The 118,291-nt window shown below is 41.6% G+C and overlaps 12 protein-coding genes, 1 non-coding gene and 2 pseudogenes across 14 annotated transcripts; 6 read left to right on the top strand and 9 right to left on the bottom strand.

The window, feature by feature from the left end:
• Positions 1-2,110: 2,110 nt before the first annotated feature.
• On the bottom strand, positions 2,111-3,036 carry LOC102722188 (protein TAPETUM DETERMINANT 1-like). Its single transcript, XM_006648604.3, has 2 exons — positions 2,902-3,036; positions 2,111-2,807 (listed from the first exon to the last, which is right to left on the bottom strand). The coding sequence occupies exons 1-2, from the start codon at positions 2,993-2,995 to the stop codon at positions 2,482-2,484; spliced, it is 420 nt and encodes a 139-aa protein (XP_006648667.3). The 5' UTR covers positions 2,996-3,036; the 3' UTR covers positions 2,111-2,481.
• Positions 3,037-7,486: 4,450 nt separating this feature from the next.
• Positions 7,487-14,190, bottom strand: LOC102721902 (11-beta-hydroxysteroid dehydrogenase 1A-like). The gene is made up of 6 exons (XM_006648603.3): positions 13,939-14,190; positions 9,294-9,486; positions 9,080-9,165; positions 8,769-8,900; positions 8,502-8,666; positions 7,487-8,007 (listed from the first exon to the last, which is right to left on the bottom strand). The coding sequence occupies exons 1-6, from the start codon at positions 14,122-14,124 to the stop codon at positions 7,639-7,641; spliced, it is 1,131 nt and encodes a 376-aa protein (XP_006648666.1). The 5' UTR covers positions 14,125-14,190; the 3' UTR covers positions 7,487-7,638.
• Positions 14,191-19,224: 5,034 nt separating this feature from the next.
• On the bottom strand, positions 19,225-22,680 carry LOC107303528 (transcription factor DIVARICATA-like). Its single transcript, XM_015833122.2, has 2 exons — positions 22,579-22,680; positions 19,225-19,735 (listed from the first exon to the last, which is right to left on the bottom strand). The coding sequence occupies exons 1-2, from the start codon at positions 22,671-22,673 to the stop codon at positions 19,462-19,464; spliced, it is 369 nt and encodes a 122-aa protein (XP_015688608.2). The 5' UTR covers positions 22,674-22,680; the 3' UTR covers positions 19,225-19,461.
• A 1,466-nt stretch (positions 22,681-24,146) lies between these two features.
• Positions 24,147-30,567, bottom strand: LOC102721619 (annotated as a pseudogene).
• Positions 25,129-25,267, top strand: LOC121053707. The gene has a single exon (XR_005811251.1). It is a non-coding gene; the product is annotated as a small nucleolar RNA Z247 (small nucleolar RNA).
• An 18,004-nt stretch (positions 30,568-48,571) lies between the features above and the next one.
• Positions 48,572-51,010, bottom strand: LOC102709431 (heavy metal-associated isoprenylated plant protein 7-like). The gene is made up of 4 exons (XM_006647207.3): positions 50,944-51,010; positions 49,783-49,994; positions 49,535-49,622; positions 48,572-49,044 (listed from the first exon to the last, which is right to left on the bottom strand). Exons 1-4 carry the CDS (start codon positions 51,008-51,010, stop codon positions 48,572-48,574), a joined length of 840 nt encoding a protein of 279 aa, XP_006647270.3.
• Positions 51,011-57,685: 6,675 nt separating this feature from the next.
• On the top strand, positions 57,686-60,068 carry LOC102721339 (protein SICKLE). Its single transcript, XM_040520934.1, has 2 exons — positions 57,686-58,066; positions 59,241-60,068. The coding sequence occupies exons 1-2, from the start codon at positions 57,757-57,759 to the stop codon at positions 59,888-59,890; spliced, it is 960 nt and encodes a 319-aa protein (XP_040376868.1). The 5' UTR covers positions 57,686-57,756; the 3' UTR covers positions 59,891-60,068.
• A 1,294-nt stretch (positions 60,069-61,362) lies between these two features.
• LOC102721053 (acetolactate synthase 1, chloroplastic) lies at positions 61,363-63,626 on the bottom strand. Its single transcript, XM_006648601.2, has one exon. It carries the CDS (start codon positions 63,595-63,597, stop codon positions 61,645-61,647), a length of 1,953 nt encoding a protein of 650 aa, XP_006648664.2. The 5' UTR covers positions 63,598-63,626; the 3' UTR covers positions 61,363-61,644.
• Positions 63,627-63,945: 319 nt separating this feature from the next.
• Positions 63,946-69,056, top strand: LOC102709709 (U6 snRNA-associated Sm-like protein LSm6). The gene is made up of 3 exons (XM_006647208.2): positions 63,946-64,125; positions 68,414-68,527; positions 68,618-69,056. Exons 1-3 carry the CDS (start codon positions 63,993-63,995, stop codon positions 68,662-68,664), a joined length of 294 nt encoding a protein of 97 aa, XP_006647271.1. The 5' UTR covers positions 63,946-63,992; the 3' UTR covers positions 68,665-69,056.
• A 958-nt stretch (positions 69,057-70,014) lies between these two features.
• Positions 70,015-73,749, bottom strand: LOC102709990. Of its 2 annotated transcripts, none has more exons than XM_006647209.3 (2): positions 73,505-73,749; positions 70,015-72,897 (listed from the first exon to the last, which is right to left on the bottom strand). In XM_006647209.3, exon 2 carries the CDS (start codon positions 72,755-72,757, stop codon positions 70,565-70,567), a length of 2,193 nt encoding a protein of 730 aa, XP_006647272.1. In that variant the 5' UTR covers positions 72,758-72,897; positions 73,505-73,749; the 3' UTR covers positions 70,015-70,564. The 2 variants fall into 2 exon arrangements, with proteins under 2 accessions (XP_006647272.1, XP_006647273.1); XM_006647210.3 differs by lacking the exon at positions 73,505-73,749 and adding an exon at positions 73,124-73,471.
• Positions 73,750-76,748: 2,999 nt separating this feature from the next.
• Positions 76,749-78,741, top strand: LOC102710467 (mediator of RNA polymerase II transcription subunit 30-like). Its single transcript, XM_040520309.1, has 3 exons — positions 76,749-77,142; positions 78,175-78,252; positions 78,317-78,741. Exons 1-3 carry the CDS (start codon positions 76,828-76,830, stop codon positions 78,410-78,412), a joined length of 489 nt encoding a protein of 162 aa, XP_040376243.1. The 5' UTR covers positions 76,749-76,827; the 3' UTR covers positions 78,413-78,741.
• On the bottom strand, positions 78,738-81,007 carry LOC102720771. The gene is made up of 2 exons (XM_006648600.3): positions 80,406-81,007; positions 78,738-79,610 (listed from the first exon to the last, which is right to left on the bottom strand). The coding sequence occupies exons 1-2, from the start codon at positions 80,601-80,603 to the stop codon at positions 79,221-79,223; spliced, it is 588 nt and encodes a 195-aa protein (XP_006648663.2). The 5' UTR covers positions 80,604-81,007; the 3' UTR covers positions 78,738-79,220.
• A 16,592-nt stretch (positions 81,008-97,599) lies between these two features.
• LOC102710661 (gamma carbonic anhydrase-like 1, mitochondrial) lies at positions 97,600-101,820 on the top strand. Its single transcript, XM_006647211.3, has 2 exons — positions 97,600-98,056; positions 101,205-101,820. The coding sequence occupies exons 1-2, from the start codon at positions 97,651-97,653 to the stop codon at positions 101,579-101,581; spliced, it is 783 nt and encodes a 260-aa protein (XP_006647274.2). The 5' UTR covers positions 97,600-97,650; the 3' UTR covers positions 101,582-101,820.
• A 1,243-nt stretch (positions 101,821-103,063) lies between these two features.
• On the top strand, positions 103,064-103,729 carry LOC102720493 (NDR1/HIN1-like protein 6). The gene has a single exon (XM_006648599.2). It carries the CDS (start codon positions 103,064-103,066, stop codon positions 103,727-103,729), a length of 666 nt encoding a protein of 221 aa, XP_006648662.2.
• A 2,197-nt stretch (positions 103,730-105,926) lies between these two features.
• Positions 105,927-108,569, bottom strand: LOC102720211 (annotated as a pseudogene).
• Positions 108,570-118,291: the final 9,722 nt, after the last annotated feature.

Here is a 118,291-nt window from a genome sequence, read left to right as displayed (position 1 = left end):
CAAATAATTCACGATAATAACCCGCAAAAAAAGAGTTCAGCTGAAGCTGTGGGGGGGTTTGTTGATTTGGCCATTTTATTGTCATTTCGTTTGCCGTTCCCAGATTTACGTAAATTTGCCTACTCATACTAAATGTTTCGTATCTGTACTTGTTACGTCGATTTTGAACATGCCCATGTTCATGTCAAAAACTCGTTTTTAAACTTTTCAAAATTCAATTTTGCATCCCAAACACTTGCGGCATGAAAGTTTGGCAGAGTGAGCACAAAAAAAAAGGGCTTAATTTGCTTCTAGCATCTCACCATATGAAAACAACCCTTTGGCAGTGTAGCAGAAGGTGGTAAACCGGTGATAGTAGCAAGCAATTCGTGTTGGTAAATGGTCATATAAGTCTGTTATATTTTTCGGGTACACAGTAATAGACTTTGTGCATTTTAACGGGTCTACATCATTGGGTTGTGTCATTGTGTGCATACTATGGAAGAAGGGACGAGAGAAGGACAATTGTGTTTTTAAGTAGTTATAAATACTTTTAGTCCGTCTGTCCTAGAGTAAATTATTCCTAGAAACACAAGGCAAAATTAGTACTAAGATGAAAAGGCAAAAACACCCTAAAGTATAGACATTCATTTCATATTCCAAAAAAATAAGAGCGAGATGGGTGGATGGATTCACTATATCGACACCACCTCCATGTGAGCCAAATCTATCCTCATACAAGCCACACCGGCTGCATAGCCTCTAACGCCGCTACCGCATGAGAGCCGAATACATCCGATATCGACTATAGCTACCCTATGTGCTTTCCAACATGATGACAACGCCTTGCACAATGCGGCATTTATAGGCCTCCACCGTCAATGGCATTGCCACATCTAAGTTGTTTCTATCGTCACCTTCGCCGCCTCTTGCAACAAAACCTTAGATTAGCCATCCTCTCAACCGCCACATCCATCAGAGCCACCACCTAAACCAAATATTCATGTTGAAACCTTTCACTGCTACCACATTTGAGCTGTCGTGTTGAGTGGATGCGGGAGATTGCGAGGAAGAGCAGGAGGGAGAGAAAGAGAGGTGGAGCTGCGAGGAGGCGCAGGAGGGAAAAAGAGGTGGAGTGGCGAGGGAGATATATGCTAGTTGCTAGGATGACCAAGAGCTAGTGTGGGGTCAGAGTGGAGGTGGAGGTGCAATGATTGATCACCATGCTTCGATGAAAGAGGTGAGTGGATGAACAAGAGAGACACAAGACAGGTGAGAGGTGATAAAAGTTTTGAACAATATGAGAGGACCCACACAACAAGTCATAGAAGTTCCTTGTTGTTGCTCTTTTTTTTTGGAGCAGTGATAGTTTTTTTCATGTGAAAAACCCCTACATCCATAAATCGGGTTATTGTGGAACCAAGGGAGTAGAAGCCATCGGCCGTGTTCGCAAGAGCCAAGTACGGCTAATCTCTCTCTTTTATGTGCATGCTTCCTGAACTGTTAAATGATTTGTTTTTTATTAAAAAAAGTTTATATGAAAGTTGTTTAAAAAAGAGATTAATACACTTTTCAAGTTTGCAATAGCTAATACTTAATTAATCATATGTTAATAATATTTCTCGTTCTGCGTGCGCTATTAAGTCAATCTCTTATAACTACATGCGAAGGCGCCCAACATATGCAAACCTTTTAGGGCTATGGTTCTTTCAAGGATAGCTAAGTTCCAATGGCAACAACTTTCTTGCTTTTAGAGACAAGAGGGGGCAAGGAGGTTGACCTTTTCTTTTTACAATGTGAGTTTTTGGACGAAACTTTTGAGATTTGTTAAGTTATCTAAAATGTTAATAGATTGGTGGCAATAGTATATATTCCTGTAAACTTTTAATACACCCCCTTATTATTTCTTAAGGACCTCATGCCCTTTGTAATTATTGCTTGTTCTTCCTAATATAGTGTCAACAGCGCTGGCTCGGTTTAAAGAAAGATCCTAAGATACAATGATTGTAACCAAATTGTTACAGAAACGAACAAGCATAATAGCGAGATTATAGTAGCATGAAGTTCTCGTCGATTCACTTCCATCTCAAAAGGAGAGAGAAAAACAATATGTGCTAGCTAGAAAAGTATATAACTGACGATCTTAAATTCTTGATTTTAGCTTACAACCATAGACAGCCGTAAGGGTGCCCAGCTTTTCCAGACCCCCAAAATAATGACAACAAACACAGTGTGGGTTTTTACCCACACGAGCACGCCTGTATGTACCTAAATAATATGGCTTAGTCCCGTCTTATAAAAAACGATGTGACACATCTTAATATTATAAATTTAAATATATTTCTACCTAAATTTATTGTATTACGATATGTCACATTCACTAAGGTTTGTTTGTTTTTTTGGACGTAGGAATGGCTGCAGCTGCCAGCCGTTTTGGGGACGAAACTAGCTTTAGCTACCGTGCGTTGCTAATCGGTCGATACTGGTAGCGCTAGCTAGACGCTAGCAGTGGACCTGCGAGCTGACGAGGGGGAAGTCGAAGGGCGTCATCCAGGCGTAGGTGAAGCGCACGGGCGGCGCGCCGCGGCGGATGGGGCGGCCGCCGCGGAGCACGCAGCGGTCGTCGTCGACGGGGCGGATGGCGCGCGGGTCCACCGACTCCACGCTGCTGAGGCCGTAGCAGCGCAGCAGCACCCTCGACTGCGCGCACCGGCACCGGTTCGCCACCTCCACCGCGTACTCCGGCTTCCCCTCCACCACCCGCCCCGTCGCCCTCTGCCTCACCACCAGGTCCGTCGCCCTGCACGCCGCCGCCACTTCCCCTGCACCTGCACGCACTCGCGTTATATAACTAGTCCTCTCTCACCACCGCTGCTGCTAACGATGACACAAACTATATAGCATCTGGCAGTGCGAAATCACCTTGGGCAGTGGCGTTGCAGACCGAGGCCAGGAGGAGGGAGAAGACGAAGGCCGCTCTCGCCATGGCAGTGAGACTATGAGAGTGAGATGGCATGGTTTCCCTGTCTCGAGAGAGAGAGAGGAAACTTATTTGTATCCCGGATGCACGCCATGGATGGACGGATGGATCGATCGCGCCTGTTGGATAAGGGCGCGCCAGGACAGCGAGGGGACGAGTGGGTTGTCGTGCGTCACGCGTGCATGTCATGTGGCAGAGGCAGACGACGACGGGCGCCGGTCAGATGTCCAGCTAGCTAGCGATCACGCATGTGACCGACTGCTGCTGTGTGAGCTAGCGATAGCATATGGAGTAAACCTGCAAACGGCTCACTCGTATACGTGTACAAGGTTACTCAAGTAGCACATGCGCCATAGTAACAAATTCATCTATTCCATATTATAATATGTTTTTATCATACTTATATTTATTTATAAATCAATAAATATACATATATATATATAGATTTATTATTATTTATATGAATTTAGATAGAACCAGAATATATTATAATATGAAGTGAGGATAATAGCCAACTAGGAGTGCTTGTACTTCATTATATAATGAATTGGTATGCACGATGTGAAGTTTACTGTTAAACATGTTGCATAAGAGTGGATATAAATAGTACACTATAACTTAATTATAAGTATAGGTGGAGGAGAAAGGTAACAAAGAAAACGAGGATTCCGTATTACGTAAAAAATAGCTCTACACATAATCCAAGATATATTAATTAATACTACGTAAGAGAAAGAGATTAAAGAAAAATAGAAGGGACGTCCTTATAGCTAAATACAGTACATGTTAACTCTGAAATAAGCTTATAGCTATAGTTAATTTTACTATTAAATTTGCTCTAATGTCCGGCATGTGCAAACTCTGCTATGCTAGCTTGAGACGATGCACATAAACCAAATCAGCCACGATTAAGTATCGTATGAAAACAATGGTGTACGACTGGCTTGATCGGCAATGCAGGGATGCAGAGTCACGATGGTTTTGTCCAGCTTCTTTTTTCTCTCGTTGTTTTTTTTTTAAATTTTTTTGAGGTGGAGTGTCCTGTATGCGTCATGATCACTGTCGGAATGGTCGGCGCCAGGTGATAGATTTGCTCCCGGGGCTAAACTTTCCTGAACCATGTCACATTGGATGTTTGGACACTAATTTAAAGTATTAAATATAGACTATTAATAAAACTCATCCATAATCTTGGACTAATTCGCGAGACGATCTAAAATTAATCCATAATTAGCCTATGTGATGCTAAACATTTGCTAATTATGAATTAATTAGACTTAAAAAATTTGTCTTGCAGATTAACTCTCATATATGAAATTAGTTTTTTATTAGCTTATGTTTAATACTTTAAATTAGAATCCAAACATCCAATATGACTATAGACCAAAATAAGTTCATGAAAATAAACTGCCTACTACTGGTACTGGACTGCGGCGAGTTCACGCGGCATGTGGGAACCAGGATGCATGTGCCGCTTTTTTCTCGTGTACTACTACATGCCTGTGGTTTTTCTGAGACTTTTTTTCGCCATCATCATGCCCGTTTTTCTTGTCATTGTGTCCCCTCCTTTTGTTCTGGAAGCAACGGATACAGTTTGTGTGCGCAGGTGTTCATTTACATCTCGCTGCATGGATGAATGGGTTGCCAGTCGGTAAATATCCAGATCTGTTACATTGTTTTCCCAACAACGGTGCCACATTTGTACCGTACAGGAAGTCAAAAAAATAAAGGAGAGGCAAATAGACTCAGTCAGAGGTGATTCCTCGCTGCAAAAAGAAAAATTACCTAACAAATTATTATAGCCCAGTAACACACTAGAGAGCGCAGACGCTAAACCAGCACATATAACATGTCTATGGCTTTCGATCCGCTCGCATGCGGCAGACCCTCCTATTACAAAAATACAAAAACAAACGGTTGGTAAAAAGGATGTTTTTCCTTTTGATTTATATTAAGCATAAGCAAAACGGCTTATTGATGACTAAATAATAATTTATGGTTAAAACTTATGTGTATATATATATATATATTCATGTGTATATATCTTATTAGATATTTAAAACCAAAGATTTTTTAATAAATTATGATGAAAAAACTCAACATCAACTCCAAAATTTAAGTTTTAAAAAATAAATTTTGATTTATAAGCACAAGTATAAACGGAAACATGGGGTTGTTTAAGATACTTCCACAATCAACTATTCCAAATGACAAGATGGATGGTCAAAAATAAACATAAAAGTTAACGGCGTCATATAAAAAATATGGAGTGAGTAGTATAAACAACAAAAATGAAAATATACTCTATAAATATGAGATAATAAACTTTTGTGCATAAACTTTTTTTAAAAAATAAAACATGCATGCTAAAGCAAAGGAATAATCTGACAAAAAGAACGGAATGTGCTACTATACTAGGATCCCAATAGTAGTGAGTGGGAAAAAATAATGATAACTAACTAAATACTAGTGCGTCGCAACAAGTTTTTTTAAAAAATAAAATTAAGTCTCGCTGAATTTTATCGGTTAGTTTAAACAAGATAGCATATGTTTGTAATGTACTTAAGAAAGTACACAAAAAAATCTTTCATCTAAAAATATAGAAAGAAGAATACTATGCTTAGAAAGTTAAGAAGTTGTAGGGCTACTAAGTACAAAGAGTAAATGTAGCATTTACATATATTATGTTCGATGGCGGATCTAGTCGGCGGGATATGAACAAGTTAGATAGAGCTTTAGCCCTTCTTTCTAGCATGGACCAAAAGATATTTACATAGAAAGAATTGACGAATTTGGTCGAGTGCTAAGTACTTACCGCGCTATCCTAATTGTCCTTACCCGTGAATCTCCCATGCATATAAATTATGAAACTTATTGCACTGATCTGTAATTATTAACAGCTATGGTTTAGGCAATGCCGAATTGCTGATTACTTTTGTTGCACACATCCCGCTTGATTTATTGATTTTTAGATTGCATTTTCTAGTCAGCAGGATATTCTTGTTCATTTTTTGTCTTTATTTGAGCTTTGGAAGAACAAATGCGACATACTTTGTTCACTCGTATATTTTTCCTTAGATGACACCAAAGGAGGCATTTCGAAATCTTCCAAATAAATTTCATGGCAAGGCACCAGGTAAAATGAAGCAGAAAAGGCGCCAAAAAGAAGTAAGCGGGAACCAAGGTCACTGTGAAGGTGGAGGTTTTCAGCAAACAATTGGAGGTTCTGGGAGTCAAGATAAATGAATTCTCGGATGATGATTTTATTTTAGTTTCACACAACAGTTTGCATGTAAAAAACAGAAGTTCAATATTTCTATTAAAAATATGTGTTATTATACAATAAAACATGCTTTTATCATATCATATAATAATCCGTAAGCTAGCAATTTCCCTAGAATTAGTGAAAAATGTGAGATATTGAGCTTTAGATGAAGGGCATGAGAGTTGAGAGATGCCAGCGGAAGGTGGTGGTGGGGAAGGAGAGACCACTGTTTGATCATATGCTTTTTAATTTTTTTTCGAATCTTTTATAACCGTTTGTGCGACATGTAAAAACGAGAAAACATTTCCTTAATGGATTTAACTTCCATTCCCCTGATGTTATCTAGTACCACCATTTTCTTAGACACTTTCATTTCAACGTACTTCGTTTGTCACATCTTTTTAAAGATTCCTACTCCCTTTGTCTCAATATATTCATGGATTTTGATCGTTCGTCTTATTAAAAAAAAGGTGAATAGCTAAATTGATCATTCAAATTTCACCTAAGGTTCATTTTGGTCCTTGACATTTCAAATCTATCCATTTTACTCCTTTAAGTTTTAATTTTAGTTTAAGTTTGTCCTTGGACCCACTTAGAAATCATATGGTTAAACATTATCAACATCTTTCATGAAAAATGACTCTTATACCCCTCATTCACATATGTAAGAACAAGGAAAAAATATGCCACGCTATTTATGCAGTAAAACTATATCTTTAGAATATTCGATATACCCATCTTTCCCTATACATACATCTAATAATTATATGATGCTATTTCTCTAAGATTTATGTTTGATGAATTTTTTACAGGTGGGTAATGCACAATAATTTATGTAAAAGATAATTATTTACTTCTAAGATATGCAATAAGCTAAACCCTCATGTGCTTGCTAAAATAGTGGAGACTACATACACAATGTTATTTATTTATTTTTTCTAGTGTCTGTAATTTTAAGATAAGGACAAAAGAGACATTTTCTAATACAAATAGAGTGCGATTTAGCCATATGGCACATCATGTGGGTCCAAGGACAATGTTAAGCCAAAACAAATACGTAGAGGAGATATATGGACAAAATAAAAGCTCAAGTACCGAACTGAGCCTTTGATAAAACCTAAGGGACTAGATTGAGTATCCACCCTTTAAAAATTTATAAAAACATTAAAAACAAATAGTCACACGTAAAGTAATATTCATGTTTTATCATCTACTAACAATAAAAGTACTAGTCATAAAACTTTTTAAAATAAGATGGACGATCAAATGTTAATATAAACGGTAAAAAATACACTATTCATGGGACGCAGGTAGTACCGTTGAGGAGTCCAAGGTTCAAATACAATTTGGCAGTATTAGTACATAATTGCATCCGAAAGATTGAAAGGAACAAGATACAATTGGCACGTACGGCTCACGAACCCTTCCTGCAATGCAGCACGTTCACCGTGGTTACATCTCTAGCGCCGCTGTCGTCGTACTCCTCCTCCTCCTCCTCCTCGTCAGTCTTGATGGCCGGGCTGCGCCGGAGAGCCTCCGGGAAGAGCCGCTTGGCGCCGGTGGCCTCCATGATCCTCTTGCCGAGCGGCTGGCCCCCCTTCCCCCCCGTGCTGTACAGCAGGCGGCACGCTCGGTGCAGGACCTCGGGGGCGAGGCAGGCTATCAGCTGCAGCGGCCGGAACAGCGACGGCCACGTGATGTACCAGTCGCCGGCGCGGATGCCGTCCATGGCCACCTCGCCCAGCTCCTCCACCCGCCCCACGGGGAACACGCCGATCTGCGCCTGCATGCAAAACTCCCCAACAGAGTGAATTAGTTTGGACATATGCTGGCTAAATCTGTCAAAGTGAACCTGGAATCTTCCGATGCTAAGGAGGTGGAAAAAAAAGACCAAACACTATATTTGTAAAAAAACAATTTTTAATAAAAGTGTTATATACATATTCTTAGCGATTAAAAAGCAAATGTTGGAAAAAAAAGAAGATGAAAAAAATCCTAATCAATATGAAAAATTTAAATTTTGTCTTACAAATATAAACATAAACGAAAAAATAATGGTGCAATAGTGTATTTGGGGTAGGGCTTATAGCCAAAGCCACTCACTATTTTTCCGTTAGCATACTTTTAAAAGGCTAAATGATGCATTTCTTTAAAGATTCTATATAAGCAGTTTTTTTTAGAAAAGAACAAACAAACTACCGACGGTACCCAAGTCGTGAACTATCACCGCTAAAAAACTCAGATATCTTGTGTGTTTTCGTTTAGTCGGCATCTTACATCTCTGGCCTCCTCGTTGACGGCGAGCTCGCCGCCGCTTTGGATGGCCTTGCCCTTGGTCATCTCGGATTCGACGTAGCCAGGGGTGAGAATGGTGACACTGACCTCCGAGCCGAGCTCGGTTCGCAGCGTCTCGTAGAACCTCAACTGCGCCGCTTTGCTCGCCTGACGCACACGCACACACGAGCACAACAAGGTCTCAGAGAAAAAAAAGGGTAAAAATGACGAGATTTTACTGATTCGTTTGTGGGGGGTTTTGTTGCTCACGTTGTAGAAGCTCATTCTTGACGTGGCGACGGTTCCTGCAGCGGAGGAGGACACGACGAGTTTCCCTCTGCTGGCCTTGAGGTGTGGCAGGGCGTAGTAGGTCGGGTAAACGGATCCCCAAAAGTTCACGTCCTGTGTAAAATGTTGCAATCGATCAAGGGGATTGACCACATCACATGGCTAGGGCCGGGGTTTAAATATACTGGTACTATACGTGTTTTCCAGGGACAATGCGATATAGTCAGAGCAAAATTTATTTCATTTAGACACACATTCACACATTGTATTGATTTTTGTCTTTTTTTTCTTACCATCATCTTGGTGAAAGCGGTTATGTTGGTGACTTCGTCGAAGGAGCAAGAGGACCAAACCCCGGCATTGGCAACCAGATGGTTCACTGCATGCAGCATCACACGTACAAAGCATGTATTACCATTACGTATGATCATCAAGAGAGAGAGAGAGGTCAACACTCTTTAATACTACTGGATACTGTAATAAGTCTTTTTAGTTGCGGTACTGTACATTTGCCGAAGTGCGCGACCGTCTCCTCGACGGCGCGTCTCGACTGGTCGGCGTCGGAGACGTCGGCCGGGAGGACGAGGACGTCCGGCGAGCCGCGCCCCCGGGCGGCGGCGGCGACGCCGTCGAGAGCCTTCTTCCTCCGGGCTACCAGCGCGAGGCACGCCCCTTGCGCTGCGTACTGGTAGGCCAGTTCCTGCACCAAAAGACCGTTAATTACGTGGCCAAGTTAGTTAGCACCAGGTGCCCTGTGTCAGTCGTGATAGCGTCCAAAGGAGGAGGAGCACGGACAATTACTATCCGTCCCCAAATAGGATCATTCTGTTTGTTCTAAAATAAAATCGGTGTTACTGTCGGACTGGATAAAGTAGCAACAGTTGTATTGAAATTTAATAAAATAAATGATATTCTAATATTTTTCTTTTATATTTGTACGTGGAGCTTTGCTCCGGTCATTCCTTTTGTACTGTGAGATACCGGTACCGTGAGGTACTAAAATCCTCACTCGTGCTACCCACTTCACGATTAAGCTGGTACTATAATCCTAACTATTGGTGATGATAGATCGAACGGTCACGATTCCATGGTACCTCGAGATACAGCTTGATCGTGTGGTGAATAGCATGAGTGAGGATATTAGTACCTCACGGTACTTAGAACCTTACGATATAGAAAGAAGAACGGGAGCAGAGCTCTTGTACGTGCGGAAAAAATAAAATTTAAGTTATTTTAGAAGTGACGGAGTTCCATGCTTCTGAGTCAAGCGTGAAGGGGTCATTGTGTTGGGTATCGAAAGTTAAAAAGGAGTGGATTAATATATGCTCAACCTTTTACCGTTTAGCTTATTACTGAAAGAAAAAAATAAATCTTAAAATCTAATTTTAAGTTAATTTTGAGGGTTTTTATATTTTTAAATTGTTTCTAAGCCATTATGACATATAATAAACATAAGCAAAATAATGAGGTTATATTTGTGACTAAATTTAATTTTTAATTAATATTTCCTAGGTACTTTAATACATGACACCGTTAATTTTTTGACATACATTTAACCATTTATTTTATTTAAAAAAGTGTGCAAATATATGAAAACATAAGTTATAATTAAAATAAATTTAGTGATAAATTTAATAAAAAATGATAATTGAGTAAGTTCATTTCAATAAGATGAAGGAGCTTGTATTAAAATACGGAGAGGAGAGAGTGTAATGTGGAGTTTTGGGGTTGTAAACTATTATCTACGTTGACATTTGTACTATGCATTTAAGTTTGAAATATTTTCACAATAATTAATTTTGACAAAAAATATTGAAAATTTCAGGCCCCAGAAATCGGGACACTCCCATCTCATAAATTATATTTCAATAGAATATATGCAACATCGTTTTAGTGTTTTCAAGCATTTTATCAATATTTGCTATGCACTGCATGTACTCATGATTTAAAGATTTTAATTGGCAATATTTACAATGCATTGAATGTACTCAGAATTTGACTAATCTCTGGTCAAAATCTATAAGTTTGAATCTTTTGGAGCTATATAAGATACGTGTCACGAAAATCTGTCTGAGGGAGTAGACAAATCAGATATGTTTTTCCTTCGTTCAGATGCTTCGTAAGACTTTTTTTTCTCCTTCCAATGATTTAGGATGAAAAGGAATCACGATGTTCATTATTCTACGATATAGTTGCTATAACGCTGTTTAAAAAATTCATATAAATCGTAAAAGTGTAAGTCATGCTTAAAACATATTAGCAATAAATCCAGGGTGATCGTTTGATTTTTCTAGGGAAAGAAAACAACATATTCGTAAATGAAAAATAATTAAATTACGCTGAAAAACTCTAAATTTAAGATTAAAAATTTAAATTTAGCTTATAAGTATAATGCTCTTTACTTTTTTAAATTCCAATGCATTTTGTTACCTAACTTAGCAAACTTCAATACAAATAATTGCTTAAAAAATTCCTATAAATTAATATATACGTCAGTTCATATCCCTTCACTTTTCATATTATAAAATTCCTTACAGCCAAACGAGCCAAAAAAAAAGGTGCAGCTTAAAGGATAACAGCTGTTACAGTAGCCCTTTATCGTAGCTCACCATGGGTATGGCCGTGTGGCAGAGAATATTGTAATTGTAATGTATTCAAATGCAGTAGATCCATATGTCGAAGATGTCCATATAATCCGTACTTCTCCATAGATATGGTTCTATGTATGCTATATCCGTCTTACAAAGATTTTACTTCTAACTTCTCTAACATAAAATTGATATGTTTTTTTACAACTTATAGAAAAAATAGTTTGTTTTTTCTATATTTTGTTGTTACAAAATAAACGACACTTGTAGAAATGAATTCTTAGGAATTTAGATGTTTTATTTTCTCTCCAACTGAGCGGACCCTTATAAATCAATAGCCGAGAATATAATCGACGGTACAATACGTTTGAGGCGGTAAAGATTCTGCTGCACGGTGAGAAGGTGATGGTCCTGGTCCTATATAGGAGTACGACGCTACCGTACCCTGACACTATTTACTGAGCATTGCAGAGGACGGACATTAGATCCAGATCAGATCGATTTGCTGCACTTATACCCATTTCTACCTTCTCCTTAATGACCTGAACTTACCGCCTTTCGATACAGCCACGTCATTTTCTTTTGCAAGTGAAATGGCAAAGCCAGGCGCAGCAGCACAGCTTAATTGCCATTGTCATGTGTTCATACACACAGGAGTCAAAAATAAAACCACTGGACAATTCTGAAGGGGAACCTTGATCAAGACTTCTAGCTACGCCGATTCATTTTAGACTACTCTCTTTTTCTTAAGGACAACTTGACAAGTAATGACAACTTTACGCGCTAGAATTTTATGCTAAAAGTTTAAGACTGTAAATATTTTTTTCTTAATCAATGAAAAAGTTGATGCATTCCTGTTTAGGAGATACTATCTAATCTCCATTTACCATTCACCGTATTCAAAATTTATGTGTAAATATACAAGATTGTAGGCCCTTCTTAAAGTTCATTTAATAATAAAATAAATCACAACAAAATAATTAATAACTATAACTTTCTAATAAATTAAATGGTTAAATATAGACTTAAAAATCAAAGTCGTTAAATAAAAAAATCGATAGATTTCACTAAGGCAAAGACAAAATGCGACGCTGCGCTCATGCCGCGTGGGAATATGGAGCCGAACGAAAATGACGGCTAAATACGTGTATAAGGCTCTGTTTAGTTACTAAAAATTTTTCTCAAAAACATCAAATTAAATCTTTGGAAACCAAAAATAGAGTATTAAACATAGATAAAACAAAAAACTAATTACATAATTATGTGAGAAAATCACAAGACTAATCTTTTAAGTATAATTAGTCTATAATTAGCTATAAGTACTACAGTAAACCATATATGATAATGACGAATTAATTAGGCTCAAAAGATTCGTCTCGCGATTTAAAAGGCGAGGCGTGAAATTTGTTTTTTTCATTTGTGTCAAAAACTTCTTCCAATATCCAGTCAAATGTTTGATGTGACACCCAAAATTTTACGCCCCGTAGGTATTGCTGACTACGAGTAACAAAGTGGTATAGCTCACGACTGAATGATCACGTTTGACAAAAATCCAGATGTTTCCCGTCACATCCGGATGCATCATCGCTCAAGCTAAGATGGTGTTTAGTTGCCAAAATTTTTTTAAAAATATCACATCGAACGTTTAACCGGATGTCGAAAGGGGTTTTTGGACACGAATAAAAAAGAATTTCACGGCTAGCCTAGAAACCACGAGACGAATCTTTTGAGCTTAATTAATCCGTCATTAGCACATGTTGGTACTGTAGCACTTATGGCTAATCATGGACTAATTAGGCTTAAAAGATTCATCTCAAGATTTCTTCTATAACTGTACAATTAGTTTTTGGTTCATCTATGTTTAATGCTTTATTTAGATGTCCAAAAATGTGATGTGATGTTTTTAGAAAAAAAATTTTGGAACTAAACAAGGCCTAAGGCCCCGTAAGTTTGAAAAATTATTTTATAAAAACATCACATCACATATATATACGGACATACATTTTAAGTATTAAATATAGATTAATTATAAAATAAATTACAGATTCCGTCAAGAAACCGCGAGACAAATCTTTCGAGTCTAACTAATCTGTCATTAGCACATGTTGATTACTGTAGCACTTATGGCTAATCACGTATTAATCAGGCTCAAAAGATTCGTCTCATGATTTTCCCCATAACTATATAATTAGTTTTAATGTTCATGTATATTTAATGCTCGTACCAGAAATTAATATGATCTAAAAAACTTTTTGGTAACTAAACATGGGCTAGCCACCAAACAACACAACGCCTGCACGCTTCTCGATCAACTTGATGATGTCTCGATCAAAAGATGACGAACACAATAATTGGGGTACGTTCTCTATACTTTCTCTATTTTATAATATAAACATATTTTATTTTATAAAATAAGAATTTAATCAAATGTTACGTATTATTATATCACTTAGGATTTTTTGGTTTTTTACTGCTACTACTACTGAGCTTCAGAGATTGGTGCCGATCAATCAGTGGCGGCGGAGAGCTACGATATGCAGAGCAAACGTTACGTGCGTGCGTACCTCGCCGATGCCGGAGGAGGCGCCGGTGATGAGGACGACCTTCCCTCGCAGGTCCTCTCTCCTCAGCGGCTTCACGAGCGCCCACACGAGCAGCTTCACGGCCGCCGACAGCGGGATGTACACCAGCACCACCAGCGCCGCGCCGACGTGCATCACCGCGCTGTGGAACATCAGGTACACATCCATCTATCTCTTTCCTTTTTGATTCTAGCGCGCGAGATTAATTGTGACCGAGCGAGATGTGGTGGTGTTCTTGCTGGGCTTCTTCTTCTTGTTCTTCCTCTTCCAGGAAGTATGGTGGTGTGGTTATATACTAGTAGTATACGTGAGCACAGGAGCTGCAGGGTGTGGACTCAGAAGCAATGAGCGAGTGAGATGCAGCAGTGTGTGCTGATGTGTCTCCTCTCCTCTCTGCCTAATTGTTGGAGAAAGAATATTGCTGTTTTAGTCGGTACCAAAAAAAGGCGAGTAATTAAGCAGCACGAGCCATTTCGAGCTAAAAAATGATAATCTTAAGCCAAAAATGATAGTAATATCAAGCCGGCGATGGGGACACATGGCGGCTGTAGCAAGATGGCAATCAAGTTGCCCATGCATTCGCATTACTTTTGGGGTCAAATACCTATGTGTTTTCCATGTGTTCGCAGTACTTTATACTGATCCGATATAGACCATATATGTTATGCATACTTTCGTATCGGCTAGGGGTGATAATGCACCTGAACATTTTACGTATAAAATTTAAGGGTCAGATCTAAAACGGATTAAAAATAAAATTATTTAAAGTTTTAAGCTAAGATTTTTTAAAAATTAAATAGAATTATAAAATAACCCACGGGCCTTGGCCTATAATTACGACCCTTAACCACAGCAGTAGAATATAAATTAACGGTTGGAATTATTGTATCAATAACAATACTAATAGCATGTGGCCACGAGTAGAGCCCCGTATGCTGCCGATATCCTTGGGGCTCGAGCCTGCATCACGTCCACGGATAATTTAGCCTTCGGCGATCGGCTGTGGACGATGTGACTCACTAATAGTATTTTTATTTTTTTAATTTTTCATAATCATTTAGATGACACGGACCAAAACGAGGGACGTCACCGTAAGGATTTAAAAGAGTTTCCATATCTTCATTCAAAGAAATTTGAAAGGCCATATTAGAATTATGCAATGTGCAATCTTGGAGAAGATGAGACTCTCCAGCGCATATTCTTTCACGTCCATTTGCAAAGATTTGTTGGGATTTCCTCTGCTAAAAAAGGACTCCGAATGTTTCAGCTTAAGAACCTATAGACATGAAAGTTAAGATGTTCCTTTTTACATGAAAAGGAGATGGCGATATCGGATTTTCTAATGCAAAATTCGCCTACCAATAGATATTAGAAGTTATTGATATTAGAAGGTAGCAAATTTTGCACTATAACTTTTTAATACCTCAAAAATTTCTCATCCACTGTTACCCTCTCTTTAATTAGTTTAAGTAGTACTGATGTAAAACACATGCATATACACTCAACTAGAAAGATCAGGGAAAATATAAAGTATACCCCATGATTTCCTTCTTATATCTAGTTCATCCTCCTGTCTATAACAAAAATACCCCATGAAAGAAAAATTCTCTGCATCAGTTGTAGTCAAGCTAGGTTATAGCCTGATACCTCCTCTGGAACGCAAGATCAACATCCCCCGTTCCGAAATTTACAACTGAAATTTTCACACATCCACATGTGCACGTGCAGAGATCAAATGAGTGTTAGAACCAGCCAAGATAAGAGAAACAAACACACACACACGAACAAGAGAGCAAATAGCAGAGCTTGAATGCTTGACAATGGCGAACGAGCGTCCTGGCAACGAATGCCGGATTCGTGTATTTCCCTCAGGTTAAATGCAGCAGGACGAGCAGGTGGTTTCCTAGGCCCAGCAAGCCTGCGACGAGCCTCCTGTTGGCGGTCACCGGATCGAACACCTGAGTGGCGAACCGTAGCAAAACCGACACAACCGGAAACAGAGCAAGAACAGAGTATACTTAAGCCCAGAACTAAATTCGGCCTGCTTAATTCCTATCGAAATAGGTGGGCCAGCCTTCTTAATTTCCACCAACGCATTCGGCCCATTTATGAATTTGGCCCATTTTATTCCCGTCAACGACTTCGGCCCACCTATGAATTTGGCCTTTTAATTCCCCTTCAAAGAATTCGGCCCACTCATGAATATGGCACATTTATTTCCCACCGACGAATATGGCCCACCTATGAATTTGGCCCATTTAATTCTCGTCAACGATTTCGGCCCACTAATGAATATGGTCCATTTAATTCCAGCCAACGATTTTGGCCCACCTATGAATTTGGCCCATTTAATTACCGTCTACGAATTCGAATTTGGCCCATTTAATTCCCGTCAATGATTTCGGCCCACTCATAAATATGGCCCATTTAATTCCAGCCAATAATTTCGGTCCACCTATGAATTTCGCCCATTTAATTCCCGCCAACGAAAGACCAGTGAAAATATAAAGTATACCTCATGATTTCCTTCTTATATCCACTTCATTGTCCTGTCTATAACAAAAATACCTCATGAAAGAAAAAAAAAACTCTGCATCAGTTGTACTCAAGCTAGGTTATAGCCTGATACCTCCTCTGGAACGCAAGATCAACATTCCCCGTTCCGAAATTTACAACTGAAATTTTCACACATCCACATGTGTACGTGCAGAGATCAAATTAGTGTTAGAACCAGCCAAGATAAGAGAGACAAACACACACGAACAAGAGAGCAATAGCAGAGCTTGAATGCTTGACAATGGCGAACGAACGTCCTGGCAACGAATGACAGATTTATGTATATCCCTCAGGCAATCAGGTTTATGGGGCCTGAAGAATTTTTGGGGCAATTTTCTGGGTTTTTCTATTCATCAAAAGAACTAAAACACACACTTACAGGGAATAGCTACTAGACTATGTATAAGCTGTTGTTGATACGAAAAATCTTGGATTAACTCAAAACCTAACCTACTTGATCCGGAGCATTACGCCGGCACTACTACCACGCACACAAGTTTCTGAAATCTTGGATTTTCATGTTTATTTCCTAACAATTCGCCCACATTTCCGGACTAGACAAATTTAGCCCATAAGTGAAATTGGTACACTTAATTCCTCCAACAAATTAAGCCCAGAACTAAATTCGGCCTGCTTAATTCCTATCAAAATAGGTGGGCCGGCCTTCTTAATTTCTACCAACGCATTCGGCCCACTTATGAATATGACCCACTTTACTCCCGTCAACGATTTCGGCCCACCTATGAATTTGGCCCTTTTAATTCCCGTCAACGAATTCGGCCCACCTATAAATTTGGCCCATTTAATTGTCATCAATGAATTCGGCCTACGTATCAATTGGGCCCACGATTTGTTCCTTGCGAATAATTTCTGTATTATCCTTTTGATTTGGGGATTACTAGAAAAGGGAAAAAATCAGTGTATTTTCGGAAAGCTGCTTCTCTCTCTGTCTCCTCCGCCCATCGCCATTGCCCTCCTCCCCTTCCTTCACGCCGTCTCTCATCTCGCTTCTCCTCGAGGACCGAGGGGTCGTCGCGCGGCGAGGGAGTGGGGGAGGGCTGGCGGGGGACGGAGCGGCATGGGCGCCATGTCGGCCGCGGGAGGGAGCTGGGCGGCCGAGGACGACGTCCCGCTGAAGAACGCCGTCGAGGTAAAGCCCCACCCCCTCCCTCATTCCGACCTATTTGTTCATCATCATCTGCTCCGATCGACTCGAAGCTCATCCCCGCGGGTTCGCAGTTCGGTATCCTGTCCACCAGTGCCCGCAATTGTGGCGCGTGTTGCCGCGGCGTCTCGGGCGGAGAATCGGTGGGAGGATGTTGTGGGCGGGTGGTTTGTTCTGTCGTAGTGGGAATTTTCGAATGTTTGGGTGCGCTAGTCGATGTAGTTTCGCAAGTTCAGGTTTGATCAGCGTCACTTCTCCACTGAAATGGGGCAGAGATTGGGGTGTTTGCAGGTTTCAAGGACTTCATAATTTGTAAAGTTTCTGAACTGATCTAATTTAAGATTTTTTTGTTTTTTTACTGCTACTACTAGTATAAGATACGTGTCACGAAAATCTATCGGGAGTAGACAAATCAGATATGTTTTCCTTCTTTCACATGCCTCGACCCTTTTTTCTCCTCCCAATAATTTAGGATGAAAATGAATCACGATGTTCATTATTCTACAATATAGTTGCTATAACACTGTTGACTTTTCTTATTTGATATTCGTTTTATTTAAAAATTTCATATAAAACATAAAAGTGTAAGTTAGGCTTAAAACACATTAGTAATAAAATAATTATTAATAAAACATTCATGTACATGTTTTTACTGTTTTAAAAATCAAGACCAAAAACTAAATTACGCTGAAAAACTCTAAAATCAACTCCATGTTAAGATTGAAAAGTTAAATTTTGGTTTATAAGTATAAGTATAAGCAAAAAGATAAAGATGCCAATAACAACAAAATAAGTGATATTTATGTAAGTTTTTTTTTGCGTATTAAAAAAAATCAACGTGTCGTACATAGTAAATTACGGAGATACGTATAGCTGGCGTAAGAAAACAAGATATATGTAGCTGTCACCCATGACCTGTTGGTTTAAATAAAGCACGACTGTCCAAATAATAAAGCAAACTCTTTAAACCACCAAAGAGTTTTTAGAATGATCTCGTACACTAAATATATGTTTTTAACCTACCTAGTACAAGTCAATTTTCAAAACCATAAAGTCAACTAGAAAGATCAGTGAAAATATAAAGTATACCTCATGATTTCCTTCTTATATCCGGTTCATTCTCCTGTCTATAACAAAAATACCTCATGAAAGAAAAATTCTGTGCTAATTTATAGCCTGATACCTCCTCTGGAACGCAAGATCATTCCCCGTTCCGAAATTTACAACTGAAATTTTCACACATCCACATGTGTACGTGCAGAGATCAAATTAGTGTTAGAACCAGCCAAGATCAGAGAGACAAACACACACGAACAAGACAGCAAATAGCAGAGCTTGAATGCTTGACAATGGCGAACGAGCGTCCTGGCAACAAATGCCGGATTCGTGTATTCCCCTCAGGTTAAATGCAGCAGGACGAGCAGGTTCTTTCCTAGGCCCAGCTAGCCTGCCGCTAAACTCGAACGAACCTCAGTCACACCCGAGTGGTGAACTGTAGCAAAACCGACACAACCGAGAGCAGAGCAAGAACAGAGTATGGGGCTTGAAGAATTTTTGGGGCAATTTTCTGGGTTTTTCTATTCATCAAAAGAACTAGAACACACACTTACAGGGAATAGCTACTAGACTATTTATAAGCTGTTGTTGATAAGAAAAATCTTGGATTAACTCAAAAACCTAACCTACTTGATCCGGAGCATTACGCCGGCACTACTACCACGCACACAAGTTTCTGAAATCTTGGATTGACCGGAATGCGCACGGTCAGGTTTGTTTCCTAACAATTAGCACACAAACTTGTGATCAGGGAGTGCAGCAGGTGCACTCGGACCGGCGGCGGTGGCAGCTGCAGGCGTGGTCTCCGGCGCCGGCGTCGTCGGCTCGGTGATGTCGTGGATGCTGGTTCGCTTGCACTGGTTGAGCCTCCTGCTCTCTTCCCTGATGCAGAACTTCTGGTAGTGGCTCGCAATCTGGATGGGGCTCTTCGTCTTCACGAACTCCCGTGCCATTGTCTTCCACTTCCCCTTCCCGCACTTTTCAAGACCACGCAAGAATTGACTATATATGCGTGCAATGCAATTGGTTAGTAAGCAGGTGATTGTTGAGTTTTTTTATGGAAAAAGCCAAACGACAAATAATTTATAAATAAAACCTTTTGTATTCTTCGTTATCTAAAACCAAGGATAGAAAATAAACTTCGGTAAAAAACCCTAAAATCAACTCTAAATTAAAGGTTAAAAATTCAAAAGTTGATTTACAAGCATAAGCATAAGGAGAACATTTGCAAAATTTAACTTAGAAAAGAATGATAAAGTATTTTCATCACTTAGTTGATTATCCACTTATTCATTGGATGTCATCTACATGGTTATTAACCTTTTGTTTTAAAATAAGATAGATTAATATGAGATATAACACTCCATAAATATCCAAGTTAAAATTCAACATTTACAAGTTATAATAAAAATAACAAATTTAACTGTGAATATAAGCTATTTTAGTTTACTTTTTTTTTATAGATTATATAAGTTAGATTTGAACGTAAATGTTCGTGGAGTGACCTATCTCATATTAATCTATCTTATCATTTTTAAAATTTTTTATGACTATTTAAGTAAGATATAAAAAAATTGGATATACAGCCAAGAGCTGAAAATTCATCTGTACAATTCCTAATACTCCTATATGCCAGCTGGTTGTCATCTGATAAATTCGCGAACTAATAAATTTACTTTTAGACGATCAACTTGGTAAATGTATCTCCACAAGTAAAAATATATGATATAACGCACCATCATCAATACATGGATGACACCATCATTAATGCTATGAATATCTTTTTCTAAAAAAAAGACTGCAAACCAAACATTCACCGGGAGGTTGTCATATGACATATATACAAACGAAAAAATAATTTATAAATCAAACTTATATATTCTTATTAATGTAAAAACTAAAACTGAAAAATAAAGTCATGTGAAAAACTCTAAATTAACTTTAAATTCAACGTTGATAGAATACCATAAACGAATCATGGAGTGCCAGTTTCTCTCCTCTTCCTAGTAAGTACTCTCTCCATATTTTTTTATATGACGCCATTTTAGATCCATGTTTGATCATTCGTTTTATTCAAAAAAATTATATAATTATTAATTATTTTGTTATAATATATGATTTATTATTATAGGAACTTTAAGTATGCATTATAATTTTGCATATTTGGATATAAATTTTAAATAAGACGAAGGATTAAACGTAATCCTAAAAGTCGACGGTGTCATACATAAAAAATATGGAGGGAATATGGAGGAAGTATCGTATAAGAGAGGAGTGAGCAAGAAGGGGTATTAAAGAGGCTAACAAGTAAACCCATCAATTAGTCTCAAGGACGTGCCCCCATCGTGTATATGCTAGTATACCATGTCAGATGTTAGACCGCTAGTGTATATTTGGTAAGTTTAGGAGTTAAAAAGAACAATTAGGAATGCCCTAAAACTACTACAACACTTATAGACCATAACCCTCAATCTTCTCTCTAATTTTCATCTTGCCGCGGCCACCGCTAGTCCTTGCCCACATGATCAGCCAACGACGTTCCACTACCCATTGCCTCATCAGTGTGCCTTAAATCTCCCCTCCCCCATCACTTCTATCTTTTTACCTTCTAAACTTCAATAAGATTTTTGGTCCACTTATCCTTGTCATCTATATTTTTTAGGGCCAAGGCTTTGGTGCATATTATTTTTTACCATCTTATATCGTGGGATTTAGTTATGGTTCACCTAGCCTCCCAGCCACTTTGATAAGCCTCTCCATCACCCATATATGCCGCTTAATTATCATACTCTGCTCTCGTGGTCGAGATGTGGCATGCACCATTGTGGTTTCAACGGGCTCTGTCTGAAGCTGCCCTCGTAACCAACCCAACCCCACGCACCGGGTCCCAGCACCGTAATCTAATTTGGCATACTTACTGAGGGCCACATTGTCACATCACCACTTCATAGTTCATACGATACGATGCCATCTTTTCCTCTGGTTGTCGCCTATATTCTTCCCCTGGTTGTTGGATCTCAATCCAATGGCAAAGCAAGTGATTTAGAAAAATCATTGTTACCTGATGAATAGTAAAGCTGGTCTACAGGTATATTTTTTGAGCATTCAGATGATAATGATACCTATATATATTATATTTGTTTTAAATTATAAGATAGTTTAGCTTTGTCTAAATTTATATAGATTGTATATACACACATATATGTAACATATATATTGGTTTCTAGATGAATTTAAGGAAAATCCAGACATCTTGTAATCTAAAATAGAGGGAGTACAAGTTTAGTTAAGTTTACTAGTGTATTTTGCTCGTTAATAAATGACCAATTTATAAATACAAAAAAAAACATGTAGATGAATCGCGTATATTTAGATGTGCATCCAACTCTTTCCCTTTTCTTTTCTTAGCCAGGATTGCAAACAATATTTTCAAGCATGAGAGTTTTCTACAAGACTAATGTTTAGTACTAGCCAGTAAACTAAATATACAACTCAACGTTCTCCAGGAAAAAAAAACTATAACATATAGATAATAAGAATAAATTTATTATAAATAAAATATTGAAGATCCTTTTTGGGGAAACAAATACTACTCCCTCAATTCAATATTATAAGATATTTTAGCATTGCCTATATTTATTCAAAAATTAGTAAATATGTTTTCTCTATACTTTCAAATTTGAACATACGTATGAATCTAAGAAATATAAGAAGATCCTGAACATCTTTAAACAAAGATAATAATATATTTTAACAGGAAGGCGAGAAATCTACGCTAACTCTACTTGACTTAATGAAGTAAGATATTCCCAAATAATGACGAATTAATGAAGCAATGAAAATACCTATGCTCATGTGCACTCCACATCTCCGCCTTCTTCCTGGGAGCGCCGCCGCTCATCCTCCTGCTGCGCGGTTTCCTAGGTTTCGATCTCACCATGCCACTGGTCAGAGCCGGAGCGGCAGCCCGCCGAGCAGCTTCAATCTGCGCCGCCGCCTGTCCGCCGCCCGCTGGTGCCATCGCAGCGGCTTGCTGCAGGTCCAGCCCGGGCGGCGCCGTCTGCGTCATCTCCACCACCACCGCCGGCGCCTCGCGGCGCGTTGGTGCCGACGACACAGCAGCTACCTGGAGCTCCCACTCGGGCGGCGTCTCCACCGCCGGCGCCGGCGCCGTCGCAGCGGCTTGCTGCAGGTCGTCCGACCCGGGCGGCGCCGTCTGCGTCACCTCCACCACCGCCAGCGCCACGCCGCACGTAATGCACGTTAATGGTGCCGACGACACAGCGGATTCCAGCTGGAGCTCCCACTCGGCCGGCGTCTCCACCGCCGGCGCCGGCGCCCCCAAGACGAGCCTCAGCTCGTCGGCCAGGCGCACGTACCGGCGGAGCGCCTGTTCGGGCGTCTTGTCGCCGAGCTGCGCGGCGACACGCGCCCACGGCGGGTCCGGCTTCGAGCGCCAGACCAGCATCTCCAGCAGCTTGTCATCGCGCCGACTCCACATGGACAACGGCGCCGGCTGCTGCTCGGCCGGTGCCGTCGGAGCAGCGCCGCCTGCCGCCGACGCGACGACGTCGGCATGCTGCATGGGCTCTTACGTAAGTATGGCGTTGATCGAAACTATTAGTTACTCCTCCGCCATTGCTAAGGCGATCGACCCAACTAAACGGCAAGTGGTTACGTGCAGATTAAAGATTTCATGAAGTTAATCGGTTCTGACAGAGTTTGTGCCGGGGAAGACTGCATGTAGGAATACGTACGTCGTTGAATTGATTAACTACAGAGAGTCCCCGCTAATTAACGATGGATGAAGCTCCCGGTGTGCCTACGCGTCCGGGTTCTTCGGAAAGACGTTGATGAGAAGATGGGTGATTAAAGTCCAAAAACTAAAAGAAAAATAATTAATGAATAAAATTTTTATATATGTATATTTAGCAAGCCAATGCTGAAAAATAAACTTCGGTTAAATTTTTTTAAAATTAATTTTAAATTTAAATTTAAAAATTTAAATTTTAATATATAAATATAAGTACAAGCGAAAGATGGGATGAACATACACGTACGATGGGATGGATCGACTCAATTAAGGGATTGTTTTGTTTCCACGGGCCTAAATCCTGGCTCACCAGATGCGATTTAGTGGGCTCTGATTTAGGCCCATCCAAACGAGTCCTCAAAGAGCAAGTTGGCGTATAAATAGGCGTCAGATTCCATCATGACATCCAAAGTTGTTCGGATATACGATGCTCACTGCTTTCAATTATGGATTTATTTATTATCGTGTTATCAGCGGTTGCATATCAGCACCTATATGGACCCGTATATGACGATACTGCACTCAAGAATTGTGACGAGATGGCAAGTGATCGATTCCATGTATGCACACCTACTAACTAGTTTCATATACACTTGGCATTTAATTCGGTGCAGAGGCGCCTTCGCCGCCGTCGTCGCGTTCCTCGTCGGTCTTGATGACGACGGGGTCTCGCCGGAGCGCCTCCGGGAAGAACCTCTTCGCGCCGGTGGTGTCGAGGATCCTCTTGCTGAGCGGCGGCGCCTGCAGGTGGCCTCCGCCGGCTGCCGCCTTGGCCTTGGTGTTGTACATCGTGTGGGACAGCCAGCTCACGAGCTCCGGCGCGAGGCACGCGATCAGCTGTGTTAGATAATATTGGTTGAGATGGATATGTGTATGTGTCTGTTAGGTTGTTAAGCCTAGATAGATAGATTATGCTCTCAACTAATCATGTACTTATCTCTGTAAACAGCCAGGCTAATCTGCCGGTCTCTGGATATGTAATCGCCACGCCGTGGGGCTGTTCCCGGCTATATATAACACGCAGGCGTCCACGAGGCAAAGTGAGACGTTTCTCCACATGGTATCAGAGCCGAAAAACCTCCACCCAGATCCATCAATGGCATCCTCTTCCTCTCTCTCCTCTCCTAGCCTCAACAATCAGTCCGTCTCTGAGAAGCTGACCAAAGCTAACCATGTCCTTTGGAAAGCACAGGTGTTAGCAGCTCTTCGTGGAGCGCAGATGGCCGGGTTCCTGGATGGGACTGCTGCTGCGCCAAGCTCCACGATCGTTGTCACCAAAGATGACGGCAAGACGACGGAGAAGATCCCCAACCCGGCGTTGCCGCAATGGAAGGCACAAGAACAACAGGTGCTGAGTTACCTGTTGTCTTCTCTGTCACGTGAAGTTCTCACTCAAGTTGCGACGCTCACGTCAGCAACAGAAGTGTGGACTGCTATTCAAGAACTGTTTGCTGGCCAATCTCGAGCTCGCGTCATCAACACTCGGATGGCCTTGTCGTCTACCGTGAAGGGAAACCAGACGGTGGCGCAATACTTTGGTAAGATGAAATCATTAGCTGATGAGATGGCATCTGCAGGAAAGCCTCTGGACGACGAAGATCTCGTGTCATATGTGCTGGCAGGACTGGATTTTGACTACAATCCGGTCGTGTCATCTGTGGCTGGGCGATCAGAACCCATTACACCAAGTGAGCTTTATGCTCTTCTGGTAGGGTTCGAAAATCGGCTCGAGCTGCTCCAGAATACGTCCCAATCTTCTGCCAATTCGGTGTCACGTGGTGGAGGGCGTGGCGGAACTGGCGGAGGCCGTGATGGACGCGGCCGCGGCCGCGGTAATGGTGGTCGCGGCGGGCATGGCAACCCTGGTGGTCGCAATGACGGCAAACCAAGACCCACCTGCCAACTGTGTGGGAAGATTGGCCATGTTGTGGCCAAGTGCTGGAAGAGGTTTGATACCTCTTTCACTGGTGACGAGAAGATCGTCAACACAGCAACCAACTCCTATGGAGTTGACGCAAATTGGTACGTCGACACTGGAGCGACGGATCACATCACTGGGGAGCTGGAAAAGCTGACGATCAAGGACAAGTACAACGGCAACGAACAAGTTCACACCGCTAGCGGTGCAGGTATGGACATTAATTATGTTGGTCATACTACAATTCGTACCCCAAACCGTTCTCTTCTATTGAAAAATATTCTTCATGTTCCCCAAGCACAAAAGAGTCTTGTTTCTGTTCATCGCTTTAATAGAGATAATAATACCTTTATGGAACTTCATCCCTGGTTCTTTTTGGTCAAGGATCAGGTCACGAAGACACCTCTGCTGCGCGGCAGGTGTAAGAATGGACTCTATGCTCTCCCAACCAGTGATTTCCCTTCTTCACACAAGCAGGCTTATGGTGTTGTCAAGCCGTCATTAGCTCGATGGCATAGTCGTTTAGGTCATCCGTCGTTTTCTATCGTAGATCGTGTTATTAGTCACAATAAATTGCCTGTAACTAAAGATTCGAGTCATGAATCTGTTTGCGATGCATGTCAGAAGGGAAAGAGCCATCAGTTGCCCTATCCTAAATCTATTAGTATGTCTACTGCTCCTCTTGAGTTAATCTTTTCTGATGTATGGGGAGCTGCCCCTACTTCAGTTGGCAATAAATCCTATTATGTTAGCTTTATTGACGATTACAGCAAGTATGTCTGGGTGTATCTACTCAAACACAAGTCTGAAGTTTTTGAGAAATTTCGTGATTTCCAAAACCTTGCTGAACGTCTGCTAAATTGTAAAATCAAGGCTGTACAAACCGATTGGGGGGGGGGAGAGTATCAACGGCTCAACACCTTTTTTCAACGTATTGGCATTGAACACCATGTAGCTTGCCCCTACACCCATCAACAGAATGGCTCGGCTGAGCGCAAGCATCGCCATATCGTTGAAGTTGGCCTGTCTTTGCTTGCTCATGCCTCCATGCCACTTAAATTCTGGGATGAGGCCTTCACCACTGCTGCTTTCCTTATCAACAGAACTCCCAGCCGTGTTATCTCTTTTGAGACACCTCTCCAACGTCTCTATAATCTTCCCCCCGATTACTCTCGTCTTCGCACTTTTGGGTGTGCCTGCTGGCCCAATCTACGCCCCTATAACACACGCAAACTTGCTTTCCGATCCAAACAGTGTGTGTTTTTGGGCTATAGTGCTCTCCACAAAGGGTTCAAGTGTTTAGATATCTCTGCCGGTCGTGTCTACATCTCTCGCGACGTCATCTTCGATGAGTCCGTCTTCCCGTTTGCTGCCCTTCACGCCAATGCTGGCGCCCGGCTGCGATCGGAGATTAATCTGCTTCCATCCCATTTACTTCCATCATCGTTTGACTCAGGGGATGAATTAGTAGGTGATCAACCGCTGATTAATGATCCTAACACCGCATCTGAGCATGCAAATATTACAGGCGAACATGCAGACTCAGATGCAGAAAGCACTGGTGATGCAGAAAGCACTGGTGAAATCCCCGAAAATTTTGATGCTGAACAAGTATGTCGTCATCAATTTATGCAGGGAAGGCATGCTTTCGAGGAAGAACAGCATGGGCGTGCGGCCAATCCCGAGACAGATCGGTCGCTGTCGTGCAGTTCTCCATGCATGCACAGAACTACGTCGCCCGCCATGCAAGACCAATCGCCATCAGCCTCCGCTGGACGCATGCATGCAGATTCCCAGGACTCCGGTGCAAGCACGCATGCAGACTCTCTAGCTAACGCATGGACGGAATCGGCAGGATCGTCTACATCAACATCCCCTGAATCCCCGGTGCACTCTGATGATACAGCGCCTGGACCAGTGACCCGTTCGAAGCGTGGTATTCATCAACCAAAGAAATACACAGACGGTACAGTGAGGTATGCATGTCTCACACAATCTGGTGAACCAAACAATCTGAATGAAGCCCTCACAAATTCAGATTGGAAGAATGCTATGAACAAAGAATTTGATGCTTTAATTGCAAATAAGACTTGGCACTTGGTCCCACCGGAGAAAGGAAAAAATGTTATTGACTGTAAATGGGTATACAAAATTAAAAAGAAAGCTGATGGGACTATTGATAGATACAAGGCTAGATTAGTTGCTAAAGGTTTTAAGCAACGATATGGTATTGATTATGAAGATACCTTCAGTCTAGTAGTTAAAGCAGCTACTATTAGACTTGTTCTCGCTTTAGCTGTCTCGCAGGGATGGAGCTTAAGACAACTTGATGTCCAGAATGCATTCTTGCATGGATACCTAGAAGAAGATGTGTACATGAAACAACCTCCGGGGTATGAGATCAAGGGTAAGATAGATTATCTGTGCAAGCTAGACAAGGCCCTGTATGGTTTAAAGCAGGCGCCTAGAGCCTGGTATTCCAAACTCAGCAAAAAGCTAATGGAGCTTGGGTTTGTACCCTCAAAAGCAGATACATCACTGTTTATGTTTCATCAGAAAAACATAGTTATGTTTGTATTAGTCTATGTTGATGATATTATTGTAGCTAGCTCATCGCCTGCGGCGGTTACAATCTTATTGAAAGATTTGGAAAGAGAGTTTGCCCTTAAAGATCTTGGAGATCTGCATTACTTTCTCGGTATAGAAGTAAAGAAGGCAGAAAATGGCTTGCTGTTGACGCAAGAAAGGTATGCAAGTGAATTACTAAAGAAAGTAGGAATGAGTATGTGCAAGGCAGTCAGCACGCCACTTTCTGTAACTGAAAAATTATCAATAGATGAAGGAGAACCCCTTGGACCTAATGACTCAACCCAATATAGAAGCATAGTAGGTGCATTGCAATATTTAACACTTACTCGTCCTGATATATCCTTTTCTATTAACAAAGTTTGTCAATATCTACATACACCTACTACATTGCATTGGGCAGCGGTCAAACGTATACTACGGTATATCAAAGGCACTCTTGGTCTGGGTCTCAAGATCAGTAAATCATCTTCTAGTACTGTTAGTGTCTTTTCAGATGCAGATTGGGCAGGATGTTCAGATGATCGCAGATCTACAGGGGGTTTTGCTGTATTTTTTGGATCAAATCTCATATCCTGGAACGCAAGAAAACAAGCTACGGTATCTAGATCAAGTACAGAAGCTGAGTATAAGTCTCTAGCAAATACGACTGCTGAAGTTATGTGGGTCAGAAAATTGCTAGAAGAACTACGGATACCGCATCCTCAATCATCAATATTGTGGTGTGATAATATTGGTGCTACTTACCTATCAGTTAACCCTGTATTTCATGCTAGAACTAAGCATATTGAGGTAGACTACCATTTTGTTCGAGAACAAGTGGCAGCCAAACAATTGGAAATTCGATTTGTGTCTTCTCAAGATCAAGTTGCTGATGGATTCACAAAATCTCTGCCAGTACAAAAGTTAATCTTGTTTCGTCACAATCTCAAGCTTGAAGACTTGAGATCGAGGGGGAGTGTTAGATAATATTGGTTGAGATGGATATGTGTATGCGTCTGTTAGGTTGTTAAGCCTAGATAGATAGATTATGCTCTCAACTAATCATGTACTTATCTCTGTAAACAGCCAGGCTAATCTGCCGGTCTCTGGATATGTAATCGCCACGCCGTGGGGCTGTTCCCGGCTATATATAACACGCAGGCGTCCACGAGGCTGCAGCGGCCGGTACATCGACGGCCACGTCACGTACCTGTCGCCGCTCCGGATGCCGTCCATGGCGACCCTGCACATCCCCTCCACGCTGCCCACCGGGAACACGCCGATCTGCGCCTGCAAATTTCATTGCAACAATCTTAATTACTACGCTACAACGTACACCGTCGTGAGTCGTTTTAACTTTGGTCAAAATTAAATTTTTTAAGTTTGACTAAATCTATAGACAAATATAATAACATATACAACACCAAATTAGTTTTATTAAATCTATAATAAAATATTTTTTTATAATACGTGCGTTTTGGATTGGAAATTTTACTTTTTTTATAAGCTTAGTCTAACTTGGAGTAATTTAACTTTGACCAAAATCAAAACAACTTATAACCTGAAACGGAGACAAATTTTTTAGCTACGAATATAGATATAGGCTGGTTAATTGGATTGCGTTGTTTGTTGGCGCAGCTTACGTCTCTGGCCTCCTGGTCGACGACGAGCAAGCCGTGTTTCTGGACAGCCTTGCCCATGGTAATCTCGGACTCGACGTAGCCGTGGGTGAGAATGGTGACGCCGACCTCCGAGCCGAGCTCCGCTCTCAGTGTCTCGTAGAACCTCAGCACGGCCGCTTTGGACGCCTGGCAGGTTTGTGTATGTTGTTGTTAATTAGAGCTTTTTTTTTTAACATCCATATAGGTACAATGTAAAAACTTGATGACACCTCTCTAGATCGATGTTTTCTCAATAATGATCGTAGAATTTCTCTTAATTAGGCTGGTCGATCACTTACGTTGTAGAAGCTCATTCTTGAGGTGGCCACTGTTCCTGCGGCGGAGGAGCAGACGACGAGCTTTCGCCGGCCGGCCTTGAGGTGTGGCAGCGCGTAGTAGGTCGGGTACACCGCGCCCCAGAAATTCACATCCTGAAAAAGTGTCGAAAGCTTCGGTTACTCCTACACGATACATGTTTTCTTGCTTGCTGTGAACTTTGCTTTAATTACCATGATCGTGGTAAAAAGCGGTTATGTCGGTGATTTCATCGAAACGGCAGATGGAGCAGATTTGCTACACTGGAGAGAAGGAGGATTGAGAAAGAGTGAGCGACGAAATGAGCTAGTTAAATGCCAACCTTAGGTTTGACGACAAGTCGACGCATTGCGTACGTTTCCTCTACTATTCCACCAACTAGCAGGTGGCATCCTTGTGCAAGAGCCCGTCCTCCAGAACCGTGCAACACAGCCTAACCGATGGATGGGCCCCACTTATAACATACCAAACCATTTACACTTTCGTTATTGCTTCGTGTAAAAGGATTAACCCAGAAGTGATATGGTTGGATAGATGATGTCTTATAAGTTGGTTCCATCCTTGCTAAACTAGCAAGATGGGACTAAACATGCGCACACAGCTCGCATGAGCCTCACATGCCATATTGGGTCAGGATGTCACATCATATCACACCATGAGTTCAATGATAACAACAATTGCTATTGTGCATATATTATTTTATATGTTTTGTCGATATTCTTAATCTACAGACTGATTATGTAGATGTTTTGATCAATGGATGTTGAGTTGATTGTGCTTTGTGGTTGTCTTGATCTGATATGCTAAGCTATAGATGTTGTTGGATACATGTACGATTTTTCTAGAATATACTTTAACAACTGTTGATTAAATCATAAATACAAATATAGATGAAAAAAATGGCATGGAGAAGTTCACTAGCAAATAGCAATAGATTGGAGCAAAGGAGAGTGGATACCTTCTTGAGTTTGCATCTATACACATTTGGAAGCGAAGCCACGGTGTCCAATAGTGTCTTCACCTCATTTGCCTCATGTGATTGTTTCCTCTTTGTTTTCACTCCTGAGCTAGGCAACAGATGAGGGCGTTACAACATGAGATCAAAGATTCACACGACAATAATCCTCACCTACATTGCCTCCCTTTTGAGTTTTCTCTTTGCATCCTTTAACTGGCAATAGATTGGAGCAAAGGAGAGCTTCAAGCCATGATGAATATGCCACAACCACTTTAGGCTTAATGTAGACGAGGAGAAAGTATCAAAGACAAAGCACTTGTGTTTAGAGAGAGATGCCACATGTTAGAAGATGTGTTCGTTGATACGTTAACGGAATTTTTAAGGTACTTCTTGATTGGGCCATAGTGCCATACATTAGGCATTGATCCAATATTCCAATGGTTGCCATTTGTCTTACCTTATTAGAGGTAGGACCTCATAATTAGAAACATTAATAATGATTTTGCACCTACTATTAAAAGACATCAATGTTTATATGGAAACGAGAAACACGATACTGCACACGATATGTTCTATAATTATTTGAACTATGAATTGCAAAAATCATAATGAAGTTTTCTTTGCCATTTTTCTAATATTACTTAAAAACTAAGATAAAACATCCTAGAGTAAAAATTCAAATTTGATATCAAAATACATATTTCAAAGTGCTATAAAAATATTTTTCTAATTTAAATATAAATTCAAAATGTTGAAGAATCCAAATATTTGAATTATATTTATTTGAGTATCACGTATTGTAAATTTGAGAATTTCAATCGACATCAAAAGTCATTCATCTTCGTGAAAAGAATGTGCATACATGTAAGCATCTATGTTGCGCCTTATCAGATAAAAGCACGATCCAAACCACTTAAAGAGGAAAAATGTGTGTTTTTTGAATAGCTGAGTAAGATGTTATACCTTATTTTCCGGTTGAGAGAGCAAAACTAAACTCGGGTGACAGTTGAGGAGCTAGTATAGACTTTTATTCCTACGTCACAAGCAAAGCCTAGAGGTTTGCAACCCCTCTACATGACTACATCTGTCCCGGTTAGCCCGTGGATTCTTCCAACCTTTTTGCAAGCCTTATACACAGTACTATAGAGTTAGTTGTATGGTTTTACACTTTACTGCTTGCTTAAATGCCATTGTCTTTAAACAAATGAAGAATATTTTAGTTTTCTTTTTTACTTTTCGTGTTGGTACATGTGGACGAGTTAGAAATTATTTAGTAACAAAGAGTAGATGATGAATGCACCTAGGGGTGGAACTGTCCAAGGGCAGGATGAGGCGACAGACCTAGCTACAACCCACGTCGTCCCACCCCACAACCCCTTGCAGCCCAGCCCAAGAAGGCGGCCAACGGTCCATGACACCGGTCGAGCGAGAAAGGAGGGATCAAAGCGGCACCGTCGGCCTACACGGCGCAGCCTAGCAAAATAAAACAAGCAATCATTTCGACGCCCTAACTTCAATTCGCCCTAACTTCTCTTTCTCAGGTCAGGCGGCATCACCCATCCCATCGTCCATCGACCAATCACGTCGCCGGCTAGCCCCAGTTGCAACCGCGCGGCACCTTGAAACGAGCACGTGGCCATGCGGCCCACCGCCTCACCGTATCGCCGCCCGCCGCGATGCAGTACTGCAATGCAAAGTAGCAGAATGCAGTGTAGAGGTGAGGCGCTACCGTGCTGCTGGTCTGCGCTCCTCCTCAGAGCTTCCTAGTGCTTGCTGCTACTGCTAACAGCTCTTGCTGCTCATTCACGGTACGGTATAGTGCAAGGCCATGGCAGGCACACTAGGGATATATTAGCAGCATGTTCTCTTATATATTAACCAATTTTTAAGCACAATAATTACTGAACCCTCAATTCGGCTTTATTTTTTAAATTAATATGTCTTATGTTATCTTTTGACCTAGGGTGAATTATATATTTATATATGACTTCATTATAAAATGAAATGTGCCATCCATGCTCTTTACACCTTATTTTTTTTGTTAATTATATTATTATGATATAACTTGTGTTCATTTGTTCCTATCCGTTTCATGTATATTTTATTTCTGGTTCACATTAACCTTAAGTAGATGATGAATGCACTAACTGCTAAGTACTTTACGTGACGTGCTTGCAACTGTACGTTATTATATATAGTAGTTTTCAAAGCCGCAACCATCATTACTAGCTGGTAACTAAAAGGAGTACGGCCAACTGATGGCTGGCTTTGTTTGGACCACGAACAAGGACACGCCCTCCTTTAAGTCCTTTCGACTTTTGCTAAAAAAAAAAAATCCTTTCGACCAGTGGCGAGGTAGAGAATAATATTACTGAGGGCCCTCTTCAAATATCACGGTGTCAAATCATGTTTATTAAAGCAAAATTTCAATCTTAAAATAGAATTAACAATAAGTTATTGGGGTCATATGACCCCAGTGATTACGTGGTAGCTCCGCCCCTACTTTCGAATGACATACGATGAATTAGTTTTTCTTTTTCAAAAGATGATCACCGTCATCTTTTCGCTCATGCTTATATTTATAAGCTAAAATTTAAATTTTAACCTTAAATTTTATATTTTATTATGTTTTTTACGGAAGTTATTTTGAGTATTGACTTTTAGATCATTAAGAATATATATATATACAAATTTTATTTATAAAATATTTTTTGTTTGAAAATATCAAACAATCAATGAGCCCATATTTTCTTAAAAACAAAATATATATTTACAAGCCAAAAATAATTTATAAATAAAATTATTTATAAACAAAAAATATATTTTCGTTTGAAAATATATATTTATCAATGAGCCCATACAGACTACAGCGCAACAACCGGAAGAAAAAGGGAAGAATGAAGAAACCAAGCAATCAACGGTCTTCAATAAGTTTATAAATCAGGTCAGTGAATAAAATCAATTCTGCGTTAAACAGAGATGATCATGTTAGGCTAAATGGCTAATATATAATTGCTCAAAGTAAATTACAGTCCAACACATAGTACAAATCTCACGTAGGAGTAGGCTACTTTCTTTTTGGCAAGATTATTGCTCATATTTCATGGGCATAAATTCTAAGCTGCTAAGCAGTATATTTTTTTTAAAAAATCAACGTGCCATCTCTATATAGAGTGGCTTTTTATAAATTTATAGTAGATAATATTATCATTTATACTATTAAATAATTATAAAAAATCTAATAATCTTTCGTCAAACAAAACAACACATCCTATTCGTACGTACTGGGATCGAAGCCCATTGTCTATTTATCTTTGGATTGTAATGTGGTAATTCATCTTAAGGCCCCTTTAGTTCGTGAAAAAAAATTTAGGTATCATATTGGATGTTTGATCAGATATTAGAATAGATTTTTGGACACGAATTAAAAAACAAATTTCGTAGCTCGCCTAGAAATCGCGAGACGAATCTTTTGAGCCTAATTAATTTATCATTCGCACATGTGAGTTACTTATGGCTAATCATGCACTTATTAGGCTCAAAAATTTCGTCTCACTATTTTCCTCCCTAACTGTGCAGTTAGTTTTTTCATCTATGTTTAATGCTACATTTTGATGTCTAAAAATTCGATGCGATATTTTTTGAATTTTTTTAAGAACTAAACAGGGCCTTACATTCCCGTACTTTTGTAGGCTCACCGACAGGCAAGAGTTACATGCTATATAGTACTACTATCTCTGTTCCGAAATAAAATCATTTTTTAGTTTTTTATACAATGTTTTGACTCTTCGTCTTATTTGAAATTTTTTATTAATATTTTTATTCTTCCTAGATAATAAAATATGAATAGTACTTTATGCGTGATTAATTTTTTAAAGTTTTTTAATAAATTATTTAAATAAAATAAATGATCAAACGTTGGACACGGAAAAATAAAAAATAAAAATATTATGCTAGGGATGTAGCATCATGTACTCCTGGTACACTACATGCTACAGATACAGCATATAGTAGTACATACTCCGCTCATATATGCATCCATGTGCGTACGAATTGCATGTTCAGGACCATCTACCTATAGCTAGCCTGCCACGGAATGGCGCAGGCGAATTTCGTCCGTGCGCAGTACGCATGCGCACAGAATCAAAAAATCACCCGCGGTGCCTACAGTAATTTCGTCGATGGATGGCGCCCGTCCATCCAACAATGACCGTTGGTTATAGGCAGCAACGAGATTAGTACAAGTACTGCTAGTACAGGAGTAAATGAAATAATGGTATATATAGATTTATATGTCTACTAAAATAGATTGAAAGGTAAAATTTTAAAAGGTATATGTGGGATAATTTGATAAATTAGCGTTTTTATTTTACTGGCAGCATGAACAGGAGGGACGTCGAGATGCTGCCCATAATATGGTGCTTTCATCTCTTCGCTCTGCGCTGATGAGCCCAAACAACTACCCCTACCCCTGCTAAGAGTCTTGTTACGGTGCTTTTTACTGGTAGTAGTAAAAATAAATCTGAACCATTGATATATTTTTATCAAGCGATTTACATATATTTCTACTACTATCTCACTTAACAATAGTAGAAACACAGAGAGACATAATTGTCCAAAAATATGGGCTTACATGAGTAAAATCATACATTTGGATGCGTGTGAAAATATATACCATCGAGTACATGCTAGGTATCAATACGATATGATATGGATAAAACCTCTTACAAACAATTGATAAAATCATAAATACCAATATTACCCATAATCACTGAGTTGGTTAAGTACTAAAATACTAATATAAACGAAGAGTCCAGATCGATTATACTGATGAATAATACTAACAGTAGATAGTACATAGTACAGCAATATGGGTGGGTATTAAGCCTCTATAGTTTACTTATAAATTGTGCAAGTAATCACTATGGAAGTCCTTTAGATGAGTTAACTATATGTATACATATAAAGAACCCCCCTCGGCAGGAATAATGGATGATTGTTTGGTTTTTTTTATGAAAAAAGTTAAACAACATATTATAAACTAAAAATAATTTATAACACCACATATGCCGACATCTGTCGCCATTATTTAAAATTAATTTCAAACTAAATAACTGTATTACTAAACTACCCTTTTAATACCATAACAAATTTCAAACATATCATTGTGTATACTAGCAGTATATGCTGCTCTACCGTACAAGTTCTTGAGCAAAATTCACCGGAGCTTGAAGAGACCTTCACACGTCCGGTGTGTTTCCGCTGGCAATACGTACTAGCTACTACGCCAAAGAACGCGCGGCGCGCGTTTGCCGGTTCGATTCGATCTGCCTCTCCGGGCTGGCCTCCGGCTTCCGCCCACCGGCCACCGGGCAGGCACCGGTACATGTGCAGGTGCTGGGGAAACGCCGGTACATGTGATGCGTCTTTGGTTTCGCGTCGGCCAATTAAAACTCCGGCTCCGACCCATCATCAATCCGGTCGGGCCGGGGTTTGGCTCGCCCTGCCACTCTGCCAGACGGGGAGGCTTTGGTTCGACCGAAATGAAATGACTCGGGTTCACGAGACTGACGAGCTCCTCTTGTTCCGACGACGGCGATGTGCGCGTGCGTGCGCGGCCGGCAGGTGAATCTTGGGCGATCCGGCCTCACCTCGCGGCGCCGCGCGCTGCTGCAGGCTGCGGACCGCGCGCGTACGTACGTAGTACGAGTGACGTACGCGCGCAGGACGGCTGGGCCAACTGGGACGCTCTCACCGGTACGTACAGGCCAGGCCGCCCTGTCGCTGACTCGATGTCGTAGCAGCTGTGTGCTGTGAGGTCCACTGGGGTTGCGGGTAGCTGGCTAGCAGGAAATTCACTATGTAAGCCATTTTCCTAGAAAAAAAAGGGAGATACCAACACGTGGGATGAGGCTACTACATACTTTATAGTACAGGGTGTCTAGGTGGACCAAGCAGAAATAAATTTCTTCTCTAGCTTCTCCTCTCTCCCCCTTTCCCCTCTCCCGAGTCCCGAGCTCTCTCATCTCTCTCGGCGGTGGTCTGGCCGGTGTGGCGGGTCTAGGAGGCGGCGCATCGGGGACAGCGGCGCGTCGGAGCTCGTTGGGGGCTCGTCGCGGTGGCGCGTCGAAGCTCGGTGACGGGTCGTGGACGGATCTGGTGGCTGGCCTTGGCGGCGATGGTTCGAGGGCGGCGATGACAGTGGCGGCATCAGGGGCGGCGATGCCGACATCAGCAGCGCTCGTGTTCATGGGCGGGGGCTCTCAGATCTGTGCTCTCTGTCCTACTCTCCTGAATTCTCTCTCCCCTCTCTCACTTTCTGTCGGAAGACACCGTATCTTGCAGAAGATACGTGCACTCTTATAGTGGCACGGACTATACTAAGATGATGAGCTTGCTCCGACGTGGCGGGCTTAAGCTACTCGCCAAGTCGAAGCATAGTGCATGTGCTAGTAGTTCTACATGGCAGTTTTGATCGGTAGGAGGACAGTGTTTATTTCCCCCCTTTTTTTTGTCGTGGGACATGCACATGACCCCAACACATTTTGGTGCAAGCCCGCGCCCGGCTGGACCGCTGCCTGGGTTAGCTTGTTTTTTTTTTGGCTATTTTTTAACTGATGCCACCATTAATTGACCGCTGATCAGAGAAGAGAAATTATGAGCTATATGTCTAGAGATCATCCATAAAGGAAAACAAATCATATGAGCTTTTTGAGTCAAAAGTTGCATCCGAAAAATTTCATGAGCATGCCATGAACGAAACAGACACAGGCGACATGATTCAATATATATCCATGATATGGTGTTTGACTGTTTTCACCTCTCACCGTGGGTTGATGAGCCCAGGCAAGTATTAATGGCATCAACAAAAAAATATGGTGGAAGTTAGGCCCCTAAAGTTTACTTAGGGTGATCGTTTGGTGTACTTTGACAAAAAAAAAAATCAAACCATATGCTCCCTCATGCCGTTGACTTTTTATTTACGTTTGATCCTTCGGTTTATTCAAAAATTTTATCCAAATATACAAAATTATAAATTATACTTAAAATTACTTAAGTAATAAATTAAATCATAACAAAATAATCAATAATTATATAAATTTTTTGAATAAGACGAAGAGTCAAACGTAGATAAAAAAGTCAATGGCGTCAAACAAAAAAAATCGAAGGAGTATTACAAATGAGAAATAATTTATAAATAAAACTTCTATACATATGTTCTTAGCGATCTAAAAGCTTAAGACAGAAAATAAACTACGGTGAAAAAAAATAATCCCAAAATCCACATGTACTCCCGTTGTTATATATAAGACATTTTGGTTTTGTTTGCATTCCGCCATTGATCAATATATATGTTTTATATATATGTTTAGATTTACTAGTATCCATATAAATCTTAGAAATAGTAGAAAGTCTTTAGATCATGGAATGGATGGAGTAAGACAAATTGGGTGTAACATTGGTCCCTGTTACATAAAGAAGGATGATGGCATCAAGTTAATGAAGTGTTACGAGACTTTGGAGATCAGATTCTTCGAGTTTTTTTTCTTTGTATGCATGGAACTTTCCAAAGAAATTAGAAAATTATTTAGTCTATTCTCTCTTTGTGTTGGTTAGTCTACCGTTTCCTTATTTTGTGTTATCTCTTGTAAGTTGTAAGTTTGTGAGACTAAGGCCCTGTTTGGTTTAGATGACTAATCCATTAGTCCCTTCATTTTAGTCTCCTTTAGTCCCTAAAAACTCAAACAGGAGGGAATAAAAGGGACTAAAATTGTATTAGTCTATTAGTACCTTCCATAGATACTTATTGGGACTAAAACTTCCTTTTACACACGTCTCCTAACAAAAATTTCTATATATGATACACCTTTAGTCTCTTTTAGTCCCTCTAACCAAACAGTACGAACTAAAAATTTTAGTCTAGAGATTAATTTTTAGTCCTAGGACTAAAGAACCAAACACCACCTAAGTATTAACCCGAGATGTCACATATTCAAAGACTTTGCAAGCACAACTGAGGAATTTTCCTTGGGAAATTAAAGTGGATGTTTCTTGAGATTTCCTTGGAATTTACCGTTAAAGAAGTGGCTAATTTTACAGCCTCATTGCTTGGCTTTTTTTTTTCTCGAAGAAAGTCAGACTGTATTTCCAAACGAAAAATAATTTGTGCAACAAATATATATATATATATATATATATATATATATATATATATATATATATATATATATATATATTTGTTCTTAATGATCTAAAAATAAAGATTGAAAACTAAACTATGATGAAAACATTCAAAATCAACTCTATATTTAACCATTAAATATTTAAATTTTAGTTTATAAGTATAAGTAGACGTGAAAATATGAGGCTCTTAAAATTTTAAAGGATACGATAGTTCATATTTTCTGCTCATGTCTTGTATTATTGTTTCACCAAGGGTCATCCAAACAATTCCTTGGAGTTTTTAATTATTTGGACATAAAACCTTTGTTCGAATACTAGCCTTTCAATGTAGTGCATATCAACTTTCCAGACTAGCCCTGCAGGTTCTTAGATAAGATTTGGATGGACCTTCAATCAAGTTGTGTTACTTGTTTGACACATACAGTTACACCCAGTATCATTGGCGGTATTTGACCCTTTTCTCACTCTATTTAATTAAGCTCCAAACAAAGCCTGAACTTACGATCATCGTTGATACAAGCTTTTCAGCCAAACTCCTGCTTTCAAACATGAGATGTTTTTAGATACTCTGGTCGTTGCATCAAAGACGCAGGCCACGTTCGGCCCCCATCTAAGTTAACTTTTCCCTTTCGTTTTCTGCATCCACGCTTTCCGAACTGCTAAACGGTGTATTTTTTTGCAAATTTTTTTATAGAAAAGTTTTTTTTAAAAAATATCATATTAATCTTAATAATTATTTAATCATATACTAATCTATTACTATGTTTTTTGTGCCAAAGTAAGTTAACTTACCAACCCTCAAACGAATGCGGCTGCACTGAGCCCTTTGAATTTTTTTGAGAATTAATATTATTTTAATAGAAAATCGCAAAATTAGAGGGCATCCGTGAAAAATCACAAATTTAGGGTCCTGTCGAACTGCCGTAGTTCGATAGGACCACTATCGAACAGCCAGCAGTCAACTGGGGAGGAGATCGGACTAATCGAAAGCGTTGCAGTTGGACATGGCTTGTCAAACTGTCCCTGTTCAATAGGGGGCCTGTCTAACTTCCAAAGTTAGAAAGGGCCCCATGTCTAACTTTGGAAGTCCCCTGTCTAACTTTGGAAGTTAGACAGTCCCCCCTGTCGAACTGCCAAAGTTAGACAGGCCCCTATCGAACTGCGGCAGTTCGACAGGTCCAGCTAGCTCAGCAGCCGAACGGGTGGTGGGCCCTGTCGAACTCTCTCCGTTCAATAGGTGTCATGCCCTGAGTTTACTCAAGCCTAAAATTAATTAAATAATGTATTAAAAATAATTTGTCTAACTAAAGTTCAGGAGAAAACAGTGTAACTTAATTCAATCAATTAGAAGCTCTTTAGAATATTCCAAAATATTCCGAAAGCATTTTAAATCATTAACATGATTTATATTTGAATTTGCAATCGATAAAATTTGCTCAAATAAACTTAAAAAAAATCGGTAAAATTGGAGGCAATTCCTTTTTTCCCTCCTCCCTTTTTCTTTTCTTTTTCCATCCTTTCTTTCTCCTTTTTTCCCTTTTTCTTTTTCTCTTTTCCTTTTTCCTCCCTAGACGAACTCCTCCTCCTCCTCCCTGGTCGCACCTCCTGCTCCCTCCCACCTGGTGCGATCTCCTCTCCCTCCTCCCCCAAGCCGTGAGCCCCCACCTCTCTCTCACGGTAAAACAAATCTCTAATCCACTAGGACTCCAAATCTTATCCCTTTAAAATTCTATCTATTTCCTTTTTAATAGGAGATGGATAACTAGATTTATCTCAAGCTCCCCCTATAAATACCCCTTTAGAGCCTCACCTCTTTTCCCCGTCTCCCTCTCCCGTGCACCTCGAGCCACCGCCTGCCGCCTCCTGTCCATCAGCTGCGCAGCAAGCCGCTAGCAGCCCTGCTGCATCCCTGTTTGTAGCAGTGCAGCCGTCTGCCGGTTTCTTTCCACCAAATCTCAGGTTCACATATATTTTATCCTTGCAAATCAATCTAAATTCATTTACCGTTAAATTGTTTAGGTTTCCTATCCGAGCAGCGAGGAACAGCAGCAATCCGTCGCTAATCTGTTCACCAAATATCAGGTTCGCATATATTTTACTCATGCGAATCAGTCTATTATTGATCTACCTTGTAATTGCTTATGTTTTCTAATCTATTAGCTAACGTGAGATTGATCTACAGTGCAGACTTTAATTTCGTACGTAGATTGGTTTTACGTTAAAGTCCTTTAGTTTCCGGTTTAGCGAGTCCTTAAATCTCGATTTAACGAGTCGTTAACTCCTGTCGTTATTCCGCTAACTGTTCACGGTTTCGCGTATCGGATCTGATTCGTCGTACAAATCTCCGATTCGTGCACGATTTGGTTCTGTCGTGCGAATGTGTATACTGTCTGCAATTCCGCGAGCCGTGGCCCAACCCGCGCTCGAAGTCCCCTTTGCCTCCCTTTTCCCTCTCATCCGGCCCAGCCCTCCTCTTCCTCCCTCCTAGCCGACAAGGCCGTCGGCCTGCCAGCCCAACTCCCTTTGGCCTACTCCCCTCTCCCGCGTGGGCCGACCCAGCTCTCCCCTCTAGCCCACCGTAGCCCAGCTCGCCCCGCTCTCCTCCTCCTCTCTCCTTTTCCCGCCAGGGCCGGCCCATCAGCCGTGGGCCGCTCTGCTCGCCTCCACCTCTCTCCCTTCGGCCTCCTCTCCTTCCCGCGACCCAGCAAGCCGGCCCAACTCTCCCCGTCGCCCTGTCTCTCGCGCGCAAGCACCGGCCTAGACCGCAGCCCGCTCGTCGCGCCGATAGGTAGGGCCCATCGCTCAGCCTCTCCTCTCTCTCGGCCGCCGACAGGTGGGGCCCGCCTGTCGGGGTCATCCCCAACCTCCAGCCGGTGCCCGCGCGTTGCCGCGTGCCCGTGTTCGCGCTCGTCGTGCCTCGCCCTCGTGCCGCGGTCACCTCAGCTATCCTCCACGCGCACGTCGCCCGCGCCTGCCCTCGCGCCGCGCATTCCTCGCCACACCGCCGTACTCGCGCCCGCGCCGCGACGTCACTGGCCGCGACTTGCCACCACTGCACCCTCGCCGGCGCCGTGGCCGTGGTCGTTGCCATCGCGTCGCACGCCGCTAGCCGTAACGCGCCCTCGCACCCGCGCTTCACCGTCGCACGCGCACCTCGCTCGCGCCCGTGCGTCACTGCCGCACCACCTCCTCCCGTGTGCAAACGCCGCTCCCTTTCCCCGGTCTCGCCGTCGCCTGCAACGGTCGCCACCGATCCCGCCGCACGCCGCCGCTCCGAGCCGCGCAACCCGACGCCACCTCCGCCTCCTCCACGCCGATCCCGCCGCCGCCGCGCCCAAGTTCTGCCGCCACCGATCAATCTCGCGTGCCGCCGCCGCTCTCGCTCACCGCCGGCCGTCATCGCGTGCGCCACCGCCTCGCCGACGCGACCCCCCCATCGCCAGGGTGCGCCCGCAGTCGCCGCGTCGTTGCCGTCTCTGCCCCCCGCCTCTGGCCGATGTCCTCCCCTCCGCGCCGCCCGTCGGTCGCCGCCCTCCGTGTGCCGCCGCCCGCTGGTTGCGTAGCCGCGCCCGTGCGCCTCCACGGCCGCTCGCCATCGTCGCCGTGCGCACGCCGTCCCCGCACTGCCTGGAGCCGTTGCTCGTCGACCCCCTGCCGGCCGTCACCGCCATCCACCACCCTCCGCCGTCACCGTCGCTCTCGCGACGCCGAAGCCGGCTGCCGCCCACCACCGCCGGCCGGCATCCGCTGCTAGCCACTCGCTGCCGCTCGACCGAGCCATCTCCTCCGCCCCTCCTCTGTTCTCTCTCCCTGCCTCGCCGGGCCCACCCGTCAGCCGAACCCCCTCTCTCTCCCCGTGGGCCCCCTTTGTCATTCTCCTTGCCCCGCTACCAAGTGGGTCCCCTCTGTCAGCGTGTGTCTCTCTCCGCTGACGTCAGCACCTCCAATTAATTGGGCAATAAATCAATTAAGGTTTTCTGTTTAGTTTAAAAACACAGTTAATCTTCTAAAATTCATACCTAATTCATCTAGTCTTCGTTTAGGTCCATTCAAGTTTCATTAAATCCAGAAAAATGCAAAGAATCCATTAAAAATAGTTTCTTTCTCTGTTTTAGTATTTTTATAGTCTGTTTTTGCTTGTTTTGCCTTGTTTGTCGTAGGTTTTGACCCCGTCGCAGCGCTGTTCGTTCCCGAAGTCGTCGCCGAAGTTTCTCGTGGGTCTAAGCAAGGCAAGTGGCACCCTTATTTGATCATATTGAACCTATGATTATAAAATCCCCCGCTTTTGCATTCAAACATGCATTGTATTCAAATGTATTTACTTTATTTATCTATTGGGCAATTAACAATATACCCGTTGATTCCCATTTATTATTATTGACATCCCAGGGTTAATTTGACTAGAAATAGGCTTAGGAAATGCTTATTCATGCTTAGTTCAACTAGCTCACCAATTCTTATTTAAATATCTGTTAGACTTTGATAGACCTTTAATGGTTGTGATCATTATTAATTTCCTGATGTGGATTAATACAACTAAAATATTGTTTATGGTGGGTTGTGCGTGCATGGTTTTGAGAGTCGCACCCATGGCAGTTAAGGACCGGTTCTCAAAAAACCCTAGAAGTCTTATACATACTAACCACAAGCCAGAATGGGCAACGGTGAGACTTGTAGTCTAGCTTGTCCCTATTCGACGTACCCAGGCAAGGGTGGGTGTGATGGAGTATGGATGGGAATCGTGGTGTAACGATGGTCTTATGCTGCTTCCAGATTCACCAAGGCACAAGAGGGGGCTGCCCGACTTGGTGTAAAGGTGGGGGCGAAACCTGAAGTGTGGTGCGATTGTCTACGAAGGGTTAGGTGTAAGGTCTTATCATGGTTTTCATACTGAGGTATCGTGGTGATACATTGGGGCATGGTAACATGCTTGGGAGCCATGTCTTGTGGGTAAAGTTGTACACCTCTATATAGTAAAACTATTCGAATAGCCGTGCCCGCGGTTATTGGGCGAACTGACAGATTCGCTAGGATTAGTTGAACCATTAATAACTTGATTAATCTTGAAACTGGTTTGACCCTGCGCAACGTGGTGTAACGTTGGCAGTGGTTTGGATCTGTCGCAATGTGGTTTAATGTTGGACAGAGGGTTTACCCTCTTGCAGTGTGGTGTAACACTGGACAATGGTTTGGGCCTGTTGCAACGTGGTGTAAAGTTTAACAATGGACGATTATTTTAAATGTTACTTTACTTTTATTTTAGTCTATTTTGTTTACTGTTTTGCTAAATTACTGTAGCTTTTGTGCAATTTAACCTTAGTCTATCCTTGATACCCTATTGCATTCATTATTCTCCCCTCTTGGGTGTTACTTATTGAGTACGGTGGTTTGTACTCAGCCTTGTTTAATTTTTTCCCCACCAGAGCAAGTGCCAAAGCCTGAGTCAGAAGTCAGAAGAAGGTTGTTCCAAAGGTTGAAGTGAGGTTCAGTCCGCCGTCGAGAATGCCTGTGTGTGGAGCCGTCATCGCCAGCTGAAGCTGAAAATTAGATGGTTTAGTTTGTTTTCCTTTTCCACTGTATTTCGATAGATAATTGTTTTTATTTGTTTCTAAGTCGTGGAACTGTGTATTAATTTGTCATAGTGTGTACTCGGGCTGATTCCTGAACCGAGATTTAATACATGCTATTGTTCAGAAATTTGGTATAAATTTCTGGGCGTGACAATAGACTCCATTCGAATGCTCACCGTTCGATAGACCCCTAAATTTGCGATTTTCCCCGGATAGCCTCTACTTTTTGATTTTTCATTAAAATAATATTAATTTAAAAAAATCGATCCCTTTGGTATGACAAAAGAAGTCAACTCTCGGCAAAGATGAAGTGAGCTCTGTTGCTACTTGGCAATATTATTTGGTTATTCGCCATGGCTCGGGGCACCAAGTGTTAATGGGCCAAGATCTTTTCTTTTACGACCATATTTAATTTTTAAAATTTTTTAGCTTAAAACTCTATGTTATTTTATTTTTAACTCGTTATAAACCTGATCCTTAAATTTTGTAAGTAAAATGGTTGGACCCATTACCATCCCTACAACAGGCAACAGCCAAGCACAGTACATGCTCTCTCAGCTCACCATCAGCGGCAGAGAGGGCCACACAACACGAGTGTTTGTGCATCGTGCATTCGCTCATATGCATAGTTGCATACACACTTGTTGCAAGTAGAGTCCTGCGTTGCTTACGTACTCCGTTCTCAACATCATGCATGGGATCCATTTGGGCCGTGGCGTATACATGGATGGTCCATCCTCTCTACACTCGATTACTATTATATTGTCTCCTCCATCATATCCTCCTCCCATCCGCTGCATGGCATCTCATTCTCATATCTCCCTGTACTGTTGCTTGATCGATCGCTTGGATTTACCAGCTGCAACTGCGGTGGGTGACAGGGGGCGGACAGACCGGCATGCGGCGCTTCACACCTTCGCAGCGTAAAGAGTACGAGAACGACGCATCAGATGGTATCAAGTTTTTACAAAGAGTCCTTTTTCGTTAGGTCCAAATATACGAACATTGAGGTATCAAGTTTTTACAAAGAGTTCTTTTTCGGTGTTTGCATTCCAAAAAGAATAAAAATCCAATGCTCTGCGAAAAAAAGGTACATAAGTATTAGTAGTAATCCTTAGGCCGTGTTCAGTTGTAGAGGTTAACTATCCAAATTCTGTCATTTTACGCGCGCACGCTTCCCAAATTGTTAAACGGCGTGTTTTTTGCGAAACTTTTTTTTATAGAAAAGTTGTTTTAAAATATCATATTAATCTATTTTTGATTTTATAATTAAGTAATAATGTATTAATATATTACTATGTTTTTCACGTCGGATAACTTACCCCCAACACCACCCAAGCCAAACGTGGCCTTAGTAAGGATAATTTTACAAAAGGACAAAGAAAATTAAAATTTGAAAATCGTACCGCATTGGATCTGTTTAAGTGAAATAAAAGATACCGACATGATTTGCGTCATTGCGTGGTAGCAACTTGATTTTCGCTAGTTTATGTTTTCTCTCCAAGTAGGACATTATTTGTGTGTTCTCTTTTTTTTTTGGCAAATTTGCACGGTGATGCGAAGAAATAGTTTTGGTGCAAGTTGGTTATAGTGTCTGAAATCATGTAAAGAAATAGTTTGGGCACAGTTAATGCTATAGTATCCAAAATTTAATTAATTTATTATTCTTTGGTTTTTGATTAACCATAAAAAAGAAGATTTGCATATAAAGAAAAAACCACGACCGTCCATGCCCGTGGGAATGGGCCAAGGCCGGTGGGTTCTTTCACGACCATATTTAATTCTTAAAAAAATTAGCTCAAAACTTTATACAATTTTATTTTCAATCTGTTTTAAATTTGATTTTTAAATTTTATAGGTAAAATGGTTGGCCCGTGCCTATCGATCTTCCTTGGTTTCACCTCGGCTTAGAAGCTCTAAAAATGGGTGATTTGAGTAGGAAGAACAAACCACTATCGCCACTGCCTCCTACGGTCCTACCGACCGAACAACTGAGAAACCCTAAAGATGGATGATTTACCTAGGACGAACAAACCACAATCGCTTTTGCCTCCTACCAAGAGAATGCACGACACTTCTTTTGAGATTGATAATTTTAACAGCAAAGGTTTTAAGACTAAGCACAATTGTCCCTAAATTATTTATATAATTACACCACTATCAATGATTACAATATTTTTATCCATACATTATCCCTCTGTAGATTAATTGTCAAAGTTACGTCATCTCTCCATATACCTGTCACTATGAAATATCTTAAATATAAAATATATTACCTATAAATTTTTATACTAGAAAAAATATGATACCAAGAGGTACCATATCAAAAATGGTAAGAAACCTGAAAAAGAACTTTTAATTCAAAAGGAAAATATTAAATCCAAATGAAAATTTTGTCCGATAAACACCGATGGCCATCTTTGGGCTTTGGCGAGGTCCCGGTGCCGTACGTACAAAGGTTCTCGATTAATTGAAACCGTGTTCAGCAAAGACCACATTCAGTGTGGTTGCTCGGAGCAAATGGGGATCACGAGAGTTGTATGGTTTTGGCACGGCGGCGACGACCAGTACGGCTGCATGCAGCAGGGTCAAGTCGTCAGTGCATTCCATCATGCCCCCGCCGTGTGTTTCACTTTGCACGCGGGCACGCACGGTCATCACCAGAGATACACAGAGCTCCGCGCCTCTATTCTCTCCGGTCACGGCAGCAGCGCGCATCTGCGGCAACTCCGACCGTCCTAAGGCAATTTACAGTGTACCCTCGTATGAGTGGCCTCAACCTGCCACGTTGGATTGGGGTGTAGCGAACAAAAACTAATGTATCCAGGTTTTCCAGATCAGCTCTTGGTATTTTTCAGTTTAGTCATAGTATTTTTCATGAGTTATATATATCTACTATCTAGGGGTGTGGGTGTTCGGTTAATTTGGATTGGTTGTTCAGTTTTTAAGAAAATTTGGTTATCTAAAACTGAAAATTGAATTTTTGAAAAACTCAAAACCGAGCCATTTAGTTTGGGTTAGTTTGGTTCGGTCTTTGGTCTTGACCGAAATATGTGACAGTTAGATACGAAAGTCAAACAAATTACCATCAAATTTTGGTAATATTTCCCCTCTTTTGTGACATGTTTGTAAATTAAATAGCATGTAATACCAAACAGTATATAGTATAATAACCAGATATCCTTCCCTCGTGCAGATCTGGAGTTAAGAAGCCCGGTCGACAGAAGCACGAAAGAACCCAACATTGCAAGTACTTCCCGGTCCAACATCAGCTCCTATAGTACCGAGATGAGGACGGTTTATGCCGATGACGAAAATCACGTCGAGCAAAATACCTGCTACCACTACGGGAGAGACCGGCGGTATCAACGACTTTTAAATTGTTTAATTTAATTTAAAGGCAACAAGACTACGTGTTGATGAGTCTTAATAAGTCTTTAATAAAAACAAAGATTTGACTACTTTATACGTTATACCAAAAGGCATAGTTAAATATTGGTTTCGCACTACGTGGTTCCAAACCATGTGAACCCTGCAATATATATAATACAACCTGTACAAAAAATAAGTCAACAGAGAAAATATAAAGCAAAATCCTACATTTATCTTACATAATATAATGTCCATGAAGGCCGAAAATAGAGACGAGGCCTGCAGTTCACTTTTTAATTACATGACAAAAGTTAGAAACCAAAAAAAGGCTTGCTTCGATCCATCTTGGAGCACAGCTGATTTCACCCTCCTGATCGAAGGGGCTTATCCTTGCAACACTCCTGCAAACTTATGGGATGCATACATAGTTTCACTCTTATTTCCCCCCAATTTGCATGCACCTCATGGTTCTCACCTTCTCACATCACAGAGCAAGCATTTGGATTCTCATCGCTGAAGAGCTGCGGCGCATATGGGTATGCGTATCCAGGAGCACCATATCCACCAGGGTGGCTGCTGAATCTTGGGTAATGCATGTACAGATTTGCAGCAGCCATGGCTGTGGGATCTTTCTCCTTGTCCTTCTCCTCAGCGTCGGCAGCATTGCTGTCGTCCTTCTCTTTCTCCTTTTCTTTCTCGTCACCACCAGTGTCATCGCCATCATTCTTTTCCTCTTTGCTCTCTCCCTTCTCCTCGCTGCCTTCGGCTGCCTTCTTGTCATCCTTCGCATCGGTGTCGCCGCCGTTCTCAGGGGGAGCCACTGGCTCAGCTTTGACAATGGCAGCATTCCTACCGGTGCGTTTACGCACGTAATCAGCGAGCTTTGCCTCCTCAAACACGCCCTTCACTGTCACTTGTGATGCCTTTAGGTCTGGCTCTGCTGATTGCACTCCTACAGAAAAAAAAAAAAGAAAATGTTGGGTGGTCCTGAAGTACTAAATGACAAGGAGTCATTCCATAAGTTACCAAACAAAATTGTAAATTGTTTTATTCAGGAAAAGATGTTTTTTATTTGTGAAAAAGCATGTGCTGATCTTTTAAATTTGAATTCTCAAACTAAATTATGTCAATTAAAGTAGCAGGTCTCTTTGTAACAATTTATAATGTATATAATTATCTTTCTCATCTTTGCTGTCAAGCAAAGACACCCAACCCAGGAAAAATGGAAATGTCATCAGGCAAAAATTGCAACTTTTGTGAATTAGATCATTTCCAAGATATAGCTGTTCTCTTTGATCAAAGCAACCTGCAAATATGTATTCACCATGCAGAAAAACGAAATGCATGTGCACCACGTCCATAGAAACAAATATGTAGTGAATCAATAGAAAATATGTATTTGTTATAAAAACAAAAGGGAGTTATAGCAACAAATCATGTACCTTTCATCTTGAGGATTTTCTTCCTGATAACTTGTGCACAGGCCTCACAATGCATATGGACCTTCAGGACCACGGCTATCACTGTGGGCTAATGAACGAAACAAAACATCAATATCTCAGTGTCAAATCGCACAAATAACAACATTGTACCCAATACAAGCGAAATGATGGAAGCTAGTACAAGTAGGTGAAATGTTAATGTCCGTATGGATCAATGACTAGATGACATTTCTGGGAGAATAATTCACCTCCTTCTCTTCAGGTTTTGGTGGCTCTGGCTCTTCCTTTTTCTCCTCTTCCTTCTTCTCCTCCACCGGAGGAGGCATCGGCGACAGAAGCTCAACCTTGCGTCCGGTCTTCTTCTGCACACGCTGTACCACCTTCATTGGGTCAGCAGCAGCCTTCTTTCCTTTCACAATCACCTTGTGCGCTTTTGAGTCTGTGACAATATCTTCCACTCCTGCATACCATCATAACACTTTTCAGTCTTCATTGGTTCATTGGCTAATTACAACATTTTGAATCAAAATACCCAAAAAGAAAAAAACTGGGACAATTCCCATAAGAAACTATGCAAAATATGCCTTGTTTGTTGATACATCATAATCTTTTTATATCTGAGTCTCTGGGTGAGAGTACAGAAAGGAATTTTTAAATGTGTTAAGTAGCTCTGAACATCCAATATTCAAAAACAATCTAAACCTTGTTTTAAATAGCATATACATATAGATATGGCACTTGCGATTCTTCATGGCATGGCACCTGTGCCAAAATTATCCTATTCTGGGTTGTAATTATCTGCATCTGGAGTTGTTTTCCTCATCATTAAGAGAAAAAATGCACGTGTGCGTCTTGAAAGAAAGGTTTAGTTAAGTGAACTGAATAATATAAAACCTCTTCAAATGATGCCAAATGTTGCAATAATAGTTATTAAAAACCCTTCCAAGAAAAATGGGCACAACTCAAAAGCAAACTTCTCAATTCAAACTCAAAAAGGTTTCTGAAGGAGGCACCTGGCATACACTAGGAAGAATAAGCTAAAACGCACTAAAAAAATACTTACTCTAATACTTCAAATAACTAAATCATCTGCTGTTTGCCATTCCAAGAAATGCCATGAGACAACACTCGAAAGTACTATATAACGCAGTAAAAGAACATGCCAGGATACAACCAATGAAGAACTTTCCCTCCATAAAACAGAAGCCAAAAAAAAAAAAAAACTGGGAATAAAAAACTAGCACCAACTGATAAACAAGACCACAGTTCACAAGGAAATATAACTCCAGAAAAAAAACCTCTATTATAGCTGATAAACAAGTTTAAGTGCAACTATGTAACACAAGAAATATAGAAAACAAGAAGCCAGAGATAAATAAGTTAAGAAAAATCAGACTTTATTCATTTACCATCAAATCCCTTGAGGATCCTCTTGACCTTGCGAGCGCACCCTTCGCAGTGCATGAAGACCCGCATCACCACCTCCTCCGGCGGCGGCGGCGCGTCCTCCTTCTTCTCCTCGCCCTTCTCCTCCCCTCCCCCCGCTCCCTCCTCCTCCTCCGCCGCCTCCTTGGCGCCCTTCTCTACCACCACCGCCTCCTCCTTCGCCTTCTCCTCCTGCACACGCACGCACGGCACGCACGCGCGGAAGAAACATCAAGGCGCCGCCTTTCTTGTCCAGGGAGCCGCACATTTCCAAGAACGGGAATAGATAAGGCAGGCAGGCAGCCGCCGCTAGTTACCTCGCCCATGGCTGGCTGGCTGGCTCCCTCCCTCCCTGCTCGCTGCGCCTCTTCCCCTGCTTCCCTCGCGCTCTGCTTCTGAACTCTGCTCTACCGGAGCGTGGAACTGGAAGTGTGGACTGCTCCAACTCCCTCGCTCGCTCGCTAGCCGACTCACTCACGCCTCTAGTGGCTCTCAGTCTCAGCCTCTCGATGTCGATGGATCTGGGATCTGGCTCACTTTGAAGTTGCTGGAGGTAAAATCTCCGTACGGGGTTGAAGCTGCGGGGGTTTTTTTTTGAGGCGGCGTCTGCCGCACAGAAAATGCCTTCTCTTTCTTTTTATTTTTTCTGAACTTCTGAAGACCACAGAAAATGCCTAGGAAGTTGGAACAAATCGCCCTTCTCTTCCCGATAATTAACTTTGTTAACATATTTGTCGCTAAATCTATAATATATTATAACACATAAGGCCCACGTTCCATCATCTCCTCTATAATGGTTGCGTTCGGTAGCTCCATTAGTTATCTTATCTCTCGTTTAAACTGCTAAACGATGTATTTTTTGCAAAAAATTTCTATAGGAAAATTGTTTTAAAAAATCATATTAATCTATTTTATATTGTTTTAATAATTAATTAATCATGTACTAATCTATTAGTACGTTTTTCGTGTCGAGAATAACTTATCTTATCCTCCAATACCAAACGCGGCCTATATTTCTTTTTCTTTTCTCAGTTATTTCACGCTCTGGCGGGTAAAATTTGTGGGGAAGGACGTGGCAGGAAAACACATCTTTTTCTTTAGCAAACGTCCTTTTTTACATAATATAAATATACTTACGGCTCAATAATGTCTACTTCACATATTTTAAATATAAGCATGTTTATTTTGTATCGAAATATAAGTATTTACGTCTTGATTTTTGTTATTGTCCTAATTCTTAATTCTTGTATAACCAATCGGATTCTTAAAAGAAAATTTGACCACATTAGTGACTAAAGAGAATCACCATTAAACTTCAATATTTGCTAAATAAGTTATAAATGCTTGTATTTTAGCATCCCAATTTTTTCGCTTGTGTATGTGCCTATAAGTTAAATTTGTGTTTTAAAACTTAAATTTAAATTTAAGTTAATTTTTAGGTTTTGTACATTGTGGTTTATTTTTCTAGCATTTGTTTATATATCTCTACGAATATATATATATATATTTTATGTGTAAATTATTTTTTAATCGTTAATAAGTTATTTCGCTTATACTTAAAATAAGCCAAAAGATGATATCGTGGAACAAAGATACTATGCTGGTTAAGATTGAAGGTAGCTTTTAAAACTCTGACTAAATAAATTTTACATATTTGTTTTAAAGTATTAAGGATATATGTATATATTTAACTAAAAGGAACTACAATACATACGTGTATTTATTGATATATTGTATAATTTTATTTTGAAATATATGTGTATTTTGATACGCTAAGGCAAAGATCTAATAAAAATTACTTTATTAATATATTGTTTATATGATACAGAACTATAATCGTAAACAATGTTTTCGAATAGAATATAGTGCTATTATGTTTATGTCTTAAATATTATATTATAACAAATTAATCTTTGTCAAACATTTGTTGTAACGAAAAAATATGTCCTATGCTTTGAAATGGAAGGGTAATAAAGTACTGCATCTATCATAAAAGTTCATCTTCACCATTTCTCAAATAATTAATACTCAACACAAATGTAAATAAAAAAACTAAAAATATCGTTACTTTTTAAACTTCAATACACATGTTCCTTTCTTTTCAAATTCTATTACAGTGATTACTCTACTATGGGACAAATAAATTTGAATTTATTTGGGATGTTCGAGTACTGCTCAAATTATTTTTTGGAGACCGTGTTTTTCTGAAACTATAAATATTTTTAAACGGGAAGGAGCGAAGTGCTTAAAAATATTGATATTTTTCCTCTAAATTTTCGCCTTTAACGTATTCGATTATATTAGTTGCTCATCTAGAGAATTCTGGGGATAATAGTTATTCGACTCTAGCACTACAATAGAAAGCGCGAGGTACTGTTGTGGATAAAGATCTACGAGAAGAAAGCCAAGAAAGGTCAGGGAAAAACTGTGAAAAGGGGCAAAAGCAAAGAACAGATTGACCACTCCTACTCGCTGTTTGAGTGAGGAAACAGTTAATGTGTGGCGGCAAGGTCGGCGGAGCCTCACCAAAGACGACACCGTTGCGTTCTTCGAGGAGTTAATTTTTGATTACTTTCTCTTCGAAAATCTAACGAAAAACAAAATATCACCGTTCAAACGAATTTATCTAAGAATCATCGTCGTTAGGGTTTCGTCAATTTTTTTAAGTGTTATATTATAAACCGTGTATTTAACGATAAAAAATAAATGGAAACCTAACAGAATGACATTTGTCAGATAAATTTACTTGTACGATGATATATTTAGAACTTGTATTCGTCAAAGAGATTTCTTAAACTTAGACTTAGAGGATTGTTAATAATATTTTTTAGACTTTCTTGTTTTCTTTTGTTACGGTTTCGATTATTTTCGTCCGTTCCTGCTATGATTAGTATAAAGGCCACCGTCCACTCTTTCTGTTCTTGGGATGCCGTTCTGTTTTTGTGTTGCGAGGAGCAACGCTGTCTTTGCAATGCTCCCGACTATATTAGTCGGAGAAAGAATATAGATAAAAAAATTAAATATAGAGTTGTTTGGATGAATTGAAATGATGAGGTACCTGAAAAATAATTTTACTGTAGAATAAAAGATGAGCGAAGAAATAACGTTGTTTAAAAATTGAAATGGGAGGGAGTAGATTGTTCTTTTACTCCTTAAGGTACAGTAGCAGCTATAAACCGGATATAAATATATTTTAATAGGATAAGAGAGAATAGAGAAAAGCAGTGAGCTATAGATCTATAGCTAGCTGCCATACGGACTTTAAGACGTGACGGTGTATAACAGCTGGGACATTATATTATATGTTTTATAGGTAACTATTGTATGAATTAATTATTAAATTGACTATATATGATTTAGAGTTAATAGTTAGCTATACCGTCGAACTTGTTCTTAGCATTACGCCATTACGATACTCTTCACAACCTCGAATGGTTCGTGATGAAGTTGGCCTTACAAATACATGCAGCAAGATAATAGATAATGCGTGCTTGTATATACTTGTCTTTTTTGGGTTAGCATTTTTAAAATTTCTGTCAGCATTTTTTATAAGCTCATATAGTTTGATATAATAGGATTTATATTTTTATATTCACCATGATAGATACGTTTATAATGTTGTTAAACTACACTCATTTTTTTTAAAAAAATAATGATAAAGGTAGATATATTTGACTTAATCAAACCTAGAGCAAAGTAATTTAAAACAGACAAAGTATAATACATAATCTTCCGGCTTCCGTTGTCTTAAAAAAAATACAATGATCTTAATGTTGCTAGTTATCTGTACATTGGTACTGGTACAAAAAAGTGTGTTGCGGGGACACATTACTGTTTCAGTGGAACAGACAATAGCAATGTGATAAGGTAGGGTCGGGGGTATACATAACATGCTAATTAAGTAGTACAATGCTTATAGTGGGGTTGTGCTTAGAACAAAAGGAACTCATGGATGTAATAATTCGGCCATCTTGACGATTTCATCTTCAGCTGAAACAAAATGAAGGTAATGTTTTTCCTACATGCTTGGAAAGTACTTCTATTTGTTAAAATTGAGCTAGCGTTACGTGCTACTCCTGCTGTGAAATAACCTGATTTGTAGTTTTTAGAAACAATGTTTGATCTTCGTATTATTTAATTTTTTACGATTATTTTTTATTTTATTAGATAATAAAACATGAATAATATTTTACGTGTGTCAATTTTTTAATTTTTAATATTTTTTTAAATAAGATGGTGGTCAGACACGTAAAAAAATTATGTCTTTTTGAACGACGTTGATATTCTATACGACATGATTCAATGTATCTGTCGTAGCCACTCAAAACGTTACCACCTCAGTTAAAAAAAAAATGGTTTATACTGTATGCTTTATTTTTTGAACAGCTAATGTAAGTATTGAAGTTTGAGAATGTGAGAGATATTTTTTGTTGAAGTTCGAGAAATTAGGGAATAAATACGAGTTTGAGAAAATAAAGTGTATTTTCGTTTTTTTTTGGATTTTAGTTAGTAGGTACGTATGACATTTGTAAAAATATAGTAGTGTTTGGGACAGAGGCAGTAGCATTAACAGACAAATTTGAGATTGTAACGGCACATTCACTCAAGTTCTAGGCTAGTAGTAGGATCTAAGATCCAAATCAAATTGTGTGCAACATTTCGAGGCTATTAGCTTCTGACACGGAGGATGTTGGGATTTGATTAGTTTAATCGCTACCGAGACTACCACTTACCAGCCCCATGCACGATCACAAAAAAGCATTAGGGCAAATAATCGGCAGGCATGTACTGAGGTACAGTAAAGTAACGTGAGCCTGCGCATGAACAGAGGATGTTGTTCAACCATTACAGCAAATTCATTAGTATAGTCAATTTAATAGCCAATACATACAATAGTTATTTACAAAATATCAATACATAGTCCCATATGTCATACACATATTTTGTCTTGGAACTCGTATACAGCTGGCTACAGATTAGTAGCTCATCTCTTTTCTCTCTTCCTTCTTATCTCTTTAAAATATACTTATAGTTGATTTATAGCCTGCTATTGTACTTGCACGAGATTTTGGAGTCTGTATGTTTTGTGCGTTTAAAATGTTGAAGTATCGAAGGGAATCTTTAATAGCAAGTTAAATAGAAGAGCTAACTGCTGCTCTAAAATCTTTTTATATTATTAAGAGCTAAAATAGATTGACTTATACAATAGTTACGTATAAATATATACTACATTATTAATATATGATCTAACTGTTATACAAACTTAGTGTCTTACGACATACGCTACAACTAGTTGTAAATCAGTAGTGTTTTCTTTTCCCTTCTCTCCTCTCTACTCCACGCAAATATAAATATGACATGATAATGTTTACACCCTGTTTACATCACTTGTTGTACTCGCTCAAACACCCTATCTTCTCGCTACCCTAAATTAGTTACAAGAAAATAACTTAAATGTCCCTAGTTAAATAAGGAGATTGTATGAAGAGAGATGTAAATGTAAGTAAAATTGATAGAGAATTAAATATGATGTGATTGATAGAACAACTATTATTTCACAAAGAAAATTGCTATATGTGTACGATCAAATTATACGGTTTGTGTATGATTAAAAACATATGGTTGTATATTTTTAGTAATACAACTTGATTATAAGTATAACGGTCCTCATTCGCAAATACACTCTGTGTGTTATAAATATGATTTTTGGAAATGCATTTATTAAGAGAGAGAGTAATATACTAACATTAAAAGTAACTAATTGCCTACTTGAGAAAAGGAGATAGGATAGAACGACAGGGAGAATACTCCTGTGCTTAAATATAAGAGGCACACCAATCACATATGGAAAAATTACTGAAATCAAGTAACAGACCTGGCACCACATTTTAGGAAGAACTGTCCCTTACAAATAACGATAAGTACCTACTCTGTCCATTATAAAACATAGTTATTTTTCACCCACATCTCTACCTCGATCAATCATAACTATTTTCCATTTAATTTCTTTGAATATATTTTTTGACTAATCATAATGTTTCTCTAATTACTATTAAAAAAACAATGTTTCTCTAATTATTTCTACCTATATTTTCTTAATACATGTATCTAACTCTAAAAATAGTTATATTTTAAGACGGGGAGAAAACGTAAGCAAGGTCGTTGGTTTAATTTTGAAACTCTATACATATATTAACTTGGCAAGATAGGTCTATAACAGTTTGAGGCTATAGCTCTAGTTCAAATCACCAATGCCATTGAACTTGTAAAAATTAGGAGTTAAAAGAGATGAGCACCGTGAGTCTCGTTTTCTCTTTTCTGTCATTATTCGCTCCTTAAATTTTCACTTGATCATTATCTCGTAGAGAATTCTACCTCAGTTTCATATTTCTTCTGTGCATCTTTTAAGTAAAACCACTTATATATTTTTTTGTGGGGAAAACCATTTTGAATTTTGATCAATTTTAAAAATATATAGTTACATCTACAACAGCAGATTAGTTTTATTAAATCCAAAATCAAATGTATTTTTATAAAATGCTTTGACATATAATAATATAAAATAAATTGTTACACTATAAAATGGAAGGAGCATGTAACTTGTGAAAAGGCAGGTTAGCTCAGGCTTCCATCATGTTTCGGACGACGTGGATTTACTGGGCCCACCAACCCAAGCCCATTTACGGCCTATTTCTGGTCAAGTCGCGGGGGGGTTTCCGCCGTCGGGCCGACGAGCAACGTGTTCGCCGTCAGACTCGGAAAAGGGCGGCGGCGCCGGCGAGCAGTAGCGGGCGCAGATGGAGGGCGGCGAGCAGGAGGAGGAGACGTCAGCGAAGCGCCGGGAGCGCCTCCTCGCGCTCCGCTCCTCCGCCGCCACCGCTACCGCCGCGGCAGCCGGCTCCTCGCCGTCCGCCGCGCCGCCACCGGCGGGGGCGGCCGCGTGGGATCTCCCGGTGCCCGACCTGGTGAACGACCCCGCCGCCGCCGCCTCGCTCCCGCCTCCGCGGTTTGACTACTACACCAACCCCGCCGCCGCCTTCGCCTCCTCGTCCGCCGCCTCCCATAAGCGGAAGGTCCCCGACTTCCGGGCTCCGGCCCCGCCCTACGGTTGGTTCCATAACCCGTGTACACACTACTCTTCTTCTGCTCTTAGGCAGCCCAGGGTGATTACATGACGTGATTTGCTTCTTAGGGTTTTCACCTTCATCAGGGATAGCGTTGTAGTCTACGATTTTAGTTCGATTAGGCAGTCCATGGGTTAGGTTCCCTTACGCGAAACACAACTACTCAATTTCAGCATGCCAAGGATACATTATTGTGGATGGAAAATTACCACCAGCGATGGTTGCATAGGTTGTTTTGTTACGTACGATGTATACACTCAGATGTTCCATATTGTTGTGTTGTGACTTGTGTGTGTGTGCTTCGTCTACATGCTCATACACGATTTTACTTGACTTTGCCTCATGATAAACAGAGCAACATCTCTCCAAGTTTGAATCAAATAAACCTATTATCGTTGAGATATTAATTTGCTGCATCGATGTAATTTGATCTACATTATCTGTAGATATTTAACTTGGTATGTATGCTTTCAAATTTCTGTGTTTGGATGTGTGTTTTTTTTAACACTGTCATTTTAGTTTCTTATGATTTTGTCTAAGAACTTTATTTTGCTGGAATTCAGTTAACCGGGCACATGTGGGTGATTCTAAAGAGTCAAATTCTAATGTGCAAAATGGTTGTTTAGTGCAATAACTTTGAGGCTGCCTTCTAACTGGATATTGATTTGTGAATATCGATTGATTGATAAATAAAGTAGTTTTATCCTCTATACGATCAAATCAACGACCATGGCAGACTGACAGTGAAGAATGTATGTTGAGATTAAGAGTCCAATTCTGTGCATAGTTATTATACTTATTTTCTTACAAACAGGCTTCTACAATTTCTCAGCTGCACTGTGCATACATATTACTATACTGCACTGCAGTAAAACCATATACTGTTTTGAACTTCTGGTATCATGTTGGAATTACCATCAGTTATTGGTAATCGTCTTCAAGCAGAACATAATTATTATTCTTCGTGTACTGTATGTGTTGATGTTGGTTAAATTGCTTTAAGGAGAGCTGGAGTGCCAGGATAGTGAGTAAAAAAAATAGGATGCTAGATGAAGCCCCTCTGCTTGATAGTTGCAATTTGAGATGATGTCTTAATTATACAATGTAGACTCTTGTCCTTATCAATGTTTAATTTCCTAACTTTGCTCATTTATCAGGATCAGGGAATTACGGAAGTGGTTATTACCCTCCACACCAGCACCATATGGCCCCATCGCCAACTCACTCTCCATCCCCGATGGCCTATGATTCACTGGTGGGCAATCACTGTCGTACAACGCAGTTCCGGACTCCAATGTCAGGACTCCGAGGACCTCCTCTTGGTGCTCCTCCACCCTTCGCCTTCGGCCCATATTCTGCTCCTCCATCTCAAGGTCCTTATCCACATTCACCAAGCTTTGCACACAGAAACTCTAATCCTGGCCAAGATAGTGGTGGCCGAATGAACTATGGACCCAGAGGTGGTCCATACTCACATCATGGAAGAGGGAGGGGCCAGAACTACCATGGCAGCCCAGGATCAACGGGAAGAGGACAAAGGGGTGGCTCAGGCTTACAAAACTTTTCTGCATCGCGAGGTCAAAGAAGCTATTACAACAAAAGCATGATTGATGATCCATGGCGGGATTTGCAACCAGTTGTTGGCAACATACTGATACCTAGGGATGGATCCAAGTCATGGCTTCCAAACTCGTTGCGTGCGAAGAAGGATACATCTGATCGAGGCCAAATTAAGTCGACACCATCAGGATTGAGCTTGGCAGAGTACCTTGACTTGTCCTTCAACGAGGCTTCTAATGATACGTAGGCCTTTGTATTGTTAAAGATGCTGTTGTTCTCGGTAGCGTTTGGCGCTATCGGTGTTTCACTTCGAATATGTTTGTCTTACATTTTCAATGCTTTCATTGGCCTAGGGTACAGACCTGCAAGAGGGTTACGGATGTCCTGGTGTGTATTTGCTAGTACCGTTTATGAAATTCTTGTCGTCATATTGTAACTTTTAGGGCGAATTGAGGCACTAACATGGAAGAAAAATGATAAAAGGGGTGACTAAGCCTTGAGGTTTAGATACATGTCATTGTCCAGGCATGTTTAAGGGGGACACAGATACTCTGGCTTAACTGCAGTTAACAACAGGTGCAGTTGAGTCATTCGATGAGCAGGGGCAGAAACGAAAATTTACTAAATCTAGGGTTCAAAAATAAAATATAAATTTTTAATTAAATTTTAACTAAAAATAATAATTTTTCAATAAAATTTTTAATCAGGCGTGGGGCTCTAGCCCAAACTGCTCCACGCCTGATATCGCCCCTGTCGAGGATGACTTCGATTAGAGGCTCTACTCTATGGACCAGTGTCCCGCCAGTGAATGTTCATTGTAGTTCATAACGTCTGGCATTGTTTTTTTTTTTGGACTTTTGGGGTGATTCTTTAGAAAAAAAAAGCTAAATGACATATTTGCAAACGAAATATAATTTATAAACAGAATTTTTATATATGTATTTTTTAGCGATACAAAAGCCAAAAAAAATAAACTTCGTTTAACAAATCTCAAAATCAACCCCCTTTTCCCGTACTGCGCCAAATTGCCAAATTTTGAAAAATAAAAAACTGGACCCCCGTAGAAGCACCTCCGGTATAGCGTCGCGTCGGTCACAATCGTAGGATAGGATCCCGAATCCACCCAATGGGCTTTTCCCGCTAGCATCAGAAAGAGTGGTCCACATTTAAGATTGAAAATACAAATTCTGTTTGGGCTTAGTTATAGGCTTGCCATCAGTGCCATCAAACATGGAGATTAATACGGAGATGATGGTTGTATATGAGACCAGAATTCCAACTGTAAAAGATACACGATGTTAAAAAATGTGGCTTACTATTTCTTAGCCACATTCTATGGCATGCTTCTAACTTCAGCTGTAAAATGTATGGCAACTTGAAGCAATCGCCCATAATCTTTAGCAGTTTGGAATAGCTTGATTTTGATGCTAATGTACACGGCATGACTAAATATATCGATAAATACTTCACCCTGTAGCTCCTATAGTTGTCAAACAAATAAGAATAATTCCTAATAGGTCCCAATAGGATCGACCAAAGAGCGGGAGAGCAGGAGATTCAAAGTTTATCTTTTCTGTAACTGCAAAGTCTACAAGGAAAAAGGTACTACTTCAATTTTTTTTACCAGCAAATGACTGATCATACAAGGAGAGTACTTTGGTAGATGAACTCTGAGCAAACATAAGTTTAGCAATCGTTAAAACAGTTAAAACTCATAGCTATTGCATAGAAATACTTTATTCTCTTATTGATATGTAGGACAAGAAACATACATGATATCGTGCGATGCATATGCCTACATAAATCAACACACTAGAAACCTAGTAGGCGGGAAGCTAATTAGGATTACCATGCCAAGCACATCAAACAGGTAAAATAAAAAACCATATGGTTCATAGTTGACACCCTAGTAACTGATAGAGCACATACAAACATCATAGGCATATCACTCTTTATGGGTCATTCAGGTCAAACATAGGCGGGACCTTGCCAATATATAGATTAATACACAGTCCTGCCATCACCATCCAGGATCATGTCCTTGAATGCGCCACCACTTGGGATCATAGGCAGCACATGCTCCTGGTGTGGGACGATGACATCCAACAAGTACGGCCCTGGGGTCTCAAGCATCTTCTTGATGGCATCACAGACTTCACTCTTCTTTGTCACACGGACAGCGGGAATATTGAACCCTTTAGCAATAGTCACAAAATCTGGATATATCTCACTTTCACATTCTGGGTTGCCCAAGTATGTATGTGCCCTATTTGCCTTGTAAAACCTGTCCTCCCATTGCACCACCATACCCAAATGTTGGTTGTTCAACACCATCACCTTCACAGGGAGGTTCTCAATGCGGATCAAAGCCAACTCCTGAATGTTCATGAGGAAGCTACCGTCTCCATCAATGTCAACAACTGTGACACCTGGGTTAGCCACAGCAGCGCCAGCTGCAGCAGGCAGCCCAAATCCCATTGCACCCAGACCAGCTGAAGACAGCCACTGCCGTGGCCGCTTGTAGGTGTAATATTGTGCTGCCCACATCTGGTGTTGCCCAACACCAGTAGCGATGATTGCCTCTCCTTTTGTCAACTCATCCAGCACCTGGATAGCATATTGTGGTGGGATCTCCTCACCAAAAGTTTTGTATCCCAGAGGAAACTCCCTCTTCTGTTGGTCCAACTCAATGTGCCATGCACTAAAATCAGAGGTTTTCTTTATTGTGGTCTCTTCCAGCAGAGCATTCAAGCCCTGTAAAGCAAGCTTGACATCTGCACAAATTGACACATGTGGTTGCTTGTTCTTGCCAATCTCTGCTGGATCAATATCAATGTGCACAATCTTCGCCCTACTTGCAAAAGCCTCGATTTTCCCAGTCACACGGTCATCAAACCGCACACCAAATGCAAGCAACAGGTCAGCCTTATCGACTGCATAATTTGCATACACTGTGCCATGCATCCCAAGCATGCGCAGGGACAATGGATCATCACTGGGGAAATTGCCAAGGCCCATCAGAGTAGTTGTAACTGGGATACCAGTCAGCTCAACAAAGCGATGCAATTCATCACCAGATGCAGAGCAGCCACCACCAACATAGAGAATCGGGCGCCGTGACTCGCCAACCAGACGCAGGACCTGCTCAAGCAATTCGGTCGCGGGTGGCTTCGGCAGGCGTGCAATGTACCCCGGTAGATTCATCAATGAGTCCCAAACCGGCACAGCCATTTGCTGCTGGATGTCCTTGGGGATGTCCACCAGTACCGGGCCAGGACGGCCTGAAGACGCGAGGAAGAAGGCTTCCTGTATAACGCGGGGGATGTCATCCACATCAAGGACCAGGTAGTTGTGCTTGGTGATGGAGCGGGTGACCTCCACTATGGGCGTCTCCTGGAAGGCGTCCGTGCCGATCATGCGGCGGGGGACCTGCCCAGTGATGGCGACCATCGGGACGGAATCGAGCAGCGCGTCGGCGAGCGCGGACACGAGGTTGGTGGCCCCGGGGCCGGATGTGGCGACGCAGACCCCGACGCGGCCGGACGCCCGCGCGTACCCCGACGCCGCGAACGCCTCGCCCTGCTCGTGGCGGAAGAGGTGGTTGGTGATGACGGGCGAGCGCGTCAGCGCCTGGTGGATCTCCATGGACGCGCCGCCGGGGTAGGCGAACACGTCGATGACGCCGCACCGCTCGAGCGCCTCCACGAGGATGTCCGCCCCCTTGCGGGGCTCGGAGGGGCCCCACGGCCGGAGCGGGGTGGCGGGCGGCGCCGGGGCCGGGGACGGTGGCGTGGCGGGGGACACCGCGGAGCACCTGATTGACGCCGCCGCCGCCACCGCGCGCCGCGCGGGGGTGAGGTGGTGCCGCTGGCGCCGGAGTGGGTTGCGGCCCGTCCTGGCCGTCGCGGCGGTGGCGGAGAGGGTGGCGGCCGCGGCGGCTGCGGTGGTTGCCATGGTGGCGGCGGCGGCGAGGAGGGAGAGGGTTTGGGCGAGCGAGAGAGAAGAGGGGTTGGGAGTGTGTGGGGGTGTGGGTGTTTTGTCCGCGCGCGCTGACGCGGCGTGAGACGAGACGTGTGGCTCGGATGGGATGCGACGCCGACCTCGTGCGCTAGCCACTGACTGTGTGGGCCATGCCAAGATGGGTCCCACCTGTCGGGATAAGGATAGCATTGCCACTACGGCCGATCCGGGTCCACGTGTCATTGTCTGAGGATGACATGTGGGTCCATATCCTTTTAACGGGTCGAGGGAGGGGATAGGATCCGACAAGAGGAGAGGTTGATCTGAAATCGGGTTCGGAGGCGAAGGCGTGACCTAGCACTAGCACTAGCACTAGCACATACAGCAAGATGAGCAGCGGCGGCGGCGAGAAGTCGGGCTCCGTTGGCGGCGGCGGGGCGGTGAAGACGCCCTCCGACTTCCTCAAGTCCATCAGGGGACGCCCCGTCGTCGTCAAGCTCAACTCCGGCGTCGACTACCGTGGTAACCCCACTCCCCCCTGCTCAACTTCTTCCCCATTCTCATTTTTTTCGCCTCAACCCTAGAGAGACCCGTGTACGGAGGCGAATGCCACGCTTGTTGCACCCGTATCTCTTTTTACCTTCGTGAAAACTCTGCGTTTACTTTGGTTAATCAGAGGGAAGGAGAGGTGTGCTGTGCGCTTTGCAGGATTTGGCAGTCGGTATGATGGCCACGGGAGATTTTTGTCCACTGTTTCTTAAAATCCTGCAAATATACTTCTTGAAAAATCATATGACCGCTTTTTTTGTGAGGGATCTTGTTTATCTGGAGTTATTTTGGTACTTCTAATAGCTACCTTATGGTTAAACCCTAGATGAACCTCTGTTAATTTTAGCTTTGTAAGAGGTCGGATGGAGTATTTGTATGAACAGAATTTACTACTCTGTTAATCATGCTACTGAGTACTGACTCTGTCTTGTGTAGTGCTACTAGGTCGGAGGGGCTTTTATGTTTACTGGTTGAAGTTCCCCATTTCGCTGTGAACTACTAAACATAAAATTTCCTATTCAACATAAGGTAATTTAAGGTACTGCATGCTGTGTGGTCATTTGCTGAGCGTTATGATTAAAAATTGTTTGGATTCAACAGCTGAACTAGTTAATAGTTAAGAGAGGGAATAGATCTGTGCTGAAGGTTGCATTGTGATACCTAGTAGATTATACTAAATGAAGGTAACTGTGCATTATTGAGATAGAGAGACATTTCCCTTCTTTGGGTTTGGCAATAAGGGGTCGCCATCACATGAGCATGAGCATATTGCATTTATGTTGTGGTTAGGAGTGTGTAGTTCTCAACTTCACATTGCGGTGCACACATGATTGAAATTGTTACCTAGAACCTAAATATCCTAATATGATCATAACTATTCCATTCATTGGGAGGTGTACCAGTGTCTGCAACTATATGTATAAGGTTTACTTGCCAGTAGTTCTTTCGTCTCCTCGTCCCTTAGACATCTGAATGGAACAATTTTATCAGAAATGCACCACATTCTCCCTTTTGCTGAAGCATAAGTGTTGAATCAGTAGCTATCATGTATAGCTTGTATAATAAACTTATTATATACTATGGCCAATTGCATGGTATCTTACTTAATGGAAATTCGGATTAAATCTATTTTGTCCTCTGAGTTACTGTTTTGATCTGAAATCAGCTCCAAATGTGAGACAGGAAGATGAGGATCATGATGATTGCCCTTCTCATTTACTCATTTGCTGACAGCTTGCAATGCCAACTATAAACCTTATCTGATGACTAGTTGTCACATCTACGTGAACTAGGGAGAAAGGGGGAGGGGGATTGAGGAGTTGATGGTTGTCCGCTATGCAGTTTGTCGTTTAGATTTAGACTAATTCAGTGGCTTATCTTAATGCGGCCATTTAGTATGTGATTAGTCTTAGCTGTGGGTTCACCTGACCCCACAACTTTTTTACAAACACCCTTACAGGTCCCCCTTTTACATTAAATCCATTGAAACTTGTAAAAATGACCCCACTAAAATATGAAAGAATGGCAATCGACCCCCCAGTGTAAAATTCCTAGCTCCACCACTGAGTCATACAATTCTGTGCCACTGTTACATTTGTTCTTTTTTCTTTTCAAATTGTTAGCATTTAGCCCACTAGCAAAATGCATGTCTGTTGTTACATAATTAAAAATCACATCTCAGCACATTGCAAAGAGGGAGTCTATTTTGAATTTTTAGGATTAATTAGAGGTCTTTGTTTGCCAAGTTTTCACTCTCATATGAAAAGGTTACATTTATTATTAGCTTGTAAGGATGATTATGGTTGAGAGCTCTAGGGCCTATCCATGACTTAAAATATTCTACCATACGGTTGGTTTGGAGAGGGGATGGACAGTGGTTTCACATGTCAGAATTTTGGGGAGTTAGTGGCAGATTCACCACTCACCATTTACTCCCTTTTAAAGGAGTATACATATTTTAGTGGAAATTCATTTGCAGAATGCAAAGATGCACTTGGAAGTTTGGAACCATGTCCTCCTAGAAATGAAACAATAAGATCCCTAATTTGAAAATTGGTACCAGTGCTTAGTGAAACAAGGGTAACTGAGTTCTATGTGTGATGTGTTTTTTTACTTCTTTTTCTGTGTTTGAGCCAATGTGTTAGGGTTAGGTTTGTAGACTAATTCCATGTATGTGGAATTCACCTTAGTGTGATTCAGGTTAGTGTAATGGTTGTTCTGTCATACTACTATACAGCATCTTTAAGCTAAATATTAGAACAAGTAAGGCAGAATTCTTGATTAGTTTATGATGTGGAACAAGTAAGGGAAATAATGAAAAATATATTGTAGGTCAGAAACTGAAGTCTAAATCAATGTGCACCCTAAGGCCCTTTTCTTTCACAGTTCTAGCACCAGCTTCTCATAACACAAAACACCCCACACTAGGAAATACATATGCACATCTAGTCTATTTGATTGGAAACAATGAGTTTGGGGAGATACATCATATCATGTGCTCATGTGGACAGCTTGGTAAAGAACCAGCAAGTTGAAACTGTGAACACATATTGCAAGGTGATAACATGCCCCTGAGAGCATGTAGGAAGCATCAATGCTGATATTATCGGTGATTTCATAAATTCCTACTTCACCAGGTCATAGGAATTATTGACTGCAGAACTGCACATATACTCTTGACATCAAGGTTGCAGGATCCTGAATTGCAACACTAATTTAAACTATCTGCCCTAAGTTCCAGCTTCCACTGTTGAAGTGCACATGTGCATTTGGATTTTCCTTTGTAGAGTGGTTTGTGTAAGATTTTAGTATTATATATCCAACCATATTGGGCTCATTTCCAATCCAAGCATTTTTTTTGTTGACTACTTGACCAACAATTTTTAGTTGTGTGTTCTTGAATAACTCTCTTCGTTTGTTCTTGAATGACAAATTTTGCTGAGAGTTGGCACAAATATGACCCTCATGTTCAGATGAAAATTTGACTTTGTAGGAGAACTGCTGCCGAAGCTAGAGCAGGACTTGAACCTATTCATTAGATGCTTCCGAGTTTTGAAGCGTTGAATAGTAAATCTCTTAAAAAGGTGCCGTTCTCTCTGGATTTGAACATTCATAACATGCTTCAGAGTTGAAGGCCTTGTTTGGGATCCAATCCTACCAGGATCCAATCAGGAATTAGGCTCACATACAAGGATCTCTATGGATTTGCTTAAGTCATTGTTGTAGTGGTCACTGGAATGTCAGATAAATAGGAAGATATGAAGTTAGATTTCAGAAGTCAATGTAGAAGCAAGTTTCTGGTTTGATGCTATATTTTCGCGATTAAGCCCCACAAAACTAGCAACAATATAAGTAAAGAACATGTCTGAAGTTGCACATTCACTTCTTTTGTAATGGGTGAACATAGGGTTGGCAATGGGGCGGGTCAGGGCCAGGTTGGGGAAGAACGGCCCTGACCTTGAAGTTCATCCCTGCCCCCGGCCTCGAAAACGAAAACGGGGTGAAACCGTCCCTGGCCCCGACCCCGACAGATCCTTGAACCGGGTCAGGGCCTTGCCTCCCCCGAGAAAATGTGCACAGAGAAAGGGAGGGATTGAGGGACTCGCCGGAGAAGGAAGCAAAGATGCCGGGGCCACCCCCCCCCCCCCCCCTGCCGCAGCAGCCTCGCCCACCCTCGTCGATGTGCCGCCGCATAGCCTCGTGCCCCCGCTGGCAAGGTGAGAGAGAGTTAGGGAGAGACGAGAGAAGGAGCGCAGGCTCTGAGGCACACATCATCTAGGGTTTGTGTTCTTACTGGGCTTTTACACCTGGGCCTAGTATGTACTGTATTTTAAAGTTTAAATCACCTCCTTGGTGTAAAACCGTCCCCCCCCCCCCCCCCCCCCCCCCCCCCACCCTGAATCCCCGTGGGGAAAAAATAGCCACCGCACCCGCAAGGAGAATTGCCATCCCTAGGTGAACACTACATTGAAAGCCTGCCTAAATGCTATTTTGCTCGCTGGGACAATGTGACCTACTTGCACCTTAGACCTTGTGAAGCATACAGTATTTGAGAAGAAAATATGTTCTGTTTTTGCCTATAAAGTTATAATATTTTAAGCTTTCACCAGTTAGGTTTTATCGTTATTTTTAGTGTGCATGGGCTGTGAATGTTCCTTTATTTTTCCTTATTTATGATCCAAATGATTAACTGAACAAAATCCAGCGAATTTGATTATTCCATTATGCTTATATATAAAAGGTTTATTTTGGTATGAACCAGGTATTTTGGCGTGTCTTGATGGTTACATGAACATTGCAATGGAGCAAACGGAAGAATATGTAAATGGCCAGCTGAAGAACAAGTACGGCGATGCTTTCATACGAGGAAACAACGGTACGCATACTATGCAAAAACCCTACACAACAAATACAAATATTCATCTGACACTCGGTGCACTTCCTTATACATGTCTTGTGCATACAGTTCTATACATCAGCACAACAAAGCGTACCCTCACAGATGGTGCATGAGAAGGTGCGACAGCATGCAGTTCAATGGGCCTGCCACTATCGCAACTTGATTTCTTCTGTGGTCAAATCTCTAGAGAATGTCTCCTGTCAATCTCGTGGTTGCTACATGGCGAGAGATGCTGTCAGGAATAGAAGACTAATCACCAGATATTTGTACCCAAAAAATACGCTATGTTCGATTTTTGCAGATTCTACAGATTGTGGTCTGCTGCGCTCTTGATGTCTGTGGTGATTAGTGGATCTTCAGTGTTCAGTGATATGGATAAGATTTGTATCTTGGGCTTGGTGCCTGCTGTCTTTGTACGGATGGGTCACTGTACCGGCATATCCTCACGATTTTAATCGTCTCATTGCATGATCCTCGGATGGCCATTATACATCCGTAGTAATAACATGCGCGCGGCCATTATACACCAGTAATAAATAAAATTAAAAATCCAAAAATTTCTAATAACATGCGGGCTAGGCTTTGCTCATCATTAGAAATCAGATAATTCAGACTCGTGTTTGTCTGAATCCATCTTACTAGTCTGATCATCTTACATCTCGCAAATGAATACTTGATGCCATGGTACAACCGAGTACAAAATTATGAGGATACTTCGGAATCTGGTTGTTTTGTTTGAATTAAGCATAAGTGAAATGATTTATTAATAATTAAAAAAGATTTTGTGGGTAAATTTTTTACGTTTCTTATATCATCTAAAATCAAAATCAAAGGATGAAAAATAATCTACGATAAAAAATATCCTCAAAATCAACTCTAAATTTAAATTTAGAATTTAAGAGTGGAGGGAGGCTAATTGTAGGATAAAATAGAGAACATTATACATCCCATTGACAAATTCATCCTACGTATTCCCAATTCACAGGCTAGCCTCCGAGGTTCAAACCAAATATTCCATTGCGTGTAACAACCAGAGTTTCTGTAAAGATTACGAGTAAATACAAACATTTAAGGAACCTTGATTTTTTTTTTTGCCAAATGAAATGGGAAGAAAAGAAAGCAATGCTTATGTATAAGAATGTAACCTTGTTTCTGCAGCATCAGCAGTTCTGAGTTCTGATAGCAGTACATATCTACGAGCAAAAACTATTTTATGAATAAAACTTTTATATACATGTTTAACGATCTAAAGCCAATGCCAATGGTAAAATTAAAAACGATGAAAAACTCTACAATTTATTTCAATTTAAGATTGAAAATTTAAATTTTGGCTTACAAACATGAACAAACGAGGCTGTAAAACAGTACAAATTTACAGATCATCCTTATTTTGATGTAACAGAACCCTTTAAGTTCACAATCGACAGCATCTGCACAACAATGTTAAGACAGAGAGCAAATAATTAGGGCACCACAGAACTAGACATGGAATTAACATTTTGAGTCACTTCCCAGTGTTCAATAGTCACTGAATCTGACAAAGTATAGCTAACAATACTATGGATTAAGGAAATACAACATATTAAGTAAATGAGTACAGGGTACAGACTGGATACAGTGAGAAGCCCAGCAGCAGTCTAGTAAGCTCGTATGCAGAACTACCGTACCTTACAGAGTAAGGAAGAGTGACACCTCTTAGCAAGCAGTGAGGATTGCCATGCCTTTGGCAACTGGCCTCATCATCATAAGTGGCACCCTGGTTATCTTTTCCTCTATGCGATACCGTATTAAAATAAAATTAAACATAGAAAAGCCTTAAAAAATTAATGGTCAGGAGTTTTCAACATCAGCTGTTTGCCCTGGCAACATAGTCCAAGTCATCAGCCAGAAGTTAGATCGCATGATAAGAGCTAAGAGCCAAATAACGCTGATCATCACTCTCAGCTCAGTGCATCTTGACATGGAATTTTTAGGCATTGCTTCCTTGACCTCTGTAACTCCACTTGAGGAGTACTATTCAGAAATTTCTGTCACGGCAGCTTCCTTTACCTCTGTAATAACCTTCAGAAGGTCAACTGGAGTTGCAGCAGGGTCTAATTCATGGCAGCCTTTCGGAGCGTTGTTGCCTTCTTCCCCAGTGAGCAGGCGAGAAGGAACCCTGTGTGAAAAGCGGAAAAGCTCTTCTTTTGGTATCCTTCTAACCACATCAGAGTCTGTGCGCCTGTGGAAGACCGCTTTGAAACCAGCAACTTTCAGCAAGGGGATGACAGACACACCTTGCTCATCAGTGAAATCGTCAATCACTTCTACTATCTCATACTTGTATATCACATCATCAGGAGTAAGCTCGTTCCAATCAGAAGACCAGTTTCGGTACAAAGCCCAAGTATCACCTTTCTTGGGAACAATCTTGATAATTCCTCGAGGGCCTTTGCTCCAGCTAACTCTGTGGGAGAATATGTTAACTGTTTCAGTAATCTGATATCTTCCAACCCTGAAATCACCACACGTCTTGGAGAAACCCGAGGCAACCCAGCTAATAGGTGACAGTTCAGTATTGGACTTGGAATTAAGAAAACTCATCCGGATTCTGAAAGGCTTCCTTGAAATAACTTTCTGCACCATTGCATATAGACGAGGCATGCCATCTTCGCTGTCATATGTAGCCCACACCTGATCATTGTCGAAAGTTCTTTCTGTGCGATCTTTATCAAAATCATAGAAGTCCGGGTCTGGGACATCAATCGACACGGGCACACGCTTCTGTTCCAGATTATTCTCGTCAGTTGCAGGATTATCAACGTCAGCACCTTTTGAGTTGCATATCTTGAATTTATTGCTTGGATTATGCGGGAGGGTGCCATTCCCCTTAACATCGGTGTCCACGTGATTTTTTCTTTCTGCTTTCCCTTTGGCTGCAATATGTCTTGTTGCTGAAATGTTCAGATCTTGTAACTTGTCATGGATTGCCGCCTTGGCTTTCCCAATAAGAAGACTTCGTGTGTCAAGTTGAAAGATCTCCCTCATGACATTAGCTCTTCGTCCACTTACTGCTGATCTAAATTTCTCCACTGAAGTACCATTAACCCTCCCAACATCAGGAAGCACAGTTGTTCCTGCAGTTGCAGCCACAGTTTCCTTGTTATCTCCATTACAATCAACAGAAACATATCCATTATTAATATTCTGCCTCCTTTTTGAAAACCGTCCACGTCCTGATGTAGTTCTCTCCTGCCCAAACTCATTGCCACTTGAAGAATAGTTGTATATATAGCTCTCCTCATGCTTTCTTTTTGATTTCTCTGAGGAAGTACCAGTGTAAACATTTGCACCAGCAGAACTATTTGTCTTGGAGTACTGATTCCATTGGAAACTTTGGCTGTTATAGGACTCATAAGAGTTCTCTTGTTGGTATATGCCATGTCCTGTTCCTTGAACACCAGAGGTTCTGCTTGCTGAGCTATATGAGTGCTTGTGGTTCTGCTGCTGCTGCTTGGTTGACCAGGAGAACGAGGAGCTGGTTCCATTGCAAGGATATCCAGTCTCCACAGCCATAAATGCATGGTGACAGTTTGGGCACAGAAGGTTGTGATTCAGATAAATTCTCAAGTACTCATACTGCATCCGACAGCGATTGCATGATGTCCAAAATGTGTCAAGTCCCACAGGACGGGTAGTAGCCTCAGCTGCAGCAGCTGCTGCAGCTGCAGAAGCCGTAGCATTCTTTCTAGCCCGCTTGTGAGCTTTCTTATCATAAGTATACAAACCATTGGCTCCATTAGTGGCAGGATGATCCTTCCTCTTCTGATCATAAATCATCTTCCTGCTCTTATCAGACAACACGCCCCACGCCTCCGAGATAAGCTTAAAGGCCCCCTCAGCACCAACTGACTTGTTTTTGTCAGGGTGCAGCTGGAGAGCTAGCTTTCTGTATTGTTTCTTTACCTCCTCTTCATCAGCAGAGGCACTGAGGGACAAGATCCGGTACCAATCGTTCTCTCCATCGATCTTCGATTCAGAAGCAAGCAGAACTTCAAGCGTAGAGACCATCTGAGATATGCCGTCAAGCGACGGGCATAGGTTCTGCGCCTTGATTGCAGACCTCCGTGCACCCTTGACGTCGCGTGCATGGAACTTCCTCTCCGCAGCATCCCTTGCTTTGAGAGCTTCATCCATCAGTGCGCGAGAATTCAGCTCCGCGTCCATCTTCACCTCCGAAATTGATCAGCAATCAGTTGGTCTTGAGCAGGAGCAAAGGAGCCCAAGACCAACCACTATTCAAAGGCTTAATATACTCCTCGCATCATCCTGAATCCACTATCCATGATATTTTCAATGCCACAAATCTGCATGGAACAGAATGGTGTGAGGAATTTTGTACCAAACAGACAGAATCGGGGTTCAGCTGAACCCCAAAATTTTTTTAGACTACTCATTATCAGCACCCCACGGCCACGGCTCCACCACGCTGCGATTGTAGTAGGAGACTACGAAGAACAAAATAAAATTAAAAAAAAAAGACAAGAACAAAGCTCCCAAATCGATCCAAGCAAGCTAGAGCTCATCACCTACCAACGAAATCAAGTTGGGAAGCATCTCCACAGCTCCTGCGGCGCAGCACCTTCGAACCAAGGCGGCGTTCCGGTGGGGGGAAGCGCCCGCGCTTGGGCAGAGATGGGACCGAAGCGAGAAATGGGGAAGGAATCCAGAACGAGGCACACCCACGAATCCAGCTCAACCCAAACCAACGAATCCCAACTGATCCGCGCGATTCGCGACCCCCGCGCAGCAATCAACGCGCAATTCCGACCTCGAAAGGCCAAGAACACTGGAGGGTCCCCAAGAACAGGCCCCAAACCCTAGGCGCCCAGATCTGCCGCCAGCCACCACGGCCGGCGGCGAACCGCAGCTCGATCGGAAGCTAACAAGGCGAACAATCGATCTAGCAAGTACCTGTGCCGACCAGCTCGACGACGCGCGCGAATTCGGGAGGATTCGGAGCCACGGGCGCCGAAAATGTTTGTATTTTTTCCCCAAATTTTATTTGAGGGCTTAAAAAAAAAGACCCTTTTTTTCTCTCAAACTTTTAGTCAAACTCACAAAAAATTCTGATACCTGAGGGCTACTACTACTAGTAGTAGTAGGAAAAAAAAGTAGGCCATGCGTAAAAAAAAAAATTCCAACCTGTTTCGATGCCCTAAAAGTTTTGAACATTGCCCTCATTTGATGCCAAAAATTAATTTTCATGCCTGCCCAAACTTAACCATGGTTACGGCAAACACAGGGACTTTTCCGTCATTTTTAATGGTCCTAATAAAGAGCACCATTACTTGGCCAAATTAAATACTATTGTGTGGTACCCTAATTAAACTCAACCTAGTATTCAGGATTTCTCATGTCCTAATCATGGCTGGAATTTTGATGTCAACATAGGGCACCTAAAAATGTCATAAATGCCCCTTGTGGGTCCCACACGAAAGCACACAGCGTATACATGTATAAATAAATACGTTTATACGTATATGGCACTTTATTTGGGAGGGTATTTCGGTAACCTCATGTGGGTGGGTAACCCACTGTTGGGGTTTGGGTTAGCCTAAACACACAGGGGCAAATTAGGGTTTTCACCCAGCGTAGTCCAAAGGGTTAAAATCACACGCACCAAACAGGAAAAGTCTCTCTTAACCCTAATTAATTCCTTTTGATTTATTCTATTTTATTCTTTTTTTTTTGTTGCTGTTGTTGGATGCCCTTGTGGCCGTGTACGTGTATGCGTGTGAGAAGCTTTTTTGCACACGTGGGACCCACCCTTCATGTCTCACCTCTTTTAAGTACACCCCCCCTCCACCTCTACATCATCATTGACACATCACCTTTTAGCGTTTCCTTGTACTGTGCCAGCTGAAGAAATATACAGCGGCACTGACACATGTTGCTAGTACTGCTACTCTAGTTGCTATTGAAGTGGTGGTTAACAAGGTCATTATTGTTTTGTTCATATCACAACAAAACCAACCACTGTCATATCACAGGAAAGCACTGTCATCTTAAGGTGGAAAAGTAAGTTGCATGTCTAATTACTTACCTGTGTTCAGAAACATGCAGATAGGATAATTAGGTGGAGCATTTTGAGCTGAGCCATGGTAAGCTGCAATGGTCAGTGACCTGGAAGGCTGGAACTGAATGAGCACTCAGCTGCAAAAGTGTGGAGTTCCATTCTGGAGTTGATCTTGGCGTTTGGCTCTTTTTTGTGTTGATCAGCTGAATGTTCTTCAGATAGACCCATCGATCTGAAGATCAGCTGCAACTACAAGTGGGTGTTCCCTGCCTTTCTGCTACTGCTTAAGGTCAGAGTGGATTGGAAGGCAGTGTGGCAGTTCCAGATATGCAGAGTGCAATGTGAGTTGAGGATGGCAGCATGTTGAGAACTTCTTTCTCAGCATCTGAACAAGTGAAACGATTTCTGCCTTGGATGACATGAAGTGAGTCTGGTTTATCAATTGGCTCGATGCAGCAGATAGCAGGGAATCGTGTGCATGGATTGCATGTTCGGTTCAAGATTCTACTATTAGTACTTCCATCTAGAGAAACATGCCAACATCAAAACTAGCTGTCTTTTAAAGAACTGAACAGTGAGCACATGCATGCAAACAAGGGAAGAAAAGCATCCTGCTGTGGGGTGCTTAGCGCAAAGACGGAGGTTGCTTATGATTATATGTCAAATTTTAAACTTTTAACCTTAAATTTAGATTTTCTTTTTTTTTTCTCATCGTGATTTATGTTTATGTATTTGTTTTTATCATTAAGAACATGTATATAAAAGTTTTATTCAGAAATTATTTTCTATTTATAAATATATCATTTTGCTTTTTCTTTAAAAAGCCCGACGATAACCCTGGGACATTTTGACACTGTTGTTCGCCATTAATTTCGTCTTGAAATTTAGTGATCTTGACAAGAGCACCAGCATTTCAAGCAGAGTGGAATATGATGTGCTGGGGGGCCTTCAAGTTTACTTGAGAAGACAGCTGAGCTGAGCAGGGGAGAAACCAAAAAAAAATTTAAGCCTAGGGCTATGCTACCGTATGCTTAATTATTTTTTAGAATTTATAAGATAGATTCATCTAATTTAAGTAAGTATTTAAACCTAGGTATGGGGCTTAGGCCGTATCTACCCTAGTCCTGGTTCCGCCATTGGAGATTTGGAGCTGAGTCCTTTCACTTCTGTTTTAGATTGGAGTTTGTTTAGCATGAAATCATCACACATTTGATTTGAAGATACTAAAGTTTTTCCCATATTATAATATATTCTGATTCTTGCTGGATTCATATGTATTTTAATGATTTTGATAGATATATAAAACATATTTATTGATCTATATATTAATCTAGATAAATCAAAATATCTTAAGAGTATTCGCTTACGGGCTGAATTGGGAGACCGAGTTACACAAAGTCGTTCATTGAAATGGGTACTTGAAAACATTCACAACTGCAACCGCAGATTGTAATAAAACAGTCCGAAAGAGATTTGGTGTAAGCGTGCCCCTGATCCTAATGAGAATACATGTCACAGTGAATCGTATGAAGCATACCACGCTAGGATCATCAGTTATGAAAGGAATGCAGTGACTGGTTCCGCTGTTGTTACATCAGAAGTCAAATTCAGATAATCTGAAACACCACACCACTAAATCAGGCGTGGTTATATTCAAAACCGCAGTAGATTCTTGTATTTTTTTTTTAAAAAAACATAATATAAACGCAAGCGCTCATATACACGCCTACGCACTCATCTATGTAATCTATGAATGCGCACACACCTTACCGTTTGAAATCGATAAATGATGTCTCGATATTGATAGATGTGATAATTAGGCATAAATATGAGCATCGAGGTGAATAGGTTCCACCATAGTTATAGTTTGAGCTACTGTACGTCTTGATAGATGGTGCTCCCAGTCTATCAACCTTGTGACCTTGTGGTGTTTTTCTTAGGGAATATTTTACCTTAAGTTTTAAGAACATGGATCTATGTAAGAATAAATAATATTTGCTCTTTTCGGACACAGGATTTCACAAGAATAAGGGCCTATTCATTTCGACGAATTTTGTGAGAATTTTTGTAAAAATTAAACTATTTTATGTGAAAATGAATTCAGAACAACCCTAACAGTTCCAAGGTGGTCTTAATTGGGCTGTATTTTGCCTGTTGTCAGATCTGACAGGCGAGTAGTACAGGGTTTAACGCTCGCTCTCCACCTCCGGCGGCCCACATGGCTGCGGCGAGGCGGCGCCAGGAGCTGGCCGGCGAGGGGCAGCGTCACCTGGAGGAGGCCATCGCGGCGGCCTTCCAGATCCTCACCTCCATCGACCACGAGCTCTCCGACCCCGCGCTCTGGTCCTCCTCTCAGCACCAGCAACAGCAGCAGGACCCGCCTGCAGCTGCTGGCTCCGACGCCGCCCCTGGCGGCGGGCGCGGAGCGAGCCCTAGCCATGGCGGGTCGCTGGACGAGGCGAGGCACAGTTACAAGACGGCCGTGGCGGCGCTGCGGGCGTCCATCACTGCGGTATCCTCCTGTCGCGCTCAGGTGAGATTTCCATTCTGGTAACCGAAATAAAAAACAATCTTGACCCTGGGAATGCTATTTACAAGCATTGGAATGACCTCTTTGCTGCTAAATAGACTGATCGGTTGGAAGGAGTTGGCCATTAGTAATCTGATTCTAATGATATTGTTTAGATGCTTGCTTCAACTAAACTGTTGCTGAAATGACAAGGTAAAATACAGTACATTGTTTTATGAATGTAGATTGGGGGGTTCATTTTCTATGTAATGGAGTGTCAATAAAATGTTATGTACATGCCAATGAAAAGATTTTGACTTTGATGTACAAAATACTTTTGTTTCAGAAGTGAAAATATTTTGCATTTACAACTCCGAAGCAGTCATCTGTATGCATCAAATTGTGTTATGTTGAGTAGATTTGTTTTAATGGGTAATTAGATTGGTTATGAGAGCCTTCACAGACAACCCCTTACTAGTGAGTGACCTTTTTTATGTGCACTAAGGGCATGTTACTGAAGGAGCTTTATGAGATTTTAGATACAATCTCTAGCACTTCTTACTAAACCATGTTACTACAAATCTACAATATGGCATCAATGGTGTATCTTGTGTTTTAATTTTTTTACTAATAACCTTCCTTCAAATAGTCTATTAGTTGTATGTTATATTTTCAAAGCACTTGATTGTTACTTGCGCTTGTGCTTTCTTCTCTTTTCCCCTGCTCTCTTCCACATAAGATTTTATACGCTCATTTGCCGCGATATATGCAACTTTAGTGCTTGGTAGAATTTATCTTATGCATAAATTAGTGTTGAAAAAACTAGGTTCACATTGCTACATGCGTCTAGGACATGGATAAGCAGATAGCAGGAGTTTCTCCTTTTCAAAATCAAAAGGGTAATAACTTTAAGCAGTTAGATGTAGAAAAAGAATTGAGATATTTTTAAAGATATTTTTTTTTCGTTTCTATTATTTTATGAAAAAAAATTTGCTTATTTCTTAATGCTCTTTCATCTGTTTGGATGATGAGTATGGCCTACTGTGATTCTTTTAGGAGATTGGACCAACAGAGGACAAAGGAGATACAGCTGAGATCAAGAAATTGGAAGATCGTGTATCTGTTTTGAGAAAGGTACTAATTATATACTATATTATCAAATAATGCAAGTTCATCAAGCCTCATTTGTTCACTGCAGGAAATTGAAAGCAAAAACAAGGACGTAAAATGCCTCGTAGATCACCTCCGGGACTTAATATCGGATGTATCTATGTGGCAGAGCTCAGGTATATAATTGGTGTACTACCACGCATCAACTGCATGCTCCTGCAGTAAAATCCCCAAAGGCATCTTGGGCTAGTGGAATCAGAAGCGTACAGGGAAGCTTTTCATTGACTTGCTTGTCAGTTGCCACAGAGCAACTGAAGACTCTGTATCTGTATGTATGTATATGACCGAGAATTGTAAGCAACCGACTCTGAATCTCCGAGTATCTGTATGTGTTTTATTTGTTGGTATGGACATGAAATCTAGAATTAGGCCTTCAGACTGTTAATGGGTTAAATGTGTGTACTAAGTTATTGAAGTTTATGAAGCCATATAATGCGAGTGCTTTGAACATGATGCATTTTCTTCCTTGAGCTCACAGAATTTACAGCTATAATGGTTCATCGCTATCTCAACATAGTAGTAAACCACTGGGAGAGTTCTGTTCTACCGGTTGGTGAACAAGATGAACAGTTCGAAGCATTGAACAAATTTTCTGTGATCATTGTTACTCCTATCTTACATGGAAACAATAAACTCAGAACGTCAGTCCAGAACAAGAGAACCAAGCACCCGAGCTGCTTAATTCTCAAACTTCATTGCTTAAAGAACAACTCAAAAATGTCTTCTCAACAACTGAAGAAAGGATGTCTTTTCAACAACTGAAGAAAGGCCATCTGCTTCCAATTCTTAGAAGAAGACGGCGCATTTCCAGTTGATACCAAGATGAACATACAAATCTGCAACAACCCAAGGAATCAACAAACAACATTTACAGTTTTCCATTGCAGCAATCAGCCTTCAGACCTTTGTGGGCATAACAATCCTACTAATTCTCAGTCATCATCATTGCCGTTGCCGTTGCTGATGAGTAGCAATGGCAAATCATTCCTAGTAACATCAGGGACGCCAACTGGGGGCAACGGTGGTGCCTCGATCATCGGCCTCCCTCTCCCCTTCAGGGAACCCTTGATCAACTCCCCCAGTGACTTGAAAGGATTGCTCAGTTTTTTCTTCACGGCCAGGAGAAACGACACCTCGTTGAATTGCCAGACGGCGGTCATGACAATGACGGTGCCGAGTAGAATGTGAGTGATCATGTTCTGCCTCTTGATTTTGTTCAGGTCTTTGGCTATGTCGCGTAACTTGACCTCGTTGCCGGTTTCTTGTCTATCCTCAGAATTAGCATGGAAGTTCAAATCGTCATTCTTTTGCATTGCATCCACCTGCAGCGCGAAACAACGTTGTTTCAGCACTCTCATCAAGAAAAGGATGAAACAAATGGAGGTTAGTTGCACCAGTTAATTGCAGGGATACTTAGGTTCAGTAGTTCAGGTGGTTCAGTCTCAAACGCTGTAAGCTAAGGGAACACCAATCTTACATTCAGTTGTCTGCCTACACTAGTAATTTTGATTCCTGAATGTAGGCATGTAATGTTCAACTTCGATCATAGGGATCAATTTCTAGTCGCATAGCTTCATAATAATTCTGCAAAGCTTCCGCATAATTTCCTTCGGATTGAGCCAACATCTGTTACGATCGTTCATTCTATTCAAAAAATCTCCGTTCCAAAACTGTACATGAGGTTTTCATCTCATACAGCAACAATAATTGGTGCTTTTGTTCGATTGTGTACCTGACGTCCTAGAATTAGTGTATCCATAATCATCATTTGGATTTCATAAATACTTCACAAGAGAGATGCAGGTCAAGGAACAGACTTTGAATTTTAACATTAAATTTAGAGTTAATTTAGAGATTTATTCATAATAGTTTATTTTTGAATAGATCACTAAGAACATGTATATAAAAGTTTTATACACAAATTATTTTCATTTGTAAATATGTTGTTTGCCAAAATGCCAAACGATCGCCAACAGTAATTCCATTGTTCAATGACCATGTTCAACTCAATCTACTAAAATGCAAAATCGGTAGGAAGTGCGCGGTCCATCTGCAACTCTGAAACAATTTCAGACGAACAAGGAGTCATGCAGAGTAGCAGACTAATGGATGTATACCTTGGAGAGCAACGACGAGAGGAGGCCGTCTTCGTCTTCTTCCTCGGTGCCCCCGTCTCCATCGCGGCGCTGGCGCTCCCTCCTCCTGTCCTCCAGGAGCTCACGGACGGTTTCCTGCACCAGCTCAGCCTTCCTCCTCCGCTCCTCCCTCGCGCCGCCAGCCCCATCTCGGCGCCCGATGACCATGTCCGGTTCCATCAACCGAAAAGAAGATGAACAAAGGAAGAAGACAACCGAAGCGGGCCGCTTCCTTCCCCAGTTCCGATCAAGAACAGCGAGGAGCAGCAGCCACGGCGGCGTCTGATTGGAGGGAACCGATGTACAGGGAACTGATTCACGCCACCGTCGTGGATCCCGCCGGGAGATTCTTCGGGACGCGTCTGCGCGCGTGGTGATGCAGGCCCTGCCAAAAGGGGTGGGCTGTGGGGGCGGCTAGCGGCCGACGGCGACGGGGAGCGAGAGCGAGAGGGGTGGTGGGATCCAGGAATGGCGCGGCAGCGGTTTGGCAGTGGCCGGCGTCGTTGTCGACGGGGGAGCGCACCTCGCATGGGCGACACGCGGCAGCCGTAGGGGAGTCGGCTGGGCACGTGCGCGCCACGTGCTGTGGTGCTCGAGAGACCTGCCCGAACCAGTGCCTTCTGCCTGCTTTCATCCGTCTAAAAAATAGGGTCGATTGATTTTCGACATGTAATATGCCGCTGTTTGTTCTACGGATTTTTTTTTTCCTATCGGATGTTTAGATGTTAATTAGAAATATTAAATATAGAATGATAATAAAACTAATTGTATAAATAAAAGCTATTTCATTTGACAAATTTTTTAAGCCTAATTAAGGCACGATTAGCAAATATTTAATGTAATATCATATTCGTTAATCATGGACTAATTAGACTTAATTGATTCGTCTCACGAAATAGTCTAGAGTATCAGATGAGTTTTATTAATAATCTATATTTAATACTTTTAATTAGTGTCCAAATATTCGATGTGACGTAGACTTAAAAAAGCCCCTAGGAACCAAACAGACCCTGATTTCTCTGTCCCAGATAAGTAAAAATTACGTCTAGGCCATCCTCGAGCGTGCTTTTATCCTATCCTTATGCTTGTAAGATATAATTTAAATTTTCAATCATATATTTAGATCCCCATTGATTTAAACGAAATTTATAGAAATTTTAGAGGATTTTATTTCTATAAGAATTTTTTCATAAAGCCTTTTGAATCAAAAGAATAAACCCTATGAAATCCTATAAAATTCCTATAGAATACCTTTTCCTATATAAGCTTTGGAGAAAATTTAGTAAGAGATAGAACCTCATGGAAAAAATCCTTTGTGTCTTTATCTCTTCTCAGATTCCTGTGTTTTTTCTGTGGTCCAATCAAACGGCTATTCCTACGTTTTTCCTATGTTTTGCAATTATCCGTTTTACACTTACATAGGATTTTCCTATTCCTCTACTTTTTTCATTTATGTGATTCAAAGGAGCCCTTAGAGTTGATCTTCGAAATTTTTCACCAAAATTTATTTTTTAGCATTAATTTATAGAGGCAATTGTAAATCTTACCTTACTTTGAACGCGAACTACGAATTTAACTCTACGTTTTCAACTTTACAAATTTAACCCACTTTTTTAAAAACGAAGCAACTGAGTGACCCTGGGCGACTTGACCGATTTGCCCTTGCTCTTTTGACCCTATAGAAAATAAATGTAAATATTTTTTAAAAAATATTGGAATAAAGTTTGAACTATATTTCATAGATTTGATGTTAGTTTGATATATATAATTTCAAATTTTTAAATTTGAATTTAAATTAACATAATTCAAAATTTGGTATTTATTCGATTGATTTGAGGTTAGTTTGATAATCACTAGGCTTTGGTTTGTCTGCACAGAGAAGTTCTATACCCTATCCTGGAACTTGCTGATTCTTTTTGTCACCCTAATGGTTGCTCTACACCTGCTTAATTAGATGACATGATTCATCAGTTTCTAGGCAGATAAGCTATTCACAAGAACTAGCACTGTTAAAGATCATGGCACATTGGCATGAGCATGCCTCTGGAACTGCAGAATGGGATGAAAATGAGCAATCATTGCCGTGAGAGCTCAAAGGCACAACCACACCTCTACAAACCATCTCTGAATCTGAGGTTCAGTTTCCTGCTCTAAACAGCAGCTAGCAGCGCTTCCGGCCGTCGGCGACAGCGGCGAGGAGGCGCGCGACGCTCTTGGTCACATGTCGTACTCCCTCTGGCTGCTGCACTCGAACTCGATCACCCGGTGCTCCGCCGTCCGGAGGCCGAAGTATCGTCGGTGCTCGCCTCCTTCCAGTAGGTGCCGCCCCGGCCACGCCGCCACGTCCCTGCACACGTCCACCACCACGTCTGTACCCACCACGCCGCCGCCTCCTCCCCCACAGCCGGCCACCGCCGGTGCCGCCTCCTCCCTACCCGCTGTGGACCGATCTGCCGCGCTGCCGCGCCGCCCGATCTGCAGCAGCGCGAGCGCCTCCTCGCCCGCGCCGCCGGCGAGAGGGCCCCCGGGGCACGGCGTGGAGCGGCCTACTCCTCCTCCCCTTCCCCCGACCCCGCTCAGGCCCTCCTCCTCGTCCTAGTGAGGACGCCGTCGGCTCGCCCGACGACGCGTCGGCTCTCCCACACCGCGCCCGCCGGCGCCTAGTGGCCCACTGCCCGACGACGCCGCCGGCTGGCTCGACGCCTCCTCCCTCGGCCTCGCTCGGCGCCGCCTCTCAGTCCAGAATAGGATTACATTGCACCGTGACATACTCAGGTGATATTCTGTCACTGACATGTGAGTCCAGGCATATGCATATCTCACATGTCAGCGACAGAATGTCATAAAAAATATCACATATCACGGTACAATGCCGCTGAATCCGGATCCTCTCAGTCCTCCCCTCTCCGCTCTCATATCTGAGACAGACACTGAGATGAGAGACATGGAAAATAAAACTGAGGGACGGAATAGCCCGTTCATATTTTAAATTTATTTTTTTAATTTATTTACCCTAAACCCTAATGGCATGCATCAACTCGGATGGTTGGTTCGCTTTAAAAAAGAGCATCAAATTTATAAAGTTGAAAAAGAAGGGTTAGATTTATATTTAACTTTCAAAGTAGACTCAGATATGCAATTATCCCTAATTTATATATATATATATATATATATATAATGTATGTATGTATATAGAGTTGGGACTGTCCATATGATACACGGCTGACCAGAACTCCTCCTCTTACCACCATTAGACCATCTTTAATAGATATTTATAAGCTATCTATAAAAGGTATATTATATAATTCTTTAATAGAAGATAGATAAAAACTATCTCGATTAAGAGATAGTCTCTTAGACATATTTTAATGCCAAGTGAAAATGACTTGTAGGATCATTTGTATTATGAGCTAGTTGCTAAGAGAGCTAAACCATTAAAAAAATTGTCTTTTAAAATGCTTAGAGATAACATACTATCTCTATTGTTGGAGGTTGCCTTATACTATCTTAGAGGTGACTTATACAAAAGGTCTGACCGGTTTGCTATTCACCGCACATAAAAATCATCAAACCGACTATTAATGAATGATGCTAGTTATTTATCCCATATATTTGAATCAAGACCATGATATCACAGTTAACATCCATCATTTCACCAAAAAAGAACAAGTTCAAGACCTTCACATTAAGAAACAAAGCACTAGTGTGTTTTGAGGCTAAAAGTGGTCTTACCAAAATTCAGCTAATCTAATATTGTTCTTCAAATATTTGGTTTTGGTGCCAAATTTTAGCAAGATACCTTTTTCTATAAACCAAAAAATACTATTAAATTTTGTTCTGTCTCATTTTGACCTCAGACCAAATATAACTTTACCTTATTATATTGGCAATAACAAAATTTTATATAGACTTATTTTGGTAAGGCCGATTTTAACCATAAACTAAACCAGCCCAAAAAGACAAATTTGGGTGTGCACAATACAACTTCTATTCATGTCCCGATTGTTTTGTTTATATCTCAATTTGTGAGTTGAATTTGATATATGATTCGCGCAAATGTATATATGTGTTTTACGAGTGTTGCACTGTTCATATGTGGAATTTGTGTTTTTTATATCTCAAGTGTGACTTGAATTTTGATCTAAGATATTGTGAACCGGTATATGTGTGTTGTTTCGGTAAGCCTGTTCAAGTTGGGCCCGACTAGAAAAAGCTCGAGCCCGATCTGGCCTAGTCATGCACCAGCCTAGAACGGGGCCTGTTTTGAAGCCCAAAATTTATGAAAAATCTTGAGAAAGATTGAAAAACCCCAAAAAGCTCAGCCTGGCTTGAGAAAGGCCAGGGGTTGGACTTGGTCCAGACTTTGTTTTATTGTTGGGCCTAGGCCTGGGCTCGGGTTTTTTTGTCAGGCTTTTTCTAGTCCCAACTGGTGGTTTGAACATGCCTATGCATGAGTGCTGTCAAATTTTTCAAGATTTTTTTATAATTATTTACATAGTTTTGAATAAATAAAAATATATCCCCTCGAGAGATCAAAATAGTTACTGTATTATGTAAACAAATTATTATTGAACTATCTATTTCAGTCGACATACTGAAGATTCAAATCTGTAAGCCACATATACTTCTTCCACGGTTCCGCTTTGGCCTAATCTATTCGTGTCACACATTTAGTTCCGATGGGTACGAACTAAGTTGTTAAACAGGAATACACTTTTTTTTACAACTTATTCATCTATTGTATGTACCACTATGCAGATTCGTGTATTATGCATATATTTAAAACTTGATATGATGACACAATTGTCAAGAGAATAGCTAAAATTAAATAAGAAAGGGTTGTAATTGGTTAATATAAGAAAAACATGTAGAGTAGAAATACTATCTCCGTTTCATGGTACAAGACTTTCAAGATTTGTCTAGATTCATTAACACATATGAATTTATGTGAGAACAGAAAATAGTATGTAATAGAGAGAATATTAAATAGTATGAGATGTCGTGATTTGCTGAAACGGGGATTAAACAAAGGAAATCCGACCGCATCCACCCGGAAGCTCAGGTACCTATCCTGAAAGGTTTAAAACGATCAACCCATCGTGTTGTAGTAGCACACCGTATCAGGTGGTGCATGTCCACGGGCTTCCAGGAGCATCCAAAGCGGAAGAAGAAAATGGAGCCTTCAGGGGACCCCAACCCGACGAGTAGGTCAAATGCCATGCCAAGCCATCCATGTCATATTTATCAGTTGCGTTTTGCAAATTCCGGAGTACTCTAGCATAAAGTTTTAGTTTTGAGGTTTGTTTGGTTTGAAGCACTACTAAAATATTGGCAATGCCAGAACGTAGGCACCAAATTTGTGAGTTAGATTTAATACTAGCCGGACAAAAAACTGGTCTAAATCCAAATACCGCCAAAGTAACCAAAATCCAAATCATGCCGTGTACCTAAATTAAGTTTACTCAAAATTGTTTAGGTTCATCCTTGAATAGCAATTTAGTGGTTTTCCTTAGAATGGAGGTGGTTTTCCATCATAAGGCACTCCATCTTTCTCAATCGGGAGTAAATTGAAGACAAATTCATAGGTGAATCGCCGCGTGAATGCTATATAACGCATCGATTTCGTTTCCAGCAGCCTAGGAGGAGATAAAAGGCAGATCGATCACTCAATTTCACGTGGTCTTCTACTTATTCAAACAGAGTATAGGTTCCGAAGAAAAAAAAAACTCCCGGACCCGGATCGATTCTTTCCTCGTTTCCTCGTCAGAAAGCGATCGATCGAGAAGCACAACCGAACAGACTTCAGCATCCAGAAAAGGTGAGGTAATTCTGCATTGAAGTCCACTAATGTTGAAGCAACCGTGGTAACATAGTTCGATTCATCTTCCGATCGACGATGCACTAACCATTGTAGTAACAAACTAGTAGTAGTAGGGGGGCCGAGTCCAATCGAATCACATGATACGTCGAAACTAAGAACAATTCAGAGGAAGAGGCAGGGATGGCATGCAGCAACAAGAAATTGATATTCTTCGGGAGCTAAGAATCCCCAGAGCAGATCAAAGCTCTCTGCACTCCGTAGCGAGACTAGCATAGTACAGTTACAGATCGACTTGCCACTACTAGCTACTACTAATGAAGCCTAGTACACATCTATTTAGTAGCAGCAGTGGAGTAGGAGCAGAAGAGATGGCTACGAGATGGAGTGAAACGAAACGGATGATGAAGATTAATTAACGAGAGGTAGCCAGCCAGCTAGCCGGTGTAGATGTGGAGGTGGAGGGCGAGGGTGATGATGGCGAAGAGGGCGAAGAAGATGAGGGTGTGGACGAAGATGGCCTTGCCGTTGGTGCGGAAGCTGCCGAAGTCGACGTGGCGGTGCGTGCCGGGCAGCTCCACCAGCAGCCCCGGCGAGAGCAGCACGAACAGCACCACCCCCACCACCACCGGCGCCCAGTCCGCCATGACTTGTCTCCTCCCCTGATCGATCTGATCTCTCTCTCCCGCTGGTTCCGCGGTGAGGTGGCGATGGAGAAGTGGTGGAGAGAGGAAGAGAGCAAAGTTCAAGAAGGGGAAAGTCAGGAACACGCCTCGCGATCGTGGACCGGTTGCTTTTGATGCGGATGGATTGGGGACGCACGTCTGCACGCACCGGCCGAAATGCGCGCTCGCGATAAAGCGTAGTACGGTATTCATCACTACCGAGCGAGCGGTAACTCCAGGCCAAGCCACCGACGACGACGATCGACGGCGTGGACCGGCCGGACGGTACGGGACGAGCGAGCCGAGGGCGCCTGGGCGGGGCCCGCCAGTATATGTGCTCTGAAGCGGACGCGACACGACGCGAGTGAGACAGGAGAGTCCCTCCCGCGAAGCAACGGGGGGAAGCGGCGTCCGCTCTGCTGTCCTCTCGTCTAGCCGATCGCTCCTCGTTTCCAGAGTGCACCGCTTTGCGTCGCACACCGCCCCCGGGGACCACGTGCTGCACCTTGTCTCTCGAGCGCTGTGCAAGGGAAAGATAAGTTTTTGGCATACGGAAAATGCTCAAAGTCTCGTGCAGCAAGAGCATCTCTGCGAGAAGTTTAGCCATTTATTTTAGTTTTGATAACTTAAATTTAAATAGTATCTTTAGAAGACCATCCGTCTTCACTCTCTAGATTCTAGTAAATCTTGGTAAGAGGAGAATGATAAGAGGGTCCCACTCACGTGAGACCCACAGATAGCAATTGTGCTAGTGGGGGAATAAGTTGCTAGATTTAGCCATTGAGGACCCAAGTTTAATCATTCAAATAGCATGGCAAAGTCAAATAGTCACTCTCTTGGAGGACTTTTTTTTATGTAAAATCATTCTCTTGGAGATGCTCTAAGTATAGTAGAAAGTTGATCGTAAGTTTAGGTTATTTCCAACTCAGAAATAGTTTTTTATATTTGTCATATCATATAAACACTATGCGTAGAAATTATGTATTTAATGGATGATGTCTTCAAATTAAATTCCTATACAATCATCTCTCTTCTCGCCTTTTATCCATCTACCACCTTGTTTTTGTTCTTAGTTCTTATGTAGAGATGGATTCTTGCATGGGAAATAGTTCTTCATCTTTTTCCTCTCTCCTCATTAACTCACTTGCCACAAAAAATTTTTGTTTATATGATAATGTATTTAATGCTATAAAAACTAGATGACATTGAGGGTTGGAGATGGCCTTATATTGGACAAAGAAAAAATGTTGCCTCTCCTGCAATTGCTCTACAGATACTTTAAGACAGACGTATTAAATATATTAGTGAGAGAAATAAAGATGCTGCATTCATACGAAAATAGGTTCATTTTTAGCTATCGTAGCTTGTCTCAAATAAGCTTATTTTCGAGTAACAAGCAAACTCCAACAAATATATTGAAAATAGATAAAACAGCAGATAATTATGTTGGTATTTAATATAATGGAGGTTATATTAGTATTTTAACTTTTATTTTGGTAGGCGTGTAATAAGTGTAAACAAAGTTATTTTACGACGGAGGAGTATAAACCTCGCGAGCATCTTCACTTATCTACCTGTTTTCTTTTTCCGCAAGAATGTTCAGATGGCATCTTGGGCCTACTTTTCTTTGATCAGGCTTGGAAGTCGAATACTGAAGGTGCTCGAACGACATCTTCAGGCAAGGGAACCACATTCAAGTTCCTCAAGTTGAATTGTACACCTGTCCTCCTGCTAATGATGTATGGAATCAAATATGATAGATGCGCTTCGGTCGTATAGGGGTAAGCTGGCCCCGTACCAACAAGAGGTGACTCATTCTCTCTCATGTCTATTCTCTCCTCTACCTCAATATTTAGTTATATGTGACATCTTGGGATTTGTTTTAAAATGATTATAGTACTTGCTCTAACTACTAGTTGGCTCTACTATTAAACTTCTTAGAGAGCCTATTGGAGCATATCTCAGTAAGTAGGAATCACTATCTTCTCTAAACAACCTACGTTCTCACCTACAATTTAATAATTCTAGTAGTAAAATATTAAAAATATAATAAAAGATAGTAGGTGAAAAACTCAAGTTTTTAATATTTTAAAAATATGATATCTAACTATCTTCTTATCATAATCTCAAACACTCCAAAGTGAGTCATACTTAATTTTGACAATTTTCTTGTGGGGCCATGAACCCGCACTGGCGGGGCCAAGGCCAGGGAAGATTTTTTTTCCCCCATAGGGTAGCGGGGTTGCAGCTCCAATCACTAGTGAGGACAGAGGCCGAGAGTGTAACTCACCTGCTGGGCCCTAAAATGCAGTAATCTATCAAAAGTACATCTCATAGGCCCAATCAATATACCTTAATCCCATTCCCTATCAACGTTCACTACTCCCTCCCACTGCCACCATCCTCACTCCCACGGCTCCTAGCAGTCGTCTTCTCCATTCCCAACCCAATGACTAAAATGATGTCCATAGCATTAAATAAGTTGTCACATAGAATAAAAAATGATGTGGCAAGTGAATAAATGAGTAAAGAGAATGAAATCATGTCTTGCATGAGACATGGTTTCTACACAACATTCAAGATATCATGTAAGATAAGTAGCATTAAATTGAAGTATGGAATAGTAGTGTTTGCATTAGAAGAGTAATGTCTAGTACTAGTTTCTTGATAATGTGGAGTTTATGAAAACTACCTCTAGTGTTATGGGTTGGGAATGCCCTCATGCCTCCCATCCGCCGGTGTCCCTCTCACCAATGACGGTGCCTCCTCTAGTCTTTCTTCACGCGGACCAATGTGAGCGGCGTCAAGGACAGCCGATGGGGGATGATGGCAGGTGGCTAGAGCAAGGCATCTCATCGTCTTCTACACGACAATAGCAGGTGGTGGCTCGACCTCCTCCTTCCCACGACGGTGGCTCGACCTCTTCCACACAAGAGCATGGCCCTGATTGGGGTTGATGGCCCAGCAGGGGTAGGGACGGGGGATGATTTTTTCCTGATTTGTATTTTGGGGCCGGGGCTAGGGAGCAATGCTAGGGGTTGGGGCAGGGCCATTCTAGCCTAACCGGACCCAACCCGCGCCCTGTTGTCAATCCTAGTCATTCTTTATTTTAAAATATAGGATGTATTTTATTTTTTTATGATAAGGGTTTGACAAAAATACTCTATTAACATATCATTTATGTGGCAAATGTATAATTATAATATTTTTTCAATATGAATTAGTAATATTAATTTTATATTATAAAAAATATATTGAGTAAATTTTAGTTAAACCATTATCCTAACAAAAAAATACACTCGGTATTTTAAAATAAGACGGGCGATCAAACATTGGATACAAAAATTCACAACTGCTCTTAACTTGGTACCAGAGACGACGCATGAATGAAATATAAGGGGTGCCACCCACTTGCTTTATAGTGCTCTGAACTAGGTTTAAACTGCTATACGTGCCTAAATTTGAATTGAGCTGATGTATATATAATGAAAATAGAAAACTTAGTTAAAAAATTTTCTAAAACGGTTCCTGGGCACCCCCACATATGCAGCAGCTCCGCCCGTGATTGGGACGGAGGTAGTATTTAATATGCATTCTATATACCTGCAGCAAAATGCAGTGTGTCATCTAGTCATAATATAAAGTTACAGTTAAAGATACATTTTGAAGGCTATGCTGTTATCTACAAATCCAAGAATTTTCAAGAACTAGAGGGAGTAATGTGCATGGGGAATATTACTGGCTGGTTTAATTTGAAACGAAATAGGGGCATCTTGATCAGAATCACACAGCCTGTATGTGCATTGGACACGACGCCCTGATAAGGAAGCATGCATATATTAATTTGGAGAAAAGCTAGTTTCACAAAGATGCATAAAACCATATACCGGTTAAACATGTACATGACACTTCCTCTGATTACCTTCAGAGACAACAATAGATATGCAGCTCGCTACCCGGTGCGCACGTGGATTCCAATGGCGACGACGAGGACGGTGAAGAGCGTGAAGAAGAAGACGGCGTGGACAAGCACGGAGACACCGCTGGTGCACATGTTGCCGAACTCTACCACCCTCGTCCTCGCCGGCGCCTGGAACAGAAGCCCCGGCACGCGACAGAAGGATGAACAGGGTCACCGCCACCACCGTACCGCCGGACCCCAGTCCACCGCCATAGCTAATACTAATACTGGCCTCTATGCTAGCTTGCTAGATCTGCAATGGCAATGCAAGTGCTCTTGACTTTGTGAAATTCTCTATATATTCTCAATGAATATATATTGCAGACGATCACTGAAGAAGATAATGTTTCAGTACGACGGGGTCTGGTAAGTAAAGCTAAAGGGGCATGCTCTATTGCTGAATAGCTTTTCTTAAGCTGCTTCTGCACCTTTTGAAGAAAAATTGCTTTGCGGTGCGTGCATTGGTTCGATCTTTCCTTAGCACTAATATGCTTTTTTTTTTCTAGATAGTATGTGTGTTTCTGATGTGGCAGAGATAAAGACATTTTTTTTTAAGAAAAAGAGTCACGTCGGATGTTGATAGGATGTCGGAAGGGGTTTTTGAACACAAATAAAAAAATAAATTTTAGATTCCTCCTAAAAATGCGAGATGAATATTTTGAGTCTAATTAATCCATCATTAGCATATGTTGGTTGCTGTAGCACTTATGGCTAATCATGTCCTAATTAGGCATAAAAGATTCGTCTCACGATTTTCTCTATAACTATGTAGTTAATTTTAATATTCACGTATATTTAATTATTTAGATGTCCAAAGATTTGACGTGATGTTTTTAGGAAATGTTTTTGAAAACTAAACAGGAATCCCAAGGACGGCCTACCTTCTGAGTGTAGAAGTGTCTCCAAACTACCATTGGGCATGTACTGAAGGATCAGTGCTCTGAAGTCCAGATTGGAGCAGGTGCTAATGATCTTCACCAGGTTTCGGTGTCGCGCCATGTGCAATGCATCGCACTCGACATCGAAGCTTTTGAGGCTTTCTGTGATTGCATATTTAGGGCTTTTATCTCCACAGTCAAACCATTATCATTACCATGTTTTCGTTTCTGCTTATGTTTATAAGCCAAAAACTTTTGAAAAATTTGTAAACGTGCCATTATAATTTTAAGATATGTCATCGGTATCTCGATGATATATGGGCCTGCATGAGTCAATGATATGTGTGTTAGGATAATATATTTCTAATTTTGCAAAATTATAATGGTATCCTTGCAATTTTTTAATTTTTAATCTTAAATTTGAAGTTGATTTTGGAGTTTTAGTTTCTTTTCAATCATAACTTTTAGATTAATAAGAATACGTGCGTAAAAGTTGTATTCATAAATTATTTTCCATTTACAAATAAGGACTTAGCTGGCCCTTATAAACCTTTCCAAAGTTTCCAATGCCGACTTGCGAGCTGATTAACTTGTTTGTTGCGCGAACAATTTCATGGTAGGAAACCAATAGGTGAATAGGTGATTATTAATCCCGTCGACAAACACTTGAAGGAGCTGGTAACTCTTTTCTTGTCTTAAATTTTGCTTTTAGCATTAGAGACAAGCAAACAGCAGCAACAATGACGAATGCTACAACGCTGGGAAGAACATATTTCAGGATGTGCACACGCTGAAAATCCTAGGCATGGCGAACCACAAAGAGCTCTGTTTCCTACCCAGGATTCAAGAGCGACGTTTGAGAAAACACCTCCTGCTGGTATCTGAACTTCTAGCTTGTTGAAAGAAAGGTTCAGGTTGGTGAGCCAAGTGAGATTGCCTAAGGACTCCCAAATGGTTCCTAGAAGAGAATTGCTAGACAAATCCAAGGTCATTATACTACTCAACTTACCAAATGAATATGGTATTTTGTGTTGCATTAGGTTATGAGAAAGATTCATGTAAGCCAGCATCTGAAGTTGACCTAGTGAGCTAGGGATGCTCCCCGAGATTTGGTTCATTGAAAGATCTATTTGGACAATTGCACTCACATCTTTTCTTTTCTGTTTATACTTATAAGCTAAAATTTGAATTTTTAATCTTAAATTTAGAGTTGATTTTAAGATTTTTTCACCAAAGTTTATTTTCTAGTATTGACTTTTATATCGCTAAAAATATACGTATATAAAAGTTATATTCATAAATTATTTTTCGTTTGCAAATATGTCATTTGACTTTTTTTTCATAAAAAACCTAAACAATCATCTCCATGCTTGCATGCTACCAATGCCAGCTGCCAGTGTGCCAGCAAGATAGTAATGACTATTGAGACAGGGTAAGCTGTGCAAGGTTACAGGGATAGAAGAAGATATATGAGCTATTGAGATTCTAAGGTTGCCTATTATATTGAGAATGGATCCAACAAACTTGTTATCATCTAAATACAATTATACTAGACTGCTTACCATGCCAACTTCTGTTCGTATCAATCCTGTCATTAGGTTGTCATGGAGGTTGAGCATTTGTAGACTCTCTAATTGTATGATTTGTGAGCGAACCATTTTGCTTAGTTGGATAATTATATACAGATATATCGCAATGAGGCTGCTTAAATTGGCCATCACAGGTTGCAAGCCACCGTTGAGTTGGTTGCTATGCGGTACAAAAGATACCAAATTTTTTGACAAATTCCCGATATTGTCAGGGATGCTGCCAATGTAAGAGTTCATTGCTACATCTAGATATGAAGACTCCTATAGTTAGGCTTGGCAATTTCCCCGCCGGGGGCGGGACGGGGATAAAATCATGCCCACAGGGATTTAAGGTTGGAGCCCTGCTTTTTTCGGAGACGGGGCTAGGGGGCAATATTCCCCACGGGATCCTTATGGGGCCCTGAAATAAAAAGAATTGGTCCATTTACCATCAAAACCTATTGGGCCATTGGCACATATGAATAATAAACCCTAGTTTTAGTAGTCTCTCTCTTAATCACATCTCACATCCGGCCGCCTCTCGCGTCCTCCCTCCGTCCTCCACCTCGCCTACCCGCCTCTCACCTCCCCCTCTGCCGCCACCCTCCGCCGTCCTTCGTGACTCCGCCCGCCTCCCATCCTTCGTGGCTCCGCCGACGCTTGATGTTGCCACCCGCTGACACTGATGGCCTTCGTCTGACGTTACTTTTGTCCATCATTCGCCCGTCACCGCTACAAGAACGCGGACCTTTTAATACAGTGGAAATCTCTTATGAGAATCATTCACGTCTTAAATGTATCATAATGCCTATAAGTTGGTTAAAAATAAACTATGATAAAAAATAAAATTAACTCTAAATTTAAGTTTAAAATTAAAATTTTAGCTCCATGATCACCGAATAGAAGCGATCCCATTATGTTGTGGAACACTCTTCCTCTTTCTGCAAGGAAAGGCGATTCTTTCCGTCGTGGAACATGGGCGAAGAAGCATCCTCCTCGCCGAAGAAAACACCATCCTTTTTTTCTCCCCGATCGCGAATCCCTTTCCGTTGGCGGATCCCTTTCAACGGAATGGAACGTGACGCATCGAAAATCCTGGAATCCCCCCTCCTGGCGGCGAATGTTATCTCCGACGACTCAAAAAAGCGAGTGCGCTCGTGTGCGGCGGGTACATGTGTCCAGTTACAGTGGGAGACACGGCGCGCGCGCGAGCCCCCGGCATAGTCCGACTTTTTACCCAATATTATCTCACCGGCCACACGCAGGAGACAAGCCGCAAACAGTGCAAGTCACAGGCCACGGCGTGCGTGAGGACGGGTGCAAAGCGACGGGGTCGCCTCGAATCGTGGCGTGGTGGGAATCACCGGAAACCGAAGCGTTTAAAACAAAAGAAGGGAGTGGAGGATACGTAGCCCGAGAGAGAAACGGGCGCGGCAGCGTCACGTGGCACCCGCGCCGCCCGCGCGCACCGTTCCCGGCACGCTGACGGATGGGGTCCACACGGAGCACCTGGCCGCGTGGGCCCGGTGGTGGCCCCGCACGCCAGCCACCCATAGCAGCTCGTCGCGTCACGCCGACCGTTTTGTGAAGCGGTGGTGCACTAATCCCGCTACTTAAACACCACGTTACTGCCAGTCAGTAGTCACTTCTCCACCTGCCGTTCATTAACTACACTCATCTCCTCTCCTCCTTCCCTCAGTGGACCGAGCCGGCCGGCGATCGGAGAAGAGGGAAGTCTCCGGTGAGGTGAAGCGGAGGAGATCGATGGCGGACTGGGGGCCGGTGGTGATCGCGACGGTGCTGTTCGTGCTGCTCACGCCGGGGCTGCTGTTCCAGCTGCCGGCGCACGGCCGGATCGTGGGCTTCGGCACCATGCACACCAGCGGCGTCGCCGTCCTCGTCCACGCCGTCATCTACTTCGCCCTCATCACCATCTTCCTCATCGCCATCGGCGTCCACATCTACGCCGGCTAATCTGCTCCACCGGCCATCCCGATTTATTCCCTGCACCCCTTTTGATTAGCTTCCCCTTCGGATTAGTGCTGTATCTTTTATTATGTGCTTAATTAATTTTTTACTGCCTCTGCCTGCTAGTTGTACTGTTCTTGCTGTGGCTAGCTAGTGTCTGCTCTGGAGACATGGACATGGTTGTAACTATGTGTGGATTGGCTGATTCTCTGGCGATGGTTTTCATCGATCTGTTCATCTATCCTGTTGGTTTGTGTTCATGCCAGCCTGATTCCCGTACTAATATATATTCTCTGGGTGACAAATATGTGAAATTACTAGTGAAGACACAACTATGTAATTAACCCTTAAAGAAAAGGTTGTAAGCAAGGGTAAGACCGTAAGGATGTGCTACCTAGATAATTTTTTCGGCCATATTTTATTACCAAATTAAATGTTGGATTAGGACGTGTTACCAAGGCAAGTTTTTAATTAGGCCATTTTTTTCATAAGTAATGTTGGATCAGGATGTGGTAAGTGGTAACCATGTTAATTAATTCAAAGTGAAAGCACAGTTGTAGCTGTTAGAGACCGCTTCCGTGTAGTTCATTGAGTGCTTCAGCTTTCTCCACTCTATTTATTCCGTGGATATGAACCGATTGGTTTAGTCTCCAGCAGCATCGAACATGATTTAAGAGTTGTAGGAGGTCATCTTTCGGTCTATTTATAGGAAAAAAAACGAAAAATGACATATTAACAACAATAAGTAATTTATGAATATATTTATGAATAAACATTTATACAGTGTTCTTAGCTATCCAAGATAAAGGCTGAAAAATAAACTAAAAAAAATCAACTCTAAATTTAAGATTTAAAATTTAAAATTTTGGTTTATAAGCATAATCATAAATGAAAAGACGAGGATGAACTCCTTCAGAACAAACAAAATTTAGAGAAAATTTGAAGGATCAAATTCCTATGGAAAAATTTCTATAGGATCCTTTGGAACAAAGGAACGGCTCTTTCAAATTTCTTTGAAATTCCTTAGAATCACCTCAAAACGAATCACCTCAAAACATAGAAAGGCTAAAACATAAACTACGATATAAATACCAAAATCATTAAAATTTAAATTTTGGTTTATACGCATAAGAATAAGTGAAAAGATGAGGGTGGACTCCTTTAGAACAAAGAAATTTTAGACAAACTTTAAAAAATCAGATTCCTATATGTTTCTTTGGAACAAAGCAATGTCTCTTTCAAATTCCTTAGGATTGCCTTAAAACATAGGAATTTTAAAGAATTTTCAATCTGAGGTTGGAAAAAACCCTTTATGTTTATCTCTCTTGTAATTCTTACTTTTCTATGCCCAATCCTAATGGTTATTAATACAGTTTTCTGTATTTCTTGAATCCATATGATTTGGGTTTGTAGAGCACTGCAATCCTTTTTTTCTATTCTTGTATTTGGAGAATCCTACATTCCAAATGAATCCTTGGACAGTGTCTGCTTCGAAGGAAAAAAAAAAGAACTCCCATTAGTTAACGTATTTCCCAAACTACTAAAGGTTTCTATGTAACAAAGGAATTTCGAATGATTAGATTCCTATGGACAAAAATGTCATGAATAGCTCTTCCGAACAAATGAATGTCTATTTCAAATTCCTTAGAAATGCTTCAAAATATATGAATTTTAGAGGATTTTCAACATGAGGTCCAACCGCTTGAAAATTTTTCTTATGTGTAGCATTTCTAAAGCTAAATAAACATTTAATTGCTGCTGAAAGTTTGATTGCATATAGACAACGTTTGATTGCATGAACCACCTTAAGCCCCTCAATGCGAGTTTTACTGCGTCACCGAGAACTTGGTAACGGTGCCTAAATGTTTCATGGCCATGAAACTAATTCCCTCTCTCTCCTCACAGTTTCATGCAAATATTCTCTTTTGTGCTAATATGTTACCTAATTAAGGTGCATAACACCACCATAAAACCCCCATTAAAACTGACCTTATACATATACATGTAAGCCAAACTTTGAATTATAAAATTTAAATCAGAGTTGATTTTGGCTCTCAAAGTGTATTTTTCCCGTATATAATTTTTATTAACCCTAAAAACACATATAAAGTTATAGATAAAGTTATTTTTTAATCCGTAACAAGCCGTTTAAATTGGGCTTAATTTAAGTGAAAAAGTAGGTTATCAGCCTTATGCGAGAGAAGGCCCAAGGCGGACTCCGCTCACTCGATCAAAATCCGTAGTAGTGTTGCAAAAGGCCCATAAGCCAGCCCAAACTGCCATCTTCCTTCTCACATACTCCACACTAACCCATCGCAGCATCACACCGTAGCCCCACCACGCACACCTCCCCGACCACCACCGCCACCATGGCCGCCGCCTCGCTCTCGCGCCTCTCCCGCCGGGCCGCGGCGCACCCCTCCCTCCGCCGCCTCCTCCTCTCCTCCTCCGCATCGGCCCCTTCCCCGGCCGCGGCGACGCCTCCGCCGCCGCCCCCTTCCGCGGCCGCGGCCACCGCGCCGGGGGCGGATCGGGTGCGGTGGGACTACCGCGGGCAGCGCCAGCTGGTGCCCCTGGGGCAGTGGATGCCCAAGGTGGCCGTCGACGCGTACGTCGCCCCCGAGGCCGTGCTGGCTGGGCAGGTCACCGTCCACGACGGCGCCTCCGTGTGGAGCGGCGCCGTGCTGCGGGGAGATCTCAACAAGATCACCCTCGGCTTCTGCGCCAACGTCCAGGAGCGATGCGTCCTCCACGCCGCCTGGTCAGCCCCCACAGGTCACCCTCCCCATCCTCCATCCTCGTCCCCCTCTTCTGCAATCCGCCTAGTGCCCAGATCTGACCAACTGTGGAAGAATGAATGCTTGTGAGATGTCCTAGAAATCTGGAATGATTAGTGTGCCTTGCGATGCTTTTAGATGTTTTCGTTTGGATTGGTCCGGTGAGGAATCCGGCATGCTTAATCGTTTCATGATGTCTTGCGCGGCATGAGAGTTGACCTGAACCTTCCTATCCGATGCTTTTCTGGTGTAAATGTTAAGAATGATGGAAGGTGATTTGATTTATAAGTGCATATGAGTGTAGCTAGCTGCAAAATTTAGAACATTTTAGATGCCTCTACAATCTGCGTGGCATTCACGAGATGAGAAACATGATGTACTTCTGTGTTTGTTTTGTTCTTTGAGCTCTTTATATGTGTATTTCTTTGGAATGCTAGCATTGTAGCTGAGGTCCTTAATGATCTCCACATTTTTTGGATAAGGGATTGACCATAGAACTGGTATCATGGCCTTGTCAATAATCACTGGGTTAGCAGTACCTATTTTGGGACATTTATAACTGTGTAATATGAGCATATTTGCATGTTTGGTTTTGTTACCATAACTGTAAGTGCAACCCTGTTGGGGCGTCTGGGGAGCCACCCTGATGCAGTAGCTGTAACTCATAAGCGTTCAATATTTGGTTGATTTGTAAGCACAGTCCACGTTCAAGGTTGCTAAGGGTGGAGAACTGGTGTGAACTGTGCTTTCTAAGCTTATTCTGTGTCATGTGCTCCTGGTTGCTGTTGGGTGGTTGAGTGAAGTGATGTTGCTAACTGGTAAAAGTTAGTGAATAAGTAGGGGGGATTCGCAGATGCTCCAGACGTATTGAGCATAGGACTTTGAAACCAAATAGTTTACCCATTTAACCATCAGTTAGTTCATGGGTCCTTTTTAAATTCTGATTGTGTATGATGTTTGGTGTTTCTAGCTGACACTTCTCATAAATACTTCTCATAAATCACAATAATGTTTCTTAGATTGTGAAGTTGTACTAGTTAAGTGACAGAACTGATTGTAAAGTATTAAAGCATTGAGTTCTTTGGAATTTGACTTGTTATGATTATGCTTGAGAATTTTTTACACGTACTTTTACTAGTAAAAACAGTAGGTTAGCATCTCAGCTTGTTATACGGTGAGATGTTCTCTGATTTTGCATACAGCCCCATCTTTTGGGCTGGGGTTGGGGTTATAACCCAAAATTTGAATTTTCAACCTTAAATCTGAAGTTGATTTTGAGATTTTGTCACCGAAGTTTATTTTCCAGCTTTGGCTTTTAGATCGATACGAACATGCATATAAAAGTTTTATTCGTAAATTATTTTCTGTTTGCAAATATGCTGTTTGGCCTTTTCCACCAATAACCCTATATGTATCTTGTCTGTAAGCAACTAAGCATGACACTGTTTGGTAAAAGCCATCTTAAAATATTTTGTTTAGTTCGATGAAAGAACTGTTTTTTGCATGCTGCATTACTACATGTAAGGAATGATTTTTATCCCCACCGATTATCAGAAAAATCTTGACCTGGAGTGTTGATAGTGTTCTGTTTTGGAGTATAAGATAAGTCTGTTGAGCTTCAATGACATAACTTATGGGCAACCTCACCTTTTTCCTATGCATACCAATTTTTGTGTTGTCTTTCCATTTTTAAGGAACAAAGTGAAGGATAAATTAGAATTCCGAAGGCCAAAGTACAATACAAGCTGATCAAAAGTAGGATGCAATGCCACCAGCTGACTGGCTTATATAGCTTATAGCAACATGTTGGTATTATGTGATTTTCATCCCATTGGCCGTGGCTTTGGACTCTTATTGTCTGGGAACAAGCAACCGAAAAATTCTTTGTGATTGTATCTCTGTATGTGAGATGCAACATATGTTTGTTCATGACTAAATCAGGAAAGAAGGTGTAATTAATGGAACTGACGGTGCTTTGCATAACTAACAGTTATTTCTACACCAACGCTATTAACCATACCGACATAACTAGTGTTCAGTGACATGGAGATGTCATTATCTGTTCTTTTTGCCAGGAATTTTGTTTATCAGTTAGTTTATGTGCATATTTGACTGTGGTTAGCAATATCATTAGTAAATGGATGGTTCATTAATGTTCGTCGAAATATGATTGGCTAATACTATAAACTGGCATAGTAAACCCTTGATTTGATGATGCAAACATTACTCATCATTTCTTATTATTCCAGGATTACAACACATGACTGTTGTGTTGTTTTTTTATTCACCTTTTGTTAGCACTGTAGGAAATGGCTGACTGGCTGTTCATCTATAGCTCTAGTGAAACAATTCAAAAACGGTTTAGTATATATTACACCGTGCTCAGTGGGCCAACTGACAGCAACAGTAATCTCAAGTCCAGTTTTGAACTGTTTCTTTTAAATCGTAGTTGGACACCCCTGCTGTAATAGGATGAGAATATTTATGTTTATAGAGCTTGGCTTGTTGACTCTGATGTGATAAATTACATTTGATGCCCACTTAAAGCAAACTGCATGGCGATCAACTCTAAGCACTGTTGCGTGAATTGTAATATGTTCCTGCATTGCACTAATTCGGTTGTGAGAGATCAAATTTCATGTTAGAAGTTAGCCACAATTGATTTGACCATGAAATGTCCAATCTAGTGGATATCATTTTACGTTATTCAACATATTACCCCTTCTTTCCTTTTGCACTAATTTGGTCTGGCAATATGTCAAGCTTAATATTTGCCAGCAAACTTGTTCCAAATATCCATGGGACAATTGGGACTCCTGTTTATATGTCCTCCTATGCATGTGACGTACTATAATATAAGATTTTGACTTTTTTAGTTGCAACGTTTGACCATTCGTCTTATTCAAAAATTTAGTACAAATATAAAAAATAACAAGTCGTGCTTAAAGTTATTTTGATAATAAAGCAAGTCACAAGCAAAATAAATGATATTTCTATAATTTTTTTAATAAGACAAATGATGAAACATTGCAAGTAATAAAGTCAAACATCTTACATTATGAAACGGAGGGAGTAATATTTATGTTAAGTACTTCCATACGGCAAGGTTTTGGTTCGTCTCATCCCTAATATGGCATTATCTACAGGACTTCCTGCCGATACCCTTGTTGACCGGTATGTGACAGTGGGTGCATACTGTCTTTTGCGCTCATGTACTATTGAACCTGAGTGCATCATCGGTCAGCATTCCATCCTCATGGAAGGTTCATTGGTTGAAACCAACTCTATCCTTGAAGCTGGTTCTGTCCTACCCCCTGGCAGGAGGGTTCCGACCGGTGAGCTCTGGGCTGGCAATCCAGCGAGGTTCGTTCGGAAGTTAACCAATGAAGAGATCATGGAGATCCCAAAGCTCTCAGTGGCTATCAACGATTTGATGCAAAGCCATTTTTCAGAATTCCTCCCGTACTCCACTGCTTATTTGGAGGTAGAGAAGTTGAAGAAGTCGTTTTCAATTTCTCTATAAGATTATTGAGCATGTTTTTGGTCCGTTCTCAGCTAAATGAACGAGGAAATAAAGAGCCCAAAGTACCAGATGTTTTGTATTGAATGTACCTTGTAACTTGGGTTGATCTTACTCTTGAATTTTCCGTTCATTGTTGTTGTCAACTTGGGGAGGGCGTTAAGAACCGTGTTTGCACGAGACATTGTTTTAACTGCCTGATTTTACTTTCTCAGCATTGTGTGTATTTTCAGACTGGAAAACATACGCTGCGCCATTCATAAAACATGTAAATCGAGATGTTAAGGTTACGGTAATGTGACACTGGATGTCAGGGTTGCGTACATTGAAGTTTACTTGCAGCATGAAAAAAATATAGCTTTGGGGCTCCTCACGTTCTCACATTTGTTCACATTCACACCCTCAACTCTAGCCCTGGCCCCGTTGGGAGTATGGTTGCATTCGGCTATCTGCCTACCTCTGCTCGACTCGTGTGTGTGATACTCCATCCACTGAACCAGCTCGGTACTCTTTCAAAGCACTCGGTTTATGTACTCACCAGTCCAGTACTCTCATATAGCACTCGGTTTATGTTGAGATTCATACATGTTAACTTTTACAACATTAAAATTGAGCCACTGAAATTTGTAATAATTCGGGCCTGGGCCATGTTTGGCACCCCCTCGGTAACCACCGATTTCTTCGTTTCCTGTGCGCACACTTCTCGAATTGCTAAACGTATATTTTTTGCGAAAATTTTCTATAGAAAAGTTACTTTAAAAATCATATTAATCTATTTTATAATTCTTTATAATTAATAATTAATTAATATGTAATAACAAATTACTACGTTTTCCATGCCGAATAACTAAACTATACGCCGAACGTGGCCCTAGCCCATTTATTCCAGCATAATCTATTATAACAAATTAGAACAACAGCGGTGGTTGTGCATCGTAATGCTGAATTTACGCTACATCCGTCTCATATCGTAAAACTTTCTAACATTTTTCTAAATTCATCAGTTAATAAAGGTATATAATTTTTTAGTAGCATCTATATAAATTTAGGCATGGCTAGAAAGTCTTATATTATAAAATGAATGGATGAAGTATCAAATAAAAGTAATCAACATTAATCCCTAATGAAAAAACCAGGGTGCAATCAGCCGAATCACATCTCGTATCGGATTTACTCGATCGAGGAAAAGCCAGCCTCGTGCAACAGTAATACATGTCGGTTTGCAAGGGCGGAGGCGAAACAGTAATCCAATCCTGTCTGTTGATCTCGTGGTTGCATTATGTCGTCTCGATCATCTCTAATTCCGAGAGACCAAAATTTAGTCGTACGTATATACGTGTCTACATATACACTTAAACCTGTTCCCTAAATTCAGCTTCGTGCTTCCCATACGGCCATACGTACGTACATTGACCCATCGATCGACGTCGAGACTTGCATGCACGCGCACGTACGTATCGCGCCGAGCTATTAGCAAGGCAAGCCATGACGCTCCACGGCGACGAGGGCGACCTCGAGGCCGGAGTCGCCGGACACACGCCGGCGCCGCCGGATCGCCCAGGCAAAACGAAGCAGAAGAGGCGCAGCTGCTGCTGCCGGGTCGCCTGCGCGGCGCTCGTCCTGGTGGTCGCCGTCGCCGCCGTCGCCGGGGCGCTGTACCTGGCGCTGGACCCGAAGCTGCCGCTGTACGCGGTGGAGGTGCTCAACGTGTCGGCCTTCGACATGGACTACGAGATGACGGCGCGCGCCAGGTTCGACGCGGACGTGCGGTTCGAGAACCCGAACCGCGCCATCGGCATCTCGTACGAGGCCGGGTCCAGCCTCGCGGTGTACTACGGCAGCTACCGGCTGTCGGAGGGCTCGCTGCCGGCGTTCTACCAGGGCCACGGCGACGCCGCCGTGGTGCGCGTGGCGATGAGCGAGGCGCAGCTGGCGGGCACGGGGGTGGTGGAGGCGATGCGGCACGTGAACGAGGACGACGGCGAGCTGCCGCTCGTGTTCCGCGGCGTGGTGCCGGTGCGGGTGAAGGTTGGGCGGGTGACGGCGGCGAAGATGACGCCGAGAATCAGGTGCGACCTGGTGCTGGACAGGCTCAGCACCGAGGGCGAGATTAGGGTCAAGAAGATGAGCTGCAAGATTAAGCTCTGGTGATCGACTAACTTGTGCACGTACGCGGCATGGATAGTATCGCATACATAGACAATTAGTCGATAATATAACGTTTTATAAATGTAATTATTTTTTATTTCACAATTCATGCGCTATAGACAAGTTTCTTCAGAATTTTGTCGAGGCAAGTCCATTATACGGGTTTATTTTAGTGTTTACAAATGTGAATGTGAACCGAAATCCGCTCCCTAGCAGTTTTTTTTCTTAATGAAATTAAACAGATCAAGAACCGTCCAAATTAAAATCGGACTAGATTTCGAAACTCCTTAGGGGTAAACTGATAGGTTTAACCTATTTGTATTCAAATAGAATGTAATTCCAGAAACATATACCCCTATGTCCCTAAATATATGAAGCTTATGATATGATAAGATTTTGTCAAACCTTCAAACTTTTGACCATCAATAACTAATCAAATACTTAGTTTAAAATAAGTAATGTATACATACATTTTACCCTGAAAATCTACCATAATATGAACATGTGTTTTTGAGAATTTATGTTAAAGTCTTGAAAGTTTGACCAAATTTTATATTCAACATTAAATATTTTACCCAATAGAGTAACTATTTTATGAAAAATAAACATTCATGGTGATTTATAGCATGTAAATGGGGTAATTATGTCCTCACCATCTCATAGCCTAATTCTTTATAGGTTATGGATGAAAGAAAGTTTATAATATGCACAAATGAATCGAAATATTAAAAAGATGAAAAGTTGATTTTAAAAGTTATAGTACTGTTTATAGGCTTAAGAGGTGTATGCCACAACCGGAGTTTATGTCCTAAGCCTAAATCGTGAAAAAATGGTTAAGTAACAATTGGCTTAATTAACTCAGGAAAACCTCTCTAAACGAACTAATCTAATTACATCGAAGTCCGTAAATCGTTAACGGGATTTAAACTCAAATTACAGAGTATAAAAGTTAGCCCCAAAAATTAATTTAAAATCCGGCAAAAAGTGAGGCTTTTCTTTTTTTTTTCTTTTTTTTAAATCTTTTTTCCTCCTTTTTCTTTCTTTCGGATTTGGGCCATAGCCTAAATCTCCTTCGTTCTCATTCTTTTCCTCCTTCCTCTCCCTTCTTTCCTCCCGGGCCGCCGCAGCCACACCGACCCAACTCCCTCCTCCTCCACGCGCGCGCACCTCCTCTCCCTGGTCGGGCCACCTCGGCCCAGCGCCTCCCTTGCGCCCGCACCGAAGTCCGCCTCCCCTCCCTCCTTCATCCCCTCCCGGCTGAGCCGGACTACTGCTGCCGCCACAATTGCCACCGCCTCTGCCCGTGGCCGAACCGGCCTCCAACCGCCGTCCCCGCCCTTCCCGGCCACCTCTCTCCCTATAAAACCGCCAACCCTGCACGCCGCCGCACTCGTTTTCCACCGTCGCCGCGCCCAACCTCTCCGCCACCGTCGATCGATCTTCGTTGCCGCCGCCGTTCTTGCTTGTCGCCGGCCGTCACCACCCGTTCCCCGTCCACACCGACTCGCCGCCATCCCCCGCACCGCCGGTGAGCATTCCCCCTCTTTTCTCCCTCTCTCTTTTTCCCTTCGGCCGCTGCCACTGGCCCGTGTGCCGCGGCCGCGTGCATGTGCCGTCGGTCGCCACAGGCGCGCTGCCTTGCCGTCGCCGATGCGGTGCCGTTGTTGCCGGTGTGCGCTCGGGTCCGCCGCGCCATCGTCATCTTTCCTCGAGCTGGCTGGTCAACGCCCTCCCTGTTGCGCTGCCGTCGTGCCTCCTCGTCGGCTGCCGCCCACCGGTTCGCCGCCTTTGATCTGTCCCATGTCGCCCCGCGCCGATGCCGTCGCCCCGTCGCACCTCAATAAATTCTTATTGAGGTGCTTCTCAAAGATGGTAAAAAGTTCATATTCCTATGTGTAACTTGAAACTCTAGTTAAGATATTTGTTAATCGTTCTAATTGTCGGTAAATCCAAAATGGCAGTATGTTCTTATTTAAATGTTTCTATTTAATGATCATGAATTGTCTATACATCATGTTGTTTTCAGCTTTTCTTTTAACAGAAGAACGTACATGAACCTTTTTAGTACTCATAGGTGCATACCATTGTTCTATAGCATCCAAGCAGATTCTTGCCTTATTTTTTTCCTACAGCCACACAAATTCCATGGCAGTATTTTCATTGCACTCCATAGTTGTCTTTCCATGTTATACTAAAAGAATTTTATGAATTTATTGATTGGTTTACAAAAGGTTAGCTCAAACAACACGATCTACAAGCTAAATGTATACGTACTTCCTTCTTCCAGATCAAGAACATCATGCTTACTGAATTGGTAATTTGCATTCTGCTGTTCCATGCCGAGCAACCTTTCATTCTCCTCAGCATTGCCTTCAGAATTAGTCCAAGGGTGCTGCTGGTATCTCCTCAGCATCTCCAGCCTCTCAGCTACTTCTTTCATGGTTGATCGTTCTTCTTCGGTCATGCTTAGGCATCGCATCAGGAGATCTGCAATCTCTGTGAGCATGTCATCATCCATCTCGTTCCTTACCTGGCTGTCCAAAAGCTCTTGATGATGACCAGCCTTCACTGCGGTGGTGAAGCATGACGCAAGGCTCCTGTCTTGCTCTGACCCGTCCAGGTACAATGCTTTCTTCCTTGTTAGAAGCTCCACCACAACGACACCAAAACTATACACATCACTCTTGTCAGTCAGCTGGCATGTCATCAGGTATTCAGGGTCCAGGTACCCACAAGTTCCCTGAACTAACGTTGCAATTTCAGCCTCATCGGTTGGTGCTAGCTTTGAAGCCCCAAAATCTAAAACTTTGACGTTGAACTTCTCATCAAGAAGGATATTTGCTGTCTTGACATCTCCATGGAGGATTGGTGGTGAAGCCGATGAATGCATGTAGGAGAAAGCCTCAGGAGGATTGGTGGTGAAGCCGATGAGTGCATGTAGGAGAAAGCCTCAGCAGATTCTGCAGCTATCCGAAGACGGATGTCAAGTGGTACGTCAGCTTTAGGGTTCTTGCTATGGATGAAGTGGTAAAGGGTGCCATTTGAGACAAATTCGTAGACTAGCATGGGCACTTCAACTTCAAGGCAGCAACCGAGGAGCTTCACAACATTCCTATGGTTGATTTGGGAGAGGATGAATATTTCTCTTACAAACTCCTTGTTCTCGGCCTCGTCCATCATCTTCGATTTCTTGATGGCCACTAGCATCTTGTCTTCAAGGACGCCCTTGTAGACAACACCATGACCACCGCGGCCTAGAACACGGTCAGTGGCGAAGTTGTTGGTTGCCTTTTTGAGCTCTTCCATGGAGAATATCCTGAACCCAGGAGCACCTCCGCTAGAGTGCATCTGCTGCTGCTGCAAGATCACTCCACCGTTTAGCTCGAAGAACTTCTGCTTCGTTTTGATGAGCTTCCTCTTCTTCACCCCAAGGTAGAGCCAGAAGCACATGAACACTGACAAGAAGATACTGACGCTAACCCCTAAAAACGGCGCCGTTGCATACCCATTAGGCAACTATTACTCTATTAGATATGCAGTTTCAGAAATGGAACGTGATTTTGCAATACGACGAGTTCATTATATTATTACCGTACCTGTAACTACTTTCAGAGCTGAAGTGAACTTGTCCTTTGGGCGGCAACCGTTATTCTCTTTCGGATTTCCACTAGTCCCCGGAGGACATACGCAAGTGTAGCTTCCTAACATATTTGTGCAGTCTCCGTGGCATCCGTATTCTTTTGGGCGTAGGCACTCATTGATATCTTCCATTCGCAATGCAGTTTCATTCATCATTTGATTATCAGACAAATCAATGGAAATTAATTGACAGCCAAGTAAAATAGTTCTCTAACTACCTGTGCATCCGTCGTCAAGATAGGGGTTGCCCTCGTAGCCCTCGGAGCAGTTGCACCTGTACCCCTGACCGTCGCTGGTGTTGAAGCACTCGCTGTGCGTGCTCCGGCACGCGTAGTCCGTCTTGTTGCGCATGGCGGTGCTGCAGTTGTAGACGTTCCGGATGGCCCAGTCGAGCACGACGGGCACGCCTCGAATTCGCCGTCGCTCCGGTTGAAGTCCTTCCTGTCGTCGTACACGGTCTCGATCCAGCTGCTCTCTACCAAGAACACGTACCTGCAAGGCATGGTGCTGCCACGGAGCCGGCGCCCGCCGTCCCGTTCTCGAAATTGAACATGCGCGGCGCGTACGAGTTGAGAGTTGGGGGTATGACGCTCTGGCAACACCGCTCGCCGGTGCACCGCCCCGGCAACCGCGGCAAATTGGCACCGCTCTCCGCCGACGACGAAGGCCGGCGGCACGCGGACATGCAGCCGCTGACGTAGTTGCCGGAGCCGTCGACGATGTAGCCGAGGTTGGGGCAGCCGAGCGCGACGAGGCGGTTCTTGGTCACCGAGTAGCGGTAGGTACCGCTGCCGTTGATGGACGTAAAGGACACGGTGGGAATATCTGGGGAGCTCCCACCACCACCACCACCTCCTCCTCCTCCTTTTCCCGAACCTTCGTAGTAGCACTTGCCCTGCGGTTTGAGGAGGACCCGGGCCTCGCCGTCGTCCATGGACAGGCTGACGAGCTGCTGTGGCGGCTTGAACTGAGACATGAGGAGGCGCGGTCGCGGCTTGTTGTCGTGGCGGCAGACGAGCTGGAAGCCTTCGTCGCGCGCGCAGCCAGCGCCGATGCCGAAGGGGTAGCGGATGCTGATCTCGCCACACTTGTCAGGGCATCCCGTCGGCTGTTGAGCCGCCGCTGGTGTCGCCGACGCCTGCAGGCAGACGAGCAAGACGGCTAACGCAAGCGCCTGCATTCTCAGGGCACTACTGGTAGCCATTCCTGGCATGCTAGCTTGCTAACTGCAAACTCTCTGCTTGCTTAATACTCATCTGCTTGCTTAATACTAGTATCCAGCAGCTATATATAGTAGAGTGGCATGTGACAAATCTAGGGGTGTTTGCTTTTCAAAAAAATAAAAGGACACATCTAGCTAGATATTGTACGTGTGGTTTATTAATCGAGTAATTTTACTATTTTTAAGAAGGTATTAAGAGGTATTATTATTTTCTATATAAAATTTAATATCTCTTGATACTTTAGACACTAGAAAGTATTAAATTTTACGTATAAAAAAGTGATACCGTTAATTTAAGGATTGGAGAGAGTAAAAAACGGACGCGCTAGCTTTGTCGACAAAGCTTCTTGGTCATGCGTCACAAGAGCCCGCAGTTTGAGCATGCTGTTTCATTTGCACATTGCACTGTTGCTGTACATGCAGTTTTTTACTACTGACTTTTTCTTGTTACCAATCTTTTCTTGAGAATAAGAAAAGGACAATATCAGTGGGACCCTATTTTTCCTTGAGAAAAGGACATTCTGTGTGGGATTCGTAACAAAAAATATGGCTACCAAATAGATTTGAACTTATTCTTTTGAAATGATCATGTGACATTTAAATTTTTAAACTTATTTATTTGAAATGATCATGTGGCATTTTCACTATAAAAATTTGAAGTTTTAAACTTATGTTTGGGAAATGATTTTATGGTATTTTCATTATAGTTTATCCTATAACACAAAATTTTAAATTACTATGTTAATCATACATGAGATGGTTTAAGGGGGATTGAACCCACGACCACAGGTTTAATCTTATGGTTGAACGAAAGTTTTATTAATTTAATGATCACGTGATTCGGTCCGTTGCAACGGACGACGGAAGCACAACTTATTTTTATAATAGTAGTAGATAATAATAAGCCGTTTTGCCTTTTTTTTGCCCATTAATTAAGCGAAATAACAGGGGCCAGTCGTTACCTGTGATGACCCTTAGTATTAGACCGGACGACAACTCTCGGAGTGTGATGACCTAGACCACACACGGCGGTGAAGCGGTCCTGCTTAAGCTGTGCTCCATGACAATATTCCGATGCGTTATCATTCGTTTTAGCGCTATACCTTTGTTTTTGTGCAGCTATCTTCTGTATTTAGCTTATTTACCATAGTACAGGTCAATTCTAATTTTATCGTCAACTCCAAAAGAGAGCTGCATTAATAGTCTGTCCTACCGGTAGTAGTCCAGTACTCGTCAAAAATATTTATCGCTTTTGAACAATATTTATTTTAACTTATAGGATTCTGACCACCAATTTTTTTGTTAGAATAAATTTAGAAAACCAAATAAGTTTGTAATAATATGATAGCACCTTTCAGAAAAAATCTGTGTATATCATTTGTTTTGCATTTAAACTAAGTATTTAAAGATAATTGGCTATGGAAATTTTTAGAAGTTTGATAAAATCCTATCCTAAATGATAAATATTATTGACAAAGGGGGCTATGTGCTTAAAGGCCAGTGATACTTAGAAAATGCTTTTAAATATATGGCATAGTTTTAAACTCACGATGAAAATTCTGCTTCCGCTTGTTATTGATCAATGAATCGATTTTATTGATCACTGTCAATTACGCATGCTCCAGATTTCATGATGAAGGACTATAAGAACTAAATTAAAGGAGCAGACCATTTAATCATTTCAATGATTACGGTCTCCGTCCCATAATAATTTTATTTTTCATTTTTTCATATCCAACATTTGACCATTCGTCTTATTTGAAAAAATTTGTATAAAAACTAAAAAAAATTAGTCATGCATAAAGTATTATTTATGTGTATCATCTTGTAAGAATAAAAATATTAATCACAAAAAAATTTCAAATAAGACGAAGAGTCAAAACATTATATCAAAAAACTTATTTCGGAACGGATGTAGTACATAGCATGAACAGTAGTCAAGCATTTATTAGCGATAGTACCAGCGTCTGTTAGTTCACTGATAACTGACACTTGTTTAGATCTCCGGAAAACACGATGATAATTTGGTCCTTCACGGGACTGTGCTTAATTAGGAAAGGTTATCTCGTCCAAAGTCGAAGCTGCACTGCACAAACAGTCTATTTACTTGGTTTAATTTTGCGGCTGTGTCATGTGTTCATGCATCCTTCACGAGCCGTTTCACCCCTATCCATGTACTCCGTGGATTTGAAATTTTTTGTATATGCCACTTTTTGTGCTTAGAGCATCTTTAATAGCCTTTCTATTAGTCTCTCCAAGCTAAATTTTAACTAATTAAGATAAAAAAAAGAGCTCTAACAAACTAGTCAACCAGATGAACAATCCATCCGACTGGCTAAACTCGCTCGCTCGCTCGATTGCTAGATTTGGCCAGCCTTTGGCCGGCCAAAACTCCTCGTCAAACGGTGGGCCCCATTCCTTTACGCAGCCATCGTTGCCGGGTCGTCATTGAGGTTGTCATCGAGGTCATCGTTGCGATCCGCCAGCCCCTCGCCATCTTAGCCCCAAGCTTTGCCACCGTCCCCCGAAACCATTCACCGCCGTCGCCTCGTCGAGCAGAGCAGGGCGAGGTTGGCAAGGTCGGTGGCGGCCTCTAGATCCAACGAGGAGATGGAGCATGGATGCCGCCCCGCCGCCTACCGCCTCGTCGTGCTGCTTCGCTGCCTGCCGACGGTAAGGAAAGAAAGGGGAAAAGAAAGAAAGAAAAGGAAGAAGGGGAGAGAGAGGAGGGAAGAAGAGGGGTATAGGCTGACATGTGGCTCCGTTGTTATTTTAGAGAGGATTAATAGAGAGTTCGTTGGAGTGACCATCTAGTTTGATTAGCCAAATCAAATGGAGAGTTAGCTATACGGGTGTGTAGAGAATCTAATTTAGAGAGCTTGGAGATGTTCTTAGCCCAACTTAATGGGCAACAAAGAGAGGCAAGGCCTAGCCCACAGGAAGCTCGACTGTGCGCCACACGTGAATGCTGTTATTATTAATTTTTATTTTTAAAAATATTAAATATTTACAAAAAATATATTTCTATTTTAAAAAAATTGTAAAACTTACCTGTTCGCGTCCAACTAGTAGGTGCAGTATATAAAACGCTCTCTGAGACGGCGTGATAGGTGACATGGCATACGGCGAGTGGGACTCGAGAGACGGCCGTTGGGGGAGGAAGGCTCAGATGCATGCGGATCTCTTAAAGTTCTATGTAGGGTGTTTTATCAACAACAATGTGGCCACATAAAAAAACAGCAGGATAGTTTTGCAAGTGGCCAACCGACTACCGATAAAACATCCTACCAGAGAGCGGCAAGGGGACTGCTCGCAAAATTCTGCTCTGCTCGACTGCTCCTAACAACCCGCTCCCGCGCACTGTTCGTCATCTGCCACATTATCTACCGCGTTCGACCAAAAGGATGTTTTATAAAACCCATTGGGGACAAGGAGGTTAGTTTTGTATTTTTCTAAATGAAACACATTTTTACGAATATTTTAGAAATAAAGTTAATAAAAAAATTCGGCGCGCGTGGTCTCACTCTCAACTCGCAACGGTCACGTGCATGACACAGTACAGTGTGAAGCTGAAGATGAGTAGGGAGGGTCCTCAACTGCTAGTGCTTGGCGCGGTGGTCCCGGCCCAGGTGACGCTGATCCTATCTTCCTCGCAGCCGTCGTGGTGTTCTACGGCAGGCACCAGGCAGCAGCGACGTAGACGACGCAGCTAGGAATACAAATCAGGTATGTTCCATATTTAATATCTACGGATATTTTATTAGATCAAAAATAATACCACAGGTACGAGTATAGGTAGGCACTATTCATACCCGCTTCACCCATTTACATAAAACTAATAAAACTAATAGGTGGATCCATCTATTCATATATATATATATATATATATAATTTTAGGATTTCCATCCCCACTTCCAGATCTGGCTGATCCCCTGCCCCCCACGCCGATCCCCTCGCGGCCTTGCACGCCCCACGCCGATCCCTCGCCCCCAACCCCCAATCCCCTTGACAACAACGCCGTTGCCAAGGGCCCAACGCCGCCGCCGAGGATCTACCGCCGCCGCCCAACGCCGGCCGAGACCACCACCTCGTCCTCACCAACGCCGCCGCCGAGGATCTGCCACCGCCGCTCTACGCCGGCCGAGACCGCCGCCCCGTCCTCGCCAACGCCGCCGCCAAGGATCTGCCGCCGCTGCCCGACGCCAGCCGAGACCGCCGCCCCATCCTCCCCAACGCCGCCGTCCCCGTCCCGTCCCCGCCGTCCAGTCCTCGCCGACGCTGTCGCCTGATGCCGCCGTCCCGTCCTCGCCGTCGCCATCCCCGCCGTCGCCAACGCCTGCGCCCCACGCTGCCACCGACGCTGGCCGGAGCTAGTGTGTGTGCTGGCTAATTTTTTGGCATGAGTATTTCATTGTTTGGTTCTACTTCTTTCACTTGAATTTTTTTCCCATGATTATTTGCAGGATACTATGGAACTCAGCCATACTCTCATGTGTATTGAACTATGTCATTTTTTTGAATTTCAGTTGGATTATTGAATTGTATGTAATTGTGTTGTGGCTATCATTGTGGTTGTATTGGATATATGTTTTGGGCGGGTATACCCACGGGCATCTTATGCCCGTATAAAGACGGGTAAACTTTACGGCGCCACGAGTAACGGGTATGGGCAGATTCTTATACCCGTAACGTATAACGGGTATACCCGTGGCATATATTCGCCCGATAGGTACGGATATGGGTAGTTACTACTCGTACCCGTCGTGCCCGATTGCCATCCCTAGACGCAGCCGATTGAGCGCCGACCGAGTTGGATACTCAGTTTAAAATATATATCACTATCTTTCATCTTCAGGTTAAAATTTAAAGTTTTTACTTTAAATTTAATTTTGATTTTAATATTTTCTCAGCATTTCCTTCTCAGTAGCTAAGAATATGTTTATAAAAAATAGTTTATAAATTATTTTTATTTGTAAATACGTCATTTCCTTTTTTCCTTCAAATTGCTAAAAGATGTTCACCATAGCTATCTACGATGGGATTTAATTTATTATAGAACAATTATAAATCTCAATGTACGTTTCCAAAACATCACATCGAATCTTTGGACACCTAAATGAAGCATTAAATATAGATGAAAAAACTAATTGCATAATTAAAGGAAAACCGTGTGACGAATCTTTTTAGTCTAATTAGTCCATGATTAACCATAAGTGATGCAGTAACCACATGTACTAACGATAAATTAATTAGGCTTAAAAATTTGTCTCACGGTTTTTAGTCGAGATATGAAACATGATCTCTACGAATTTTCTTTCAACGAAGTAAACAGGATCTCAATAAACTACTTATTTAGGAATATGTTAGTATTTTAAAACGAATGTACACCATTTTATATTATAATATTTTTTAGGTTTGTCTAGATTAGTCTATATATCAATATATATGTTATATATATATATATGTCTAGATTCGTTAGCATAGACAATACCACTGTAGCAGACATCCAGCCTGCTGCACAGTGCTGCTGCTAGTCCCGCTCCTGGTTTTGTGTTGGTGTGTGTCCGACCAAGGACGCCTTCGGGCGCGCGTGGACCACCACCCTAGCATTAGCAATACTATCATCGAGAGAGACGCGTCGTCCAACGTGTACAACACATGCCACATCCACCATCAATACTCATCACATGTACTGGTAGGGAGTTGCTGGTACTACACTCTCACCTGTACGTACGCGCTGAAGTGGTACGTATTGCACGAGAGAGCCTGCGTATGCTGCTGCCGGAGTGCCGGTTGGAGGAGAGAACGGACGGACGCGACGCGAGTCGAGCACACGCACTTGCGGCTGGCTGGCACGGCGTCAGGATGGCCCGGACCCTGCGGCTCCGGCTCCGCTCGATCGAGCGCTCCTGCACGGGCCGGCGACCAACGGACGGACGGCACAGGCCGTACGAAAAGGGTCCGTTGATGATTTGCCGTCCTCCCGGATGGCACATTTCTAAATATCATTTTTTTCGTTAACTTTAGCTATTTGTCACTCGTTCTATAGATTTTGTTGATTCAGTGTCAGGCTGTACGAAAAGGGTCTGTTGATGATTTGCCGTCCTCCCGGATGGCACATTTCTAAATATCATTTTTTTCGTTAACTTTAGCTATTTGTCACTCGTCCTATAGATTTTGTTGATTCAGTGTCACTTGGTTTATAGGATTATAGCTATATATGATCTCTTATCTTGATAATAATTATTTTCTAATTGTTAATTTGAATTTAAAATTTTATAATTATATTTTTATATGGAAACCATTTATCTATATTCTAAATTGTACTTGTTTATAAACTCTTTTCTACATAATATTTAATTTATAATTCAAATTCCAGATACTTCTAAATTGTATTTATATATTGAAAATTATTACAAATAAAATAATTGATATTAAAATTGATATTGAGGGAAGAGTCCATCTATAAATACAATTTGTAAACAATTAAATTATCAGTGAATCAGATTAGAAATATAATTTAAGATTTAAAAATAAAAAAGGGTCTATGTGTAAATTAAGAGAAAAGGTCAATATATAAATATAATTTAGAAGTATCTAGAATTTAAATTATAAATTAAATATTATGTAGAAAAGATTTTATGAACAAGTATAATTTAGAATATAGGTAAATGAGTTCTATGTAAAAACATAATTTAGAAAATTTTAAATTCATATTAACAATTAAAAAATAATTATTATCAAAATAAAAAATTCTGTATAGGTATAATTCTATAAAACTAGACAAAAGTGACATTGAATCAACAAAACCTATAAGACCAGTAAAAAATAATTAAAAATTACGAAGAAAATGGTATTTGGAAACGTGCCTCCTGGAAAAATGACAAATGATCACGAAAAGAACACATTCAGAGTGCATTCTTGTGTGAGAAAGAGTACCACGTCGTGGGCTCGTTGCCATCTCATGTCGTTATTGTCGGAGCCGGTCAGGGTTTCATTACCATGTATACACCTCTTCGATTTAAATTTAGACACCCGCAATAGTTTAAAACAAATTTAAATTAAGTGGGTGTATGGGTGGCACCCATATATTTAGTTTTAGCTCCATCCCTGCTAGGAAGACAAGACTGTATGAGCGGGGGTACCTACACATATTTAGTACAGACCTCAATGTTTCTACCAGGGTTTCATTTACTATGAAGGAAGCGAAAATCGTCGAAGGTGGCAGCATGATTATCGGTGTAGTAAGGATAACCACATAAAAGTGTAAATTTGAATCTAAACTTTTGAATAAAAACGGTGGGCGATTTTCACGTGAAACATTATCACAAGATATGACAACAAAATCACGGAGGCAGTAGCGATCATCGTGATAATCACAATAATATACCCGTATCATGGGACATGTTGTCTTTTTTTTTTTCATTTTAGTTCACTTCAAATCACTTTACGACCACTTTTGGTTAATTTATGTTCATTTTTTTTAAAAAAATTCTTCACCATTACGTTCAGGAATTACATAACTATCACCAGATTTTTTTTATTTCTCTACCATTTTTTTCAAAATTTTTGAATTTGCGGCATATGTTCTAAACAAAAATACTCCCCCGTCCCAAAATAACTTATTTTCTCTCATCAAACTTATATCAATACAAAAGCAAAAAAGACTATGATATACTCCACATTATTAAATCTCAATATAATTATTCACTATTTTATCAATTCTCAATATTTATTTCCTACTTTCATAAGCTCTAATGCAATGATTAATCAAAACTAAAATTATTTTGAGAAATCTGGTACGGGCAGAAATAATCTTTATTTTAAGACAAATGTACTATTTAATATCATGTCAAACGGCAATCCAGCTCAGCATTTATCCGGATCAAAACAAAATTTTGGAAAGAACCCATGGACTAAAACGAGGAAGGAACTGAAGCCCCAAGCTTTGCGAGCAAGTGACAAGTGGAATGCTGCTCCAGGAATGAGGTGCACATTTGCATCCTCCCTCTGTCTCAAGAGAGAGTTTTTATAGTAGAGGTGAATGTCATCTTTAGTTTTGTCCATGTAAACAATTTATTAATTAAGAGTTAAAAAAATTTTGGAGCTAGCTATTGACTTTATCTAAGATGAAACAAATCATTTGCTTTAGGGACAGGAATAGGGCACATTCGGCACTGCGAGCTCATAACATATACACCATGGTCTTCCATGCGCATGCTAATTTCTATAGGATAGTTGCTTTAAAAATCTATATTAATCTATTTTAAGTATTTTATAAGTAATACTTAATTATTTATGCACTAATCAGCCAATCTGTTTTGTGTGCCAATGGAAGGGTTCACGAAGCCCAACCCTCCTCAAACAAACGCAAACAAGGCAGGCATGTCCAATACCACTGTGCCACATTGTTTTGTACTGTTACAAAGCAAAGATCAGATGGGAAAAAAATTGCATGAAGTGCAATGGTTAGAAGCTTAAAGGGTTATTGTTTGGCTTATTAAGAAAAAAAGACAATTAACATATTTGCAAATAAAAAATTATGAATTAAATTTTATATATAAGTTTTTGACGATCTAAAAGTCGGAAAATAAACTTTGATGAATAACCCAAAATCTATTCCAAATTTAATATTAAAATTTAAATTTTGGCTTATAAACATAAATATAAATGAAAAGACGCGGTTGTTACAAACTTAACCATGATAATCCGTAATCAATAATGAGAAAAGAACAGGCCCATTCACGAATTGTGATTCACGGCATCATCGCTTCATTTGTTTTGTTTTGCCTAAATTTGTTTGGATTTCACCAAAGTATGACCATAATTCTCCCCCCCTTTTCTGTGAGGAACACTCCATTTCTTTCACATTGGTTGAAAATGCTGAACTGTGATATGACTATTACGTGGATACAGGCGAACTGTTACTACTGTTACATATCGCCTAGTACTCACTCCAGTAGACAGCCACACTGGTAAACTGTTAATAGCATGTTACGCCTGTGAAGGCTCTTGTGGTCTACAGACTCCAGAATAGTATTCCATGAAACCCAAACAAATTAGACAAGTGGACAAGGAAAACAGACGATTTCCTTGTCCCTACGATGCCATTTATATTCTCCCCAATCTACTAGTAGTACTACTAGTCCCCATAACCTGAGTTGATAACGATACCATGCCATCCACCACTTATACTGTCAGTACGCGAAACAACGCCGTGCTCATCATCTAACAGATGCAACCCAGGCATCAGCTACTCAATCAAGTAGTACTAGCAGTGTTACCACTTACCATCACTACTTAAACGGTACACTGGGAAACAGCGCATGTTCCAGTTTTGGCAAGACGACAAGGCAAATAAGTACTTAACCATAACAGCGCCCATTGGCGTGCAAGTCAGAAGCTTTAGTCAGCTACTACTACCAAAGGAACCCTGATGCCAACAGAACTACTCAGAAAAGACACCTCAGTTGATCAACCAGCAATTGCAGAGGAGCAAATGGCTGATCCAATCTACTATCAGTCAACCTATATGAACAGAACAGCAATGGCTACAACTAATTGGGACAGGTAGCAAAATCCGACGATGGCTTGTGAATGGCAGAACGTAGAATTTCACTTATACTAACAGTTCTTGACAATGATCATCCAAAAAACTACAGCTTGGACCTGATCAAGGTCACACAACACAGGCGCACAGAGAC

The sequence above is a fragment of the Oryza brachyantha genome, chromosome 2, assembly GCF_000231095.2.
Source record: "Oryza brachyantha chromosome 2, ObraRS2, whole genome shotgun sequence".
Taxonomy (NCBI): Eukaryota; Viridiplantae; Streptophyta; class Magnoliopsida; order Poales; family Poaceae; genus Oryza; species Oryza brachyantha.
Note: the sequence above shows the minus strand (reverse complement) of the source record. Positions and strands in the feature narration are given on the sequence as shown.

Bases quoted from the DNA above. Each gene is read 5' to 3' on its own strand.
- LOC102722188 (XM_006648604.3), bottom strand. From the start codon at position 2,995: ATGCCATCTCACTCTCATAGTCTCACTGCCATGGCGAGAGCGGCCTTC. The intron at 2,808-2,901 runs GTGATTTCGCAC...GAGTGCGTGCAG, and splicing joins CTGCAACGCCACTGCCCAAG to GTGCAGGGGAAGTGGCGGCG.
- LOC102721902 (XM_006648603.3), bottom strand. From the start codon at position 14,124: ATGGATGTGTACCTGATGTTCCACAGCGCGGTGATGCACGTCGGCGCG. The intron at 8,901-9,079 runs GTAAGAAAAAAA...CATTTTACACAG, and splicing joins CCGCTTTCACCAAGATGATG to GACGTGAACTTTTGGGGATC. The intron at 8,667-8,768 runs GTGAGCAACAAA...CGTGTGCGTCAG, and splicing joins CAAGAATGAGCTTCTACAAC to GCGAGCAAAGCGGCGCAGTT.
- LOC107303528 (XM_015833122.2), bottom strand. From the start codon at position 22,673: ATGGTGAGATCGAAACCTAGGAAACCGCGCAGCAGGAGGATGAGCGGC. The intron at 19,736-22,578 runs GTATTTTCATTG...ACGCATATATAG, and splicing joins TGGAGTGCACATGAGCATAG to TCAATTCTTGCGTGGTCTTG.
- LOC102709431 (XM_006647207.3), bottom strand. From the start codon at position 51,010: ATGCGGGTCTTCATGCACTGCGAAGGGTGCGCTCGCAAGGTCAAGAGG. The intron at 49,623-49,782 runs GTGAATTATTCT...TTCGTTCATTAG, and splicing joins CAAAACCTGAAGAGAAGGAG to CCCACAGTGATAGCCGTGGT. The intron at 49,045-49,534 runs GTACATGATTTG...TTTTTTCTGTAG, and splicing joins GAAAATCCTCAAGATGAAAG to GAGTGCAATCAGCAGAGCCA.
- LOC102721339 (XM_040520934.1), top strand. From the start codon at position 57,757: ATGGAGGGCGGCGAGCAGGAGGAGGAGACGTCAGCGAAGCGCCGGGAG. The intron at 58,067-59,240 runs GTTGGTTCCATA...CTCATTTATCAG, and splicing joins GGCTCCGGCCCCGCCCTACG to GATCAGGGAATTACGGAAGT.
- LOC102721053 (XM_006648601.2), bottom strand. From the start codon at position 63,597: ATGGCAACCACCGCAGCCGCCGCGGCCGCCACCCTCTCCGCCACCGCC.
- LOC102709709 (XM_006647208.2), top strand. From the start codon at position 63,993: ATGAGCAGCGGCGGCGGCGAGAAGTCGGGCTCCGTTGGCGGCGGCGGG. The intron at 64,126-68,413 runs GTAACCCCACTC...GGTATGAACCAG, and splicing joins CTCCGGCGTCGACTACCGTG to GTATTTTGGCGTGTCTTGAT. The intron at 68,528-68,617 runs GTACGCATACTA...TTGTGCATACAG, and splicing joins TTTCATACGAGGAAACAACG to TTCTATACATCAGCACAACA.
- LOC102709990 (XM_006647209.3), bottom strand. From the start codon at position 72,757: ATGGACGCGGAGCTGAATTCTCGCGCACTGATGGATGAAGCTCTCAAA.
- LOC102710467 (XM_040520309.1), top strand. From the start codon at position 76,828: ATGGCTGCGGCGAGGCGGCGCCAGGAGCTGGCCGGCGAGGGGCAGCGT. The intron at 77,143-78,174 runs GTGAGATTTCCA...TGATTCTTTTAG, and splicing joins TATCCTCCTGTCGCGCTCAG to GAGATTGGACCAACAGAGGA. The intron at 78,253-78,316 runs GTACTAATTATA...TGTTCACTGCAG, and splicing joins GTGTATCTGTTTTGAGAAAG to GAAATTGAAAGCAAAAACAA.
- LOC102720771 (XM_006648600.3), bottom strand. From the start codon at position 80,603: ATGGAACCGGACATGGTCATCGGGCGCCGAGATGGGGCTGGCGGCGCG. The intron at 79,611-80,405 runs GTATACATCCAT...TTCGCGCTGCAG, and splicing joins TCTCGTCGTTGCTCTCCAAG to GTGGATGCAATGCAAAAGAA.
- LOC102710661 (XM_006647211.3), top strand. From the start codon at position 97,651: ATGGCCGCCGCCTCGCTCTCGCGCCTCTCCCGCCGGGCCGCGGCGCAC. The intron at 98,057-101,204 runs GTCACCCTCCCC...CATTATCTACAG, and splicing joins CGCCTGGTCAGCCCCCACAG to GACTTCCTGCCGATACCCTT.
- LOC102720493 (XM_006648599.2), top strand. From the start codon at position 103,064: ATGACGCTCCACGGCGACGAGGGCGACCTCGAGGCCGGAGTCGCCGGA.